This window comes from Sturnus vulgaris, chromosome 1 (genome assembly GCF_052056855.1).
Source record: "Sturnus vulgaris isolate bStuVul1 chromosome 1, bStuVul1.hap1, whole genome shotgun sequence".
NCBI classification, from domain to species: Eukaryota; Metazoa; Chordata; class Aves; order Passeriformes; family Sturnidae; genus Sturnus; species Sturnus vulgaris.
In genome coordinates, this window is record NC_142243.1 from 153,117,674 (window position 1) to 153,239,569 (window position 121,896).

Consider the following 121,896-nt stretch of genomic DNA (forward strand, 5'->3'; position numbering starts at 1 on the left):
GCCTGTTATCTACAATGAATTTGTGCAGGCTCAAAACCATCCAGATGCACTCAGTCTGTTTGATACTGGTCAAAGAAGTGACATAAATGTCTGGGAAATACAAATTCTTATTTCAGCTGTATTTCTAGAATACTGGGGAGCTGCAGAATGTCTCTTATAAGATACTAATTATTAGACTAATGAGATAGATGGTCTCATTCTTTTGAAACACTCTCAAATTTGCCCTAAACCAGGACAAATACCCATGTTTGAAGAGATTTACAGACTAGAACTGTTCTACTTAAAGATCTGTTCCATGAACTGACCACATTTGCTGGTAATGGCTGGAACTGAGTGTGTTGATGAAATAATGAACCAGTTAAGTACTTAATGCAGACATGATGTAAGATAATAACCCCAGGAAGAGCACATGATGCACAAATGATCAATTTTTCTCAGATTTAAGCTGCCATTAATTAAAACCTATTAATTTGGATCTCAAATTGCCCCATTCAGGCACCTCTGCACAGTGGAACTGCTCTAATCTACCAGATTTCCTTGAGAGAATTTTCTGGCTGCTAAATCTAGTGTTAAATCGAGCCACTCAAGGGCTTGGAAGACTTCTTTCTTGAAAGATCTGGAGGATCTGGAGACAAAATATATATTATAGAGATTATAAAAATACTCTATAAAAAAGCAGTTGATATCAAGAAGAGACCATGTCCATCCAGGCACCAGTAGTGGGTTGAGGTCCTCCTTGTGCTGAGGTTTCGTATAGTGGCCACTTAAATGATGGGAAGGGCAGAGAGCGTGAAATTTTTTTTACAATTACTCCTTTATTTTCAGCATAAAGAACAAAAAATATAGTTACATGAGCATCCGAGTCTATCAATGTTTTATTCTCTTTTTTTTGGTCTTACCACACTTAATGCTCTCTTAAGTCCTGGGAAATTTGACCAAATTGTGTTTCCAAACAAAAATTGAATTTTTTTTTTTTTTTTTTGTAATTTTCCATTTATTGCCACTTCTGTAAATTACCCTACTGCTAAACTTATCATTTTGAACCATCCTAACAGTGAATTTATTGGAAGATAATATTTTCAACCAGAAGCATTCCTTCATTCTGATTACAGCACTAAAGCTCAAGGAGAAGAGTTATCTCACAAATGGACGATAAATAGTGATATCAATCACTGCAGAAATCAAACTTTGTGTTTTATGAAATATAGACCTATTCCAGTGATGCAAGAGATAACCTGAGCTATAATGAAGTGTGAGATATCAGGACAAGAATAGGCTGAGAGACTGTCTAAAAACATAAACTTTCAGGAACTGATGTCTTTCCCAAATCGTGTCCTGAAGGAGACACTGGATTTTATGTCTCAGAATATGTCCAAACTGAACAATTCTGTGCAGCAGAGATAAAAACATAGTTTCCCAATACAGGAAATTTATCCCCCAGGAGCTCAAAACTAACATAAGTGTTGGTAGCTTGTTGTTTCTAAGCTTCACCTTATTGTGGAGGATGCAAATAAATATTTGTAGAGGCACTTTTATTTGGAAGAGGTGATAAAATTTACTTTTTACAGCGGCTGCAAAATGCTATTAACCAGCAGCCTGAGATAAAAAAAACCCTCCAAACTTTAATTATGGGTTTAGATTTCAAATGGTCGGCAGATATTGGAATGATGCTGTATGAGAAGTCAGTGGCCAAATATGTTTCTGTTTGTAAGCAAGAGATAAATCAAACTAGTGAGCTTGGTATGTCAGAATTGAAACTCAGTAGTAGATTACTCGATTCAATAGTGAAAGATTGTGTTGACCTTAAAGAGTGAAAGATTGTGTTGACCTTAAAATTAGTAATTTCTTTTGGTTAACTCAACATCTGTTCCAAGACAAACATTTTTAGTCACAAATATTCTTCCCACATAACCATAACTTGAACTAAATGTAATTTGTTCTGGGGTCAGTGGATCCAATTGCTTTATATGCAGCCAGGTTCTGTTCCTGGAAAATTATATTTGAAAAAAAAGAAATAAGTTAGAGCTTCAATTCACCTTTTTATTCTGTTTTCTACACTTGTCATTTCTGCTGCACTCACTGTTTCAAGCATAAGCTGAGTGAAATCCACAACTTATTTCAAGCAGCAAAGCAGCAATATTTTGTTTCATAATGTTTATGTTCTGATTTATGCTAATGCCATACTGTTACACTCAGTTGCATATCCAATTCCACTCTTTATGTTGCTTCTACGATTTACAATGTTGGCATCTGAAGATGTAAATTTTGGACTCCTGCTCATCTGTCCTGTAGCAGATTCTGCTCATGGTGAAGCTTCTGCCTTTATGTGAAGAAAAGTTTTGGAGATTTTCATCAAAGTCTGTGAATGAAATGCTATGAGATTACCATCTGGAAGTTTAACAGAGAACTAAACAGCTATAAGGAAGAAAAGATTGCTTTTGGAACAGCAGAAGCATTTATTAGATCACTGTCCTCGTTAGTATTTTGTTCTGTTATTTGAAGCCAAAATCTTCCTAGAATCAGTTTGGGTTGGAAGGGACATTAAAAATCCTCTACTTCCAAACATGAACATCAAAACCATGAGCACCTTTGTTCAAATTTATACCTGCTATGATTTTACTCTTAAGAAATTAGGGGTTTAGTCAAAGTTCTTTATCTAAGATCTCTTTATGCTCAGCAAAAAGAGAAATGTGCTTCCACATCCAGACCCATGCACATCAGGAACATTAGGGAATGATTCAGTTCCCAGATTAAATAACTGCAGTTTAGGTTTCCACGTCTAAGTGATGACAAAGTGTCTGAAATCTCATTATAAACAATGGGCATAGTGTTAATGCAGTTAATGAAATGGGGAAAGCTGTTCTGCTGACCAGGAAATTGGTGAATTACTCAGTTCCCCAAACATGGACATCATGTGCCCTGTGGTGACACGTGGGCTGGGAAATATGACACAATCAGAGGAGATCACCCCCTTCTGAAGGCTGTGTGGAATACCCTGTAGTGCCTGGAACACCCGTAAATTCCCATGGTTAGGGAACTAAACATGCCACAGACTCCTCTGGAGTGAAATCAGGTTTGTAACCCAATGCACATGAAAACATTTCCAGTTAGGCCTTTCCCCCCAGAGCTGATTCTCATCCTGGTTTACGATTGCATGAATTGTGCTCTCAAGATGCTCCACTCCTTTCATCAGCTAAGACATAGATGACTATCTTAGATTACATGGCTAATTTTTAGATAGCTGAGATTAGGTGACATAAATTCCTCCTTCCCTTTAGGGCTTAAGGGAAAAACTTTGAGTGCTGGAAAGACTGTAGAGCTCTTACATTTTATGAGCCAGGCACTAAGCAAGGAAATGTGATGTACCCTTAATAGCAGTTTATATTTGCGTGTTTAAAAGCCTGAAAAGCCTGGCTGTAGTTTCCCAACTTTTTGTGTGACCGGTGCACAAACAGGCAGAGGAATGAAATCATATTATGTGATTTTCATGCTCAGGAAAGGAGACAGCAGTTCAGTATGTCTTGAAATAAAGTGGTTTTGTGAAACGTGACTTGGATAGGAATTGTGACATTCATAATACACAAAGTGATAGAAAGGTTAGAACTGATCCTGCTGAAATTTCATCTCCAGCCCCATCACTGTGCTGAAGACCTTCTCTGTGTTCATAGAATCACATAATAATTTGGGCTGGATGAGATCTTAAAGATCATCCAGTTCCAGCTCTCTGCTGTGACAGGGACACCTTCCACCAGACCAGGTTGCTCCAAGCCCCATTCAGCCTGCCTTGGACACTTCCAGTGATAGGGAGTCCACAACCTCCCTGGGCAGCCTGTGCCAGGGCCTCACCACCCTCACAATAAAAGTATTTTTCATAATATCTAATCTTATCATGCTGAAAGCTCGGATCCTTTCTAGATCTGCTGGTTGCTCCAACCCACCTATGCCCTGCAATAGCTTTATTTTGACAAGGTGATTATATCTTTAACTCAAAATTCACTGAAGTCTTTCCATCAAACACTTAGGACCACAGAGTAAGTGCAGGATGATCAGTTCCACCATACATACTTCTTTGGTGCTATTTCCATAGCTTCTGGTGGCTTTTTTTCCAAGTTAAAAATCTTCCAAGAATTGCCTCAATAAATGAAAATGATGGTGGCAGAGACCCTCAAGGTTCTTCAGGCACTTTCATGAAGGGTGGGTTTGGTTTCATTAAGGGTATCCATTTGCATAACCAAAGGCATCAAGCTCCATTTGACTTTGGTAGCAATGGAGTTGTCTGTGATTGGGCTGCAGAGATTTACATTAAATTTCTTATGTTTCCTTGTCTGGCTCGGTGGCCAACTGCAGCCCCCTGTAAATGTGCTTGTTTGTTCTTTTTATTGCAGCCATCTCCTGCAGACACGAAAAAGGCTGTTATCAAACACCCCATTGTATTCTTGCTGGCCAGATGGCTAAAGGGGCATTACTGCTCGCTCCCCATAAACTGTATGCTTTGCTGCAGGCATTAACAAGGCAATATATTTTTTAGGAACCATTAAATACTTGAGATTTAGGTAGTAGCAGGTATTGCAGTTGTGGGCTTAAAGATGCTTTTATAGTCCTCCGCTTTGTCCTTAAAACTCAGCTCAAATGAGGCTGCCTCAGGAGACAAATTAAAATAAAAATAACCCTCCAAACGCAAAGTTTGGTGGTGCTCCTGAGATTAGCTCCTGTTAGGAATGGAATTGTGCAAGTTGTGAAATGCCTTTGAGCTTTCCTTGTGAGATGCAGATCAGAATTTCCACGGGCACAGAAATGACGGCTCCTTTTTTGTTATCCTGCTTCCTCCACCCCTGTGTCTGCTCCTAACACCTCAGAAGGGAGCAGTCAGAGCCCAGAAAATCCAATTATTGAAACAAAGCAAAGAAACCTGTGACCCTGTCATATTTCTTGTGAGAGAGGCCAGGCTGCCAAATCTTTACTGAACGTTTACTCCATCACATACTCCGTGCTGGGTAATAAGAGAAGAGGACTCTGTGCTTGTAAAACTAAACTGTTCTGTAGTTAGAGAGCCATTTATAGCTGCACCTTCCAGCCCTTTTCACTAGTACTAACAGCTCCAAAGTCTTCTCCCCTTTCCCTCCTCCACTATTTGCTTTTGTCCTTCCAAGTGGTGCTATGTTTCTCCACCTTACAGTGTCCACTCCCAAAGAGCCTACCCAATTTAATATATGTAGGAGAACAGATTTCCAAGTAAAATGCTGCAAAATGTGAAGATTTCATAGAATAATGAAATCATTAAGGTTGGAAAAGACATCTAATGTCATCAAGTCCAGCTTTTGGCTGAATAACAACATGCCCATAATATTGCAAAATGCTACATCTTAGTTTTTGAACACTTCCAGGGATGGTGACTCCACCACTTCCCTGGAGCTTGACCCAATGCTTAATCACTCTTTAAGAAAAGGTATTTTTTCCAAATATCCATGTTCTGGTTGTTAGTGTCTGGGTTTCCCACTCACAACATCACCCTGAAGAAAATAACATTATATCTCCATTGGACCAAAGAGACACTGTGGCAATTAAATCATTATCTCTATGACATCTAGTGCTTTCTTCACATGCCTGTGAATGAGCCTTGGGTTTGTTTCCAAAACCTATAAAGACTGTTCCAAACCCATCAGGCTGTCAGGAAGCTTCTTCTTTCCTTGCAATCATGAGGTCAATAATGCCTTTGCTGACTGATTTTTAGGTTCCTTGAAGGCAGCTTTGTATCTTGCAAATGTCTCAGCCTTGGAGGAAGATCTCTGCAAAATAACCATGGAGCCACCTTGCTCTTCTTTTCTAATCCCTTTTGATTCACAATTGGATGATGGCAGTTAGGCTATTGATGAGTGAATTTGGACAAGCCAGGGATGTTCCTTCCTCACCTCTATGGATATTAGGAAGAAATTCTTTACAGTGAGGATGGTGAGGCACTGGAAAGGTTGCCCACAGAAGCTGTGGATGCCCCATCCCTGGAAGTGTTCAAGGCCAGGCTGGATGGGGCTTGGAGCAACCTGGTCTAAATTGTAAGGTGCTCCTGCCCATGGCAGGGGTTGGAATGAGATGATCTTTAAGGTTCCTTTCAATCCAAACCATACCATGAGTCTGTGATCCTGCTGCACCCACCTTTTGTGGCTTGTATGTTAAGTTGCTTGGGGAAGGGCTTGCACATTGTCTTGGTCTGGGTCTGTACAGCTGGTGAGTCTGCAGGAATAGGGACCATGATCAGTGATGGGGTATTGACACAGGACAGTGATAAAAATGTCAATCATGATGAATTTGTGATGCTGTGACTCCATCATATCCCCCCTGCTCTGTTGCCCTTTGCAGACCATCAGAACTGTTACATTCAGGCCTGGGTGGACATGGCATCTGGCATTTTCCAGCTAGAGAAGAATAAAGTGAGCCAGGGGTTTGTTCATCATCCTGTGCCCTGAGTGGCCTGGTCTCAGGTCACTAACAGGCATCTTGAGCATTGCTTGCACACCTCACCTCCTGCAGGCTCTGTTGGGATGCTTGCACTGCCTTGCATTGGAGTAATGAGGGGAAAAAGTAAAGATTTTGGACAACATTAATCAGGAGGCCAGAAAGAAACTGCTTTTACCCACTTTCAGTGCTGTCACCTCCTTTGTGCTGCTGACATGTCCAGTCCATAATCTGCTGGCCCCTGATGATGGCTTTCCTTCCCTCCTTGCCTAATTTTCAACAGTTTCTGTGCAGTTTCTTTGCTCATATGAAGGTGCTATCAGCAAAAAACCAAAAAAATCCCAACCTGTTCTTCAAATCCTCCTGAAGATTCTCTTTTTCAGAAAATATCCAGCAGTCAGCTGACTGGGGTCACTTCTTGTTATATTTGTGACTGCATTTTCACTCTTCTTGTATTTGGAGTAGGCACTAAGACTGATTTTTGTTCTTCTGCATCCTGGACAGCACCCCAAGCAGAGAGAAGTTTTCATATTTATTTTTGACATAATAAATCAATTGCAGGGATTAGATTACACAGAAATACCAACACCTGCTGTGCCTCCCCTGGCCCATCTCACATTTTATGCATGTCCATCCAGACAAGAAATATTTGCAAAGCAAACTTGAGAGCTTCGTGGTCACCATTATCACTGCCACAGAATGTGTGTTGACCAAATGCACAACGAAATAAGTAAATTAACAAAATTCAAGGCCATTATTAGTTTCTGAGAAATCTGCCAGAACCTATTAGTACATGTTTTGATCAAATCATTTTGAGTAGCAAAGAAATTTTAAAAGATCAAAAGCTGTTAAATGCAGTTTGCAGATATGAAGAAGTTAAGTCCTTTGAATAAATTACCCAAGAAATATTTTGTTTGGCCTTTTAGCACAATTGAAACAGTAGAAACAGGAAAATTTGCAGGCAAATTTAATCAATTTCTCTAAGATATAGTCATTCTAGTTCAAGATTATGCAAATTCAAAATTATTTTTCTTTCCAAAACCAAATTAATGCTTGGATTTTGATAGCTTCTCTTGTCTTTGCTTCTCAGTATGCTATTGATTTCACCTTATTTCCTTGGTATGAATATTTTCTGTTCACTCAGGCAACTCAATCAATATGTGGATTTTGGTCTTGGACTTTTTTTGAGCCTGACAACAACAAGAAGGTCAAGGCAGGGCATCAAGGCATTAGAGAAGAGTGATAATTATTGTCTGTAATGCTAAGAGTTCATTTTTATCCAGTGGATCTGTTTTCACTCTGCTTAATGATTTCTCAGTTTCATTATCTATTTCATCTAGTGTCTGTTGTTACAGTGGTGATATTGCTTTTGGCTGATGATGTTTTAATATAATTTCTTTTCTTTCAAACTGTTGCTAATTTCCAGACTTATGCATCTTTTTAGTCCAAACCTTAATGAGTCAATATATTCATAGTCCTATAAATTTGTCTGTCTGCTCTCAGAAATGTTTCTGTCTGCAGAGCTGGCATTGACTGAAGGTGGCTTTGAGCCTCATGCACAAAAAAAAACCATTTTTGTGAATTCTGACGCCATGAGCTTTCATCCCTCATGGAAACCCCTTGTTCATCCTCTTTCTTGGAGGCAGTTACTGTGAGTGGTTCAGCTTCACCCCTTGGTTTTTCCTGATCAACACAAATGGTGACCCTGAAGCTTTGGCTGCACTGCTGATGTAATTCTGGGCTTTATCTGTCTGCCCTAAGTTGTATTTAGAGAAGACAGTACTTTCCATAATGCGGAAATATGCCTTTATTTTGTTATCTCCCTCCACTGGAAGTTTTTCTAGGGCAGAATGGAAAGGGAACAGAGAAAAAGAGGGCTTGGGGGAATGATTTAACTTGTGCATGGACCTGTGCATCCACCTCTAGTCCTGACCCCCCTGAGCCAGCTCAGCCCTTGCCAACTGTGTGGAGCTGCACTGAATGAGAGATAAACCTTCTCCACCTTTGATCTCTCTCACAGATGTACTTCAGACCTTAAAAAACTCACTTCATCACTGTTGTAAACAGTGCAGCTATATTTCATCCTAAGGCTTTCCCCTGAAGACCCTGTGCTTAGATAGGCTCCACTGTGAATATTTCAGCCAGCTCTCATTTATTTATCAATCTCCATCCAGAAATTTTCATCAAAAGTAATTGCAATGTGAAAAGAAGAGAATAATTCCAAGCAAGGATGAAAAACTGATGTTTTCTGATTGTTTTTTGTAGAACCAGTTTGTTATTCAAAGGTGGCAGGTCTAGGGGTATGTAATAAACTGTTTCAACACAGAAAAATGCTGTGAAATGACAGAATATAGTTAAATCTTCAAAACAAGTATTCCCTATTAAACCAGAGGATTTTTTTTCCAATTAAATTTTTTTTTCTGTGCTATAGTGACAGCAGAGTACAGACAGAAAGCAATAGCAGAAAAGGTGTTAATAATTAATTTCAAACATTTGTCTCCATATAAAGAAACCTTGCTGAAATAGACACTTTCCTTAATTCTCAGATGTTTTTGAAATAAATGAAGCTGTTTCACATGAAAAATCACAGAATCACAGAATGGTTTGGGTTGGAAGGGACCTTAAAAATTATCCAAGTTCCACCCTGCTGCCGTGGGCAAGGACAACTTCCACTAGAGTTAAATGTCAAAGACTTGCTTAAACACCTTTGGCTGTGATGACCAGATCTCCTCGAGTTATGAAAGCTCCACACAGAAGTCTCCTGAAATTTCCACGCTTTGGACAGCACCAAAGTTAGCCTTGGTGTGGGATTTGAAATAGAAACAACCAAACTGAGAACTCCCCACACCCCACTCTGTGATATACTCCTCTCTTTGCCCCAGGTGAATTGGTCTAAAATCATCCTGACTGCCTGAGCTGTGAGGTCCACTCCTTGCAGGATGACTCTGTAGAAGAATAAGCCAATATTTTTCTCTCCACTCCTGGAGAAATTTTTAAATGGCTGCTGGAACAATTTCTGAAACCTAATATTCCATAAATGCTTTTAGTGACAGGGACTCATGAATTACCATTCAGTTTAACAGGAGAAGGTTGTAAATAGGTTCAGGTCAAATCAAAAATAAGTACTTAATTTCAATTTAATGAATAAAAATCTAAGCAAAATGTTTGTATCTGACAGTGGAGATGTTTTTTAATATTAAAAAAAAGAATAATCAAATGAACAATTATGACTTGCACTTTTCAGGATTGTCATTTTTAAACCAATATTGCTTGTGTTTTAAATCCGACACTGAGGCAGAAAAAAAACATAAAAATTGCTCAGTACTGTAGAAATCTCCTTTTTTTATCCCTTCTAGTTCTAAATCTTATTTTCCACAGATAGTTTCATAGTATATAAGCATTTTTCTCACTTTTGGACTACTTGCCTGTCTTCAGTGGGTTATTTACTTACAGTCAAGTTAAGTAACTCTCAGTCTGTTAAAAAAAAAAAAAGCTAGAAAATAATGGGTAAAACTACACGCGGAAAAAAAAAAAAATTAAGGTTTTACCCATTTTTTGTTGTGAGGTGCCTGGAATGACGCATGAGGTGGCCATTAGTGGTAATTATGACCTGGCGTCTGTTTAGTGAGCTGTTGTTTTTTCTAATCCTCCACGGAAGCTCCTTCAGTCAAGGTCAAATTCCTTCAGTGTTTCCATCTTCAAGGAGCATGGACAGCGTGCCTCCTCTCCCCCCTGACAATTGATATTGTCACTTTTCTGAGCAGCCTCCTGCAATGTGGGAGTGTGGTGGAAGGAAACAACCACAAGGAAAAGAACTTCAACATTCAGAGGAGAGCAACATGTCAAAATTCCTTAAACCATGATAAATGTACCAAAATCATCCAGCTCTTTGCAAACAGTGGTGAGTGATGGTGATTTATGACCGTGGAGATTTTTGTTAAACTGGTAGTTTTTGCAGAAGAAAGGAAGGTCACCGAGTAGGGGTGTGCATAGTTTCTCTTGTTCTCTGCAGTCTGCTGTTCCTTTTGAAGGAGGCTGTGCCAGGTAAGAGTCCTGCTCTGGGGGAGCACCATTAATAATCACCTTTATTGTCCTAACCTAAAGAAAAGGGACACACAAATCTTAACAAGCCCTGTGTTTGTGAACCTTTTGACATTACCACACAAATAAAGCCAGTAATTCATAGATGAGAAAAGAAAATCCCAACAGGAGAAAGAGTAGCTGATCCTTAAACTGAGCAAGAAAAACCTCATCAAAGAAGCTAAATAGGAAAAAATGCAGTGATTTGCACTGTGTCAAAGAAACTGGGCAATCTTTATGGGTAATAATCAGCAAGTCCTCCAAAAAAAAAGGAAAAAAAAGACCATGGAAATTTTACATGAGTTGGAAAATGGAAAAACATATTATCCAGCAATTACTTTCTCTTTTCTGTAGGAAATAGCACAGCAAGCTTTGCTCTTACACTGCTCACCTTAGAGAATTCTTATCTGCACCAAGCAGTGGGAAAAAAACCCTTGTTAAGGTCTGGGACTGAGGCTTTGTTCCACAAAAGATTTTCCACAGAAAATCTTACCATCCTCAGATGGTGCAGAAATTAAAAAAGACCATCAAAGCACCATAGGTCTGTCCAGCCCCTTGCTTTGCCTTTGACAGGCCAGTAACAAGAAAAGTTAAATGACCAGAAAAATGTGATTTTCCTGAGAAAACTCGCTTTCCAGTAATTTCCAAATTCCTAAGCAAGAGGTAATCTCATATGGAGACTTCAATGAGAATTTAGTGCAATTTCCTTTGTTGCCATCCTGGTGACAAATGGAAAGATGGTGCTGGCTCAAAGAAAGGGAGAGGGAGAGCATGGCCAAGGGGAGATTTAACAGATCTTTATGGAGGCTGGGAGGGGTGGCTGGTGGAGATCTATAAACCACTGGCTAAGACCTGAGTACAGGAATCTTGTTAACTTTAAAGGTAAGTGAATGGCCAGAGATTTGAGGTTATTTGGAGAAAGAACCACTGTGTGAATTTGAGTCACACAAACATACAAATAACTACCAAGAAATTATAAATACTTTCTAGATTCAGAATTAAATCAACTATAGAAACTTGGTGCATTATTTGTTGGCCCAAACTTTCTTACTGCCTTGTAGCTCACATACAAACCTAATTAAGATATTGCAGAGAATGAGCCCAAAATTTACTTAAGGATTTTGGGAATAAATTAAATTTCTTTGCCTGAGGATGTGTGTCTTGTGGTAGATTGGCTTTGGCTTTAAGCAAGGTTTAAACTATGACTGAAGATTTTCATGTGCTTGAGGCACCTGTAAAAGGCTCTGTCCCATGTGGATTTTTCTATCTATGCCAAGATTTATTTTTTGTTTATTTTCCTGCAGTGGCAGTGCTTGTAAGATCTGTCTTCTGCCTTCATGGAATGTAATTATCTATGAGGCTTCAGGCTTTTCTATAATTTTGTTTAATGAGGTCAGAAGTTATTGGCAGTGCACATACAGAAATAAACAGTGGGAGTGTGACCACCTAGGCTTCATTTCCATGGGAAAACAGGGTAATAATTGAACAGTTAACCAGAAAACACACAGAGGGATCCTCTACTCTGAGAAAAGCCAGGAGGTTGTTTTGAAGAAGTTTTAAATTCTTTAAAAGGATGTTTTCAAAGAAAAAGAGAGAACTTGAGACCAGAGTTGAAGGCAAAGTATTTCCCACTCTGCAGTCAGTGAAGGATTCCAGGATTCCAGAAAGAAAGAAAGAAAGAAGGAAAGAAAGAAGGAAAGAAAGAAAGAAGGAAAGAAAGAAAGAAAGAAAGAAAGAAAGAAAGAAAGAAAGAAAGAAAGAAAGAAAGAAAGAAAGAAAGAAAGAAAGAAAGAAAGAAAGAAAGAAAGAAAGAAAGAAAGAAAGAAAGAAAAAGAAAATGAAGAAAGGAAGAAAGAGAAAGAAAGACCCATGAAAACCTTCAGTCCAATATACTGGAGAATCTAATGTAAAGAAGCAGCTTTCCCCCATCTTTTCTCTGCTAGAAGCAATTCTCATTCAATCAGATTTTTAGAAGCATAAACAAATCCATGGATATCTCTCCAAACTCATCCAACTTTTCTACATTTTGTTCATAAGAATTCTGGCCACACAAATGTAAGTAAACTTACAAATTAGGATCTGAACTTCTGAATCTCGTGAGGAGAGGGCAGTACTTGACATGCATTAAAAAAACCACAGAATTTTTGGGTTGGAAGTGACCTTAACGATCCTCTAGTTCCAAACCCTTGCCATGGGCAGGGACACCTTCCCCTATCCCAGGTCACTCCAAGCCCCATCCAACCTGGCCTTGGACACTTCCAGGGATGGGGCAGCCACAGCTTCTCTGGGCACCCACGCCCAGCTTCACAGGGAAAAATTTCTTCCTAATATTCAATCTAAACCTACTCTCATTTTAAAGCCATTCCCCCATACTATCCAGACACAATTGTGACTATGAAAATAATTTCCTCACGTCCACAAATCTATGCTCTTAACGAGCCCTGTGTAAGGATAGGATCAATGAAAGCACTGTCCATGCTCAGAACTGTTTATAATAGTAACAAATGAGATAAAGTCAGTATTATTTCAAGACTGTGATTTTCAGAGCAGTCTGCAGATGATAGGAACACAGAGAAATCAGTCAGTCTGCATTTAAATAGTAATTACAGATATTAATGTCTACTTAGCTGCATTAGGAGAATAAATGTAATGGCTTTTCCTGCCAGGAGGATGTTTCACATGATGGATCACTTTGCTGATGTGACTAAATACCTTTCTGATACTGACTGACAAAGAGAAGGAGACAAAACATAAGAAAACTCTTCAGGCTGCTATAAAACATCCAGGGAGGGAGTTCAGGGATGTGGCAACATAGAGCAGAATTTGTACCTTCAGAACTGATACAAAGAGCACTTGTGAAACGGCCAAGTCTTGTCAGCAAGAGCTACCAGGCAAAAAAAAAAGGAGTTGTTTCTTTATCTTGCAGGTGTCTGCAAGTTCACATGTCCTTCTGGAACAAACAGATGCAGGAATGGGATAAATTTGATTACATTGGTTTCTGCAATATAGTGGATTTCCAGATGTTTTTCATCTCGCTCTGAAATAGACGGGTGCATTTTTTCACTCTAAGATCCTCAACCTTATTAACTTGATCTTCATTACTTCCAAGGAAGCCTGGGGTGACTTACTCAGAAGTTTACCCTGAAGTCATCTAAATCTGGGTGACTCCTGCCATAGACTACAAATGCATTTAGTGTTTGAACACAGGTTTATTTTGTCACTCACTGGCCATGGACTGACAGTACAAAATCGATTTGCAGGAGAACCAGAGTGGGAGTTTCTAGGGCACTGCTGCTTAGTTTTTTATTTTGTTTTGTAGGGGTTTATTAATCAGATGACACTGTTTCTGGTTCTTTTGATGTCACTGCTTAAAAACAGTGTCTTGCTGGTTTCTTTACATCTTTATGCCTCAGACTCCTCTCTGTACCACCTTTCCACTATTTGGACTGCAGACCTGTCAAGCTAAGAATATTTTGTAGAGCAGAATCCTCACTCATCATCTGATGCTATAATAACAAGCTTATTTTATATCTCTTTATGGCTTCCTTCTGGTGAGTTGCCCTGCAGATGATTTTTCTTGTGACTAATTGTGATGCCCTTAGAGCAAATTGTGCTCTGGGTGGTAGAATTAAGGAAGCCCTGATTTGATTATCTGCTCAGAGAACAGGGGGGAGAGCTCCTGTTTTTGCATTCTCACATGTTTAACATGAAGCTACAATTTCTGAAGCTTTAGGAACCTTTATAACATCTCTTTCTTGTGTAGGTTCCATGTGTCTGAGAGGTGATGAGCTCATATCACAGATTCTGGTTTCTGTTAAACTTCTGACAACTTGATAACTTTGAGACCTCTCCCTCTGTATCAGATTGGATGGATTCTGTCCAAAAAGGGGAAAGATCACTAGAGACATACACAGAGCATGGAACATAAACTTTGCTTCTTAAAGAAACCATGCAGAAACTGTCAGTCCTTTTCAGAGACATTCTTGGCCAGTGCCCACCCCACTAGTTTTCTCTGTCATGCTTTTTCTGGTTTAAAACAGCAAATCCTTATGAAATTACACTGAAGAGGTCTGGAAAACTCTGCTACCCTGGGCAAGAGAAAATGCTATAATTTATAATCCTCCCAGGATCATAATGCCAGTCTTTTAGATGCACAGAAGAAGGTGCCTTGCCTCTCAGGTGGAGAATATATTAACTGTTATCATCCCTCTGGCTTTAGAACAGGCAGACTTCAATTAAAACCAGTGCAGGATATAGAAATTAGCATTTCCTTTTTAGCTTGTTTTAGCTGCTATCAGGCAAAGCTCTCAGATGCTGGGGGAATATTTGCCAAGATGTCTCTTGGGGACCAATTTGCAAATCAATGGGGATGCTGGTGGCATACACCTGTATGCTTTCATTATCCAGCCCCTACAGCACAGGTCTGCTTGGCAGAATGTAATTTGAGTGCCACAGGTTTGCTATGAATCAACAGGATAAAATGGATTGTTATGCTCTAATTCTTCAGGTCCCAATTATCTGACCCTGCTGCTCTGAAAAAATAGAGAATACAGAAAGCTGAGACAGAGACACACAAGGAGATGTAGGGGGAATAAATTTGCACAAAAGTGTGGTTTTATATAAGGCCAGAGTATGAAATTAGGTGGTTGTAAAGGTGGGGTTTGGAAGGTGGGAGCTCTGTTACCAGTAAGAGGATGATGATAATGTGTCTTTCATCCCCATCATGATTCAGTCAGATGCCCATCTTCTGAGATCCTGATTTCAGCATTGAATTTATATTTTAGCCTGTAGAAGATCTAGGGAAAAGTCTGGCTAAAAATTACATGGAAGTTGAATCTTAAATTTTCCTATTCTCTGTGAGTAGTAAGGAAGATTTGCTTCTCCACTTGCCCTAGTATTTCTGAATTTTTGTAATACTTGGGAATTCCCATATATGACAGAAGTTTTACTGAGATAGCTGAACAGTGGAGATGTCACACAAGATTAGTTTTGATATTGTCCTTTTTTATCCAGATTCCCTATTTTGTGTCGCTGAACACCTTTTAAAAATGTTGTTGGATTTCAACCAACTTTGAGTCAGGTATAGAGATGTCAGGGGTAATTAAATTCCTACATGATTCCTAAGAGCCCATTAGAGATGCCCAGACTGAAGTTTTCCCTGGAAGTCTGGCAGAACTCTGTGCTGCATCATGTCCAGCCAGGACAAATGATAGGCACATATGTTAAGAAGACAGAATTCCTTATTTTCCCTTCTCTCCTCACATAGGCACATATGTTAAGAAGACAGAATTCCTTATTTTCCCTTCTCTCCTCACAGGGGGAGGTGCCTCACAGGGGCCTCATCCTGCACATGCTGTGGAGCAGCCAGGAAGGTGCAATTATTGTGGGTAATTAAGGATATTTTTTCCTCTATAAAAATACCTACATGGAATCCAGCTGACCTTTTCACCACCACAATCACTGTTCATAGAGTTGTTTTAATGGATGTACTTCAGTTTGGGTCCCAACTATTCTGGGCAATGTTTCAACACAAAAAACACAGATAGACCTGCTGGCCTCAGTGGCTCTGCCCATATCCTTCAAAGGCACCCTCTTAACATGAAATTCCCTTCTAAAATTGTGTTTCTTACCCTCTTTTCAAAGGTAGTTTTTGAATGGCCATGGTTTACTTAGGAGGATTAAATAAAATTTTATATATACATCTGAAACTCTCTCATCTGATATATCTGCTTGTCACTACTCAGAGACCAGCCATCCACAGAGATAATTTTGGTGTGGATGAGAAATATTGTAGCTTTGTAAGGAATAGCTGATCCTTGTTGCTTACTTTATATTTCATTGATCATAAAAGATCTGTGGCCAGAGCTTGTTAAAAATATTCAGAAGTCTGCATTCATAGGCACCAAGCCTATTATTCATATTTTAAGTGTCTGAATTACCTCTCCATGAAGTGCAGATACAGAGTCTAAGGTTTTTTTGTTCCCATTCAAACACTGGAACCACTGTGGTTCTTGGAGATTCTAATTCCTTTTATGTTCTTGGATGAATAATCCACTCTAAATCAGTGTGTTTGCTCTAACCCAGCAACCAGGGAGAGAAAGCCTCTTTCTGTGAGACAACCTCAGCTGTGCAGTGTGGCAGCCAAATGCCATTAGATATGCTCTGTGTACCCTCTCCCGTTAAACAGAAGCCAGTGGAATGGGAATTATCTCCTCAGCTAATGGTTAAAACCTACTGTTGGGTGAAGATACCAGTGACTCAAGAGCTCTTGGACACTTTTTTCCCCAGCCTTTCCAGAGGAAATGTAGAGATACCTCGGGCTGTGAAAGTGGAGGAGCTGGATGTACAGACAACAGCAATTAACAGCCTAAATCCAGGGTCCTGTTGTAACTGGGGGTTTCTTTGGAGGATCCACCCTAATTTTAGACTCTGTATTACATAAACCCAGCTATTTAAGATGGGCCTGACAGATATGCCACAGGACATGAGGGAAGTGGTTTTCTGCAATGGCATGTGGAAAGAGGAATTAATCCTTTACAGCATCTACAATGACACTACATGTGTGTGTAAAGCCACTGAATTCCATCCACTGGATCTGGGAAGGTCACTCTGGATGTGGATTCAAAGCCAAACTCCTCCAATATCTGGCAGATGTTTAAGGTCAACTTTGCTGAAGATTTTTACCAGTCTGTGGTTTGAAGACCTCAGCAGGTGAAATGTGTCTCCCTTCCTTCTGTGGGCAGGGATGCCAGGGAAGTGTCACCAAACCCTGGCATAAATTTTAACTCCCCAAGATATTTAAGATGATCTTTATTAACTTCAGAGTTTACAACGATTTCTGTTTTCTGTACAGACTCATCCCTAATGGCTGATATAACAGAAATATTATGGATAGGCCTGATCTTATGCAACACAGACCATCCCAAAATATTGACAGATGACAAGAGAAAGTCAAGAGCCATGATAGAAGCCCATGTTATGCTTAGAAAAGCAGACTGTGAGACTAAAGAATTTGCCTAGAAAAATGGTGTAGAATGTGAGTGAAATCTTAATGTGTCAGGAATTCAGAAACCAGGGTGACAAGCACAGTGTAAAAATGGAACCAGAGCGCAACAAAATGTAGCTTTGCATGAATCACTGAAGCCTGCTACTAGACTTGCAAGCAAAATATTAAACTGCATTGCAAAACTATCATTTGCAGTAAAAAGTACCAGATGAATTTGGCTGTTAGTTGTTGTAGATGCACTAGGATGTTCCATTTTCCCTTATTTTTTGAAAATAAAGAAAATTTAACCTTTGACTCTCCTGGCATTTTTATTTTGTATCTTGCCAGATGTGTTACTTATATGTTCATTTTTACCCCCCACCATCAACAACAACACCAGACTGTGACCTTCTCAGATGAGAATTATATATTTTTAAAATGTTTTTTCCTGCTGTTGAAGGATTTTTCTTGTTGTTCTTCCATGAAGGTTGTAGTTATAGCTTAGTCCTTTCATGCTAGTGCTGGCACTTGTAATGTGTGTCCCCTGAATTTATGTGGATCTAAATGAACAACTGCACTGAAGCATCTCATAAGCTTCTATATTTTCATTTTAGATTTACTACTGGTAATTACATGCCATGCATATAACAGAGGATCTAAAATCAATTGTGCGCTTTACATTTTACTGGGTACTTATTAATTTCAATATCTATCTCAATTTAATCGACATTCTGCATAAATAAATGAGCTTTTTTTTTTTCAGGATGCAGCAATAATCCATTAGTGACATTTATGAATATTTTTTAAATGACTGGTGATGCCATGAAGGTAAAAAAATATGGAAAATATGAATGATTGATGAGGCACTTACCGCCTTGAGAACTGACCTGTCCTCTAAATTTCTTACTTCCACTATTTTTGCATTATGAGTGCCAGACAACATGTTCTTTAATGCACAAATGATGTTATTTTGTCAGGCATGGATGTCTTTCCTTTCCTTTCCTTCCTTTCCTCCTTTCCTTTCTTTCCTTTCCTTTCCTTTCCTTTTCCTTTCCTTCCTTTCCTTTCCTTTCCTTTCCTTCCTTTCCTTTCCTTTCCTTTCCTTTCCTTTCTCTTTCCTTTCCTTTCCTTTCCTTTCCTGTCCTTTCCTTTCCTTTCCTTTCCTTTCCTTTCCTTCCTTTCCTTTCCTTCCTTCCTTTCCTTTCCTTTCCTTTCCTTTCTTTCCTTTCCTTCCTTTCCTTTCCTTCCCTTCCCTTTCCCTTTCCCTTTCCCTTTCCCTTTCCCTTTCCCTTTCCCTTTCCTTTCCCTTTCCTTCCCTTTCCCTTTCCCTTTCCCTTTCCCTTTCCCTTTCCCTTTCCCTTTCCCTTTCCCTTTCCCTTTCCTTTCCCTTTCCCTTCCCTTTCCCTTTCCCTTTCCTTTCCCTTTCCCTTTCCTTTCCCTTTCCTTTCCCTTTCCTTTCCCTTTCCCTCTTCCCTTTCCCTTTCCCTTTCCCTTTCCCTTTCCCTTTCCCTTCCCTTTCCCTTTCCCTTTCCCTTTCCTTTCCCTTTCCCTTTCCTTTCCCTTTCCCTTTCCTTTTGCTGTGTCTGAAGAGTTTTGCTTGATGCTACAATGGAATTACTGAAGGTCCTGGTAAGACAGGAGGAGGATGTGTTTCTCCACATGACCAGGTGTTTTCTGTGGCACTGTCAGGGACATCTGGGATGTCACACACTGGTGACCACTGTCTTGCACAGGACACCCCAACAACCCCATCCTGTGCCTGAGAGAGTTGGCCAAACACACCCTGAGCTCTGCCACGCTTGGTGCTGTGATCACTTGCGTGGGAAACTGTTCCAGTGCTCGACCATCCTCTGGGTGAAGAACCTTTTTGTAATACCCAACCTAAACCTCCTGGACACAACTTCAGGCCATTCCCTCGGGTTCTGTCACTGTCACCACAAAGACATCAGTGCCTGCCCCTCCTCTTCCTCTTATGAGGATGTTGAAGATCACAAAGAGGTCTTCCCTCAGTCTCCTCTTCTTCAGGCTGAACAGAGCAAGTGATTTCAGCTGCTCCTTGTATGGCTTCCCTGGAAACCCACCTCAAAGTTTAACACAGTGCCAATACCAGCTGCCAGCAGTAGATGGGAGTGACATTCCTCATTGCACTGTTGGGGTGTGTGCCTGTTTGCTGTCTCGGGGGGATGGATGGATCCATTTAAGCATAGGTTTGGATTCATGTTTAAGTAACATTAAGGACATAAACGTGATTCTTTAAGTCCCAATTAAAAGAGAATCATTACAGTGCAGTTGGAATTGTAAATCATGAATAACAATGCACTCCAAACACCCCTGGGGAAGTTTGTATTTCTTTCTGGGCACATTTTTTTTTTCATAGATTCATAGAACCATAGAATGATTTAGGTTGGAAAGGACCTTCAAGATCATCCTGTTCCACCCCCTGCATTGACAGGGACACCTTCCACTACACCTGGTGCTCAGATTCCCATCCAACCTGGATTTAAACACTTCCAGGAATGTGGAGTCCACAGCCTCTCTTGGCAGCCTCTTCCAGGGCTTCACCATGCTTATAGTAAAGATTTTTTTCCTAATATCTAATCTAAATCTCTTTGTCCTATCACTGTCTGCCCATGTGAAAAATTTCTCATATTTTTACTAGGAACTCTTCAGCTATGGCCAGGGAATGTTATTTACTCTTCTTGCCAAGGTCTTTCCCCAAGTCCCTCCTGTTTTTCACAGACCACCACACAACTGGATCACAGGGAACATCCTGAGAGAGTTGTGTCTCATGGGAAACCACAGTGTGCTTGTCACACTGGATGACCAATTGTCCCTTCTCCTCAAGTGTGTAGATGTAGGACCAATGGATTTGGCTCATCTTCTTTAGCATGAATACAGTGTGAAAATGGAATCTTATCACAATCCCTTTCTAATCACTTGTGAGGGAAAGACTCTCCAAGGTACTGATTTGCCTGGTCCATTTTAGACATCTGCTTCTGATAAAAAGCTGAGTGATGCTGTTGACACCTGAAGGACAAGATGCCACCCTGGGGGACCTGAAGCTGAAGAAAAAGCCCCAGGGGAATCTCATGAGGTTTAACAAGACCAAATGCTGGGCTGGGGCAACTCCTGGTGTCAGTCCAGGCTGGGGGATGAACAGATCAAGAGCAGCTCTGCCAAGAAGGAATTGGGGGTGCTGGTGGATGAGAGGCTGGACATGACTCAGCAATTGTAAACTTGCAGTCCAGAAAACAAAACTTGTCCTGGGCTGCATCCAAAGCAGTGTGAGCAGCAGGTGAGGGGAATTCTGCCCTTCTGCTCTGCTCTGGTGGGACCCCACCTCTAGAACTGTACCAGCTCTGGGGTCCCACCACAGGAAGGACATGGAGCTGTTGGAGCTGCTGGAGCTCCAAGTCCAGAGGTGGCACCAAGTTGATCAGAGGGATGGATTCTATGAAAAATCATTTCATACTGTGCTCCTTGCTGGGAGATGGCTCCCAGTTCCTTGTCTGCAAAGAGATTCAGTGCAGGTAAGTCAGGTGTAGACATCTATATTTAGCAGATATAAATAGTCTGAATGATGTAAGCAAGGGTATCCCTAAATCTGTAACAGAGTCAGAAACTGAAATAATTTGTTCCACTCTCTAGATCTGGAAAGTTACAAAAATAACAAATTTATATTTTATTCCCATGCCAGTAATTAAGAGATACATCAAATATGTGAATAATACCTGCATTTCTAATTAAGCTGTCACAGGTGGCCTTAACTCTACCTTCTCTACTCTCACACAAGGTCAGCGAGATGATCTTTAACCACTCTTTACCAAAATTATAGCTGTTCAGACTTTTACCTGCTGTTGCCAGGAGCAAGGGATAGAACCTGTGATTTTTGTGGGGGATAGAAATTCAAGAACTCAGATTTTGGAATGGTTATTCTTAGCCAATTATAATTTAGGGCTCTTATTTCTTGTAGTTTTGTATTTTCATTTCTGAAATGTTTGAACTCAGTTGCTTTAATGGCTGGAGAACACTTGCCACATGCATTCTGAGGTCTGGTCTCCCTAAAGAAAATTCAGAAATGGCTGGTAATCCAAGCAAGTTCAGCTGAGGAATTGTTAAGTTACATCTCAATTAGTCATTCATTAACAAGCTGTCCTTGCGTCTCACTTAGCAGAATTAACAGAAGTCATTAGTTTCTTTCAGCTGTGCCCATATTTCCCAACATATGTGGGTGACACGCAATTGGTTTGAGAGGGAACTCAGCAAAATGGAAGCCAAGAGAAGGAAAAATTGCTGCAAAAATGAGGCAGCTTCACACACCAGACAGGTCACATTTCCACTGATAGCAGAGAATAGACTGAGAGAAACGGGAAACTTGTGGATGTCAATCCTTTTCTACAAATCCCCCCTTCCCCTGTCCTGTTCTACCCCTCTTCCCAGCCACGCTTTGGGAAATCTTCACTCAGGAGGAGGCTGAGAGGTGGAGGGCAGCAGCACTTCAAACACAGCAGGGCTAGAACCAATGCCTGTCTCAGCTGCTGGCACTGATTTTGGGGATACCCCTGCGTGGGGCAGAGGGATGGCAGGACATGTGTGAGCCTCAAGGCCAGGTACAAGGAGAAGATTACTGCCAAATCTCCTTCCTGGAAAGAGGGAAAACCACAGGGAATGCTGCACCCTGAAAATCATCACTGCCTGGGGCCCATGGAATGCTCATGTGATGATCTCAGTCAGTGCAGCAATTTGTGTGTGTGAAGTTCAGAACCCAACTTGGAGCTCATTATGGGCAATGAAGGACAGATTTTGAGGCATTATGGTCCCCTAGACAAAGCCTCAAATGTTTTTTGGAGAAGTGGATTAAGCTCTCAAATCTGTATGATGCTTTAGACAACTTCTCTTTAAAATTGCTCCAACATCACCTTGTCTGTCTGTCTGTCTGTTGGCCTCCCAGGCCTTAATCTCAGCTGAAATAGCTCAATATTGTGGTAAAAAAAACCCCATAATCAAGAAGTTTTCACTCCAAACCAGTAAGTCAAAGCCTGGCCATTCACAGGTAGTCTCCAGACAGTACCAATGAGCTTCTAGGAGTATGACAAATACCACTGTGACTTCAGGAGCTGAGATCTCATTTATTTCAATTTACTGCCCAGCTCCTGAAGATCAGACACTGTTTGACTCTCCTCACTTTGTCAGGCAGTTGTCTACTGGGCATTATCCAGTGGGACTCCACAGGTTATCCAAAAGGCATCTCTGAGGCTTTCATTTTAATCTTGATTTAGACAGAGAGACAGAGGATTGTCCGTGACCCAGTTTGGAGAGAGCTGGAGATACCTTTCACTGGGGAGGGAAGTGCAAAGGGAATTGGAGACAGAAAGACAATGGTTTCAAATTGAAACAGAGTAGGGTTAGATAAGATATTAGGAAGAAATTTTTCCATGGGAGGGTGGTGAGGACCTGGCACAGGTTGCCCAAAGAAGCTGTGGATGCCCCATCCCTGGAAATGTCCAAGGCTGCAGAGGGCTTGGAGGAACCTGGGATAGTGGAAGGTGTCCCTGCCCACGGTAGGGGTTGGAATGAGATTATCTTGAAGGTCTGTTCCAACCCCTACCATTCTGTGATTCTGTGATTCTGTGATTCTGTGATTCTGTGATTCTGTGATTCTGTGATTCTGTGATTCTGTGATTCTGTGATTCTGTGGTAGAGATCTACACACAAATATGTACCAGGCAGCCAAAGGAACCTGGTTCCATCAAGGGAACGTTGCAGGGGGTGGTGAAAGATGTCAAGGGCAGGACAGTGCAGGGAAGGCTGTGGAGGGAAGCAGTGGCTCTGGGCAGGTCAGCACTGCAGGAATAACAGATCTTTGGGAATGTGCTGACTCACAGGCTCGTGGTTTTACAGCATCTTTTAGTCACTCTCATCACTCTCACTTCCAGGAGATTCATGGATCTGTCCTGACAAGCTCTCAGTGAAGGTTGTGGTGTGTGCTGCTTCCCCTGTTCAGCAGGAGCACCAAGAGAGGCATTTCGTGGTGGAGACATTTAACTGAGGTCATGAAATTCATTGAAGCCAAGCCCTGAGATAGAAATTGACCTTTTTGCATCCCTTTGAAATGGTTCCTGACGGCTGACCCTGCAGAATCAGTTCTCTGGGTTGTAAGATTATGTATTAAAGCTTTGTGTTGAAATGTTCCTTAAAAAAGGGAATTGTTACCAATAGCTAAATCACCTTTCACATCAAGACATGCAGGGCTGAAGACATGGAGATAATGCAGATATCAGGTGCCCAGAATTTTGCAAATATAGGTACTTCTTTAATAAACTGAAAAATATGTTCTTATTATGAACCTAGGATTCTAATTTAAGAGTTGCAATGTGCAAAATATTTCTTTTTGGGCAAAACTGAAGAAATTGAGATTCAGTGGGCAAGGAGAACATTTCTATTTGGAATGATTCCTGTTTCTGTGCATGCCTCCTACTGTTTTTGTGATTTGCAGAAAAATTAGGAAGGATACTTACCTACTGGCACCCCAGTGCCTCCATTCTTGTAATGAAAAAAGAAAGAACTCTCAGAACCTTTAAAAATCTATTGTGAAAAGTTGATATTCACTTCTGTGTATTTTTTCATTTGGCTAATTTAGAAGTTGGCTGAAATTTCTGAGGAGAAAAGCAGTTGTATGTGAATACTATCCTAACAATAATATTAAAAAATAATTCAAAAAAAGGTGGGGAATAGTGCACTAGAAAAACATATTTTTTAAAAAAGCAGTGCTTTAATTTTTTTTAAATTTATTTTGGCATCAACTTGGAAATGAGAAATGGAGAAATCTTTCCTCTTTCTTCTTTTGGGTGGCATGGAGAACTCAACTCAGCAAGACTGAGCACAGTTCTCAGCTTTATGCATATTTTGACTTATCCCTTAGCACTTCTGTGTGCCTTTCCCCCATCTTTGGAATTAGCCAAACCTCATCACCCTTCTCTCATTGATGTATTTTATCTGTAAGATCCTCTGGGCAGGAATTTTTCTTACTTCTGTTGTTCTGTAAGTAGGAAACGGATGGATTTGATTCCCTAAACAGACATTTAAAATAAAAAAAATTACCTTAGTCCATTATATAATTATTTGATGATATAATTCAAATGTAAGTCAATGGGAGGAAAAGTCTGTGGTGGATGAACCAGGCTGTAGCTAGAATTAGTGGATATATTTACCAGTCTGTCCCAATATGGCAGCACCAACTTTCTCCTAGTCTGAGATGTCAGGCATGAAATGAACATTAACAATTTGAAGATGAAAAGCAGACAAAGCAAACCAGCCGTACATGTGGAATGAATATGGAGCAGCGTGGTTACACTCCAGACTGAAAGAAAATTTCATCTGCTTTTCAGTGAATTACAAAGTTAAGTCACTCCAGTAGCTGTCGGGAGTGACAAAGAGAGAGTATTTCATATTTGTGCAGGAATATTGCATTTTATGACCACAGTAATTTTTTTTTTTTCCCTAATGGAAAATGAATGTTTTTCCATAGAGCTGATGGGACCCAGCCATCCTCCAGAGATGCTGGGGACACACAAGAGGTTCTGAACACGACCATTCCCTGCTGACACACTGCTTGCCTCTTGCCACACAGTGACTTATGCAGGGGTTTGCACTCATCAGTCCTGGTTCGTTTCACATCCATCTCTGGATGGGAGAGGGAGGGATCCCTCTGACAGGTTGATTTTGAATTGCTTCCACAGCCTGGGCTGACACCCAGTTTCTGAGGTGATTTATACAGTAGCTCAGTGGAAGCTGGTTTATAATGCAGTGTGCTCTAAAATGATTTTGCTTGCATCTTGAAGTGAGCATCCATCCATCAACGCACTCAGAGTCACTCTGCTGGCCACTAAAAGGGTTCCTGGCAGGTGTCTTTGCTATGAGGCTTCTCTATCCTGTTCACACATATTTTTTAAACTATTGAATTAGAATTAGTTAGAATGCCAGGCTGAAAAAGCTCATCACAAAGGAACTTGGCGTCTGAATCCTTCTGGAATTGCATATCATCTGCTGGGAAAATCACTGGAATGATAATTTTGAAGTGTTTTAGGATATCAAGGTGCCTCAGATGTGTTCACAGGGGGCACACAGAGTGAGAGTGAGCAAGGACCTGGCTCTCAGAAGTATTAAAACTTCTGTAAAGCCCAATGAATGTTAAACATTTGAGTATATATTACACCTGGATGCATTTTTACAGACTTTTCTTCTCTTTTTCTTCTTTCAAAGAAAGATAAAAATGAAACCAGTATATCTGAGCATGAGGATTGTAAGGTTACTTCAAAATCAACCAATTTAGAGCATGGTTGTTCTGCAAAGATTACTGCCTGATGGAATTCTTTTTTGCCATTGCTTTCAAGTAATTTGTGAGCATTTTTCAGACCCAAGTGTTTTTTAAGAAGGCATTGTCATGACAGAACATTGTCCTTGAACTGAATGACTTAGAGTTTAAAAAATAGTGAGGAAAGGAGATGGATAAAAAAATAAATAAATATTCTCACTGTTAGAGCGTCTTGTTGGAGCAAGTCCTGAGGAGACCATGAAGATTAGAGGGATGGAATATCTCTCTCATTAAGAAAGACTCAGAGAGTTGGGGTTGTTCAGCCTGAAAAAGAAAAGACTCTGGGGAGAGCCCCTTTCAGTGCCTAAAATGGCTGAGAGAGATGGAGAAGCACTTTGGACAAGGGCCTGGAGTGACAGGGAAGGGGAGAAAGGCTTTAAACTGACAGAAGATAGGTTTGGAATAAATATTGGGAAGAAATTCTTCCCTGTGAGGATGGTGAGGCCCTGACACAGGTTGGCCAGAGAAGCTGTGGCTGCTCCATCCCTGGAAGTGTTCAGGGCTGGGCAGGGCTCTGAGGAACCTGTTTTAGTGGAAGGTGACCCTGCCCATGGCAGGGCGTTGGAAATGGATGATCTTGAATGTCCCTTCCAACCCAACCCATTCTGTGACTCTCTTATTTCTATTGGACACCTGCCCTGCAAATGCTCATCTCAGCTGGGATGGGGTGCAATGGAATTTCTCTTTCTATCACCAAGACCTGTGCATGGCTCCAAGCACAAATATCACAAACTCCTGTCATCCTCATGCCCACTAAAGACTGGCACGACTCTTCTGCTTCTTTGGGATCAAAATGATACTCCAGACTTACCATTGAGCACGCTGAAACTCCACACTTTAACTTACTCCTTAGTGAAAAATATGATGGAGGAAAGGTGAGAGGGAGTCTGGATAGTTTGAGATGAGCAGGAAAGAATGTACAGTATCTCAGTTTACCAAGAACTGTGAATGGGAGAAAATAGAGATTAAAGCAATTTTTTTTTTCCTGGTACTTGTGAAATGAAGGCCCGTGTTGAAGCAGGAACTAATTTGCAGTGCCAGGCTCTAGTTAGGGCAGAATTACATCCTCTGACTGTGTGGAGAGGAAAGTCACTTTTCATGCTCACGCATCAAGGGTTTCAGGCTTGTGTGAGTAAGCGCAGGAGCTTTACCTCTCTCAGAGAGCTCATTTTGCACACAGAGCTCCCTGGCTGGTGCACAGAACCTCCCACCATTTTTACCTCAACAGGAAAAATCAGGGAAATATCCTTGCTCAGTTCTGTAGAGACTTTCACCAGACTGTAAGAAAACCCTTCTTAGACCCTTTCTAAGCACTGTGGCTATTCAGAGGGTTGATAATTCTTCCTCAGAGATGCATCTTGTTTTGAAGATGAGGGGCGTTTTATCTTTTACATTTTACATTATTAGGAAGAGCAAGTTGCCCATTCACACTTACAGAAGATAGTTTGTTCAGCTGCTGTTGGCTGGATAGGTAAGACTAACCAGGATGTCTGGATGTCTTTCCCTAAATAAACTCAGATCCAGTAGAGGATGTGGCACAGTCACATTTTTCTCACTTCAGTGTTTCTGAATATAAGGTCACTAACCCCTTGAATTTATCTTTATTCTCCAAGGTGTGTAACCCCAGGGAGCTGTTTTAACTTCCCACAGACTGAACACACAGTTGGAAATAGAAAAGACAGAAATAAAAAGGTAAAAACCATCTCCCCACCAACACAGCAAGACAGTCAGGAAAAGTCAGGAACTCAGATTCATATGGCTAAAGCTCAGAGTCAGGACCATGTGTGGGAACACACAAAATACTCAACTGCCTTGAGAAAACTGCCAGAATTGCAGTGAAAATTAAATGTCTCCCCTTTTCTCCCTTGTGGGTGTCTGAAAGGGCCATTTCTGCAGCAGATGTCTTTTTAGGCTCCGTAACTCATCCTGTCCCTGGTCCCTGTGTGGACACAGCTGGGAGGAAACTGAGCTCAGTCCAGTTCCAGGGTAGAAAGGGCAGTTGTCACTTGGGATGATGCCTGCAATTATTCCTACCTCCATAGCTCTGCTTGCTCATGAAGAACTTGCTTGAAAAATAATTTGTAATTATTCTTCTCCTGGCTGCTTGTGCTGTAATTATTAATCAATCTTCATTTTTATGTGATATGTATTTGCTTCCTGGTTAATATTTTAAATTGATATTGTGTTGTTTTTGTAATTATTAATAACGATACTGTTATTTGAGCATGATGATTGTGATTAGAGGTAAATGCAATTTCCCAATGGAAAATTATTACACTAAAAAAACCAGCTTCATCAATTTCTATAATTTACAGTGACATCTTTGCAATTAATTCAGAAAGCAATACTTCCGATTAAAATACAGGATTTATATTCCAGCATTTTGCCAAGCATAAATCTCCCATTATAATAATAAAATCTGGCGAAATGGTTAAGTGCTCTGTTTTAAGATCAGTTCATTGGTCATCCTTTGGCTCACTGTTGTTAAATGATGTGCCTAATCATATTTCTTCTTCAACAAAATAAGTTTCTAAAGGAAGTGTCCATAAAGAGAGCAGAAAACTTCGGTCCACACAGCTCGGGCTCCACCTTCTTTCAATTTTTTTACCACACTCTGGACCATCTGTGCAGTTCTCTGCATCATGCAGTGACATCTCGTGTCTGGAACACGTACTGCAAACAAACCTCTGACAAAGGTCTGTCCAGGACATCAGGAAAAGACCAGAAAAATCACGAATCACAGGATGCTTTGGGTTGGAAGGGGTTCCTTCAACATCATCTTCTTCCATCCCTGTGTCGTGGGCAGAGTCACCTTCCATTATCCCAGGTTGCTCCAAGCCCCATCCAGCCTGGTGTTGAACAATTCCAGGGATGGAACATCCACAACTTCTCCAGGCAACCTGTGCCAGGGCCTCACCACTCTCACAGCAAAGAATTTCTTTCTGCTACCTAATTCAACCCACTTCAATTTTAATGCCATTCCCCCTTATCCTTCCACTTTGCATCAAACTTGCCATGATAAAGGAGAAAAGCCCAGAACTCAATGCTCTCAATTAATGCTGCCTCCTAATATTTCAAAACTTTGTGGAAAACACCTCCTATGGTATTTACACAAAGTTTATGGCAGACATTGTTTCAGGCTCTATGATTTACTCAGCTCTAAGTCTCACAGATACACAAAATTGCTTCACATTTTTTGGGTCAAAGTATCCGAAGCTTTGGATGAATTTATCCAAAGCCCACACTTGGATGTATTTAAAAGTAATTTTGAAGATCCCTTCTGTGTTGCTTGGAAAAACATGACTTAAAAGGCAGAAGAGATGCAATATCATAGAATCATGGAATCATAGAATCATTAAAATTGGAAAATACCTCCAAGACCATCAAGTCCAACCTTTGACTGAACAATGCCATGCCCACTGACCCATATTGTGAAGTGCCACATCCAGTCATTTTTTGAACACTTCCAGTGTTGGTGACTCCACCACTTCCCTGGGCAGCCTGTTCCAATGTTTAAACACTCTTTCAGTGAAGAAAATGTTCCTAACATCCAACTTGAACCTCTCTTGAAATGTATACACTTGTGAATATAATTTAAGTATTTAGAAACTAGCAAAGACATCTGGCTGTTCTTTATGTTGTGGAGTAGTTCAATATGAAACAAAGATGAGAACCCACTGTGGACCTCTTGCAGAGACAGCTACACGAGCACAGTGTGCAGCTTTAGACCTTCTCAGAGGAGTTTGGAATTGAAATGGTGATGCTTAATTAGCAGGCAAAGAGAAATCAACAGTAGACCATGGTTCATAGAAAAAATTATGCACCACACATAGAACAGGCAGATTTTTAAATCATTTGTGTATAAGGATTAAAGTGTAGTTGATGTTTACTGGCAATCACATGTAGAAAGTTCTTACATATTCCAGATTTTGTGGTGTCTTTCATAACTCCCAGGCTCCAAGTGGCTATCCCAGCCCATTCCAGAGATCTGATTCACTTGAAGATAATCCTTGTTCTCTTCTCCTTCTACTTCCATTTTTGTGTTTAATATTTTATAACAATTGACTGTGAGCAAGTTTAATATTTCCCTCTGCCACCAGCAGAATATATTAAATTTTCCTTTAATGTTCCAATTAGCCAATTCTTTGCTTCATCAATATGCATTTGTCACCAGGGGCGTTCACTAAACCAGACCAAAACACAACAAGGATACCAAATGTCTAGAGAGTCTTTCAGCCTTGCAGCTGCTTGAGGTTTTTTTTTCAATTCCCCTGTAGGAAGCTTAGACAACGTATTAGAGAAATTGGTTAATTAAAACATAATTCCCAGATCCATGGCAATAGATACTCAGCCTTGCTGTGCTACTTCTGCTTGTTGGGTTAATAAATCACTGAAATGATATAATTGTTTTCCTCAGCATGTGCAGAGCTGAAATGATTTCTGTGGTTGATTTGTTGAGAATTATTGCAGCACAACATAACTCGCTTCCTTCAGCTCCCAGGAACTTCCATTTCCAGGCACTGCACAGGAATGAAGAAAATTATGAATCCCATTTGATCTTGTGAATGGAGGCAATAGCTTGGACAGAGGGTTAGGCTGAATTTATTGTGTATAACTGATTATGTGATGCAACTACTGACACAATTGCTTTTTGTCAGGAGAGGGTGGTCTGGCTTTATTTGTCTGCTCTTCATTCAGAAACCTGCTGGAAGGATCCCCAGAATGCATAAGTAGCTTCTTACATGACACTTTCAATATTTAAATCACTCATGCACAGTTTATCACCTCCAAAGCCCCCCCCAACAGATGAGTAAATACAATTTCCACTCTTACAGATGAGAGAAATGAAGGCATAGAAGGCAAAACAAGGACCCTAAAGTTGTTCACCGATTAAGCAGAAGAAAAGAAAGCAACTTATTTTTCTTGCTAAAAAGTAAATTCTCAAAACTCCCCATCTTTTGTGGTGACCATAATTATTAGTGAACAGATTGACTTCAGAAAACATAGCATTCAAAATGTATAAGGAACAAAATAGATAATAAATGTAATTTTCACAGCTCCTGGAAGAACCCTTTTTTTTTTAGTTTTTAGCCAAAAATGATGTTTTCACTTAGGAATTGATTATTTTCTCTTAGAAAGAAAGCAAAATAGTTAAAAATAGTCTGAACATAAAATGCCATATTCCAATTTTGATCAAATGGAACATCTTGTTCCTTCTGGCACAAGAATATGTCATTTCATTTAGATTTTGTTAAGAAACAAAACAAAACCTTTCTTATCCCTAAACATCAGCTTGAAAACAACATTTCATTATTTTTCTTCTTGTAACAACTCTTGTTCCATCAAAAGGATTGCTGAATGACAGGTTCAATGCTTGCTGCTAACAGCTGAAAAACAGACAATTCTCTTTTTATGGTAATCTTCAGCTTGCATTATAGAATCAGAGAATCATTAAGGATGAAAAACCTCTAAGAGCATTGAATCCAACCATTGACCCAGCACTGCCAAGTCCACCACTAAACCATGCCCCCAAGTGCCACGTCCACATATTTTGTGAATGCTCCCAGGGATGGTGGTTCCACCACTTCCCTGGTCATCCTGTTCCAATGTCTGACCACAATTTCAGGGAAGAAATTTATTCTGATATCAAGAGAAGAAATTTTTTTCTGATATCCTTCTAGTATCTCAAAGTTGAAACCTCCCATTGGTGCAACTTGAGGCCATTTCCTCTTATCCTATTACTTGTTACTTGCGAGAAAAAACTGATTACCTGGCTAAAATCTCCTTTTAGGGAGTTGTAGAGAGCAATAAGGTCCCCTCAAAGACTCCTTTTCTCCAGGCTGAGCCCTCCCTTGCTCCTCATCAGACTTGTGCTCCAGACCCTTTCTCCATTCTGAAATGCACAAGTGCATAAATAATTTCCACCTCTGTCCTGTCCAGATTATCAGTTTATGGAGCTGGATAATTCCATGTCCTTCCTCTTTGCTTGCTAACCCCTTAATTGCAAGCCATGTTTTTGTACTCTGCCCTCACCAACCCCACTCTTGCCCTGGTCCACAGCAAGGTCTGTAATTCACAGATAAAGATGTTCTGTAATTCACAGATAAAGGTGTTCTATAATTCACAGATAAAGGTGTTCAGCTGAAAGTTAATACCCATGAAGGAGGCAGATATTCATCTTGGCACTGACCAGGCGTGCAGCTGGGCCTGGCTGATCCAGCATCATGCCACTTTATTTTTATAGATGAAACATGAATTACCATCTTTCCCCTTCCTTCTGGTTCACAATGCAGTAACAAGGCTTGTAATGTACAATAAGGGCTTGTAATATTTGCATGACCAGATGCTTTAATAGCATTGGGTGCACCTGCCTGGATTTTATGTTCATCCTCTTTTCTCTGTGTGCCTCTGGGTAAAAAAAATAAATATTTCTCCATCTTCTTTTCACCCTTTCTTCCTTCACATACTTGGTTCTGCAAGAAAGTGATTGCATGGGGGGATCTCTCCTGTAGATCAGTAGAGTATTTCCAACATTTATTTATTGCCTATGACTAGAAGTTTCACAGATTAACCACGTGAAGAACTATGTGTTGGTTTTTGTTGTTTTTTTTAATCTGCCATTTACTATCTAAATTGGATGCTTGCTGTTTATTTTACTGAAAAGTGAACATCTGAGGCTTGCTCCCCTCCCCATGTCATTTCTGCTTTGAAGGGCCTGCAGGCTCACTGATTAGGAAAATAAGATTGGGTCTGTGTTGCTGCACACACAAGTGGTGTGTAACAGACTCACCATCCCAGGAGTGTGTCACTTACACCACTAAACATCCTTTTAACCATCAACAGAAATAATGCAAAGCCATGGAAACTGCAGCCTGCTAAAGGAACAGCACAAGAAACTCTGTAAATACATTAATTACTGAGCTATTTTGCTGGTGTTATTCTTGACAGTACATTTTTGTCTGGGAATTACCTCATAAGTGTGGCTGTGGCAGGGAGATGTGCAGAATCTCTGCCAACCTGATTAATCCACTGTGATTTTGGTGGCAGGAGGTTTTTTGATGTGTTTCCAGATTCTTCCTTTTCCATTCTCCAAAATGATAGATGTGGAGCTAACCCCGTGGACTGATGGATGCTGTAACCATAGAGTGAGTGTTGTTCATTTTGACAGACTTATTCTCAGGCACTATTTTTCTAAACTCACATTTCAAACCCATCAATTAAAACCTGCTCTGCCCAGGGAGCTCAGGTTGAGCATGGTGAGTTCAGACACACCAGCCAGGAAAAAGGAGATGAGGAAAATGGTCCACACATGAGCAGTGGCTTTGTGTGGTCAGAAGTTATAGCAGCCTTTCAGCAGCCACACACAGCAGAGCTCACAAAGGCAAAAGAGTGTAAAAACCCCTGTGACTGTGCTACAGATTACTGAGGGACAAGAGAGTTTTGAGCATTGGGCCAGTCCTCCCATATAAAAGATGGACTCTGGTTGTCATTTGCTCCTTTCTTTACTTTGGGCATCACTTTTCTCTTCCTTGTAAGCTCTTCTTATTTATCAGAAGTGCTAGTCAAAACATTTCTGTACCACTTGGATTTTATATCCCTTGCCTGCAAGGGATTAATAAGGAGATTAATAAGGTCCATGGGATAAGGAAATGCTTGTTACAGGAAGAGTGGTGGGGGAATCACTAATGTGAAGCTTCATCTTGAGTATGCAGAATTTTGGGGCAGACATCACACTCTACCTTGCTACAGAGTTTCAAAAGAACAGAAAAACTCTTTCTAAAATGAGGAAAATCCAGGAGATAGTTTTGTTTGGGTTAGGTAACATTTTCCAAAATAATGAGAAAATGAGAAACTTCATGTCTGTGTTGTACAAATGAGTCTTCATTCAGAAGCAGCTTTTTTCATGTGAAAATATACTGGGAGGAGAAAAATGGAAGGAAGGAAGGAAGGAAGGAAGGAAGGAAGGAAGGAAGGAAGGAAGGAAGGAAGGAAGGAAGGAAGGAAGGAAGGAAGGAAGGAAGGAAGGAAGGAAGGAAGGAAGGAAGGAAGGAAGGAAGGAAGGAAGGAAGGAAGGAAGGAAGGAAGGAAGGAAGGAAGGAAGGAAGGAAGGAAGGAAGGAAGGAAGGAAGGAAGGAAGGAAGGAAGGAAGGAAGGAAGGATGGATTAGATGGGAAGGTGAAAATTTTGGAAGATAATTTAATGACCTGAAAATTTGACTGTTAATGAATCAGAGAAATACAAATCAGGTCGTTAAGCTGTCCACTGTGTATTGTTTTCCATGAGGCTCAAGGAATTGTCCTTTCTCTTCTCCTGCCACCATATCTGTTATCTTATGCTCTTGGCCAAGGACCATGACATTGTCCCCATTCTAGCATGACAGTGTGATGACCCAGAGCAGGACACAGAAATCACTTAGCTACAAAACACGACTGTGCATGGCTAAAAACTTCTGGCTTTCTCCCCACTCTAAGTCAGTGAGCCACCAAAGAATCTGATATCCAATATCAGCATATGATGTGACATTTGGCATCCCACCCACTGGATTTTCAGGAACATGAGAGGCATTTCCAGCTCTTCATCCTTCTGAAAAAGAGGTGCTAAAATCATAAATATGGTCAGGGAAAATACACCATGAAATGGCTGGGTTTGGGTCTGTAAGCCTGGTCATAACTTCATCTTGGAACAGGATGCATATTGGAAAGTCCCCCAGATCCATCAGCAGAAAACACTTATGATGTTAATAAACTCCTCTTTTCTCCTTGTCAATATGGCTTTAATAAACTCCTCTTTTCTCTTTGTCAATATGGCTTTAGCAAAACCAACAGCACGGGGCATGGAGCTCCATCTGTAGTGTATAATAAGGGGGTGTTGTACATTGGACAAACATTATGATTTATTTTCAAAAGGAGAGAGATGCCACAGATTCTTGTGCTCTCAGGGACTCTAATTTATTGCCTAATTAAACACTTGCTGCCAAGTTGTCCATCCTGTCATTTTTAATTCCTGGTCTAATATCCCAGACAACAGAACACTTAAGGAGGCTCCCTTCTACAAGTGAGGCTTAAATGAAGAAAGATGTTAATGTGTGTTTCCTAATCAAAGTCAATAGGCTATCAGGAGCAATTATTCTTTAGCAGGTCTGTTCTTCTGACACCATGCAATGTGTATGAATCTGCCAAGGTCTGGTGACACTTTATCCCCTTGCTGTAGAGGCAGAAGGCAGGGCCAGCAACTCAAAACTGAGAGAAACCCTTGGGAAGACATGCAGGCAACAGGGACAAGCAGAACATATTTTTTTTTAGCCTAAAACTAGATTTTCTTCCTTCAACAAGTGTTGTTTGGAATGAATGCCAAGGCATCTTGAGGCAATGGAGACCTCAGGACGTTTTCTCTCTGACTACCAAGTATACACTCCCTTGCATAAATCTTCCCTTTCCTCATTTTCTGAGGTGGGGATGCTGGGCCCTATTGCTGGTAAAATGGGGCCTGATCCTGAGTGTTACAGAGTCACAGCTTTTCTCTACGTCTGTCCTAGAAGTCTTACAGAGGACTGAAAAACAGTAAAATTTGGGAGAGAAATATATTTGAGAAATTCAGCCTCTCATAACTGGAATCAAAGCTTTGTCCCTGTAAATACTGACATGCTGCTTTTAAGTCCTCTAAAGTCCAAATTTCTCCAGGATAAACCATCCCAATTCTTTCACCCTCTCCTCAGCAGCATGTGATGATCTTCTTGTCCTTTAGATGCCTGGAAATAAATTATATGAAGCTTTGCTCTGTAATTTTCCCAGGAAATAATGCTGATCATCTTGTAATTCCCTCCATCCTCCTTTTTGCCTTTTTGAAGATGGAAATAAGACTTGACAGCCCCTGCTCTTGGCTTTCCCTTCACTGCACATCCTTTGCCCAGTGTGTCCATGAGCTGGGTTGGGACTGTAAGCCATGGTTTTGGTTGAAGGGTGGCTACTGCGGTGTCTTCTGTGAGAACCTTGCAGAAGATTCCCTTGTGTCTGATGTGGTGATGTGGGCCGTGGAGAAAGGAGCCCATGCCAGGTTTGCAGGCAGAACTTGGGAATTTGTGGTGGCTCTGAGTTCCTAAAGGACTCAGCAACCATGGGAGGGACTCACATTGGAGCAGTTTGTGAAGAACTGGAGCCCATGGAGAGGGTTTGTGTTGGAGAAGTTCATGGAGGGCTGGTCTCACATGGGAAGGACTCCACACTGGAGCAGGGAAAGCGTGGGAGAAGTTCTGTCCCTGAGGAGGAAGCCAGGCAGAGACAATGGGATGAGCTGATCATAACCCCCCTTTCCCTTCCTCTCTGCCACTGAGATGAGGAAAGGCAGAGAAAATCAGGAGTGAAGCTGAGCCTGGGATGAAGGGAGGAGTAGGGGAAAGGCATTTTAAAGGTGTGGTTATACTCCTCTGACTGATAATAAATCACACTGATTTCTCTCAGTGGAATCTGTTTTGCCCATGCTGACATTTCCTGAGGGATCTTTCTGTGTCCTTACCCTGATTTCCTTTCCCTGTCCACCTGAGGAGGGGAGAGAGAGAAGTTTTGGTGAGCACCTGCAATCCAGCCAGGGTCCAGGATGTCAGCAAATGTGTGCTCCATTTCTGTTCAACCTCCTGATATTGGTTATCCACTGTGAAAACCTCCTCAGAGGTTCTCCCACCTGATCAGGAAAGTCTGGCAAGGTCATGGCCATGGCCTTTTTTCTCTTTGGATCCAGCAAAGCACTGTAGCAGGAAAACAATTTGCAGTGCCTGTGAAACTGTCAGCAAGTTCAAGGACAGCAGAGTTGCAGGTAAATCTCAATGTTAGGTACTCAAATGTTAGGTTTTTGTGAGGCATTCATCTCCTTTGTATTTTTCCTTATTCATCCCTCCCTCCCTATTTAGCTTTTGCTATTTTATCCCTCAAATAAGTGACATGATGCTTCCTGTCTCTGCTTGACAAGTCACCATGAAAGCTGAGAATATGTAAATGTGGTGTAAGCTGTTATTATCACCTTTAGATAAACCTGGTAATATCTCATGTCAGAATTTATATCCCTTTATAACCAATTTCTTTTCATAGTACCTCCTAGCAATTTCTGTCTGTAGATTTTTTGTCAGAAAGGTAAGCAAAGACATATATATGTATATTTGGGTCTATTAATTTTTTATGTGGAAATAAATACAAGTTATTTATCAGATTTTTCTTTCCTGTAAGTTCATTTGTCTAATGGTAGTTCATTATATAATACATTTCCCCTACTATTTATATTATTCTTTGTAACTTTCCCAATAAAAAATTGTTTCCCTTTTATATATATTTTTTAAAAGCAGTATCAAGAAAATTCAATGCCACCTTTATCTTCCTCACTAATGGTATACAAGGAATTTTTGAAATAATTATTTCTTTTCCTGAGAACTTTGGGCATCCCTTTAGATTGTCAGTCTTAGTGGTCTCTTTCTAGAGCAGAACTCTGCAGTTTGTCCTCACCCATCCTGTTACCCCACATCTCCCTCCACCCCTACAATATTTTGATACAGACCCTTGTGTTTGGACCCCTGTTTTATTTATGGATATAAGGTTTCAGATTATGATGTTCTGTTATATTTTAAACAGTCCCTACACAGCTGTGGCACAGCAGAGCCTTGACTTTAGGTGGCATTACTTTAACAGAGACTTTAGTGCCCAAATGAGTCTTTGTTCTTCCTTTTGTCTTCTCTGTCTCAGTGCAAGCTCCTGTGTTTACAGTAAGGATTGTATGAAACAAGACTTGGCTTGTCTACCTTGGGGACAACAAGGTGCTATTGAATGAAAAGTAGATTTTCACAGGGAATTTGTTTTAGCTTACTTTGGGTCAAGTTAAAAAAAAAACCAAAACAACAAAACAAAAACTCATTTCTATCAGCCCTGAAGACCTCAGCCAGCAAGTTATTGAGAGAGACTAACTTTCAGAATTGGAGAGGAATTAACTGGGGAATTGTAAAGGTCAAGGTAAAAGAAGAGGTGCCATGGGGTTGGAGATAACCAGAGGAGGGACACTGTGTGACTTTGCAGGAACCTTTGGGCCAGCCTGCCATTCACTGCAATTTCAGTAGCTGAGTGCTGTGTAGGGGAGAAGGCAACATTTGATTGAGCCATTGCCTGTGCATCCCAACCAGCCCCTTGGGAAATGCTTCAAGACACCTGTGAAGTTCAGATGTTACCTCCTCACTCCTTTTGTATGACTGATGCTCAGAAATGCACTGTGCAGACACAGAGCTCCAGCCTTATGGTGGATAAAGGAATGGATGGATGGATGGATGGATGGATGGATGGATGGATGGATGGATGATGGATGGGTGGATGGATGGATGGATGGGTGGATGGATAGATGGATGGAGGGATGGATGGGTGGATGGATAGATGGATGGATGGATGGATGGATGGATGGATGGATGGATGGATGGATGATGGATGGATGGATGATGATGGATGGATGGATGGATGGATGGATGGATGGGTGGATGGATGGATGGATGGATGGATGGGTGGATGGATGGATGGATGGATGGGTGGATGGATGGATGGATGGATGATGGATGGATGATGGATGGATGGATGGATGGATGATGGATGGGTGGATGGATGGGTGGATGAGTGGATGGATGATGGATGGATGGATGGATGGATGATGGATGGATGGATGATGGATGGATGCATGGTTGGGAGACTTTTGTACCACTACTGACTTGTGCATCTTGCTGAAATCCCAAGCTGCCTTCCCAGCTGTTCCCTTTCCCATAGATGGTTGTCTCTGTGTTTCCACTTGCTGTAACCTCCCTTTTGAACAGCCCCATCTGTGTCTGAATGGTGCTGCATTACATCATGTACACAAAAATGTCTATGGGAAGGCATTTATGTTCCCCAAATTCAGGTGCTTCCAATGTGTACATTACACCATTCTAAATTGCCAAGGCTCCTGCTCTAGTCGATAAAGAGACAGATAAAATACTGACTGGAGTTGGGTTCAACTCAGTTTACCAAAAAGTGTGTCAGTGTTAGGGTCAGGGATCATGTCACTCACTCTCTTGAATCTCCTGTTTTGCTGTCTGACTTCCTCGGGTGGAGGAGCCAGCATTGCAGACCACTGCATTTAATCAGTCACATCTTTCATAATGAATACACCCTGAGGTTTGATTTAGAAGTTGATGAAGACATGAATTCACCTGGAAAAGCCAGATGAGTTTTCCTGATACCTGGCTAAACCCTCACAAGAGGGCTTTTCTTTCCTTGATTGCCAGGTTGTGCTGGAAGGCCAAGAAGCTCTGCTCCTGCTCTGCAGTCCCTGGAGGAGAAAGAAATCCTTTCAGTGCACTGAGAAAAAACATCTTTCTTCAATTTAGCCAACTCTTTATGGTCTACCTGTCTTTTTTCTTCATTCCCCAGACACAGCAGCTGGTAAAGGAATGCCTAAATTGCCACTAGACTCTGAGGTTTGTTTTTGTCTGTAGTACAGAGACAGGGAATGCTGCAGGCACCAGTTTCACTCACTTAGAAATGATGACTATTGAGAACTACACATTTTCCCTTGATATTTTTGCCTAAATGATGGTCTTGAGGATAGGCACAACAGATTATATTCTGCTCTATTCCCCTAATGGCTGAAATGATGCTCCATAGCCTTACAAGAAATAACATAATATGAATTTTATAAAACAGACAGAGTGCATGAAAGAACTGTGAAAATAGGAACATTAGGAGTTGTGAGGTACTCAGGAAAGAAAAGCAGCCATAGAAAGCACCAAAGAAAGAAGGAAGAGGCTAAATTAGAATTGTGGTGCAACCTTTTTTTACTTCAGGAACCCAACTGCCTAACAGTGAGAAAACTGGAGTTACTGGTTTAACTTTTGTTTTAACTGTCCAAAGGAAATTATTTTGTGCTAATAGATTGTTTTCATTCAGAGATGCTACAATAATTCACATAAATTTTAAGTATTAAAAAGTGATGATGTATATGAGATAATCAGAAATATTAATGGGATCTAGAGACAGATTTGCAAAAGCAGGAAGGAAAGATGCAAAAGTGGGAAGGAAAGACCCAAGAGACAGCAATGTGACTGGAGAAATAAAGCAAGTGTATGGAAGTCTGCAGAAAGCGTAGAAAATAAATTTGAAACATTCCTTCCTGATCTATTTCTCCCCAGAAGTTTGAATCACTTGGCCTTTAAAACCTGGTTCCATTCAGACTTTGGGGTGAATTTTTATAGGTGTAGGAATGGGACTCTCACACACTTCGCGTCTTTGCAGTGACATTCCTGGACAACCCTTTCCAGGAGCTTGGCCAGACACCCTTGCAGGGGTAATGAGCTGATGGCCAGGTTGGACAGCTCAGGTGCTCATAAACTCTGTGCTCACACAGTTTTGCCTCTTCAAGTCTGGAGTTAATTTGTCAAACCTTTATTGGTGTTCTTTGGACCCCCAAGGCTCAGACATCTTTGCAAAATCCTTTGCAATGAAAATGACTGCATGGTAAATATCTCTTCTATTCTTTTCATATCTCTTCTATTTTTTTTTTTTTTTTTTTTTTTTTTTTTTTTTTTTTTTTTGTGGAAACGTCAGAGTGTGAGAAGTACCAGGCTGGACTTAAGGCAGTGGTAGTTTTGTTTCAGAGGAAAGTTTAAGAATCAGAGACACAGATTTCCTCTTAGTTTCTAAACCAGGAGCTGGCCTCATGTAGGCTTTTGATTCATGGCCATTAATGATGATGGTTTTCTCTCATTCATTGAAGGACTCCTGAAGTACCTCCCAGAGTGCTGCTAAGACAATAGAAAAATGTGTATTTCTTGTTTGTAAATCAATGTAGAGGAATTTGTAATCTCAACTGACACTGAGAGAGGAGTAAAAGAACCTCCTGGCACTCTTCCTCCTGACTGACAAGTGCCACTTAATGATTCTCCACACAATATCTCTGGGTTTCTCCGTTTTAGCAAATTCTCAGTGAGATCTTTTTTATCACCATGAACTTTTGCAGGCCACTCTTGAGCAGTGTTAGATGAAGATCCTGACTCAAGAAAACGTCTCTTTGCCAGTCTCTTATGGAAGGAAGGCAGGTTTTGAGGCTTGTGGATTCATACAACATCCTAACTTCACCTGAAAGCCACATTTGGGAAAGCATCAGCTTGGCTCCCAGCAGCACTGATAGGGTGCAAGCAGCCTTTTAGACCTCTCATCACGAGTGGAGGAGAGCAGGTTTGTCAGGTCCAAACCCCATTTCTCTGAAATCACTGGCATGACAGCTCTTTGATAATTGAAATGATGGCTAACCTCCATTTTGCCATGAAAATGCCACTCATTACACTCTACCAACTTCAATTTTGTGCTTTGTTCTCCGAGGCACGATGTGCCAGGGTGCATCTCTGCTGCGAGGAGCAAACAGTGCCATTACCTCCTGGCTGCAATGAGAAGAAAATGAATAGAGGCTGAAATATGAAGTGCCATTATAGGAAATTGGTTGGTTATTAGACTGTATTTGCTGCTGCAGTTACAGAGCTCAGTTCTGTACAAAAACAAAACCCACAAAGCCCAGAAACAGCTCGTGGCTCAATTTTCAGATGCATGCTGGCAGCCCTTGGTACCCCTGTCACTGTCAGCCAAGTCCCCAGGGACCTCCAGCCTTGGACTTCCTTGGCAATAACTTGGCTGATCCACAGGCAGTGTGGGTTGACTTTGATTTATGTGACTCTGGTTCAATTCTTAACTTTGTAAAATAAACATTTTTTTTTCCTGCAAAGCTGAAAAGAAGCTCCCTCTTTTGATCAGAAGTTTTTTGGGACAAAGAGTATTTCTCAGTGTGTACTGAGTGCCATAGGCATTGATCTCAGATGGCGACTTGCTTTAATACAGTAATTAATGAAACAGTAACGATGCTTCCTTTGTGCTAAGATCTGTGAGCAGGTTTCCCTGGCAACAGCCCATGCACAAGCTTCTTGCCTGTAGCAAATGTGAAGTTATTTGAATCATTCACATTCTTTTAAAGAAAGAGGGCTGCTGTGACTCAAATTAACTCAGATTTACTGCAAGATGAAAGTACACACAGGGGCAGCTACCTCAGGTCAGCTGATGCACAGGAACCTTTTACCCTGCATTAACTCACTCGAGTGTTTGAACCTTCCATGCTGCCATAGGAGCTTTTATCTCAGAACTGTAAAATAGTTTTGGTTGGAAGAAACTTTCAAGGTCATCTAGTCCAGCATCCAAATATAGGAAATGTATGTATTTCCCCTAACTTTGTTTTTCTCTCTCCAGCTATTTTCTACCAACAGAATCCGTACCCATTTTATATTAGGATAGCATCAGATCTTCATTTTATAGTCCTGAGAGGGAAGGACAGCATATTCTGGCTTGACTTCTTCCACATCCTTTATCTCCCATAAACACACTCATGTGATAACCACCAGTGATGGATGTTAGGGATGTGTCTGGTCCTGATGGATCAGCTCTTCATGGCTTTGAGGGAGACAGACAACAACACAATAGCCAAGGACTGGCAATGCACCCTCACCCCCCAGACATTATGCTGGTCAGCATCTGGCTCAAGCCAAGTGTGGAAGAAACTAAATTCTGTAGTCAGTGTGCAAATATCACTGTAAATCAGTTATTTTCCTCCATAAATAGTGGACAGCTCAGAGCTTTTTGGGCTGTCCTGCACATCAGCAGGGTGCACGTCATGACTTTCCCTTGAGAAGGGATTCTTCTCAAGGTTACTTCTCCAGACTGGAGAAGCCTTATGTTGTGAGATACTCAGTGCATTAAAAAAACATCACTGAAACTTTGAAATCTTAGCTAAGTGATGGGAAGGACTGATTAGGAACAAGTAATGCTTCAGACATAAACAACTGACCCTATTTACAACATAAAGGAGTCCCCTCTGATCCTCATGACCCAGTGGGAGAGTGTCCCTCACAGTTTTGTCTGATCTTGTCCTCTGTGCAGTAAAAAATCAAGAATACCTTGCTACCCAATTTTTTAAACCCATTTACTATCAAGCTCTGTTAAATCTCTGGTTTATAAAGATAAATATTTTGCTGCTCCTCTGTTACAAGTGAAGGGTGTCATAACATCCATTACAAGGATATAAGACCCCAAGCAGCATGATCCTTTTTGGTTGCTGATCCCCATATTTCTCTTTTGCCAAAAGAGATGATCCTTATGAGCAGATGGTGAGACAGTTCCAAAAGAGAAAGTTTGGAATGGAGAGAAGTATTCTAGACCAAAGCTTTTTATAATTTATTCGCTGTATCAGTGAGTATTTGAATAGTCAAACAGAGTCAAAGGAGCAAAAGCCTTCTGGAGCAAAGGAAAAGTATTAATTATCTTATAGCTCTTTTAGATTTGTTCTTTCTAAGGCAGGAGGAAGTGCCTCAGCAGATCTAGAGACAGACAATATCAATAATCACTTGCCTTCCCTTCCAGTGGGAAGTTGTGGTGAATTAATCTTTAAAAGGCTTTGCCACCGATTTTTAAGGAAAAAGACTAAAGCAAATATTTTATTCCAATGATATTTTTCTTGTACTCATCTGGCATCACAGCCTGGAGCTGTTGCTTGGCTTTATTTTTAATTCCTGTATGGACCTTGGTGCAAATACATACTGCAAGGATGTGAAACATAATGAAGTGGAATATCAACAAAATTCATAATTGAGACCTGGTCTGAGATAGAATATTAGACTTGGATGATTTAATATTATCTGTTGGTATCTAAAACAATAAAGTTGGTTTAACATCTTGGCAACTTGGTGGAAGAAGGTAAGGACATCTTCAGCTAAATATTGTATTTAAAGATAAATTTGAAAGAGATCAGAGTGGGACTTTCGAGAATATCAGTTGATTTCTCCTCTGTGAACTGTTAATGTCTTTTTTACCCCACTGTTGTCCCAATGTTTGAGTTCAGATCACTCCTAGGGACAAGGCACTGGGATAGAAGGGCAGTGAAACCAAACTACTGGACTCATTCTTCACCTATGCAGTCTGGAAATGTGACCAACTAAATCTAGGCCTGGAGAAGATCCACATGGCAGAACCCTTAAAAAACCCCAGAAAGCTGAGTTACTAAAAAGCTTCAGCATTCTTTGTTTTTCCAGTCTAAAAATACTTTTATATAAAAGACTTCAAACTGGTTTTTGTGCTAAACACACAAATGGAAATCTCGCTGCACTGCACACATTATATCACTAAAATAAATATTATTGTCTTTAATATTTAAAGAGATTTTTGAAACAGCCACAGAGGATGAAAAATACAAGCCAGCAAAAGCGTTCAGTGTCTCGGCGCCCAACAGAGGCATATTTCAATTCTTCTGCTTTAATTTCTTTAGCTCTCAAGGAATTCCAAGGTCTCTGAAATGGCATGCTGAGCAGGGAAACAGAGCTATTGTCCCCAGGGTTCCTCTGGCTCTTTATTATTCACCATCACAGGAATTTTTCTTCAGTCTGGGCTGAGGACCTGCATCATGTACACCTCAAAGCTGTTGGAGTAGCAAATACACAATGCCCAATGCATCCCAAACACCATCAGGCACTGGTACTCGAGGTAGGACAGGGGAAATGGGATTTCCTTCATTCTGTCTGTGCTACCAGAGCTGAGTTCAGCCTCTTTGGAAGCTACTAGGAACTTTGCTGTTGGCTTTTTTGGGGTAAGGAGAGGAGAATTGGGGTGAGCAGAAACTCTTCCCTCACAGACTGATTCCAGATGAGGTTCCTTGCCTTATCCCTGTCCCAGAGCTGTGTGTCTGACCCTGCCAGACCTGTTCCTCCATCACACTCAGGACAAAGACAGGGTGCCATAAACAGTAAACCTGTGTTCCAGACATCCATCCCTCCCTCCAGGTGGAGTCCTGGGACACTCAGATTTTCTGAGTGTCAAATTTTGCAGGTGCATGATGAGTTTACAAAGTTGTGACATGGGCTAATTCTCAAGCTGGAGATGTCAGGCCAAATCCAGAGTGATACCAAGTACCTTTGGTTACAGTTACTGGGACTTGAAGTGTGAGCAGAAAAGCAGCCTCTTGTTCTCTGTTGGATGCCTTTAATTCATTTAACCACAGTAATTCCTTTGCCTGCAGTGAAGGGAGGGAGAAACTACCTAATGTTGATTCTGGAGAGGGACTTCTTCCAAGGGCATAGGATAAGGGGGAATGACTTTAAGCTGGAAGAGGGTAAATTTAGATTGGCTATTATTAAAAAAATCTTCCCTGTGAGGATGGTGAGACTCTGGCAGAGGTTGTCCACAGAAGCTGTGGGTGCTCCATCCCTGGAAGGGGATCCAAGGCCAGGCTGGATAGGTTTTAGAGCAACCTGATCAAGTGGAAGGTGTCCCTGCCCATGTCAAGGGCTTGGAACAGCATGATCTTGAAGATCCCTTCCAGCTCAAACCATTCTATGATTCTCAATAATGAACTATAACAGGTTCTAGCATCAGAAAAAAATCTGTATTGGAGAATCATAAAGTTAGGAATACTCACATGGCTCATGTCTCTACATGTGCCTGGCCATTTTTGAATTCTTCATTTCTGGATTAATTTTTTTAACTTTTCTCCTGCAGGTGTCCCAGTGTAACACTGGAGTCATACTGTGATCAGCCAGATCCTTTCTGTGCACAACATGCACAATCAAACATAACTCAGGTGTCATATCCAGTGGATTTAGGGCTGCACTTCAATGTCCATTTTAAAGCAAAATTCAGATGCCTTTCCTTCGTCCGTTTATTCCCCAATTTTTGCATTTAATTATAGCAGTGATTATGTATATTCCCTACATCTGGCATCATAGCTCTTCCTAAGGGTCATTCTGTGTTTTCCTCTCCAATTCACTTTGGAAAAGTTCCACTCTGTAGAGCAGAGGAAGGATTGTCAACCAAGGCTCATTTGGAGACTGTTCTCCTCTATTTTCAATGGACTTACACTTTCACAAAATCTTATCTTACATTCAGAGAAAAGAGAGTAGAAAGGCATGATTATCTTCTCCATCACCCTTCCCTAGGGCAGGGTAGACTCTTTATGGACTTGTTAACCACCCTTTCTTATAAATTGTTCATGGACTTTAATGACATGGAACCAAGAGTGCCAAACACACATCCCCTGGGTCATTCCAGAGACTTTCACTGGGAAGCTGCTCTTCCTTCTCAGCCTCTTGTAGTTGCTCCAGGCTGCAGGAGCACTCAGAAATCACACCTACCTAGAACCATTCCCCGAGCACAGCTGGACTATGGCTGATACCCTCACCACTGACCTGTCTTACAGGATTGATGTGGCCAAGCTGCCTGCTGGGAACAGTCCCTGTCTTGTGTCAGGGCTTTGGAGTTGCATGGGAATTGTGCAGGATAATGAGCTACTCCAGGCTGCAGCAGCACCAGGGACTGGTTTAGCAGAATAGGTAATTAACTCTGAGTGATTAACAGTGGCTCTGCCACTGTCTATTGCTAGTATAGGTCCAGCTTTGGAATTTTCCTTCATTACATGCTGAGCAGCCTCATCTTGGCCCTCACATCATCATGCTTGGAGCAGTGCTGAGCTCACCCATATTAAGTGAGTGTGTGGCTTGGAAATACTCAGATTTGATGGCATCTCAGCTAATTTATGTTGAGAAATGTTAGTTTTCTTTATAGTTCTCTCCACATTCAGCTGATCTGATTTTTGTTGTGGAAAAAAGGAGAGGTGCTCACTGTAAAGCACTTCTTGAAAGGAAATTCAGTGGTTAAAAAAGCTGCTGTTTATTGAGATAATTGTGGCTGCCCCGTGCAATGATACAACACAAAGTCTGACCTGATTACCCTGCAAAGGAGAATTTTCTACTGATGATGTAACAGGAGACCTGGGCTTTTTAGGGTTGGGATGTCCAGACTGTGTCCCTTGTGCTGCTGCAGCAGCAGCAAAGCCCTGGCACTGAAGCATTTCTCAGTGTTTGCTGCATTACTGTTTATGCTTTAGTATTTATAACGCAGGCATGGCCTCGTCTCCTTGCCATTCTTCAATCTTGCTGCCACAAAATAATGCCAGAGAGGGGCTCAACTGCTTATTGATATCTACTTCCCAGTTTTTCTTTCCCAGCCTTCACCTTTTGTGTTAAAGGAGCCTCTCTGCTCTTGGTGAAATGCAATTAAACCTCCTCAGCCATCTCCTCACTGGCCTCTTGGTGGTACTCTTAACTCAGCATATTCACCAGCTGCTCTGGCTGCCTTTAAAGGCATCAATCTCCACCCTGCTCTAGGAGAATGAACGTTTCTAAGTAGATGCTAAATATATACAAACTTTATGGACACAAAGCAAGATTTTTTAAAGGATTTTCCAGAGATACAAAAGCTCAACTCGCTGATCCATGCTGACCTACTTCAGGGCTTCACCTGTTATGCAAAGCCCAGTGCTGAGATCTGTCAGATATCCCTGGAGCACAGATGTTTGGATCCAGTGCTTGCACTGGGGAATGAAGGCAAAATGAAAAGGGAGGTTGTCATTTTCAATCCTAGCAGTTTGTTTAGTGCCAGGCAGAAGAAAAGGGTCCCACTGCTGTCAGGAACGTGCTACAGTGAATGTTGGGGCAGATTGAATTCAGAGTCTCTCTAGTGTTCCACTAGAGACCCAAATGGCCAAGGAACAGCCCCACAGGGGGAAACACTGTGTGGAGTCTGAGAAATTCAAGGTGCATGAACTTTCCTGCAAAGAATGTTAAAACCTATCTTCATGTTTAGAAAATCCCCAAGAAGCACTTAATTAGGGTGAAACTAAGGATACTTTCAGCTAGTGTGGTTAGAGTCTAAATCTAAGCCTGGGATCTAACATTCGAATCTCAGAACCTCTGAGGGTGGAAAAGACCTCTGAGATCATCGAGTCCAACCATTCACCCAGCACTGCCAAGCCCCCCCTAAACTCTGTCCCTCAGTGCCACATCCACACTTCTTTTAAATACCCCCAGGGATGGTGACTCCTCCCCTCCTCTGTGCAGCCTGCTCCAGTACTTGACAGCAATTTAGATGCAGAATTTTTCCCCAGTAGGCAACCTTATCCTTCCTTGGCTTTATACAACTGTCCCAAGCTTGGCTCTTGGTCACCAAGAAGTTATTGGCAGATAAAACTGACCTCAAAGGTTAGTTCATTTGCTCAGAATAAGTAGAATTATGCATTGAGAGTTAGACCTTCTAGTAGTCAAAATGACTTAGTTTTTCCATTGTAGACCAGCCATATCCTGCAAATAATTTATTTTGTTTTTTTGCTAAACATTTGTCAATGGTTTTAGAGCTAATTCATACCATGGATCTGCTGACAGCTCTCTTTGCTGACTGCCTTGGGTGCCCAGACTGCACAAAGATTCTGCTCTGCATTGAGTTGAATGAAGGCTGCTTGAAACAGAAAATGTTACTAAGGAGATAACACATAAACAATATTTACAGATATATTTGCTAAATACATATCATACACTGAAGATTTTTATTGCAGCTGCATTTATGCTAAGGGGAGAAGAATGAAAGGAAAGACAAGGTGGAGGCAGGAGAGAAAGGAATAAAGTCAAACATAATGAGATAAAGTCTTCACAATTACAGAGTTAGAAGTAAAGAACACTACAAATATACTGCAGTTATGTCCAGCCCATTCCCACTCTCCCCGTCAGGCAGAGGTTTAAATGAAGATAAGTGGTTCTTAGATCCTTTGCCATTCTCTGAGACCACTAAAATAGAAAATGTCCAACACCTGCTGCAAGCATATTAATAATCAGATGAAAAATTAATGCCTACAAATCCTCAGAGTTAAATCTTCCCTTCAGCCATTAGCAATTAATAAGAAAAAAGGATGCTGCAGGAAGGAAACAGATACAAAATCCTGGCCCTAGGAGGTCCCCTTAGGGATCAGAATTGCTGGCAGGGTAATGATTAGGACAGGAAGGGTAGTGATTAGGACACAGGGATTTTTGCTGGCTCCTCAGTGGAGCTTGGAGTGCTGTGTGTGAAAACACTGTCCCTGTCACTGGCAGAGTGACCAAAGGGGCTGCAGAGGGGCTGCAAAGACCCCTTCTTCTTTGTGCACTGAAGGACAGGCCACCTCAGTGGCCCAAACATCACAAAGAGGAGGTTCTTGTCCTCATTTTGTCACTGGCTGGGTCAGGTTGATGAGTTGCCACATCCCATGTCTGTGCCTCCATTTCTTTCCTATAAATGCCATGACTAGGACATAATTTTCTGCAAATGTCTTGAGTAGGAGAGATTAAAACTGCTCTCTCTGAGGCTTTGCCGCTATTATTTATCATAATCTAAAAAAAGAAAATCAATATTTTTGCTGGTCTTCTGTTGATTCTTCATTCCTCAACCCATCTGAGCTCACTCTTTAAGTCTGCCATGCTGTAGCTTGAGGCCAGCCCAGAGAGTGGCTGTGCTGATTCCAGGCACTGTCCCCCAGCTTCCTCCTCGGACACAGCAGAATCCCAGACACCACCTCCTCTCTCAGGATCCTCTTTCCTTTCTCCCACACCATTGCTGGCTTCACACATTTCCCCTTGGAGAGAGGAAAAAAGCCACGGTGAAGGCAGGAACAAAGGCACCAGGATTAGTTCAATATTCCCCAAGGACCTGTTCTTATCTGCTGCTTGCAGTCTGCCTCTGCTGCCTTGGCACACCTCGGGCTGTCCAGATATGAACAATGACAGCAAGAGAAGGTGCCAGGGAGGCCTCAGAGCACTTTTCAGTTCTTTAAGAGGTTCCAAGAGAGACTTTGTACAAGGGCATGGAGTGACAGGACAAGGGGGAATGGCTTCAAACTGACAGAATAGATTTAAATTAGATTTTAGGGAGAAATTCTTCCCTGTGAGGGTGGTGAAGCCCCAGCACAAGTTGCCCAGAGAGGTTGTGGATGCCCCATCCTTGAAAATGTTCAAGGTCAGGTTGGAAGGGGCTTGGAGCAACCTGGGATAGTAGAAGGTGTCTCTGCCCATGACAAGGGGGTGAATTAGATGGTCTTGAAGATCCCTTCCAACCCAAACCATTCTCTGATTCTGTGATCCCACTGGAGAAAAGGATCCATTTTTACCCCATTCTTTTTTTTTTTTTTTTTTTGAGATGAAGCTTTCATTACTCAGTGCTTCCCATTCTCTTCTATGTCTCTGAAGCATAAAAACAGTATTGAGAAGAGTTTAAAAGCACAACATTCTTGTTTTTTTCTTTGCAAGGACAACAGGGCAGCAGCTTTCTGAGGCCTCACTGGGACTGAGAAAGGACTTTTTGCAGAACTGGGTTGTGAGCAATTATGGGGCAGGATGAAATCCAGTGACTTTGTGCATGGCCAGGTGAGTTGTTACAGAAATGAAAAGTTAATCACATCTTTTTTCTTGCTGTCTCCCTCTTCACTTCCTTCTGCTGAAACCTTGGAGCTGAAGAAAATGGGTGCTATTTTGTGCTGCAAGTGATTTACAGTGACAGAAAGGAAGGGAACTGTCCATTAAGAGTTACAATTGATGGGATACCAGAATAACAAAATATTATCTTGCTCAGGTAGCTGCTATCCCTCACTTTGTGGCAGAGGTGATGTGGATGTTTCCCTGCAGACTATCCCATCAGACATCCTTTCTTCTCCATGGGCTGCAGAGTTTTGGCACAGGGGAGCCACAAACTGGCCCTGGGCTGGCTTGGGATGCTGCTGAGAGCTGTCACTTGCATCTGGGCAAAATTAAAGGCAGTGAAGAGTTTCTTTAATCAGTGGGTGGCTGCTTTGCTGTCTACAAATGGGGTGAACTGTCTGCATTTCGTTCTTATCTTTCCTACAAAAATCTTCATCCAGCTTGGTAAAGGCAGGTGTCTCAGTTTCTCTTCTGTAGCACAGAAATTTCTGTTAAAAAAAAAAAAATAAAGGCAATGGTTCCCCCACACTTTGCTGGAATGCTTTGAAAATACTTTGAGAGCATGAGCTGTGACTGTGTCATCACTGGATTCCTCGTGATTAAGGATTTTTTTGTTTGTTTCTTTGCTCTGTACTAATCTTTGACTGCAATGGTGGGAAATTCACATGAAGCCTCATTCTGAGAGAAATATAATCTCTGATTTAACTCACCTTGGCTGGAAATGCAGTCTTGGAAGGTTCTGTCTGCACAGGACACTTTTCAAGTATTGGCCATTTGGATGGATAAAAACTTTGCTGAAGGTAGGTGCAGCTCTGCCAGCAAGTAAACATTGTAATATTTTTATTTCATTGTTCCTGTTTCTCCATTTGTCATTTGAGCTTGGCTTTCTATAAATTCCTGGCTTGAGGACTCTCTGTTGAGTGGACTCTCTATTATATAGTAAGGCTTGGGCTCACAGTTTATGTTTGCCTACAATGCAGGGGTTAATAAGGAATTTTTTCCTCCTTCTGACTGCTTATTTTCATGAATCATGCAAGACAATATCTTTGAACTCTCCATTCCTGCATCAAACTTCATTTAATTTTACCACCAGGTTAAAAATAGTATGACAAATGTATGCATAGAGGTGAAGGGTTCTTGTGTTCACATCCTGATGCATATAAAGGGAAAGAAATCCTCTTTTTTCTCCCAATTACAAAGGAGGGAGGAAGGAGAAATGCCCTTTTTGTGGAAATTTGGTATCCAGCAAGGTCAGAGTCCTCTTCCTAGCAATGTTCAGTAGACACTGAGAAGAGTGCATTGTATTTGTTGTTTTGATTGGTTTTACATCCCCAGCAGTGCAAACAGCTTAATTAAATTGAATTAATTTAATTATTGATTGTTAAATTAAGAAAATATATTTTAATTAATTTTTATTTATAAATTTTAAAGAGGAGAGATAGACTAATCTGATAAGGTGGCTGGTGGAGAAATATTTGGTGCCATACCTACTGACCAAAGGTATGGTTTCAGCCCATAATGTTGCTTTTATAGTAACAAACCTCACTCACTCAATTGTTTTCTGATCAATTTGTCTCAATGAGCTCCCAGGGATTTGGGAAGTTTGTTTGGTTGGATAAGGAAACCAGTTTATTTGTTTTATTTCTCTAGTAGTACCATTTCTCAGTGACCATTTGGCTACAATAGCTGATGGGAAAAGCAAAATACAGAATCAGAATATCTCGAGATTAAAGGAATCCACAAAGATAATTGAGGTCCACATGATCACAGTGTATGACAGACTGGATGTTCCCTCTAGATCCATCCTTGCTTGTGTAACATCTCCATTGAAACACCTGGTAATTTTAGCATCATTCTGTGAAAAAGTTGAGCCTTAATTTTTTGGTTTTTGTACTCTTAAGTCCAACAATGGTTTGGGGATGAATGTAGACACTTGGAGCTCCTGGTCAATCCCAGCCCTTCTTGCTTTCCTATTTCTTTTATATTTGCACAAGTGGATTTCTATAGATCTTGTTATCCACAATTTCACAATTAAAAATTCCTTTTTCGAAGCCCATTAAAACAAAATAAATTGGGCTCTAAGAGCAGGGCTTTGCAATACCTGGTAGGGATGGAACTGACTGAACTTTGCATGGTTCTAGACTCATCTCTTATTTCTAGGGTAATCTCTACTTGCCTTAGGCTTTCCTTTTCACAAAAAAAAAATGAAGATTTCAAAAACTATATTATATGTCAAGATTTTTTCACACATTCTTTACAGAAAAAAATCATAGATTTTTAAATAATGTACTATAAAACCCTTTTATTAAACTATTTTTTTTCTAGATGCACTGTAAGGAAGAGTATTTTTGTGCATTGCAAGCTGTTTTTGAATTGCAGTTGAAAGTATTTATGAATAATATTAACCAAATTCTCCTTGGATTAATGGTGCACACTTTTGTGTGCTTGTACACATCATACACACTCATGCACACTGTGGATGTGTGTCAGCAGGCATTAAGCAAGCTCAGCAACAGTTAACATTTGCATTTTGTGACCTTGGTTATAAGCTGCCATTTGAAAGAAAAAAGAAAAGGTTCTCATCCATGAAAACATAATTTTAAAAATCAAAATTAAATAAAATATCAGTAACATAAAATAATAAAATAAAATATGAAACAGAACAGACTAAAACATTCAACACTATCCCTGTTTCGTGATCAGCAGAGAAATCTTTGTGATGATGAATCTTCCTTTTATATTTGGTCTACTGCACTCACTGTATACACACACATAACTATTACCATCCAATTATAATCCATTAAATCAATTAAATCATCTTCTCTGGTATTTTCCATTCAGGGAAATAAACCAGTTAATCTGCCATGTTAACTGTTGAGAATATTGATCACCGTGTGCAGGGAAGACATTCCCTTTCCTGAAAGATGCAAAGATCATCACACTCCTGGGGCTCACTGGCTTCTTTATCCCACTAATTCCCCCCACTGCTGTGTCTCCAGAGGAGGAGGGTGAGTCCTTGCAAACTGCTGGGAAGGAATAGATCTGAGGAGCAATTGTGTCTAAGATTTGTGCTTTTGTGTGGCAAAAGCCCTGGCTCAGCTGCTCGGCCCAGCAGAGCAGCTCTCTTAGCAGGATCCTGCTGCCTGCTGCCAGAGGCAAACACAGCATCCTTGGCTTGGCTGGCTTTTCAGGAGCAGCCCTGAATGAGATTCAAGTTTCTGATGTCAGGCCCAGAGTGGTGAACCGTTAAAAAACAATATATCACGGACAAAGACCCTGTAACTAATTAAACTTACAAAGTGGTGTGTTTATTCACCAGCACGGGAGTCACCTCCAAAAGGTGTGACCGCCCTGAACAAGGTTCTTTGCCATCTATTTATTCCCCAAGATCTTACATACAATACATCTGCATAGCTCCAGCACCTCCCATCCCCATCCAATATTAAAATGAGCCCATTCGTCCTTCACTCGTGCACAGTTCTTCTCTTGAATTGGGTCAGTGGTCTCGAATTGGGCCAGTGGTCTCGAAGGATGAAGTCAGGAGAGTCTTCATCAGGTCTCTGTGACCCTCTGGCACAATCCAAGGCCCTGTGCTTCATGATTAATTGATATACAGTCCAGGTGCTGGCCATTGTTCTCACTGGTTTCAGTCTCTTCTTATACTGGTTCACTTACTACACTTCTTTCTATAAGTAAGCTCATAATGGCAAACAATATTGCAATTAGCTCTAGCTTAAGCATCTAATAATCATTAAACTGTCATTTGCCTACCTAACTTACATCTTGATCAATATGAATTTCTTCTAACCCTTAGCTAAAATCTTAACTCTTTATAATCATGATTCAGTGGGAGCAGCCAACCTTTCTTCTCCCATGTACATTCAGGTGACATTGACAGCCCTTCCTCTTGCAGACAGCCCCTGAAACCCAAACCCAAGCTATTCAAGATATGTCTCAACAGTTCTTGGTACACTCTGTGACTTTTCTCTCCATCCTGACTTTGTCTGCAGTCAAGATTTCTTCTTTTAAGTGGAGGGCTTTTGGATGAACCAAGGATAAATTTACTTTTCCTCAGTGCCATTGTTGGCACCTTTTGGCTCCCAATGTGACAAAGGGGATCCTCACGAGCCCTGTGATGGGTCCTGCCTCAGCTCTTTCTCTGTGCACTTGCACAATGCCATAGCCATGTGTGAGGGAACCAGGGTAAGAATTTCTCTGCAGGCTTGATGACCAACAAATTGGAGAAGTGCCATCAGTGGCACAGCAGCTCCTGTCTGCATGGATAGTGAAAAAGTCATGGCAGAAGGTAATTTGGAATTGGATTCCATCCAAGTGTCCCAAGTGCTGTATGACCCTGCAACTCTCAGAAAGAGTGACAACCTTTCTAGACCAAAGGTAACAAAGATTATAAAGTGGTCCAGCTCCTGCATGGAAGATTGAATGCAGCTCGTCCCAGAAATGCATGTCCTGGCAAATTGTTTCTTAGGATGGGTTGGAATTCCACAAAGATGCTGAAATTTATGTTCATCCCTCATCCTGACTACTGAATGGACCCAATCTCTTTTAAATGATGAGGGGTGCTGGGACCTCAGTTCCAAATATTTATCTAAAAACCATCCCTGGGCTGACCCCACAGACTTAGCAGTGCTGCAGTGACAAGCTGCATTTCTGTCTTTGCAGTGTAAAGGATTTTTGTGATCCAACATAAAGTGAGATCAGTATAAAGTGTGATCCAGTCTAAAGTGTCTCCTGTGCTTGGACCAGAACATGGGAAAGGAAGGTAAATTCTTCACTTAAAAAGGCTGATTTGGCACCAGCCAGTTCAGTGATGTTGGACACAGGAAGTCTTTCCATAAAAATGCGATGATTTCTTCACCCAAAGATTGATAAAGATTTTAGAAGGGAATAATCTTCCCTGTGGAGACATGCATTTGTCTCACTGATGATAGCAAGGAGCTGAGGCAACTTTTCCAAGAGTCTGTTGTCAGGTGAACCCTCCCTTGGGTTAGATAAACGCTAAATTAACAGTTTTAAAGGCTAATGGCCCCTAAGTGTTGGGGTCTGGAATTTCAGGTGATGTTTAGACAGTATCTTCTGAAGATAAAGTCCAGTTCCTCAGCTCCCTTCTTCAGGGTTCAGACAGGACTGGTTTGTTCCCTCTGCTTATTTTGATCTTTTGGGTTAAGAAAAATCTCCCTCTACAAGGAGCTGGGGCATTGTCTCTTCAGTGCTCATGGCCACAGAGCAGAGCCAGGGGAAAGGAAAAAACCCTTATTCTTGGCAAAATGACAAAATCTGCAAGGACAGGATGAGGTTTGTGTTAAGTAATGCAGGCCTGGGTCCAGCTGTCTCTCATGTGCTGCTTTAGCTCTTTCTGGCTATTCTTTGCTTTTAAGTGGCATGCTGGTTGTGATAAAGGTTTATCCTGTCAGCAACAAGAAAAACTCCTAGAGTTTATTAGTGCCTGGGTTTGAGCAACTACCAAACTGCTCATTAGCTTATGTCCTTGTCTTCTGTTATTTTAAAGAATATTTGTGCAGTCTTTGATGAATCTGTTTTTATTGCAGATATCAGTGATTTCTGTGATAGCTGTGTGCTCTATTTTCTCCTGAATACCACAAAGCCATTAAAAATGGTTCCAATAAGTTTTCCACATGACACATATGCAGATAAACTGGCCTGGCCTTCAAGACAGGCGGGGAGAGGTGTTGTAATTTAAAGGAAACTCTGAAGTTACCCATAAACCCAAATGGATGCAATAACCACCAGCTAAAAGTTCATGGGCTGTTTGCACCTGGGAATTGTCAGTCACCACAGGCTGGTGGTGGGGTCACATGTGAGAGGGCTGTTTATGTGCTATTTTCTTTTTATAACTTGAATCAATAAGCTGATTGAGCTGAGCTGGATCGATCCTCCTGAGCTTTATTTACAATTATCCTCCAAAGGCTGATACAGTGGTGCTCTAGAAGTGAACATACTACAGCAATTCTTTTTTGAGGCAATATATCTTCAGCTCAGTCTGAATCCTGCTGGACTCGAGGTGTTTGGGGCAGTGTAGCTGTGCTAAAGCTCTTGCTAAATTGAGGCTGATACAAGGATTTGCAAGATGATGAAGGGTAGTAACAAAGGCTGTGTTAGTCAAGGGAGAGCAGAGACACGATGTTCCCTCAGTGGGTGGAGAAACAGCCTCCTGCACAGGGCAAAGCAGTGCAAAGGTGATTTTCTGACGGGAAATCCGTTTCTTATTGTGTGAATCTCAGAAAAATCTGCTACATGCAAGCTTGGCCTTTTGTGATCACCCTTCTTAGCAGGCAGCCTCTCCTTAACAAACAACCTCTCCCATCTTTTGGTGACCACCTGCCCCATTTACCATAGAATCCTAAAGCAGTTTGATTTGCGAGGGATCTTTGAGATCATTTAGTTCCAAACCCCTGCCATGGGCAGGGACACCTTCCTCTAGACCAGGCTGATCAAAGCCCTTTCCAACCTGGCCTTGAACACTTCCAGAGATGGGCATTTGCCCAAAGCCAGCCCTTCCTGCAGTCCTGTGTGGAGAGGGCAGCATTAGGGACAAGAACTGCTGATGAGAGGAGGGGAGTGGGAAGCAGTTGTCCTTTCCAAAGGTTTCCATTGCTCTTGGGACCCCAGAAGAAAATGCTCAGGGTGTTTCTGGGAAAGGCTTTGGTGGAAGGTCTAGTGGAAGGTGCCCCTGCCCACGGCAGGGAATTGGAACAAGATGATCTTTGAGGTCCATTCCAGCCCAAACCATTCTGTGGTTCTTCCCATTGCAGGTCTCTCTTTTAAAAATTGTCCTAATGCAAACTTTAACCTTTATTTGGTAAAGGGCTAGGGCAGTAATATTTCAAATGACAAAAAATTACATTCTGATCTCTGTTCTGTGCATATAAATCAGGGTTTCACCCACATCTCTCAGTTCTGAACCATATCCTTCTAGAGAAGACAATACTGTCTGAACTCTCCAGGTGTGTGAGGAAGATAATTGCCTGAGGAATTTAATTAATATCCACCTACTTTTGAGAAGCCTCAAATTCCTCTGAAGGTTTAAACCAGTTTATTCACCCATGCTGTGAAAGCACAATAACATTCATATATCAGGAATGAGAACCAGAGGGTTCTCTCATCACAGAGAATGAATCTTCAGTCTAATGGAAATAAGAAACAAACCTCTTAGCTTCCAGCTGGAGACTTTAAGCTCCTTGCCAGGTACAACTTACAAAACAATGTCAGACAAGAATAGACTCAGAAGGCCCAAATGTTGGTGTGTTTTTTTTCGTTTTTTTCAATAAATCTGATGTATCTCAGTAAAGGTGAAGCCATTCTTTATTTTTAGAGTGGCAAGAAAATACAGTTAAATCCAAAAGAGTCCAACACTCAGTGGAAAAATTCCTGGTAAAGCCCAATCACATCAACAGAAGAGGTGGCTCACAGTGGCTAATGAATGTCTCTTGGCAAGTGTGAGGCCAGCACCAAGCACACTTCATGGCTTTGTAAAGGGGAGGAGTAAAAGAAAATTAGCCTTGGTCACAGTCCTGATGAATTCAGTGAGGAGACAAAAAATCCCACAAAGGAGCACTTTCCCTTCTATTTCTTGAAACTAGAGAATCCTACAAGAGGACGTGTCAACCATATTAGAGTTTACAGGATGTTAATAAAAATTTGCAATAACACAGATGCATTTAATTTTGTCTTCATCCTGCCATATAATACTTGAAACTACAAAATCAGGGCTAGAAAACAGCAACTCCTTTTATTTTTAAAGAGTCGAAGCTTCACAGTTTGTTTTCAATTTTGCATCTGAACAGATGGCAACTTTTGCTATCACAATTTTTCATCACAAAAGACTGATTGATTCTCTAGTTGTTGGGGCATTTACCTCTTATGGGGAAAATTTGAGTTCAGATTCCTGCTTTGAATCAAATAAGGCAGATTTTTTCTATGCTAACTCTAAGCTATCATTTTTTAAAATGCTATTGATTTTTTTTTTCTGAGCTGGCATCCATCTCTATTTAAGTTCTGTCCTGTATGTGAAAAATATCTACTGAGAAAAATTTGACTTAATGTTGTCATATGCAGTCTGAAATTCCAATAATGGCTTTTTCTGATCAGAGGATTTTGTTTTGTTGATCATGATCCTCAGACCTCTCCACCTGTTTAATTAAAACAAAATAAAAAAACCAAAAATCTGCTCAACTGTATCCCACTTTTCCTTTTCCAATATCCATAAAATTACTGCCTTCTATAAAAATGAATTTAAACATGATAACTATCTAGGAGGATTTCTGGACAACAAGTAAGTTCCACTTTTTAATGTCTTTCAGTTCCTAAACCAAGGTCTGGAACTTATTAAACCCACTAACTGGAGCTGAAAGAAAAGAAAAATGGAAAGATCATAGGCAACAAAATCTACAAGTGTGACTTTTAATTTCAGTTGCTGTAACAGTTTCCTTGCTGTTATTTGGTTTTTATCATGTGACTTACCTGGTATTTAAGACCTAATATTACAGGAATTATTTTGTCTGATGTTATCTCAAATATTGTTGTCCTGCTGATGTTTTTCCAATATTCCTCTACTCTTTTCCTGTAATTTTCTCAGTAAATACTGAATTTTCAATTATTATTGTGTATATGTATGCATGTAGTGACATTTTCACAGCTAAATATCAGAAATTTACTTCAGCTCTTCCTTCCAAATAGACCAGGAAAATATTAAAATCATTTGCTCTCTCTATCTGCTGCATATTTAACCAATTATGAATTCAATTTCTGGGTTTATTTGCAATCAGGAGAACTAGAAATAGTTTTTTTCCTACTTTCAAAAGAGAACAGAGATTCTTTTATAGCAATGTGGTTCATGGGACCTGGAGTTTTATGAAAATAATAAAGCCAAAGCCAACAAGATAAGTCTTTCTACTGAGCTGAGAGAGCTGCTAAAGCTGCAGGAATATTTTCTTTACTGCTTTGGAATTCCTCAATATGTTCAAGATCCAATCTTTCTAAGAGAAGTTGTGTTCTGTCTTCTGATGCCTCGAACAGGAATTGTCTAAAAATCTGATCTATTGAGGAAAAAATTAATCCCTAGGGTCTGCTTCTTTATTTATGTATATATGTATGTATGCATGTATGTATTTATTTATTTATATTTTTATTTTTCCCTCTCCCTTTGCTTTCTGGTAGCACAAGGAATAAGATACAAACCTTCCTTCTAGCATTTAAACCTTGGATCATGTTTTTAAACCACGGGGGACTGCTCTGACATGTGCTGGAGCCAGATTTTTCTTTGACTGAGCTCCTCATTGATGTACAGTTGCTTAGAAGCTGAGTAAAGCAGAGTCTACCCCACAGCATCTCCAACAGGATCCTATTTCCTGACAATCTTTCAGGACACTCTGGAGGAAACAGTTTTCTCTTTGATATCCCTGTTGTCTGATATTTTTAACACTGTAGATAAACTGCCATTTGCTTACTTGTTTATTCTTGGAATCCGTTGATGCATAAACATGAAACAGGACTGAGCACATGTGTAGATAGAAAGCCAGTGGGATAAAAAAATGCCATTTATTTTTGGCAAGTTTATTCAAGTCACTTTTCAAGAGATTTTGCTGCTTCTGCAGTGTAATTTCAATGGTTTAATGTGGTTGTACAAAAAAAAAAAAAAAAAAAAAAGGAGGAAAATCTGTGCAGCCTGCAGATAAACTCAGGTGATTCTGCCCTCTTCAAATGGAGAAAAGGAACTTTTTCACCCCTGATTCCTACATTGTGATGAAATCTCCTTCACTGAGCTGCAGTTTTCCTGTGTGTGGAAACAACCTCACCTCAGACAGGATGAAGCAGCCTCTAATTCCTCCTGTTTTATTCTTGAGGAAAAGATCTATATTTTTGTATTCCAGGAAGAAGGAAGGACATTTGAGATGAAAACATACATTTGATATGCAGAAACTGTAGGGAAGGCAGATCAGAAGGTCAGGCACGAGAAAGATCTCAAATAGCTCCAGAGAATAAAGGAAAATAATGGAGTGATTCTGAAGGTGCTATTTCCATAGTTCTTCCATTCAATGACTTTTTGAGGTCTGTTGGGATTACAGCAATTCACCTGCCAGAGATTTGGGTTCAATACAGAATCATAGAATGGTTTGGATCAGAAAAGCCCTGAAAGATCACCTCATTCCAACCTCTCTGCCATGGGCAGGGACACCTTTCCCTAGACCAGGTTGCTCCAAGCCCCATCCAACCTGGCCTTGGACATTCCCAGAGGTGGGGCCTCCTTTTGGGAATCTCTCTTCTTCTGAGCATCATGATATGTGTGAAATGTGTGTGAAGCCACTCCCTGCTCAGCAGACTGCACCTTCCAAACACAAATCTGCTGCCCCCACTAACAGTAGAACATTTCCTTTTGTGAATAAATGTGAACAATAGCAGGATAGAGCTCTTGGCTCGTTTTTAATACACTCAATAAATCCATCCCTAATGAACTTCTTTTCTTCATCTTTGCACATTTCTGTGAAAGAGTTATTATCCCTATTATCACTTTCCTCTTGGTTTTCTGTGGATTTAGATCTTGGTCTATGAGGAAGTAGTAGTGAATATAATTGACTGTACCAATAGATAGCAATATTATTTTTTTCCTGGAGCAGTATCTCTGAAAATGATAAAAATGGTTGATCTGTACCCAAAATTCCCTGGAATTTATTATGCTGTTTGTGTTTTTTTGACACAGATAATTGGAGATCTCAGATAATTTCTTACAGTAATAACTTTACATAGTGAAAGTTATTTCTTGGTGCTATAGAGTCTACTAAGTCACTATTAAATATTTTTTTCCCCCACATTGGTGTTTTCCAATGTGAAGCCATAGCTGAAGTTCTTTCCTTGTTGCCCTCTTCTTCATTATTTGAGTTTAGTCTTTGATTTGGGTCTTTGCAGGTCTGGTCCCACATCTGACCTGTTTCTGCAATTATGGTTTGTCATCCTTGAGGAGCTCCTGACTGCATTAAAGATGTCTCTGATCCTTTTGGGGCCAAGACTTTACCCTTTCTGCCCTGTGAATGGTAAAGCACGTGAACCCTTTGATCTATTCACTCTTCCACTGCTGTGTGTGTGTGAGCAAGTTCTGAGTTTAAATGAATTTAAAACTAAAAAGTTACTTCTTTTTCTTTGTACTTTAAAAAAAAATCCCCTGATTTCTAGAAAAGATTTTCCACTTTTGCTCTTTTACTTATCCTGTGTCAGATGTCTCCTCTTAGCCTTTCTTCTTCTTTAAGTCTCCCTGTGCAGCCCCAAGAAGTGCCATATGCCATGTGCAGAGCCATCAAGTATCATGTATTTAGCATAAAGTGTCATAATTCTCACTTTACTTGCTTGCTAACTTAGTGAATACAGATGGCTAAGTATAAAAAAAGTGAACCCTTGCTAGTGCTTCCCAAAGAAAACTGCAAAGTGAATTCAATGTGCATAAACCAGAACAGAATCAAGGCAAGAGACACTTCTAACCCATGCATTCATTTTATGGGACATGAGAAAAATGTAACCACAGGACAGACATTTCCTTGTGAATCCCTTTCAACGAAGAATTCTACTTTCATAAGAAATATAAGGTTTTAGTTTTGCTTTTGTTTTTTTTCATGAACATTGCTTGCTCTCGAACATTTTCGCAGTGTAAGTGTTGCAGTTTTTAATCAGATTTCAGATTGTTCTCTGGCTCCAGCTGCACCAGCTGAATAATATAATGCCTTCAGCTGCCCCTTCCCAGGATTTTCCATCTCCTCTTTTCTGCCAGATGTGTTGTCTGAATATTTGTAATCTTTTTCTGATGACATGTGCAGTGCAAAAAATATCATCTACATGCTTTAAACTAGTCTAGGTTTTTTAAACCAAAAATTTGAGGAGGAACAGTCAAGTCAACTACTCTGTCAAGAGATGGTGTCCTATGATCTTTGGAACACCACAAAGAAAACATGAGGCAAAAGTGTGAAATGCATTTCCACATAACGAGTTTGTGGTATTCAGACTGAACTCACTGAGGGATTATGGCTGAATGTGTTCCAATATTGTGCTGAATATCGCTGATTAATCTCATTTCTTCCCCATTCACTACTGCAAACAACTAAAAAAGAAAAAAAAAAAAGGTTAGGATTATGATAATCCAGGCTGGAAATCAGGACAAGCTTGGGTGCAGGAGTGACAACTGCTGTAAACATCTCTTATCAAATCCAGACTCCTACCCTATGCTGTTCTCAGAGCATCAGCAACCATAAAACTGGGCCAGACAAATCTTCTGTACTGTGGTAAATGTTTTCTACACTGGCCCTCTGAGAGCCCTTGCTGGAAAGCATGAGGTGTGTTTATCCTATTTTAAATCTATGGGGAGAAATCTTCTTGATCCCTTCAGGAAGTGGCCTGCTTTTCCTGCCTGTGGTGCTGTGTGAGACTTTGGATGTGGAAATAAAAGCTGCATGTTGGATGCTGGCACAATCAGCTTGAAAGACTGATCAAGCTTATTTGCCTCCTGCTTAGAAACCTATCAAAAAACGCCAAGAATTAAACCGTGGGATTAGGAAATCTGCCATTTCCAAGATTTGTGGCTCCAGCAATTGACATCATGCCTTGGTGAGGAGCAGGTTGGAAAAGGATTCACTCATGTGTCTTCTCTAATTGCTTGTCAGGGAAAGGATTGCCTCAAATTCCTGTGAAAACTGGGCAAAACATCACAGTAGACCCAAGCTTTGATTCAATCTGTGCCAAGGAATGCTTTAACACCCTCACTGATTATTGAATGTTTCTCATGCACATGGTGTTGTACAAAGACCAGTTTAATAGTCTTCATGTCACATTTGTGAGACATCTTTCACTGTAATTTTTGGGAGCCCATTTCCATCAGCAGTGGAGCAGAAAGGTGCAGGATAAGGAAGCAGTGGGTTTAGCTGACAGACACCTGCCATTGCTGTGGTGCACAGCCCTGGGCTGGGGTTTAAATGGCTTTACCACCTGTCAGTTTTTCATGGCAGCACTACAGAGTTCCTTTAGACAATACAGCAGGGCACTGGGTAGGGCTGCACAGAGAAATTTTGTATGTCCCAACCCTGGAAGTATTCACAGCCAGGATGAGGCTCTGAGCCACCTGGTCTGGTGGAAAATGTCTCTGCCCAAGGCAGGAGGGTGCAATGAAATTATCTTTAAGCTCCCTTCCAACCCAAATGTTCTATCATTCTATGTTCACATCTACAAGCTCTTCTTGTCTTCCTCCTTCTTTTACCCAAGTCCTGCTCATAAATCTCTTAGGTCAATCCTTTCTGTTACCATTGATTTAACCAAGGGCTTGCTAGGAAAGGACATTTTTCTGACAGCTCCTCAGAGAAAGCTTTGTGCAGAGCTGACAATGACACCACGGGTTTGGTGGGGCTCAGCAAACCACTGAAAAGGTGGGAGGTGGTTGATTGGGAGTAATTCTGCTCGGACAAACAGCCCTGGAGGAAACACATCTAAAGTGCCCATAGGAAGGGCACTTTAATCCTATGCCCTTCTGCATAGGATTAGGCTATGGAACGAGGTTGATGCAGCTGAATAACTCCACAAGTATGGAGCTGGCTGCTATAATTAGAAATTTCTGATATAGGCTTCAACCCACCCTGCATAAGAAGGATGGTATATATCTCTCCATGAGATTTTCTTACAAGGAAATAATTTTTGCTTATGTTTGTTTGGCCCCCTGAGTTTTATTTTATAGCAGAACCTCAGCAGATAAAAGTTAGCGTAGTCCCACTGTGATGCTGGTTTACATAAAAAAATCCTTTGCTCACATCCTCAGGGAAATATTTGTCCAAGGACAATAATATTCCTTATTCTCAAGGTTATTGTGAGGTGGAAATCACTGATTGTAAAATTGTTTGAAGCTGTGGAGTGAAATAGCAATGTCTGATTTTGTGCTATTCATTATACCTTGCATCCATTCTGTCTTGAAGTGACACTTTTTGCTTTTTCCAGTGAAAGCAAAAGCTGGTGAAGGGGCTGAAGAGTGGGCTTGGATGTGGTGGTGGTAAAAATTGGACCAGAATGAAGCCAAAGTGAACTTTAATAAATGATTTCAGTAAAAAACCATGATAGGAAAGTTTGTTTGTGATATATGTGTCCAGTGTAGCCCAACCTCTTTGTATATAACTGTAGATACACCAATCAATTTCTATTAATTTAATTGCTTTCTTGCAGAAAATTGAACAACAGCAACAATAACAAAAAGAGGCAAAACGAAACAAACTACAGAGGGCAGAACAAATGTTTCCTAAGCTGAGTGTCACTGAGTTTTTCTTCTTGGCTACACTGTGTGACATTTTTCTCCACGTTTTCTGCTCCGATTAAGAACAATTTCATCTTCTGTGAGGTTAGTAGTGCGTGGGCCTGTACAAAAGCATGCACACAAATGAAGACTAAAGCTTCATCTCAGTTCAGCAGCACTGGCAATTTACCATCAATCTTGTTTCTGTATAACATAGAAGCACAAGAAGAGATGTATCTCCTCAGCAATTCAAGGCTTATGCTTTCAATGCTCAAGTTAAAAGGAAGGCAAAGACATGAAAAACCTGGATCAAAACAAAAAAGACTACAAGCACGAATTCAATCCAAAATCTGGGCACTGAATACTCTCACTAAGGTGCAGAATCATTGGAGTTTGCTGTCAGTGTGTGACAATGTCTAAAGCTACATAAGTACCTGGAATTTTAATACAGAGGCATGTAATAAAACACTGAAGTATTGAGGTACTGTGTGCTTCATCCATCTGCTCATACTCATGACAAGTGGGATCTCAAGGGTGAAAGTTTGGCACCTTCACCTCGTGGGGAGTGGGAGTCCTGTTCTTGTGAGTCACTGGATGAACTAAGAACAAGAACCAAAAGCCCTCCTAAACTCCTGCTTTTAGAGTGCTCACCCATTAAGAAGAAAATCAGCCTCTACCTTCACTCCAGCCTCCCAAAGGAGTACCTTACCAACATTATAATTTAATTACTTGCCTCTTAGACATAGCTGATTAGGGAAATAATAGATTGTTCAGACTGAAATTGCCAAGCTGCCTAGAGATTCTTGTTTGCGTCCCTTGCAGAGGATCAGCATTTGCAATTGCTTAAAGCATGGTTGTATATCTAGGAAAAAAAGAGGCCATCCTGACCTACAAGTCAAGGAAAAACACCTGCATGGCACAGTGGATGAGCCACTTATTTAATGTTCCCTGGGCTGCAGAGCTAATGGGAAAACAGTGCTGATGAAATCTTGGGTGCATGAAAGACAAGCTGATGTTATTTCCCCACCCACAGCTGTGGCAATGAGGACACCAGCTCTGGAAGTGATGCCAGACATGATTTGCAATCTGGGTATAAGACTGGGCAGTGATCAAAGTAAAGAACTCAACTGTTTCAGTTTGCAAAAGAAAAAGAGGTTAAAAAATAAACCCTGGAAAGTGTTCTGTACACAAGGTATTAAAGGCTTTTGCAAAGGCAAAATACTGGGTGGTAAAGAGTACCTTCAACCTACCAGAAAAACACATTTCAAGAAGGAGCAGACAAGCAAGCACTAATAACTGGCATTTTTTAACAGTAGGGGCTATTAGTCACTGCAACAAACAAGCAAGGGAAGCCGTGTGTTCTCTATCTTTTAGTATTGTCAAATCAAGTTTGAACATTTTTGTGGAAAATACACTTTTTTCATGCAGATACACAAATGAATTCAAGTTTAAAGAAAAAAGCCCAAACCAACAGCTAAAAAGGATGCAGAGAAGGTCAAATCACACTGCTGATGGAAAAGAGAAGTTGCCTCATGGAGACACAATATAAAGTTGAAGAATATTCAGTTTGGGGAGGAAAAATGTGAGGGGGGTATCCTCAAGATTACTGTAATAAAAATGGTGGTGGATGAGATAAATTCGATTCAATGAGTAGGGAAAACTCCCTGAAATCACAGGACATGGATTTAAAACAAACAAACAAACTAAAGTGCATAAATGAGGTGATTCAGCTCCTGTACTGCACTCTGGTGAGACCCCAGCTGCAGAGCTGCATCCAACTCTGGGATCCCCAACACAGAAAGGCTGTGGAGGTGATGGAGGGGTTCATAGGAAGCCACCAGGGTGATCAGAGGGATGGAGCAGCTGTGCTGTGAGGAAAGGCTGAGAGAATTGGGATTGTTTAGTCTGGAAAAGACAAGGTTTAGGGGTGACCTAATTCTGATCTTCTGGTGCCTGAGGGGAGCAGACACAAAAAGATGGAGAGAGATTTATTTACAAGAGCCTGGAGTGGCAGGACAAGGGGGAATGGCTTCAAACTGGCAGAGGGCAGGTTTAGATTGGATTTTAAGAAGAAATTCTTCTTGGTGAGGGTAGTGAGAGACTGGAACAGATTTCCCAGAGCAGCAGTGGCTGCCCCAGCCCTGGAAGTGTCCAAGGCAAGTCAGATGGGTCTTGGAGCAGCCTGGGATAGTGAAAGGTGTTCCTGCCATGGCAGGGGGCTGGAATGAGATGATCTTTAAGGTCCCTCTCAACCCAAGTTCTATGATTCTGTAACTCTATATGTATATTTAAACAGAGTGGCTGTGAATGTCTGGAGCTTAGTTGCCACAGGACTTGTGAAGACTGAAAATAGAAAAATAACAAGGCCAAAAAAATGTCAGGGAATATCTGGGAATGCAGAAAACAGGCAGGAGTTATATTCTTTACCATCTCTAATGCATTTAGTATGGAATTTGTGACACTACAGAAGGAAAGGACTGCAGACAGTGACCATGTTTGTGTTGCCTTCTTATTTGCATTTCTTTGTACATGTTATTGGACCCAGTGTCTTAGGATATGTTTTATGTTTGCATGTTCTTTTAATTAGAGGACAAGGCAATTAGTGGGGATGTGGCCTGTTCCTGCATGGGGCCAGATGATGCCAGGCCTCTGGAAGTTCTATTTTTTGGCCAAATCAGCAGAGTGAGGCTGAAGCAGCCCACCTGCCTCCTCAGGCTGTGCCAATGGCCTTTGTGCTGGGAGAAATTGTATCCATACTGGGGCAGACTGTGTCCATTCAGAGCAGAAGTTGGAATACTGATGGCTTGGTGGATGGATCTGGGAGAGGCTCCATGTTGTGGATCTTCTCAAGGCAGCAGTGAATCCTGTGGGCTCCATCCTCAGGTGTTTCTCTCCTGTGCATTTGTCTCATCTTCAGAGGAGCTGTCAAAGGGAGGGACCCATCTGGGAGGAGACCACTCCAGGACAATGAATTCAGGAGACAGAAGGAAGGAGGAGAGGAAGCCCAAAGCTCTGTGGGGGACCACACTTCTGCTTTAGATGCCAAAACCTCTTTCTAGTAACTCATGTTGAGAAACAGATTTATTCCCTCATGTCAGTCAGAGCAGACTCTTGATTCCTTGCTAGTATATAAAAGCCGTATCCTCATGTGAAGGATTAAGGATTCCTTCTGATTTATAACTATATATTCTGTATCTCTGTAGAACTGAGGAATGGAGAGCTTTGTTTTGTTTTGAAGTCAGATACAGCTGGGAAGAGTTCAGGCATTTCCAGGTATATTTCTTTTTTTCCTTAGGAAAACCCAAGTGACCAAAAAACCAGAGAAGTAGAAGGTGTGCTTCTAGACATACACACCCCTGCAAAAGGACTATTATTCCTGAGCATTTTTTCTCTGTATTTTCTGCAGAATTTCAAGCACTGTTCCCTCTCAACCTTCTCATCAGCATCCAAACCCATTTGAGTTTTGTTTCAAAGTCCATCAAGCCCAAGATTCACTGATGTTGTACCAGCACTGTGACACGTGTGGTTGGGATTGTTCTCGTTTGTCTGCCACAGAGCCATCATGTCACATTTTGCTCCATGTTAAATCATTGAGATGAAAACCAAACGTTCTTGTGGATTAGCACAGGATGTAGCCCCAGGAAATGTTGGCTCAAATCCCATCTTGGTCACATAAGCAGCAAACCCATCACAAGCCCCTTGTTCTATCTGGAATCAAATTCACTGGCACAAGAGCAATGAAACCTGCAGGTCTCATTTCTCTATTTGTTAATGAAATGGTCATAATATCCAAGTCTCTTGCAGAGTTTGAGGATTATTTACCCTAACACCCATAATACCATGATATTTCTCTATTGAGTATTATATAAGAATCTGGAGGCAAAAGCTAATCATACATGAGGGAAACAAGTATGCAATGGATTATATGAGAGTAATTCCATGTGCAGCATAGTCTAATAAAATTAACATTTGAATGGTGACAAATAGAGAGCCTTTGGGGATGAGAGTGCTGGAAACAAGGAAATAATGAAGAGATTTCTAAGACATGAGAAATAAAATGAGACTTATTTTTTTGCTCCCTGCCCGATGCTCTTACATTCAAGATTTTCTTTCAGGTGCTGAACAGTAAGTGATGCAAACAAAACCATCTGTATCTGTGCCAGATTTTATTAAATGCTGATCACAGAAGTAAATGGACATATAAAGGAGACAGAACGATGAACTAAATACAAATTGCTGAATAAAAGAAATAGCATTTTATCATAGACCATCATCACAGGAGGTCTGGAGTGGTCATGAGAACATTGATATCTTGACTTCAGATGTTCCTGTGGGTACAATCACACAAATCCATTTGTAGGGGAAGGGTGAGGTTTCCTGGAGTCAGAGACCAACAAATACACAAGGAGATGTTGGAGGTCACTGGACATAAGCTCACGTTTGAGAATGGGTTTTGTGGGTATGGAAGGAGAGGATAACCCAACACCCCTTGCAGCAGTGACAATTCTTGAAAAAGTTTCCCTTACAGACCTTCCTAAAAGGTTCTTGTGAAAATAATGTAGGGCACAGAATGAAGAGGTTAAGCCCTGATCCTACCTGGAGAAGAGCAGGACCTCCAGCAGGGTCAAGGCTGGCTGTGAAAATGGCTGTGCAAGGAGCATTTCACAGAAACCATCTCTCCCCTGGTCTGTGCAAGGCCAGATGCAGCCCAGAATGGAGAATTGTCTTCTACCAAAAGGTGAAGGCATAGAGGTTTGGTTTTGTTCCATATTAAAAATAAAGGAGCACCATTTTAAATCTTGGAGGGAAAGGAGAGTTTGGCAAGAAAATGCCAGTTCCTGTCTCCTTGTAAGACTTAAAGATAGAGCAGGAGAAGCTTCATTTCCCCAGTGCTCAAACAGCTGTCATTGACTAATCTGGAGTGCATTTAGACTCACCTTACAAAAAATAAATCTCTGAAACATAATATTCTCCCATTTTCATATTTCATTAGAACATAGCTATCTGGAAGAAGAAACAAGCAAATAGACCTTTAAAAAACTGGCATTTCTAGCAAAGCAGAATTGACTAGTGTTGTACTGCCCTGTATCCTGAAGTGACCTTGTGTTGATGTCTTCACCTTAGTTAAGTAATTTTAGCTTATCTAAATTAAACCACGTATCTTTAAGAAGCTCCCCTACACCCTATGTAACTTTAAATACCCTAAGGGGCTCCAGCAAGTCTGTGCTCCCTGCTGAGACATCTCTGAGCACAGAAGGAAAAATGCATTAGCTGATGGAAAGATATTAATAGTACAGAGAAAGGTAAAATTCTTTCAGCTCTACCGTAACATATCCAGGCTGTTTGGAATATTTGGCTCTGACTGTGTGTGTGTACCCAGCGAAGCGTTCACTTTGATCAAGACATTATGGCAACAATCTCCAGTGATAAAATGGGCTTCTGTTAATGAGATCACCTGGACCAGTGACTGGAGAAATGACAACTGTATATTCCTTTCTAAGTTGTTCAGATATTCCCTGCTTTGTGTTCTGCCTCCAGTCGCAAAGTCAAAGTAAATATCCATCAACTCCACAACACTTCCTCTCTGACTTTCCCCTTGAAATCACAGTTTATTTGCATTGGACAGCTTGGCAGCAAACAAGAGATAAGACAAGCCAGGGGAAGAAAATGTGCAATGTGCACCATGCCTCAGATTTCTCTTTGTGACACACGGAATAAATGAACTTGAAACAATCTCTTTGATTCAGACACTGATAAAATTAAGGTCATTATTTTACCTTTCCAAGGGGTGGGGAAAATGAGATGGTGAGATGTTCAGGGCAAAGAGAAGCTAATTCCCCATAATCTCACTCCTGTACAGGTTACAGGCCAGTTGAGTGTGAGAACAGCTTGGGTCATCATTTAGAGTTGCTCTAAATTATGTCAACAGTGATCAGAAAACTCACCAGCAGCTGGGAATGAGACTGAAATGGAAATGCCAATGCAACTCTGATTATAATGTTTACAGCAAGAAAATTGTCAGAGGGATGATGTTAGTAAAAGGTTTGACTCATGCAGTTAAGCCCTTGGAAATCCATTCTGCTGTTTTAATGTTTTTGTTGTGACAACATCAGTACAACCCCTAGGAGTGTAATAAGGGATATAGTTCAGTATGAATAATATCTGTGGTGCTGGTTTCCTTCTTTCTATTGTCCTTTTCCAAGAAGAATTGCATAGGCAGCACAGAATTTCCTTACAGGCTCAATTGATTTTCTCCTGTATTTATGTAGGAGGAGGTCTGTACTTTGAGAACCCTGTAAGGCACTCGAGGATCCTTATGCCTTGATGGAGATCATTCCAGAGTCCTTGACAAGCTCTTCTGAAACCTCTGCCTTTATTTGCATGAGAAGGTGAATATTGACTCAACTTTTCTCCACCTCACGCTGTGCCAAGCCTGCAGTCCAGACTCCTGGTGCTAGTTCCTGATGAGGATCAATAATCCTGGAAGACAAATAGCTTTGGTACAGCATGACAGGCAACAAGGCTCTGATATTTTCAGCTCAGCACCAGGGTAGATTGAGCCCATTTGTGCCTGTGGGTTCTTCTCCCTAGGTAGAAATATTCTCCTAGTTACTACATGGTGAAACTATTAAGTATCATATTCCCTTTTATCATGTACTGAATTTGCTGAGCTCCCTCTTGTAATTCTTGATATGAAGATAAAGACCCAGAAAGATATCAGCCTTTAATCTCATTCAATCTTATAAGAACAGTGAGAATGATGTGATAGTTTTATGTTACACAGAATTAATGCTTGCTGCTGTGACTGAGTCTCCAAATCCATTTTAATTTCTCTCCTTTTTTTATTTTTTTTTCTTTTCTTTTCCCAGGACTTCATAACATCACTTTTGGGATTGAACAAGCAAGCAAGGAATTTTGGAATGAACTTACTACCCACTGAGACCTTCTTATTCGTTTTAATTACTGGATTGTATCGAGTATGATTCTGACAGCAGAGCACTGGTGCCAGAGGGAAAGGTTGGCAGAGATTTTCCATTCTAAACACTGATATTTGGTTATTTACAACAACCTCTTATTCCTAGGTTAACATTTCCAACCCCAGCAGTTGCCTTAGCAGATCGTGTCTTATTAACTTTTATTTTTAGAAAACTTAATCAAAACTTAAATCATCTTAAAATCATCAACTTAAGTCAAAATGTAATCATTTTCAGGAGTCAGGTTAGTAAAATATTTTGGTTGTTTCAGCATTTCTGAAAAATTCTGGGTATTTTCTATTCCTTTTGCTTCCAGTGAGCATTTCAAAAGAGCTTTTTCTTCCCTAAAAAACCAGTCTAAATCTGAACAAAGTGCTGGTCCTTGGAGATTAGACTAACACTAAATGCAGAATTCCCAAATATGTTGTCTGTTCTGGATGCCTTCCAGCCAAAAGCTGAGCAGGATTTTCTTTGGGCTAAGAGTTCTGGACTGAGCAGGTTGAATATTGCAGAGGAAGAGTTTCAGTTGTGGTTCACAATGTAGAACCTGGGGAATGGGGGATCATGTTCTGCAGAATGGAAAGGATTTACACAGCTTTAGATCCTAATATGAGAAAAATATGATTCAAAGTCTCACTGTTTTCCTCCCATCATCAAATAATAACAAATATCATCAAATACCAAGTTTCCTGGTGGAGTTTCCCAAAGATGAAAGAAAAAAGATGTTTCTATGGTTAAAAAGATATGAATAATAGCATAAATGTATGTGGAATTTAAATTATGTTGCCAGATTGGATTAATAATTCACTAACAGTTAAAATTCATTGTGGCATTTCCAAAGCTAGGAGTGCTTGAGTTAGTAATTGTATCAATGTATATTTATTGTTATTTTTTTGGTGTGTAATTATAGTGTAGGCAGATGGGAAAACAGGAATAAATGAGAGTTGTTGGATGATACTCATTCCTGTTGACCTCATTGATTTGCTTCATGGTGAGCAGAAAAACAACAAGATTTCTGTTCTCTTATTTTAAAATACTTTCTAGCATATAAATGTTTTTTTTCTTACAGGCATTTAAAGATTATTCTTTTTATTTATATTTAGAAGACTCCTGACCAGGACAGGAATCTAACATTTTAATCCTGTCAGACATCAATACAGAGTTTTCACTTTCTGTACATGTGTTAGGAAATGCAGTCAAGGACACAGAGAGGTGGACAGATATTTCCACAACTGCGTTTTTCAAAGCAGTGCCAGAACAGGAAGATAATTCAGGTGTCCTGTCTACCACTCTCACACATGTACCCATCATATGATCTGATGGAACGCTGACAGTTTGTCTTCAATGGTTTCTTCCATCCCTGAGTGGTTGATGAATTTTATCTGCATTTGAGCAGACTAAAAACACCTCTGTTTTTGCTATAAAACAGGAACTATTTCTTCACAGAAAGGGCTGTCCAGCACTGGACCAAGCTGCCCAGGGCAGTGGTGGAGTCACCATCCTGGAGGGATTGTAGATGTGGCATGGGGGGACATGGTTTAGTGATGGCCTTGTCAGTGCTGAGCAAATGGTTGGACTAATTGATCCACCCTGAATGATTCTATGACATTATTTCCCCCTCAACTTACACCTTCCCCTCAAGATAATTCTTCTCAGGAGGCTGGTAGGTTACTGCCAGTGAAGTTGGAAGCCTTTGTTTCTTGGTCTGAGTCACCAGCAAAGCAGATTTGGACTGTTCAAATACCTCATTATTCTAATAGTGCTCATCATCATCATTGTCATCATTTTTTGCTAGGAAACTTAATAAATGAATGTGATTATGGATGTAATCTCCTTCATGGGGTGCAGAGTGGTTCCCTGGCAGATGTAGGAGAGGACTTCTTGGATATCCTCGTGGCTCCCAGCCCTAAAATAACCCTGCAGAGGGAAGGGGATGCAGGGAGAGGGGTCCGAGCATTCTGTCCTAAATATTTCTTCCTTGTGTCCAGGGTGGTGAACTACAAACTTAACTTTGATGATGCATTCATTTTTAATATGAGAGAAAGAAAGTGATCTTCCCTTGACTTCTTGAGATAAAATCCTTGGGGTATTTATTCTAAAATCCTTGGAGGATGAATCAGCCCTGCAAATGTTCTGTCTGCATATCAAAGTGAAACTATCATTGCTTCAACCAGTGGTGCTCCATCTGCATTTGTGGCAGACAAGAAGCAGCTGGAGAATTTTGCAGCAGGATAAGGTTTTCTAAACTACAAAAGAGCCTGGGGAATCCTTAAGATCTGCTGAGAAGCTGCTGTGAAACTTATTCATAGATAGAAAAACCTTGAGTGTCAGTGAGGAAAGATGTTTAGGGAGGTTGTCAATTCTGAATAGAAACAGTCAGATGGGAGAAGGGATCATAACCTTGGATCCTGACACAGTGGTGTCCCACAGAGCAATCCAAAGTGGCAACTAGAAAAGGAGACAGCATAATCTCACTTCACCTTTTATTGGTTTTTATGTTTCTCTGTTTCTTTCCAATTTTGCTATCATGTTCCTAAAGATTTTTTTTTTGGCTCTTAACTTCCTTATGTTTGTTTGCTGTCAGGAGCAATCTCTGGTGAATCTGAAAAGCTCAAAGGCCCCTCATTTTCCCAGGAACTAGGAAAAAACCCCAAGAACTGACTTAAACAAACCCTCAAAGGAGCCTCCTCCAAACCTTTCTGGTATGATATGTTTGAGACTGACAAATCTGGGGGAGAGAAGTTCACTGTTGGACATAAACCAATGTTTTTACAGTCAATGCTGCTCTCATTTGTAGTAGGCACATCTTTAACCTAAGAAGAATGTCCAGGGCCTGAAGCATTAGAGTCTGGAAATAATTTTCAGCTTAGTCAAAACCCGGAAACCCAGGAAACTATTGATTCATGGAAGCACTGCAACATAACCACTTTAATAGATTTGCTTTTCATTCTCCACTTCTTAAAATATTTTTTGTTCAGGTTTAATAGCAAACAAAGAAGCAAGTCCTTGGTGTAGACTAAGGAAGCCCTGCCTGTGTGTCTGCTTCTGAAAATAACTCCCAGACCCTTGAGCTCCTTAGAAATGTGTGGACCAGAAGAATTTCTCTGGGGAATAAGGATCCCTGATTAAACACCCTGTATTACTGGAGATTTGCAATGACCAGCAAGCTTTCAGGAAAACATGAATTCTCAGCAGTCAGACTATATGTGAGAAACCAAGTGCTGAAATCATATATTATATAAATGAGCCATATAAACAGAAGTTATTCAGAAATGAGTTTCCCAGTGCTAATGGGGCACCAGATATTCCAGCTCAGCATTTTTTTTTTGGAAAAGAGTGTGTCAGAGCTCTCTTTTTTGTCCATCTGCTCCCCCAACCCTTTTTTTTTTTTTTTAACCTTCCTGTTGTTCTTTTCCCATTTTTTCAGCTATTTTCCATTAGGACAAAACAAAAATAAGGAAGTTTATTTTCAAACCTTTTCTTTTTTACCTTTGTTCTTCAATCCATTAACTGTCTGTGCTGAGTGTCAGGGGTTTTATGTTATGTATTGTTCCTTGATTTTTCACTTGGACATATTTTCTGTCACATCCTGATCCACTTCTCACCTTCTGACTTCAGATTCTTGTCCATGCTTTGTTATAGTTTAGCTTTTTCTGTGAAATCAAAGCTTCTCAGCCCTGGTTTTGTTTTAAGCAGAGCAAGGATTGCACAAGAAAAGGGGTATTTCAGTTCACTGACTGACCTACAAACAAATAAACAATTTCATTTCAAATTGACCAGAAATGAACAATTTTTCATCCCTGTGGAAATGGCTGTGTATCCTTATAATCGGAACAAAGTTAAATTAGGATCCACACACAGGATAAATTCCCTGGGTCAGACAAAGGAATTTAATCCCTGTTTCACATCAACAAGCTTCACATCCTCTTGCTTCGAAGGATATAATTTTCCATCTGCATATATGAACTCAGCCATGCACATAATTTCTTCAGCCAATATTCCTGAAGAATTTAACTTAGAATCATAAGGAGTCCAACTTATCCACTCCCAGCTATATTGATTTAGAAAACTAAAGATACTGAGATGGTATTTGAGCTCAGTCAGAAGAGGTACAAATTTAATTTCCAGAATGCCACTTGAATTCAACAGCTGTTGATTAACCTAATCATTTTCCTAATTAGAAAGTATGTTGTTTTAATTAAAATAAGTCTCAAGTTTGGAAAAATGAAAACAGAGTGATTAAAATAAGATAGAAGTAAAAGACACTTCTATTTTCAAGTCATGTGCTTGACTTCCAGAGAGCTGATCTGAAGATATGACTTAAATTCATCTTTTTCCATCTCTTTCTTTCCACCTCTAAAGATGACAATTTCTTTTCAAGTTGGATATGACACAACATCTCCATTTCACCATGCCAAAGAGACGGGAAGAACAAGTTTGTGAAAAAATAAATAATTTGACTCTGAAATATGTAACTATAATTTTTCAAAAATGTGTCTTTGAATCAATTTAAGTTGGTAGTACCATCCACACCAAGACGTGCAGCCTTTATCAGAATAATTTTTCAGGAATAAGTCAGTGGAGAATTTGGGAATCTGTCGAGGACATGGTGTGTACAGAGCAGTATGAGGTGTCCACATGGACACTGGCAAGCTCCAGCTCAGCTGTTCCTTGTCCTCACGTGCTCTTACAAGAGGTGAATCACAGCCTGGTGACTCCTCAGCATCTTCTCTGGCCACCTTCTCCTTTGACTCACACCACAGGGCACAATCAAACACTGCAGTGATTTTTGAGAGGAGTTCTGAGGTGATTAAAAGATCATAGAATATGAGAATAGTTTAGGTTGGAAGTAACCTTAAAGATCATTTAGTTCCAGCCCCCTGCCATGAGCAGGTACAACTGTCACTAAACCAAGTTGCTCAAATTCAACCTGGCTTTTAATATTTCAAGGGTGCTATCAGGTCTCTTCTCTTCTCTTCTCTTCTCTTCTCTTCTCTTCTCTTCTCTTCTCTTCTCTTCTCTTCTCTTCTCTTCTCTTCTCTTCTCTTCTCTTCTCTTCTCTTCTCTTCTCTTCTCTTCTCTTCTCTTCTCTTCTCTTCTCTTCTCTTCTCTTCTCTTCTCTTCTCTCCTCTCCTCTCCTCTCCTCTCCTCTCCTCTCCTCTCCTCTCCTCTCCTCTCCTCTCCTCTCCTCTCCTCTCCTCTCCTCTCCTCTCCTCTCCTCTCCTCTCCTCTCCTCTCCTCTCCTCTCCTCTCCTCTCCTCTCCTCTCCTCTCCTCTCCTCTCCTCTCCTCTCCTCTCCTCTCCTCTCCTCTCCTCTCCTCTCCTCTCCTCTCCTCTCCTCTCCTCTCCTCTCCTCTCCTCTCCATCCCATTTCTCAGTCTTTTCACATAGGTATTCCAGCCCTTTGATCATCTTGGCCTCCTCTGGACTCATTCCAACAGATCCCTGTCCTTGTGCTGAGAACAACCTACAGCCTTCCTCAAACCCATCCCTGAGCCTTGGTAGCATCTTGTGCCTGTTTTTGCCCCAAACCTTTGTCAGTGACGACGACTCTGCAGAACAAGAGGAAAAGTTCCAGCCTTCTCATCTGCTTAGGGAATTTGGTCTTTTCTTCATTTAGACTGGCAAATGAGGAGATCTTGGAGTCGAATTGCTCTGTGTTGTGAGTCAGCTCACAGCATAAATACAGCTGGAATATACACAAACGATTCTGCTCATTCCAGTGGTGCAATTTCCCATTATGCTAATTAAAGTTTCCTCTGAAGAGAGAAAGCTTGTGTTCCCATTCCTACAAAGGGAGTTGTGGTACAGATGGGGGCTGCCCTAATCCCACTGAATACATTTGGTCAGGCACTTCCCTTGCACTGCATTGTTCCCTTTCCAGGGTCTTGCTTGCTCCATGTGAAAAGTTCTTTCTCACATCACTCGTGTGCAGTGGAGTTCCTAAAGTGAGTCCTCGTGTGTAAGGTTTGCAGCATTTCCTTTCCAAAATGTGATGGGGTGGGGGGATAAAGCCAGAAGAGAGAGAAGTTATGACAGGACCTTCTGATGCATCTTTTGCTAATCATAGCAAGATATTCCTTGATGCTTGGTGTTGTACTGAGTGGAGTTCCTCAGAGAAGCTGATTTTCTTCTTCCAATTCTGTTTCTCACGATACACTTGGGATCGGTTCAACTGTTTTTACTCATTCTTCTCTCCTTTCTAACACAGAGGTACCAGACTTCTAACTACAGAATGATTTGGGCTGGAAGGAACCTTAAAGATCATCCAGTTCCAACCCCTGCCATGAGGGACACCTTCCACTAGACCAGGATGCTCCAAGCCTGTCCAACACAGCCTGGAGCATCCCATTCCAGGGATGGGGCAGCCAAAGTTTCTTTGGCAACCTGTACCAGGGCCTCACCATCCTCACAGAGCAGAATTCCTTCCTAATATCCAACCTAACCCTGCCCTCTATCAGTTTAAAAACATTCCCTCTTGTCCTGCCACTTGAGCTCGTTGTCCAAAGTCCCTCTCCAGCTCTCTTGGAGCTCTTTCAGACACTGGAAGGGGCTCTGAGGTCTCCTTGGAGCCTTCTCTTCTCCAGGCTGAACATCCCCAACTCTCCTAGCCTGGCTTCAGAGCATCTTCATGGCCTCCCACATTCGTCCTTGTTCTGTGAAGGTTCTGTTCTTGGTCCTGCTTTTTCAAAACCCATTGAGGCCTTACTTTTTCCACACTGCCCCTGAGACAGCAGACATGGCCCTGGGATTTCTGATGGCCACTACTAACCTAGATGCCTCCCTCGGATTATTTCTGAGGACAAGGATGTCAATTTGGCCATTATTGGCAGAGACAGACTCTGTCCTGGCTGTACTTTTCATTCTCTGCTTGGGATAAGGACCCCAAGGAAAAGACAAGGAAAAATTATTGCCTTTTCTTCAGGCATTAAAGTAATAATGATATTTTCTTTTCTGTAAGATGCTGTTGAGCATCTTGCTGACTGAAGTGAGAGCATTTAGAGATAAAAGTGTGATGTGCCACTTCTGCCTTGCCAGGGCAATAACAGATCAAACCTCTGCAAATCATGAACACAAAGAAAGGTTTTGCAGAGCAATCCACAGGGACTGCAGGAGGGCTTAGCCTGCTGTGCATATCAAAGTTTCCCTGGTTATGCCTTGTCTCAGTTGCAGCTTTAAGAAATTCCTGAGCAAGGGCCTCTGCCTTAATAGGAAGCTGTACCACTTTTAAAGCCGCGTTTGTATCGCTCACGCAGCAAGAGCTCTTGTCACATGGAAGCCATCAAATCAAAACACTGACATGGCAAGAGAATAAGACGAGATAATGAAATGAGAAATTAAGAGCATGAAAAGTAAATGCTGTAGAAAAGCTGACACTTCATAATACTCCTACTGAACACTTGCCTGTATTTCAAAGTCAACCGATAAGAAATTATTTGCTTTTCTTATATAACAGAAATAGATAAAGGATTCCGTTTGGATAGAAGATTCCACTAGGCTGCAATTTACGTATGAATGCTCAATATTTAAAGGAATTGCTTCTTTCACTTTGTCAACTGGCATAAATGTATGCTAAAGAGGGATTCATTAGAAAAAGTCATGCAATGCATGAGCTCAGCTCCGATAATCCTGATCTTGCCAGGCAGGTGTTTTGCATCCTATTAGGATATGGCACATGGAGCTGCCAAGCAGGAGCCTTGCCACATGGGTTCTGATGTTCTTTCTGGAAACACAGTAAGAATATCTCACCTCTCTCCCTTAAAACAAAACACCCTTTACTCTCTGTGTGCTCATAGTGGAGATATCCCAGTGTGTTATCCAGAGGGAAATGCCTTCAGTGTGTACCCCTGAGAATGAGAGATGAGCCGTGGGCTCCTCTCCTGCACTCTGACTTTCTCTGGCACAGAGGTCATGCTGGGTCTGCCTGCAAAGGTGGGACATCACAGACCTGCAGTTTGTCACAGCTCGGTTGCAGCAAATCTGCACCTGGGAGCAACATCTCCACCCCTGAGCTCGCCATGCCACATGCACTCACTGACCTGCTGTCCTTGTTTAGCCCAGCTCAGGGTTTGGACTGTGCTGCACAAATGCACCTCTCAGTATCCTGGCTGTAAATCAATGACAATTCTTTATCTTGCTAGGGAACTATTAAAAAAATTACATATTTTCTGTAATGTCTCTTGTGTTAATCTGCTTGTCATATGCTTTCCCATGGTTGCTTTGATATAACAATTAACCCATTTTGAATCTCTGAATGAATATTCCCCCAAAACATGCTTTTTTTGAAGGGATGTTTTGAGTGAAACTCAAAACCAAAGGTTACAGCTGTTTTTCTTCCAGGAACAACAATAAGAGACACAGTATGCTGCCCAGGTTGGTTAACCCAAAGACCCAAGAACTTTTCCCTTCCTCTTTTCCTCATGTCCTTGCTTTCACGAGTGAGGTTTATCATTCATGCTTGCTTGGTTTTTAATCTCCTACATCCCTTGACAGTAGAAATACAAGAATTTCCATCAAAACTCCATTTAAAATTTCCAGCCATTCAAGGCAGCTGGAACTCAAGCTGTGGGATTTGAAGTACAAACATATATACATAAATATATATGTTATCACATTACTTATTTGTTGTGTGTTTTCTTCTATATTTAGCACACATACTGCACTGCCAGGTAGAGAATAATTATGTTTATTTTCTGGCTGCTTTCTTCTATATTTAGCATAGATGCTGGCTTGCCAGGTAAAGTATAATGCCCTTCTCATCACCCAGTCTCAACTGCAAGCTACCTGAAAAAGACAAAACATTTATTTGCCTATATCCCCTGAGCATTACACATAAAGAATCCTGACCAGACCACTGGGGCCTTTTTAATTTGCTTTTCTTTTTAAATTTTTTTTATTTTTGGTTTGGTTTTCATGGGGTTTTGTTGGTGGTGGTGGTGGTGTGTTGGGTTTGGGTTCTTTGCTGTTTTTCATTATTCCATACTTGCTTGCCAGCATTGGAAGCTGAAGATAATGACAAGGCATAAAACTTCCCATCTACTCCAAAGCTTAACGTTCTTCTTTAATGGTTTAGTATGTTCAGAATTGGTTGACAGGGAGAGAGGGAGGCTGAAAGGGTGCCTTGCATGCTGTTGTATATTTTTCATTACTGCACAGCATTTCCTGGAGTTGTTCTCCAAGGCATCTGATTGCTTGTTTACCAAGAGGCAGCTGTCCCCCATTGTAAAGGAAAATCAAGAAGGAGACCACTTTAAATTCATTCATTTCTAACAGAGAGGACACAAACAAAGGATAGAAAGAATCTGTACCCTGTTTGTACACGTTTGCAAATAAAGAGCCACTGTTCAGAAATACCTGAAAAGTGGGTACATTGCTCTGAGAAAGTCAAGTAGGTGTGCTACAAAACAGAGTTGTTTATGCACTGTATAAATATCAAGAAGAATTCAGTAGCAAAGCAGATACGAGGGGATTTTTAAAGGTAGTATTTATAAAAGGACCACGTGCAAAAAGTCCTAGTTACCAATAAGTGATATTCCCATGTCTGTTGTTATGAATTCAAGTGGGCTGCAGGATAAATGAGGATAGGAAGAATATTTTGAATGCTGCTGTCAGCTTAATATATAAAATTCTCCCAGGATGAGGTGTCCCCTTGGTTTGACTATTCCTGAGCAAAACATTGAGCTCTCCCTTCCAGTTTGAGAAGCTGCAAATAACCTGTGTACACTTGGAGTGCTGCAAACAGGAAGAATTAAAAATAAACATAGAGATCATAGGATCATGGAATAGTTTGGGTTGGAAGGAACCCTAAAAATCATCTAAAGATGTTGGAATAGATTCAGCATTTCAAGCAATTATCACATTGGAAAAAAAATATTGAAATTATTTAGTTATTTGAATGTTTATTTTTAATCTGAGTTTCTATCTCAGTATTTCATGTTCTTTTCTTTTTTTTTTTTTTCCTCTCATCATCTCTCTCTGTTTATTATCTGGATTTGCACTGAGCTGGGAAGTAAAAAAACTGCATTTGATGGACCTTTCCTGGTGTGTGTGTGTTTGCAGCTGATGAACATTTTTCAGGAATACTATTTTCCCTCATTCATTCTTTCTCACAGCTAAATACCATTTTCCAGCTCTCAATCTTCAGGAGAAGTAGCATCTCTTTGAATTTCTGATGGCTGTCAACTTCATGTAGATGCTGAGAAGATGAACACTGGGAAATCAATGAGAGAATCATTTAAGGGTCTTGAAAATGAGAGACGTGTGAGTGCCAGGAAGTAATTTGTTTTCTCAAAGCGTAATAAACCTGCAGGATAAACTTTCATCTCCAGTGATCACAGCAAGGTGGTGGTGGTGATATCTAAGAATAGACAAGCAGATTTCAGTGTAATGGGATTGCTGGAAAAGCTAAATAAAAAGAAATACTTGGCATCACCATCGAGGCCAAATAACAGGCCAGATCTTCACTCAGCTGCAAAGGCAGCAGAAGCTTTGATGGGTGCAAGTGAAGCTAAAGCTGAATATTCATGTGAGTGATTCACTTCATCTTTCTGTTTTGCAAAAGCCATGGCTGAACTCTTAAAAAAGGCCTATGTGTACCATAAAGGGCTCTGTGTACGTTTTTAGGGCTTCTACTAAGATGTTTCAGGGAAAATACCAGTTCATCAGCCCCGAAGTATTTCCTCTAAATCTTGTTAGGCTTGATGAACTTAGCTGAATTCAAGACAAGGTTTCCATGGAAACTTCTCGGTTTTATTTTTCATCAGTGCTGCTGAGGAGCAGGGCAGAGGGAAATCAGCCACGTGGTTTGACCAAGGGCTCTTTCCCAGAATCATGGAATGGTTTGGGTTGGAAGGCACTTTTAAAGATCATCTTTGAAACCCCCTGGGTTTCAAACAACTTCCACTGGAACAGGTTGCTCCAAGCCCCAACCAACCCAGCTTTGAACTCCTCCAGGTTGAGGCATCCAAAAATTCTCTGGGCAAACTCTTCCAGTGCCTCATCATCCTCACAGGGGAGAATTTCTTCCTAATATCCCATCTAAACCTGCTCTCTCTCAACTTAAAATGGTTGACCCTTATCCTTGTCTTTACAGACCTTGTTAAAAAATCTCTTTATCAAAAAGTCTTTTCCTTTGGGGTCTGAAGCTCAAGGAGATGCCATCCCTCATGGATGGTCTTGGGATGGAGAAACCAAATTTTTCTGGGGCATTGAGCTGTTGCAAAGTGTTGGGAGTATAAATATAGGTATAGGAGTCAGATTACACTTGTGGACTAGAAACAAAGTGAAAAATTATAGTCCCAGATCACCTTCGAATCCATAAACTTCTAAAATTTCACTTAGGTCATTCAGTACACTCAGTCCTACTCTCATCCAAATTTCCACAAGGTTGATTTTCCCAAGCAGAGTTTATCCTGGTGACTTTTATCAGTATTGAGCTTTCCAAATGAAAGCACAGACTCTGAAAAGAATGAAAAAAAAAAATAAAGAGTGATTATAGGTCAACTATATTTGCAAATATATTCTTACTCTATGTATGTTTTAAACAAATATCCCATTTTTAAAGGGCTATAATTGTTTTACTTATTGATAGTCTGCTTCTCAGTTTTTAGTTGGATTGTATTACGTTAGGGAGATTACTGCTGGCTGACATTTTCACAGAGTAAAATCCTTGATTTATGGATTAATTATAGGGGGAAATTGGGATTCTGAGGACTCTTTCTTCTACCTGAGGGATCACTCCATGGGATGAAGAGAGGGTTAAAGGAAATTAGCAAATCAAAGGGGAAATTGTTTTGTGATAGGACCAGTGAGGGTTTGCAGAGCATTTTCTGCTGTAGTTGCCACACACAAATGAGTAGGTCCTTGGTGTAACACCACCAGACTTTAGGGACAGTCATAATAAATAATCTGATAGGGACACTGCATATGTGTGTGAAATTAACTAGAAGGCAGAAATGTGTTTGAGACTAAATCCATTGAGAAGTATTTTTTTCTGGGAATTTTAGCTCAAAAGATAACCTGTAAAGAAAATTATTACAGTACACAAGTAGAGTCCTGGAGTCTATACAGAGTCAAAATAAAATTCCATGGTAGAAATGTATTTCAATTTCCTGAGGATAATTCTTCCTATAAAGTCTTTCAGTCCCTCTCTGGATCTTTATTTGATGAAAAACTTTGAAGAATCTCTACCTTTGACTTCAACAGAGCAAAAAACCATCAGCAGCAGGGACAGAACACTTCTGAATAAACAACGTTAAATTTTTGTATCAAAGACAATAATTAGATTAAGGTGTCTGATCTCAGAAAATGCAAGTCAATAAAGTTTGCCCCAAATATTTCTGTGCTTAATTCTCCTCATCTTCACAGTGAAGATAAAGAGCTAATATCACATTTTATTCATCAGTAATTAATGTGCTTTAAAATCTATTAGATTATGAAATTTACATCTAAATACATTTAATATATATTACTTTTTCCTTAACAACTTATAGACATTTCACAGTTTCAGTAGAATCGTGTCTACTTTGGATTTCTTTCTGATATTGTACAAAACTCTACGCAATTAGATTTGCACCAAAAAAAAAAAAAAAAAAAAAAAGAGGATGAGATTACATTGATTTCCTTTTTTCATCCAGTCTAATCTGGGTGCTTCTCTAAGGAACATGGACATCCAAGGGTCCTCAGAGGTCAATGAAAGCAAATATTTCCAGTGGATTATAATGTCTGTCTACTGCCCTAATCATAGACCAGGAGCTGACCCTGCCTCTGTTAGGCAATATAATTTCAGGATATAGTTTAAAGGATCAACAGTGTTTAATGATATGTTATTCCAAGGGGAAACTGTAATCAGATTGTGTAAGTCCCCCCCAAACTCACAACATTCCATTTGCCATGCCATTCTTATGCTCCACTGGAAACTGAATGACAATACCCTCATTCTTATTTGCAAATTGAAAGAGAAAAATCAACCCATGAGTCTTGCTTAAACTATTTTGCCTGCAAGAAGCAATGCCAGCAACTGGCAGGGGAATGTTGATAATTCTATTGATGTTCTTTAAAATTGCATGTTGGAAGGATTCCATTTGTTTTCTGAAAAACAAGGGCACATGTTTTTGGATACAAAAATAGCTGACTTAGGAGTTCATTTTGTTATTGGACATACTGCACTCAGTAGCATAAAGGAGCATTATTGGAGCAATAAAGATTTGTGAGAATTCATTTTTCCACTGAGGCTGCCATGTATTCCCTCTTGAGCCAGTTCACTGTTAAGACCCATCAACTGTTGGTTTGGCAAAGCTAAAAAGCTGTTGTGTGTCAGTGGGATGGAAGGAGAAGTAAAAAATGAGGTCAAGAAAAATCTGAGTTTCACAAGATGTGAGGGTGGCACAGGTTGCCCAGAGAAGCTGTGGCTGCCCCTGGATCCCTGGAAGTGTCCAAGGCCAGGTTGGATGGGGCTTAGAGCAACCTGGGATAGGGGAAGGTGTCCCTCCCCACGGCAGAGGGTTGGAATGAGATGATTTTAAGGTCATTCCATGTCTAATTATTCCATGATTCTCTGATAAGGTTCCGTATTGCTGTGATGCAAGGAAAGAAAATTACTATTTTTCATTTATATATATATATACACACATATCAAAGTCCTACTGTGATTAAGTAAATTGATGTGAATAGTACAGGTACATCATTAAGTTTCTGAAGATTTCTATTTTTTAAGACAATGTCCAAAAAGTAACAGTAAAAAGGAAAAAGAATTGACTAAAACCTGTCATTGGATTCAATTGACGTCAGAGCCATTTTCCCAAGAGAGCAAAGCTCACCACAAGGCCAAAAGCCAGCTGAAGGCTTAGCATCACTTCAAATCCCTCCAGAAAATGAAATTTCACTGATGGGTAAGTCTCAGAGAAGGCTTTTACACAGTGGGGATTTTCGCAAATGTGGAGGTTTTATTCTTTTGTGCATTCTCAGTGACCTTTGACTAAATGTGTCTTTTCTGCAGCAATCAAGCAACATTAGGAATAAAACAGGGAAGATAAAAAGCACCTTGAGAACATTTGTTTTTATTGCAAGGTGTCCCATTCCCTGCCATCCTGGGGAAATGAAGCCTGGGAGGGATAGGAGTAGAAAGAGCACTTTATTGAATTGGCTCTTCCCACTCCCATTTCATAACAATGAGGGATGAAACACAAATTTTAACACCTAGACAATTCATTTTGGCATAAATACACAGCTTTAAAAATTAATAAAAAAGCTATATCAATTATAAAAGTGATTTACCAAGCAAAATAAATTTTGTCACCTGTCACTTTTATGCTTGCATACCTGTTCTCTCTCTCATTGGCTTTTATGCTTTCCATATGCAAAATACTCTCATGATCCTACAATAGACTTCACAGGATTTGACAGCCAGAGAGGTTTGTTTCATTATCTTATTTTTTAATCTTTTTTTGGTTGTTGTTTAGGGAAATCAACACTCAGTTTTATTCTGCCTTCACTTACCTACATACACTTGCAGTCAGTCACCTTGGATACTTGTTTTGTTCATTATTTATCATCACATGTGTGGTGATGTTTAATGCCAGAAGCAGGGCTCTCATTTGCCTTTTTCACACACAGAATAAAATGTCTTAGTTCTTTTTCCATGAATGCTATAAATTTGAAGCTAGATTGAACTCCTGTGTGATAAAATTCATCTTTATACAGCCTGAATGTTCTGTAATGCTTTTCAATCTCAGTGCAAATGGTTTTGAGCTTAAATTTTTGCAAACGGCTGCCATTTTTGTAGATTTTTTGCATTTATTTCAGTTTTGAAAAAAGAGAAATTTGGGGTGTTAATATTACATGGAGAGCTATTTTCTCTCCCTATTAATGGGGCTAAGTGGTTTTGATGCTGGAAACTCTTCTCACTGCCAGTCAAAGCTTTAGTGGACTATACTGTGGAAATATTATATTTTAAAATGAAAACTAACTTCTAAAAAAGGATCAGATAAGCTTATAAAAATAATCCCCCTGCCATCAAACAATGTGATATAGAAATAAAAGTCATATATATTATAAAAATTATCGTGACCTTGACAGAAGTCACAGATATTCATGGATATTCATGGATATTTCCTCACCCTTAGTTATGTCTAATATTATTTAAACTATTTATTTAAAGCAAGCCCAAACTCTGACTTTTTATTTTTGAGAAAACAGGTTAGAAACAGCAGCAGCCTTTCCACTGCCTGTTAGGGATTTCTCAGCCAGCCCTGGCTCATGTCTCAGTGCCATTCCACAGGATCCAGTTACCCAAAAGGGTAAAGTTCCATATGGAGCAGAGGTGCAGCAAGTCTCCTTTGATGAAAATCTCATCTCAAACGCAGAAAACTCATGGAAAAGTATTGTTAAGTGACAGGCTTATCAATTTCCTGAATTCCAAAACTCTGCAAGCAGCCTGGAGGAGTTTCACAATTGCTGGATGAGCCAGTGAACTAATGGAGGCTTTTCCCAAGATGGTGCTCCCAGTATCCCAGAAAACATTGGTGACATTGGGTGCTCCAGGCTGTGCTTGGAGCTGGAATCTGCTCCCAACCTTGGATGCACCTTTTGAGGTTAGATATGGACAGGTGGCTCAGCAGCAGGAGTGCAAGGATATCCTCATGTTGTCATTTCTTATCCTCTCCTGCAGTTTCTTCCCTCTCCATGCTGCATTGCACCCCTGCATGTAAATTCATGCATCAGAATTCCAGCCAGATCTTTCTTTTGTATTTAGGTACCTGAAAGAAAATGTGAGCTCATAGAATCATAGAATGGTTTGGGTTGGAAGGGACCCTAAATATCATCTAATTCCAACTCCTCTGCCATGTGCCCCAGCCAACCTGGCCTTGAATATTTCCAAGGATGGGGAATCCACAACTTCTCTGCCAACCTGTTCCAGCTCAGTTCTAAGTAAATCCTCTAAGTAAAGTAAATCCTCTCCTCGGCTTTTGTCTGTGCAGAGGTTTCCTGCCACAGAAGTTTGCCAACAGAAAATTATTCTCCAAACCTCCTCAAAGGCAGCTTGATGCAGTGCAAATTTTGTCTGTTTGGTGCAGCTGCCTGCTTACTCCTAAGAGAGGCTGGGAAAAAGTTTTTCTCATGGTATAATCTCCCCCTAATGATTCTAATGGTATCAAGCCTCAAGGGGTTCAACTGTAAATACTGAGTGCTGGAAGAAGACATTGACTGAAGGCAGGGAATCTGTATAAAACCAATACATCCCCCTCATAAAGAGCACTCAGGTCAATTAAGGTTCTCATCACAGTTAGAGCTAAATTGCTCATGTCCAATATATATTTTTGAGTCATTAACTTAAAAAAGATGGAGCAGGAAAGAGAAGATCATTTAGTCCTGGAGATAAAGGAAAACGTTTCAGGACATGATATCAGCAAAGAGGATGCTGGTCTTCCTTTGCATCTTTCTAGTATCATTTAGGCATTAAAATTGACTAAAATCCAGATGCTGAGGCTGATGAAGTCTGAACTTGGTATTTCAGAGTGCCATTGAAGAAGATGGTGCAGTGGAGTGGAAGAGACCTAAACCCTTAACCTTCCACCACCCCCAAGAATTAACTTCAGGGGATGAGATAAAATGTAGGAAACTCTGGAAATCTGTCACTTCCCTGTCAAGCTTCACTGTAACTGCTCTTTGGAGGAGAACAATGAAGGAAAGTGATGGCTCACTGCATGTTCTGAGGACAGGGATGAGGCGTGACAAGGAGAGGGATGAGGGATATCCTTGGATCTCAACTATCTCCATCACCCATGGTGAAACTGTGAATTTAGAAAACTTGTGTGATCCTATTGGCTTGGATTCAACCCTTGGTCTAACATTAGCTATTTACAAAACTCACATTTAGTGTGTTCAGTAGCTTTCATACAGCTCTTCATTTAGAAATTATAACTTGTATATTGAGCAAGACAAATGAAGAACTAAGGAAGCAGAACACAATTCCTGTTTTCTCTAGTTTTATATATCTAAATATAATATATACTAATGGGAACAGTTCCCTGAAAGCTGACATCTGAATCTAGTGCACATGTCTGCTTAGATTTTCAATCCCCATGATATTTCAGGCAAAATAAATTTTGCTTTGCATGGGACTGTGGGAACTGCTACAGCAGGAACAGGAAGGTGTTATAACAGGTGAATTTTTTCAGGGCCTTAATTTCTTAGTGCTGTTTAAGAACCCAAATATTTAAACATGGGATGCTATTAGAGTCTAGATTGGAATTTTTGTAGGACTTCTATTTTTCTGCCCAAGATATCCAGTGGTTTTACTCTGAGCATATTTCATGACTGATATTAGCACTGCTAAGGCTACAAGACTCTAAAATGTTTTATTTATTCTAGTGATAGACTGTGGATTTTCCATTAGCATCAGCCTTTAATGAACAGTAAACACTTAGGACTTACATTAAGAGCAGGCAGGGATGAAGACAAGATGCCTTTATGGGTAATTAACTCATGATGAAATCATGTGCAGCTCAGGTTTGACTATTTTATAGGTTAGCCCTTTTCTTTCTTTCCCAAAATAAACACTGTGGGTTTTTAATTCCTCAAAATAAGTCAGTATGACAGTCAAGAACTGCAGACTTTAAGCCGAAAATATTTTTGGTTTCTGTGGGTGTAGCCCCTGTTTTGGGGGCTGTAAAAGAACTCCAAGACTGCTCCTGATCTCTTGAATCATTTTCTCTGTGGAGTTTTGCCAGACAGATTGTGGACTGCTGCTTGTGTCACAATAATAAATGCCAGACATTTCTCATGTAGATAGGGTCTCATGGGAGCTCTTTAACAGGAAAAATGAAAGTCTAAATACATGAGCACTTCAGCTGAGGGCAAGGGTGTTGATCTACAGCAGAATACAAGGTGACCCTGCTTGTCTGATGCAAGTGGAGATTGGAGGGAAGCAAAGTGCTTTTCTCTTGGTTTTTCCCTTTTCTCCGATTTTTGATCTACGTTTTAAGGCTGCTGTTCCAAGGCAGAAATGCAATTCTTGTGCATTTTCCACATGATTATGTGCTTCAATATAACCACAGATTTCATTAAATGGAAGCCATGTTCTTCAAATTGCTGCAATTTGGCAACCTTTCCCAAAATACTTTCTGGCAAGGGTGAAGCAGAGGCTTTTAAGATTTATTATTAAATGTATTACCAAAAGGCCCTCAGTACTGTAGAGTTTTGCTCCAGGCACACCTGAATCTGTGCAAAAATAAGACTACTACAAGGCTTTTATGATCTTACAGGATAGGAGAATCTACAGCCAGAGAAGCAGTGACTACAGGTGCCATGACAAGTAAATACCACAATAAATACCATCAAGATTTGTATTTCTTAATCATGTACTGCATTTTGTAACATATATTAACACCATTTATTTATATTTTCAATAGTTTAGTCTCTAATGTTCTTAGAGGAAGCATCTTTGATGAAGATGCTAAAAGTAAGGTCCCAGCTCAATGAATTATTTTACTTTATTGTAGTTCCTGTAGGGAATCTTGGAGATTGTTGTCATCTTTGAGTAAATTCTTTTTCAAGTTTGAAAAATTCTGCTGTGGAATATAGAGGAGTTTAATGGCTTTACATTCAGCCCATGGACAGGCAGTACACAGCCACAGGAAACAAACAGTGTCTAAAATTATAATAGGAGGAAGACATAAAAGAAGGATTCAAGTAGAAGGAAAAATGTTTTGTGTAGACACCAATATAATGATTACAACACCTACAAGAATGGTTCCTACCTACAAGTCATTTGAGTTATATTTCAGAGAAAATTGCATTTCTCCTCCTCCCTCAAAGCAGAGCTAGACAGGGAAAGAAATTCCACTTAGAGGAATTCCATAATTTCCAACTGTTTTATTATTTGGAAATGGAGCAAATATATTCCATCTCAGTAAAACTTCCAAGGAAATGAAATTGTAAAAGAAAAAACTTTGGTTTGATACATGCTAACTTTTGCAATTGCTTTTTTAAAAATTCATTTCTTCTGCACCAAAACTGCATTTCCAACTGTTTCATTTTCCCTTTCCAAACAGAATTTTAACTTCCTTTTCTTATTTCAAAATGTTTTCATTTAAATGAAAATGAAAGTGTACGATGAAAACATCTTATGACTAAACAGCCTAACCAACTTTTTCCGAGAACCTCGTTAAGGCTTTTGAAGGTTTTGTTCCAGCCCACACACTCGAGGAGCTTTGTGTGAGCTCCCTTTAGAGGAAGAAATGAAGTGCTTGGGTGAATAACAATAAATGAGATTTCTAAACCCACATGTTTGCATCTTTCTCAGTAGGTTGCAGCTATTTCTTTCAGAACCTGGTCCTTTCAGTCAGATCTCTGTTGTTGCAAAATGCTGTCAGGAGAGCTTTACCTTCAAATTAAGCCAGAAAGTGAATCTCTTTTGAAGGAAACGTAAAACGGGGGGTTGAAATGCAAGGCTAGATCAGGATAATTGGAGGACTGTGAGTGGAAAAGTCTTTTCTGTAGTTGGAGATTCCTTGTCCCTGTCTGAGCCACAGCCTTATCTTCCCAGAGGGCTGTAGGCAATGAGTGACTTCCATGTTTTTGAGACAAATCATAGAATCACAGAATGGTTTGGGTTGGAAAGGACTGTCAAGATCATCTCATTCCTACTCCCTGCCATGGGCAGGGACACCTTCTACTATCCCATCCACCCTGGCCTTGGACACTTCCAGGGATGGGGCAGCCACAGCTTCTCTGAGTAACCTGTGCCAGGGTCTCACCACCCTCACAGGAAAACATTTCTTCCTAACATCTAATTTAAATCTCTCTTCTTTTAGTTTAAAAACCATGCTAAAAGGAGAGGTGTATTCATCCAAGCGAGATCAGTGTGTGCTTGTTGGGAAAGTGTTACTTTTTATTAGACTTTGTGATGAGTTGAGCCTGGCTGGAGACATGGTGTCCAAAAAAAGCTGGTCCATCACTTCCCTTCTCAGCTGGACAGGGGAAAGAAGGAATAATGAAAGGCTTGTGGGGTGAGATAAGGACAGGGAGAGATTATTCACTGATTACTGTCATAGGCTTGACTTGGGGAAATTTAATTAAATTATTATAATTCAAATCAGACTGGGAAAATGAGAAATAAAATCAAATCTTACAATCTCTTTTCCTCTTCCCTTTCCTTCTTCCTGGGCTCAGTTTCATTCCAGATTTTCCCTATCTCCTTCCCAGTGGCTCAAGGGGACAGGGAATGGGGGTTACAAGAAGTTCATCCCACATTGTCTCTTCTGCAGTTGGCTCCATCTTGCTGGTAAGGGTGGAATGAAGTTTATGAGTTCTTGAATGTCTGGAATCCTGTGAGAGGACTGAGCTGCTCAAGCATCACTGACATAAGATGGGGAGTGTAATGAGGAGTGATTTGATTTAAAGTTGCCATCATGCACTAGAGGAATCACATTAAGCAAAATCTGAGCTCCACATTTATTCAAGATGCTGACCTGCAGTGAGATCTGGCTGTAATATCTTGGATTTGTTGACCCTCCATTAAATAAAAGAAGCATAACATGGAAATTCAGTTTCTAGATGGTCAGTGAAGAGAAAGCCCAACTATAAACTCATTTTTTCTAAATTTCTGTTGATTCCATTGTTGAAAGGGGTGTAGATCATACAGTGTTCAGAACAGGAACTACTGGCAGAACTACTCAGGAATTCTTTTAACCATATGCAAATTTTTTTGAAAGTAGCAATTTTTCAGAATGGAGACACATGAAAATTCTCAGAGAAAAGAAATCTCTAGTCCAGGATACAATAAAACTATGTTTAGAGAGGGAGAGAAAACCATTGAAGGAAAAAATTGTATGGTATATTTGTCTCTAGGTCCTAAGCACATACTCAGTACATGTATAAATTAGGATGTGTGAGAAAGGAAACAATTAGAAAAAAATTCCAGGAGATGGAGCTGGGTTACCTTTCCTCTCAAAACAGCTCAAAGGGTTTCCAAATGAGGATTTGAAATCAAACCCCTCACAATCCAAGTCATTTAACAACAAATTTTCTTAAGCAGGACAGTAGCATTTTCTCATAGCTCATGTTCTAAACAGCAGATTGACAGATATAAAGTCAGTGAGCCACACCTAAGCTCATCTTGTTTTCCAGTCTAATTTTTGCCTTCTTTGATGCAGCGAGGACTATTTTTATCTTTCTCCTCTGCAAAAGTATAATCCTGCCTGGCTCTGGGTCTGGAATGACACCCTGTAAAACAAAATAACGAGGCACTTCCTTTCTCTACAAACTGTGCCCCAGTGGGAAACTCTTCTGCTATTTAAAAAGATTGAAATACTGGAACAGTATTTTTCTCATACCTTTGTAGAGCCAGAGACTCTGCTTTAGGGACTTAAGCCCAAATGCTGATCTCCTCAGTCAATCTAATGATAGCTTCAAGTTCAAAGAGAGTTGCTCATTTTATTACCAGTCTTACTGCCACTGCTGTAATTATTTTGTTCATCTCACCGTCTCTAGAAAAATTCTGACTAGTTATTAATATCTCAAGACACATCTAAAACTTCCATCAGCTTCATTTGAAAGGAAAAGTGAGGTTTTTGTTTGCCACCGAGCCTGCCATCCTTTCCCATTTGGGCTTTAATTTCACTGGAAGGTGTTGGGTTGCCATGGCAAAGCTCATATCTTCCCTTGCCTGTCTCAGTAGGTGCTTTGGAGGGGGAGGTGGTCAGAACAAGAGGTAATTTGTGCTAACGAACAGCTGTGTCCCAAGAACGTGTTCATACAGTGCTCACTTTCAAGTTCCTCCAAAAAAACACCCCCACAAACCAACCCAGCAAATTCTCAGCTAAAGGGGATGCACAGAATTTTGTAGAAACTAAAGCCAGGCAATAAAAAGCTTGGATTCTGTTTTCCATGTTCCAGGCTGGTAATGGTAGCAATAAACATGAGACTCAACAGACCAAACCCTTAAATCCTCACTGGTCTTTCCCCAAAAGTTAAGGGAAGAGCTGGTGCAGGACACTGAGCCATGCCAATGATCTGAGTTTAACAGAGAGAATCCTTTGTGATACTGGGTTCATGTGGAGTTGTTCTTGGCAGAAGTTTCAGAGTGAATTACATTTTTCAGTGTGACTTCTAGAATGCAGATGAAAAAAGAATGTGTAGTGGTTTTGGTTCACCAGTTTGAAATTCCAATGCACCACTTTAGCATTGGCCAAATTGCCAGTGCACCCACTAGAATTATTTACTCATTTCCTGCTGTGAGATAGGATTAGGAGGAAGGCAAAACAGGCCCAAACTTTGAAGGGTACAAAGAAAACTTATTTCTAGAAACTAGAAAGAAAAATAATTAGAATCAAACAACTTATTTCCTACTTAAGAGGAACATCTGGGTAATGATTCAACTTACCATGAGGAATAGTTCCATGCTACTATTAGGTTATAAACTCTTGAAGGCACGGAATTGCATTTAGAACAAGCAACACTCAAATTTATGTGTTTTTTAATAGAATCATAGAATGGTTTGGGTTGGAAGGGACCTTGAAGGTCAGCTAGTTCCATTCCCTCGCAAAACAGATAGAGAATATTTTACTTTCTTTCAACTTCCACAGTCTTGTTTTGGTCTTTCAAAACCTTCACTACAACTGTGGAAAAGGAGGAGAGTCCAATGAGTCATAGGTTGGACCTGATGATCTCAAAGATCTTTTCTAAGCTGGTTAATTCTGTGATTCTGGGATATAAATTAATGCCTATTCTGAGGATAACTTCAGAAGGATTTTAGAGGTGTGATGGGGATCTGTAGCAAAACTTTTTATTTAGATATATTTTTCTCCACTTCCTGGGTTGCTTGTGTTTTATTCACTGCTGCAAGTATCAGGATTCTAAGCAGCACAATATGTTGAGGGAGCTTTGAGACAAGATATGACACTGCTATGAATGAAGAGCCAAAATGTAAGTCATGTTTATTTCCTGAGTTACTCTGCAGGCCAGTGAGCAATCAAAGAATCTCTTAGGTTGGAAAGGGTATCTGGAGTTCTGTAATTGAAACTTCTGCTGAAGACAGGGCTGATTTCCAAGGTAAACCTCCTTCCCCTTGGCTGTGCAGAAAAATCTGAAAGTATTTGAGATGCCACAGGCTCTCCAGCCCTAAATGTGTACTTAACCATTCTGGTGATGAAGAATTTTTTAACATATTTCCAAATTGCTGAAATTTGTGACCACTGCCTTTAGTGGGGCACCTCTGAAAGGAGCCTGTATCTGCCTTTGCTCTAACACCACTAAATTTTGAGGAGGTTGGAATTAGTTACCCCTTAGCCTTTTCTTCTGGCTAAACAGGTCAAAATATAAAAAAGGCATCATTATATATAAAGAATATGAAGTTATTAGAATGTGTCTGAAGGAGGGTAAAGAAGATGGTGAAGGGTCTGGAGGTGAAACCATGCAAGGAACAGCTGAGGACACTCGGTCTGTTCAGCCTGGAGGAGACTGAGGGGAGACCTCATTGCAGTTACAACTTCTTTGTGAGGGGAAGAGGAGGGACAGGCACTGATGTCTATGTGGTGACAGTGACAGAACCCGAGGGAATGGCCTGAAGTTGTGTCCAGGAGGTTTAGGTTGGATGTTACAAAAAGGTTCTTTACCCAGAGGGTGGTTGAGCAGTGGAATGGGACCCCTAGGGAAGTGGTCACAGCCCCAAGCCTGACAGAGTTCGAGAAGAGTTTGGGAAATGCTCTCAGGCACATGGTGTGACTCTTGGAGTTGTCCTGTGTGGGGCCAGGAGTTGGACTCGATGATCCCCATGGGCCCCTTCCCACTCAGATATTCTGTCATTCTGAAAGTCTCTTTTAGCTTCTCCTCATAAGGGTGCTCTGCTGACCCTTCTGCATCTTGTTCCCCAGCAGAACCAGCTGAGACAAAACCCTGCTGCCATCCTCCCTGCCTCTCCCTACACAATGCTCTGTCCATCACAATGCTCCAGCACTGCGAGTTTCCTCCAAACCCCTGTAATTCCAGTGTCATAGCTCTGCACCTGCACTTGGGTTTCTCATTCCTCCTGTTTGTTTGTCGTGCTGGGCGTGCTCAGGTACTCAAAGGAGAGTATCATCCTCTTCTGCCCTGTGCTCTGCTTGCTTCCTTTCGTCCATGGTTTCTGATTATCCCAGGGTTTTGCAGTCCCTAGCCCAGCAAGCTGGGCTCAAACTCCTCCTTGCCAGGTTAGCAAGTTCCTTTCCAAAATTGCTCTGCTCTGTTCTCAGTCTTTGAAGCAGATCCAGTTGTCACAGACTCTCAGCTGTTTAAGGAAGACTTTTTTCCCTGTCTTTTTTTTAATTAAGCCTCTCTAAAGTGCACATGCAATTTCAGACAGTGGGGCTGAAGTGCAGTCATTAATGACTAATGAGGAACTGAGGACTGACCTGCAGGGAACCTCCAAATTGAATATTTTCTTTTCAGATTTAGCACGATTAAACAAATTGCTTTTGTGTCCAATCGCTGGCTTTACGAGAGAATTATTTTCCTGCTGCTCTGTCCAAACCCACAGAGACTAATTTAGATAGCATTAATTGGTAATTTCCCAGATCAAAGCTTTTAATCAAATCAATAAAGATACACACTCTGCAGTGTGCTGATTATCATTCATAGACATAAAATATTATTTGTCATGTCTACCTTGATAATGACATCAGAGGAGTACCAAGACCAACAAGGAGAGATGTCCTGATACCTTATAATATATTGATTATGCAAATGGTTTCCCTCAATTATTTGCTTGCCAGGGCATGGGGGTTGTCCTTGCTGTAGGCTTCCTTTAACTCCAAGATTTATTAGTAGCCTAAACATATTTAAATTACTGTCATCAATCTCAGTGATTATTTTTGTAAAAGTTTCAATTCCTATGGAGATATTTCAGGAGTGACAGTAATAATTATATCGTTGTGGAGAAAGGGGAGGGGCTAAAAGGCTCAACAAGTAATCATCACTTATCTTAAGAGTGAGTGGTGTGAAAAGTGACCCAATTTATATGGCAGGAGCAGCTGTATAGCTACATGGTTTTCCCATGTCAATACCAAACCTTGATTTTTTTTTTTGTCTTCAAAGGAGAAAATTTGATCTAAAAGCTGTTGGTTTACTGTTTCTTGGTATAAACACCAAACAGTTAATGTGATGAATCCAACCCTCTAAGCCTTTTAGAGGAAAGTGACCAGACCCATAGGGAAGGAGACAAAAAGAGCTTTTACAGAAAACAGGTGAAAGCCAAATTTGCGATTTGCCTATCCTTTCTGACCCCTTAGACCTCTATTTTCCCCATATTCATTCTTCCCAAACCACCTTTCCATGCCTTAGGGTGTTCTTCACCTAAAGCCCACACAGCAGTGGATGGTCTATGCCCAGGGCAGGAGGGGTGGAGGGAGATGCTCTTTAAGGTCCCTTCCCACCCAGGCCATTCTGTGATTCTATGATAACTTCTTTTTCTAGATCCAGAATCAGCCATAATTCCTAGGGAATTATCCCATAATTCCTAAATTCTACACACTGCTTTCCACCTGTGGATCTCAAAGCACATCCAGCAAACCCTGATGTCCAGAAGCCAAGGGAGGGAAGGAGGGTAACCCACCCATGACACGAATCCTTAGATCCCAGCTCAGCAAACCCACTCACACTCTTCATTGTCCAGTTATCTGGTTTTTTGTTTCTAGTCTCACATTTGTGAACATGTCAGTGAAATACCCCGTTCCTTTGGCAAACCTGCACAGGTGGAAGAAAATGTATTTTCTGCTTTGTTTTGCTTTGGTTGTGAATTCTACATTTGGGAACAGGGTGGAGAGAGCAGGGAATCAACAGCTCTGTGAAGACCAGCTGCTTGCAACATGCTTCCTTTGCAGCTTTCCGTCAGGAATCTGACAGCTTTAGTTATTGTGATGGAGAAATAATGAGGTGAGAAAAGAGCTGTCAAAAAAAAAAAAAAAATCGGATCTCTTCTTCTAAGGAAGTAATTTACTTTTCGTGTGTTCTGTAGTTCCCAGAGACAAGATGTAAGGTCTCCAGTTATAGGGAAAAAATTCTGTATTTCCTTAAACCAAGGCAATTACCAAAATAAACCAGAAAAAAAATGGTAATTTGTCTACAAGAAAAGAGACGCCTATTAGTTTTGTTATGACGAGTTTAATTAAATATGGGTATTAATAGCACTTGGGATAGGTGATAATAGGTGATGAGATCACCATGGGTTGCCTTTATGGTTAAAGAAGAAACAGCAGTATTAATGGATTTGAATTAGTGGATTTTAAGGCCAATTCACCTCATTCTAAAACAAATTCCTGTATTTGGCCAGGTGAATTTCCCTCTAAATTTCCCTTTAAATTAACTCTATTAATCACCATAGATATCTGGTGCCAACTAATACCTTCCATGGGAAACTGGGAGATCTGTCATAGGATCTCTGCACTACTACCTGGATCCAGGAGGGATACCCTAACACATCAAAAATGGCACAAAAAACTTGTGTTTATGTATCTGAAACATGCACAAGTTCACAGCTTCTAAAGAAACCTGATACTGCCTTGAATATATATATTTCTTTATCTCTCTAGCCTGGCACCACAAGGACAGAAGCTGCAAGACCTGGGATATTTCCTGTGGATGTTTTTTATACCTCAGACATCCACAAGAGGAATCTCAGGGCATCTCACACAGCACCAGGTCACTTTTGCTGAGACAGCTGAGCCTCCCTCAGCTGGTGCAGAGATGTACTGGAGAACATTTCAGGTGCAGCACTGCAGGTGGGGTCTCTCCAGAGCAGACCAGAGGGGAGGAATCACCTCAAAAAGCATCTTTTTAGACACATTAATCATGCCCCTAGTGGTTTTCCAGATTATTGGATGCAGTGGGCTGCTCTGACTGATTAATTCTCTGCTGGCTACCACAAACATTTAAGAACTGATGCGTATCTATTTCACTTAAGGTGGATTTAAACACTGAAAATTAGTTGAGATCACTCACAACATAGACCAACAGAGTTACCTGCACTTTACATGGCTAAAGAATGGTGAAATGTTTTAAAATTTCTGGACTAAATTTTAGACACAATCAAGTTATTTTAAAAGTCCCTTGATAAATCTGGCCATTTACATATCTTAACTCTGGGATTCTCCCTTGAGAAGATGGAAACACAGTTTTAAAGAAATAAGTCATGATCTGAAATGGTGCTTGAATGTTGAGTCACCCTCTGTTGCATCATTACTGCTCCATGAAATGAGGATGCTGAAGGTACTTAGATCCACATTTGGAAAGGTTCAATACTTTTTTAGCTTTTGCAGCATTGGAAGTGCAAGACAGGCAGAGTTTTGGGGGTTTTTTTGGATCCTCTCAGTTTGGCATGTTACATATGGAAAGAAGATACACTTTCCATTTGCAAATGAAGCACAGGCACCTTTGAACGTGCTCGTTCTCCTACATATGTGCCTGACTTTTGCACAAACATGATTAGCAGAACCAATCCACGTTCCTTATGCTTTGCACACAAACCTGAGACTCCCTCTTGAACTGCAGATATTCCCTGAAGCAATATTTACACTTGTAAGACAAGCGGATTGTCACTATCCCACAAACCTTATCCACAGTCAAGGGATCATGGCCAGTGGAAAGAATAAAATTGTTTCCTGTGCTCCACTTGCATGATAAATTCTGACTTATATTTTCAGCTTCCTCCTCTTTTTGTTCCCATACACTTGAACTTCTTTTTCTGGAAGCAAAATTCTACCCCTTTTCTATCCCTTCTTCAGATATAATGCATCAAAATAAAACATTGGTACCTATCCATTGGAAAGCCACTCGTGTGGACAATTGGTGGCACTGCTAGTGACAATTTTTCTCCAATTTTTGCTTTTGTTCCTCCCCAGGTTCACTTAACTGAATTTTTGGAAGATGTTGAATGAGCATAGGAGTGAGAGATGCCCTTAATATTCCAGCATCCTGCCTCCCCACCCAGCAGCACAGCTTTAAGTGATATGACACTGTAATTACATTAGCAGCCATATTAGATGCTCATTATCATGCCTTAATTGTTCAATAATTTTGATCAATGCCTGATTTCCATGGTGCTGACTGTTGTGACTGCAAAATAAAAAGACAGTTTAGGAGCTGTTGTGAGTACATCTGCTTAGTGATTCCTTCACTTGTGCACAAATGTGTGTTTGTGTGTGAGAGACAGCGTGAGCAGTCAGGGCAGCTGCCTGCCAAAATGTTCCCTGCTTGCAGCTGCAGGGAACTGACAAAGGAGCCCTGGATAATCTTGCCTCAGTGTTTTAGGAAGTCACCTCTGTCAGTCAGCAGCCTGTGATCAGATCTATCCCCTGGCTGGCAGCCTGGAGGATGGATGCTGTGTCAGTGTGAAATCCAGTGATTTTGTTTTGTTCTCTCTGAGTGGCTGCAGGCTGGAGGATGGGCTTTGACAGAGGGCTGCACTGCAAACCTGTGCTCGTTGTCAGCCCTGCTCTGGGTGCAGAGTGGCAGAGCAAAGAAGTGCCAATCTGTTGCAGGAAGAGCCGCCAGGAATTATTTGTCAGTGTCTGTGGCCTTCCCAGGGAAAAGAGTCTGTTCGTTTGCTATGCCTTCATCCAGGGAAAACCACTGACAAGCCAAGGGAGGAACGGGTGGCAATCACAGAATAATTAAAGTTGGAAAAGGGTCATTGAGTCCAACCTTTTTTCTTATCCCCAACTTCTCAAAGAGACCAGAGCACTGAGAGCCATGTCCAATTGTTTCTTCAACATCTCCAGGGATTGGGACTCCACCACCTTCCTGGGCAGCCCCTTCCAAAGCCTGACCATCCTTTCTGTGAAGAAATTCTTCCCGATGACCAACACGAATCCCCTCTGGAGAAGCCTGAGGCCATGTCCTCTCATCCTGTTGCTTGCTGCCTGGGAGAAGAGGCCAAGCCTCACCTGGCTACAGCCTCTATCAGGGAATTTTGAGAGGGGTAAGACCTTCCCTGAGCCTTCTTTTCACCAGACTAAACAAGCCCAGCTCCCTCAGCTGCTCCTCATAGGAGTTACTCTCAAGATCCTTCACCAGCTTTGTAATAGGAATAAATGAGAGTAGACACTGTACTAGGATAGACAGAGGACATTGACCTGGAAGGACAAGAGAACCAAGCAGGAAAATTGGTTGAGATTGGTTTACACTCCTCTAAGGTGAAGCACACTGTGAATGGACGAATTGTGACCTGTTACACACAGAAATTCAGTGGTGCCCACTCCATTGCAGGATATTCAATGGCAACAGACTGTGAATGCAGTTTAAAAAGCATTCTTTCTCTCACTGCAGCACCTAAATAGAGCTCAGGATGATGTTTGGCAAAGGAATACCATCCCTTGATTAAAACATCCCACTTCCCTTTAAACTGAGGAGTCATAACCGACTTCTCAATCCACTTTTTAGAGCTGAGAAAAATTGAGAGTATCCTTTATATGATAAATGCTGATTTGTTTTGAAGAAAAACATCACTCCAGACTGGAATGAATATTTAAAATGAGAAGTAAAAATCCACAAGGAAAAAGAAAGTTTTGAAACTGTATAGTTTTTTTTCTTTCCAATTTCAACTTTGCAACATGATAAATTATATCTTTACATGTGATGGATTATAACGAGCAGCACACATTTCAAAATGAGAAGTAATTAAAAAACAAAAACAAACAAGCCCTGCAATGAGCTGTTAGAGCTGAAAATTCTCCCAGCACAGCATTTTCAAACAGCTGTACTGCTAAATTGCCTGTTCCCTTGATAGCAAAGAACAGACAGAAAACTCCTGCCAGAGAGTTCAACTAGTACAGCCTCAGGTAATGTGCAACCACCAGAGAGAAAGTGGGAGAGGCAGAGCTACAGGAAACAGGGCAGGCTGTTCAAAGACATGGATTTAGGTTCAGGTGCAAGGGGATTACTGGAGAAACGACATTCAGCACAACAAATGGATCCATGAAGGAAACCCTTTCAGGGAGGACATTACTGATATGCTCCAAAGATAAAAATAGCAGCTGATATTATCATCTTAGTTGAAGAAATTGACCTTTTCTGGGTCTGTATTAGCAATGATTGCTTCTGTGTGGGAAGGATCTGATCTTCAGACCTCAGGCAGGTGTGCACCACCATACCCTGAGGATCAGTCCCATGTTGGATATCCTGTTGCAATGACCTCACTTACTACAGACCAGGAATCTGAGCATCCTCCCTCACTCCAGAGCCCCCAAAGAACTCTGCTTAGGCACCAGAGCTCTGTTTGCACCATAAAGATTTATTCCTGTGCCCACAATCCAGAAAATACCAACATCATTTGGAGCACGGGTCTGATGAGGAGTGGCTGAAGGAGCTGGAGGGGCTCAGCCCAGAGAAAAGGAGGCTCAGGGGGACCTTATCACTCTCTGAACCTACCTGAGAGGAAGGTGCAATCAGGTGAGTCAGTCTCTGCTCCCAGGTAACAAGTGAAAGGACAAGAAGAAGTAGTCTCAAATATTGCCAGGGGAAATTAAGATTGGATATTAAAAAAAATAAAATCTTCACTAGAAGTGTGGTCAAGCATTGGAACAGGTTGCCCAGGGCAGTGGTAGAGTCACCATCCCTGGAAGTGTTCAAAGAATGTGCAGACGTGGTGCTTGGGGACATGGTGGACCTGGCAGTGTTGGGTCAATGATTGAGCTTGATGCCCTCAGAGGTCTTTTCCAACCTTACTGACCCTGGGATCCCGTGGTCTGCATGAACAAGTTTGGGGGAGAGCACCAAAGCCAATAACTGAGGGGGAATCAACAATGCAAAGACATCTGAACTGGAATAGCTTCCATCAAAAACAGAGAGAGAGAGAGAAATCAAATCTTTCATTTCTATTGTCTCCCTTGGCAGAACATTAGTTTTCAGCATGGGTTAATGTGACAGGGAATCGATGTAATGACTTCCTGGAAGATTATTTTCTTTACAACAACAACAATAAAAAAGAGGAATGTACAAAGAATGAGGGCTAAATTTTGCACAAAGACTCTTTGATTCACTTGCTGCTCAGGTTGTATTCCTTCTTCTCCTCCATGAAATCCTGACACCTTTTAGGTCTTGTAATTCCTTCTCACAAGTCTCTCCATAATTGTCTGGTTTGTTTTTTATAGACTCATCCTTTGTTCTTCAGGGGTTCTCCCAAGTCTCCAAATGAATTCACAGGATTCATCTGGCTCCTCTTTCCTTGGGCATTCCAACACCCAGTCACAGGAACCCCTTCTCTTTTTTAAATTATTTGAAACTTATGACTCAAAAGATCATGCCCACACTGTGTACACAGCCTGACACGGCCCAGGCCATCCTTGACATTTCCCTTTCTATTTCCAGCAACCACATTCAAGAATCGAAGAATGAATCAAGGATCTCAGTTCTTAATTTATTTTACTTTACTTATTGTTTTTTCCACTTTTACTACTGATAAAAAACTTCTGATTTTCCAGGAAAAGAAATATGAAAAGCTCATGATTATTTCCTCTGTTGCACTTTCATGAACAACCTTTCTTATGTGTCTTTATGTCATCATTTGTTTTCCCACCTACCAACATCTTGCCCATTGCAAACAAATCTCAGTGGAAAAAAATGCTGCTGTTTAGAAAATACACATTTTTCTGAACTTTATTTTGTGAGGAATTAAACTTTCAGTCTAAAAGTAATCAAGTAGATAATGTCAGTGTTTCTTATAATTTTGCTAAGTTCAAAGAATTAATTTGATCTCACCATCACTTACTTATGATTTATGTATTATTTTTAACATAATTTTAATAATCTATTTATATATTGTATTGAGACCAATGTACATTAGTGCATTATCAGAAAGGGTTCACTTCTTTCTTGACCAAATGAAAGCAAAATTGATCTGCCTTTATCTCCTGATAGGGTTTCATATTTCCAGGTCACACTCCTCCCTCCCTTATTTTGTCCTTATTGTCAGTACTTTGCATATTCTGGTCTCCAGCCAGGACAGATCTTGGAGTTCCTCATGATATGAAGATGCAGTTTTACCACCACATTAAATTACAGTCTTCTCTTTGACCTGACTTTGTGGCACTTTGTTCTCTCAGCTTTCCTTAGACCCTGCAATACATCATTGCTCTGGTTTTCTAACCCCATTAATGGAGGTTATGGAGGACCCCTACAATGTCTCCTGATAATATTTCCTCCTTATCATTTCACCTTCTATTTGTCTCCAGTCATTTTCCATAAGATTCTTACTCCCAATGCTGGCAAAAATCTCCCAGGCTACTTTTGAAGTCTTTTAAATTTTGTACTTTTGCCTTTAGGTATTTACTACTGTGTGAAAAAATAATAAAAACCTCAAATACAACAAACAAAGGAAAACGTGTGACTGGGATCACATTTTGAGATAGTCTTTAATTATGTGATCACATTCACCCTCAGATTCTTACTTTATTTTGTAATTACTAAGAAGATAATTTACGAAGAAGACAGGCAATATGTTGTTTCTGTTTTCCTGTTCAGTGACTGCAGCAAATTTATCCCAGTTTATCCTCGAACCTTACTCAACCCTGTTCTAGAAATAAAACTAAAAATACCTTCTTGAGCTCTTCTCTTATGCTGAATACTGCGTCTTCTGAGGGTTTTTCAAATTCTTAGGAGCCAATTTTCAAAATGTTTCTGTTTCTGGGATCATGCTGACTGGAGAGACAGATACCTGATTTGCATAATTAAAGGCAAATGTTTCCTCTAATTTTTGGGTGCTCAATTTCAGTGGCCCTGTTTTGATAATAAATGCAGCTGGGAACACAAATTAAGAGGATTTCCAGAAGAGCCTTATGGTTGCCCCAGTGATAAAATAGTCGGTTCCTCTGAGATTTGTAGGATCCATGTAGAGAGCTGGCACCAGAGGACATGGATGTGTCTCTTCCAATGAAGATCTCTTCCACTTGCTGGAAACTCTCTGATATGCAGAAGAACAGTGGGAAGGATTACTTCTACTAGAAGTGAAAAATCACCAGCACCTTGGCACTTGCTATTTGCCGTATCAAACTTTGGTCAAGACCTTGACATTTAGGGGCAGGAGAATCTTTCTCATCATGTCCTGAGCAGCTGAGCAACATTTCAAAGAAATACTCCTGTCTGGCCTCTGCAGGCATGCTTTTGTCCCAGTTGGTTTATTGATCCCAGATGGGTGGTGAATAAATATTCACAGTGGCATTATTTTGGTGCTGGTGTTCAGAAAGTGCATCCTTGGATTTTCTGGGTTTGCTTTCTCCACGGAAATCTAGAAGCAGAACCTTATATCCTTGGGAAAAGAAGTTGGAATGCTATTTGTGGCTTTGCTTTCTCCTGTCTTCAATAGATCCCAATGGATTACACACAAAATTTGAACCCAGGCATATCACTTCTTCATCCAATGACAAATCTAGAGAGTGAAATTTTCTTTTTTCAAATCACAGTCTGAAGAACACTCTAAAGGGGATATCCCTGAGAAAAGTCCTCCTGCTTTTTATGCCTTTTTCTTTTCTGGAAGAGGTCCCTACTACCTTGTCTCCCATGCTGGTAAATACAGAAAAAATTTCCCTAAACTTTAGTGCCATTCTGCAACCTCTCAAGAAAGATGAACTTTTCATAGTTCTAGCCCTTTGTTATTCTAAGAGCAACAGCTCTGCTGTGGTTTCAGTAACTGATCAAAATAGACAATTTGCAGCTTCTTGAGAGAACAATAGAAGGAATGAAAAGACTAATGACAACAGCCAAGATTTGTGGCCCAGGGAAAGGAGGGCAACATCATTTTTCCATATTCAAAGTTGGAAAACATGAGTCCAATTTTCTTCTTTTCATCATCAGCAAATAATTCGGATGTTTCCCATCCCTTAATTGTGCCTTTGTTTCTGTGATGAGGGGAAATCATTTGGAAAATCTGTTGGATAAATTTTCCCTACATCTGTGGAGTTTTTCACCAAGTGAGACATTTGTCCATTTGTAGGCAAATGCACAAGAGGAATTTCAGATTCTTGAGATGGAGCCTACACTGGGAGGTTGGGAAGCATCATATTTCAGAAAACAGCTTGGGCTGAGCTAGGAGAAAGATTTTATAGATTCTGCCAAAAAATGGGCAAATTATGACAGATTCAGTCTTCTTTTGTGAGTTTTGGGGGAAAAAAATAATGTGTTTTCAGGACCATGAGATCTTTTTCTTCCACTTCTCACAACAGGTCATGGCACCATTCCCTGTTGGAATAAATACCCTGAAGATTTCACTTGGCTGTCACTTTCTTAAGGCTGAGAGCCCCATTCAGAAAGTCTTTTAACAGCCAGCACTGTAAAATATTTTCATGACATCATCTGCACTGGTGGTATCCAAAACAGAACTCTCCAGGTTTCATTCTGTTCACCAAGGTTTGTGCTCACAATAGCCTCTAATTTCTCTACTCTATGGTAAAAGAGCTGGCTAAAGGTGCAATTTTGGGAAGCTGAACCCTGCAGCCCTTTGATTTCTATTCTCAGAGCTGCTGGAGAGACTTAAGAAAACACACTTTGCAAAAAAAAAAAAAAGAGCAACAAACAAACAAAAAAAACCTAAAAAACAAGACTGAGGAAATTTGCTGTTAAACTGATCTTTAAGGAGTTGAAGGTGTTCACATTCCAGACTTTAGGAGACTGGATGTGGAATGAAACTGAAGCAGTGGCCAGGCAGAGGACAGTGTGAGGGGCTACAGCCTGGGTGAACCAGGTCCCTGTGGTGAGGAAATGTGCTGATGGAGGTACAGTGGACACAGCAAAGCAAAGCCCTGGCAGCTCTGTGATCCTTCCCTGGCCAAAGTGGGGATTACACACTCGATCACGGCCTCTTTTACAATTTGGGAACAGAACAAGTCCTGATATATTTCGGTTATTGGCCAAATTAGAGCTTCACTGAGAAAGTCCCTTTCAATCTTTCTCTCTTATCTGTCCATAAGCACTTCCATGTCACAATCTGTGTTGTGGGTTGCAAATAAATCACCAAGATGTGCATCAGTGTGATAAATTGGAGGGATCAGGTCAGTCTCTGGACCAGAGAGATACAGGGATAGAAAAAACCCACGTCCTCTCTGGGATTACTTAAAGCAGATAGAATTTGGTCACTCTTTTAAACTGTTTCCAAACCTGAATCAAAACCCATCATGGTTAAAAACCAAGGGAATAAACAAACCCTGTGTGCATTGTATTTTTCCATGCTTTCTTTAGGGTGGCAGGTGGCTTTGAAGTCATAATAACAGGAATTAAGAGTGCAAATGGCAAATATTCAAAAGCACGGTCTCCATCTCCACATGCCTGTATTTGTGTTCTAGCCCTGGGATAAAAAGGAACATTTTCTGCAAGAAGATATGATGCCAGCCCCCTGCACGTGGCTTTGCAGCTTGGGCTACACACACTGATGTTAGATTCTGATATTCTCTACAGGATATTGCAAATGCTTCCTGTTAGGATTTTAATATACTAGGATGTCTTGCATATGATTTTCTCCTCCTCTTTATAGACCTTGGGTATGTGTTTTCTCATCTCAGAGACTTGGATTGACATTTCAGCCAGGGGGGAAAAAGTCATGGGAAGTCATTCATTTCACGAGGGAGAAAACTAATTTCCTTGCTGTTTTAAATTTTTGAGAAACCTCCCAACTGATGTGCAATTTTTCAGGCAACAACAATTCCTTTCAGGTATGTCTGGTCTCAGATTTGCATCTTCATCAGGATTTGAACCTGGATGCCTTTACTGCATCACTGCCATAAAACTGAGAGAGCTGCTTTGGTGGTGTGGCTCACAGGCTGCTGTCCTCTAGCAGATTGATCACCAGAACTAAATATGCCACTCACTCTGATCATCTGCACTCTTAAATACATCCATCCTGGTAAATCTCTTAGTGTTTATCTTTGAATTTAGAAATGGTAACATTAAGATCCTGTTTGGCAAGGTTTATGACAGAAAAAGAGAGGTAGGATCCAAATTTTAGTTCAACATCCAAGAGGAAATTAGGTTTCACTATAAAAAATCCCCTTGAAATTTGAATGTGTCTTCCTGCATTTAGAAAAAAGAAGTCACAACTATTTGAAATAGCCTAACACACAGAAGTCTGAACTTGGTGGTGCTGGGTTTTGTGGATCCAATCAGTAATGGGAACACTTCAAGTATACAGACTTTTTATTCCTCTTTTTTTCAGGATACTTGGTAATACCATCACAACTGGCATTATACAGAGTGTGAGCACTGCCAAACAGCAGAACTGAGCAGAACAGAACTGCCCAGGATGTCTGGGAAGGGTTCTATCCCTAAAAATCTGTCCCAAATGGAGGTCCTCAGATGACAATCTTTTCTATGGAAAATTATGGAAGAGTTTAGAATCTTGTTTTTTTCTCTTATTTGAAAAGAGACAACTGGAAAGTACATGATTAATGAATGATGTGACAGGGTTTTATAAACTTATGAATGATGGGAAGAGTTATGACCAGGAAATAATTATTCACTGTCTTTCTCATTGCAAGTGGTGGAGTGTTCAAAACACCAAGTACATGGGGCACTTTGTGGTATGGTTTGGTGGGCATGGTGGTGTTTGGTCAAAGGTTGGACCTGATGACCTTTAAGGTCTTTTCCAACCTTAATGATTCAGTGATTCTAATTTGGGGCTGGGCAGTGGAGCAATCAGACCAAGCAAAGAGAAGAAGTTTCTCAGGCAGCACTCAGTGACTTTATGCATCTCTTCCCCCCAGAATACAATGAAATACAAAAAAACCTCAAACTATTTTGAAGGGGAATGAACAGACTCACAAGAGGTAAATCTGTGACTGGCTGTTAAACACTGAAATCTCCATGTGACTTGTGCATGCAGGAGTCACATGCCAGAAGGTAAGAATTATCCTGTTATTTGCCTGTTTACTGTGTTTTATCAAAATAGCCATTCCTGCCTTTTGTTGCAAGTATTCTGCTTAGCTGGATCATTGGTCTGTGAAATAATTGTGGTTTTTTAATGTGACTCATTTTGCCCAATATGAAGGTCTCATACAGACAGGGATCTTCAGCAGCCACTGATGGGAAGTGTTGGACATCTACAACCACTGAGCCATTAAATTGTTCTGCTCTGTGGGGGTGAGGAGGCCAAACCTTTATTTCCATGACCTCAAAACTCTTGAAAAATGTTCTGATGTGTAAAAGAGGGGTAAAGAAATGAAGCTGAGGAAAACAAAACTCGAGTTCTTCTGTCACTGGAAGCTAAATCATAATCATTACCATTAATTATCAGTAGTTAAGAGTCTTAGTAATGAATCATCTTGTCAGTGTTAGTGGGATGAATGGCTGAATGGTAACAGATCTTAAATCTGAGCATCTCCACCTGTTCTGCAGTTCCTTCCAGATTAGATTGGCTGCAGCTCCTGGCAGTGCACCTTTGCTGCTGATAAACAGCAGCACTCTCCCTTCAGGGCTGTCAGTCCCAGGTCTTTTAAGCAGCGTTGCATTAATTTAAATTTTAAAAAAAAGCAAAAAAAAAAGGCAGAAAAGCCTAGAAATTAAATCATGAAAGATAACGGAGAGGAAATCAATGTTTGGAGACAAGATGATTAAGTCAGGAAAGAAGAAGCTTTGTGAATGTGTAGCTGCCACTGGAAAAATGCACACACAAACACACAAATAAATCTGAATTGCTTAAGGAATATGAGTATAAATAAATGATATTTTATAGCTCACCAATCTGCCAAACATGCCATAACCCTGTGAAAACCACTTAGGCTTTAATGGCTGAAAGGAATAAAGCTGACAGGAGAATAAATTCCTGGTGCACTATGACACCCAAATACATCTCCTATGGAAATAATGCTGTTCTCCTCATTGACCTCAAAAAAGCCACAGAATTGGGTGACTTTAGAGGTAGCCATGCTTGGCTTGGTAGGGCTGTATATCTTGGCTTGAAGAAGGCTGGGGAGATGTTCTTCAGTGAGACTTTAGGAGCTGAGGATAAGAAGTGAGCAAGCAAATGCTGGCACCACTTGTGGGATACCTGGTGTGGAAAAGTTTGGTTGGCAGGTTCCTGGGACAAAATCAGAAAATTTAGGAGTTGCAATTTGAATTTATTCACGCAAAAATAGCACAGGAGACCATGCTGCTTATTGTGTTCAACCTAGTCTGCTCAATGGAAATCCTGCCATGGACGTTGGGTCCTAGAAAATTCACTGTGAACCCCCAAAATACCACAAGATATGAAGCAGAACTTTTAGTGCTCATAACAAGCTAAAAATTATATATTTAAATATTTTAAAAGATAAAACCCAACACAAAAACAAGAAGTCCAAGGAAGCAAGAGAGACTGAGCATGTTGCTTTTGTACCTTCATTGTCAATAACTGGAGATTTGGAAGGTGGAAAATGGCCAGATAGTCCTAGGATATGTCTCTTGTCCTAAGGAAGAAGGTCACTCCTTCTCTCCATCTGTTCCTCTAAACTCAGTGTTTAGTGTATGATATGGACTTGAGGTCATAACAATATGGGGAGAGGAACAAAGGACATCGTTGGTTAGAAAAGAATATTCTTCAAATCATTAAACACTGACATCCTCATTAACCTAAGCTCTCCTGACAGATAGGGGAGTGCTAATGAATATAATCCCTTGAGTTAAGGATGAGAGTCCTGTCTACCTAAGGTCTAACACAGGTCACAGGACAGATGAATGGAACCTTTAGAGCCCCTATTTCTGTCCATTTACTGTAGGAGAAGTTAAGGGTGACAAGCTCAGCAATAGATTCGATAATGCAGGCATCTAAACTTAGGTGAGATGAATCACACAGCAAATGCCCTAACCGTGAGGACACTCATTATTCTTACATGGAATAATTGACCATGGAAAGGGGAAGAAACATCTCCATTGCTTCTCACCTTTACTGGCAATAAAACTGCAGACATCTACTGTACCATCTATTAAGTTTCCTTGATCTCTGATTTTTATTGCATTATCAGAGCAGGTGAGACACTGCGTTGGCATAATATGAGCCTTACACACATTCTTCATATTTCCATCATTTTTGTCTCATCTGAACCAATGCTGACACGAGCTGAATAAAAGGCATAATACAGTGTCAATTCACACTCAGGTAAAGCAGCTGTAAAAATGTTTATATGTGTTTATACTTGCAATGCTTCTTTGATCATCATGATGAGCCCTTGAATGTTTCTGTCACTGGGAAGATCTGATTTGAGATTATTTTGATACCTTTCTATGTAAGGGCAGACTTGCTAAGCAATCCTACATGAAGTTAGAGTGTTTAAAATCTTGGCTTCACACATTCCCTGGCAGAGGTATCAGTGTGCAGGCAGAGAGGAGCAGCAACAAAGCAGGAGGTGTGCTGTCTTCACCAGAAATGCACATCTCAGTCCCTTTTCTGATAAAAGATGCAGAGCCAGCACATCAGCACCTGCATGGCTCCAGGGCTCTCCTCCTGCAGGGCCATTCATCCTCCAGACTCATTGAGATTAAGAACACTGACAAAAAAAAACCCCCAAACTAAAGGCTTAAAAAGCTTTCAAGGGATTTTTAACACACTTCTTTAATCAGCCCTTTTTTCCTTTGTCTTTCTAGCTTCAGGTACAACTCCTTTATTCGTCTGTGGACTCCTGCCAAATTCAGGATGCTCACATCCCAAACTGATGTGTTTCTGTGGAATGGCTGTATGGATACCATGATGGGTGGAATACAGCTTGATTTTAAGCACAAGACAGGAGACCAGTGTGATGGTGGGAGTCTTCCCATGCATCCTCCCCACCAGCCCTGAAACACACACCACCTCTTCCTTTTCAGTCTTTGATGGGAAATGTGGTTTGTCCTAAGATAAGAAAACCAGGTGGGAATTGCAAGAGGAACTGTCTGGATGCATCATTATTGAATTACAGGGAGAGGGAGCTGAGCTGTTGGTGAACATCAGCCTGAAAGGGGCTAAGATGCTGCTGGAGGCTGGGCCAGCTGGGCAAACTGGTCTCCTGGATTGCAAGTGACTTCTGGGTGGATCCTTTCCCTGACAGAGATGCCCAGCATAGAACTGTCCTGAAGATGGGGAAATAATTTTGGATGGGTAAACAGGAATCACTAAAATCCAATCAAATATGGAGGTAAAATCCTAACGTATCACCAAAGGTGCTGTGTTGCCTTGTAACTGTGAATCCTGCTAGTCCAAAGACTGTAAACCTGTACATTTCTACCTGAACATGCCTGTATTATAACCCTGATCACCTTATCAGTGTGAGGGAGAACTGGTGAAGACAGCTTGAAAATTGCAAGGGACCCAGGACCTAACAAAAGTAGAAATCGGACTTTCCTACAAAGCAATTTTTTTTGCTTTCTTAGGGATATGGGCACTTGAGGTAGGTTAAGGGCAAGAAGAAACAAGGGAAAGGAATAAGGAAAACCTTCCCATTCAGTTATAAGGTTCAGAGTGGACCCTCTTGGCAAACTTAGGCCCAGACTTGGGTTTAAACTAAAGGCTTAGTCCTAAAGATTTTAACAGCATTTAAACTCCACAGCACTTAATTGATAGCTTAAATCAAACAATTGAACACAAGATTCTATAGAATTTACTATAAGCACATTAACTCACTTATAGGCCTGACTTACTAATCTAATGTGCTCAAGAATCTATGAGAACAAGATCCATTGTACATTTGCTATAGGATATTCACACTGCCTGCACACAGACCTGAAGGAATATGTATAAGGTATAAACCTGTGAATAATATCTTTCAAAGTCAGAGAAGGACTTACATTTGATGCTTTTACATCTTCTCAATGGGTGAAGAGGTGAGCCTTAGGGAGTGAGAGGGATCAGCCCAGGATCCATCATCATTCACTGGTCCTCCAAGTACAACAAACTTGAGAATTCACTGGCTTTGAGAAGTGGCCTCTCAGATGGAGATGCTGGTCACAGCCCTCTGTGGTCCAGGAGAACTCAAAAGGTCTCATTCTGAACCTCTGTTTACAGGGCTGCAAGAGAGTGGGCTTTAGCCACAGCAATTTTCCATCCTGGCCATAATTCAGGTCAGCAACTTTTCAAAGTTCCATAAGAAAAAATGTTGTTCCACTCAGGTTGTTATTCTGGCAAGAAAAGGAAGTTTTCTGAGGCTGTTCATTAAAAAGCAGAGCTCATTAGACAGCATAAGTTCCTAGGAGCAGTCAGTGTTTTTGATAAGCTTGAGAGAAGCTCAGCCCAGGTGCTGTTTGTCAGTGCCAAAGACTAATGAGGATTTCAGATCACTTTGGTCTGAGAAGAGTGGGATGCACCACACAGCTACATAGTGGCCTTTAAAAATTATTTTTTATTTTATTTTGAATGAACTAAACTCACATACAAAAAGCAGGTGGGGAAATAAAATGTTGTAAGAGGATCTGGAAGATAAATAAGATTGAACAAATGAGATATTCTGGAAGCAATCGAGATTGAAAGCAGGTTTAAGGTAAAACAAAAACCAGAAAAACAGAATATACAGTTACAGAAATCACTCAAGACCTGAGAAATGGTACCAGAGTAGTTTAAGGCAGATCTCTATATAAAATCCAGCACTGAAACCTTAGAAAAGTTTTTCCTTCATCTTTCCTGATCTCTTAGCAGAAGAATCTTGTAATAAGAAGTGAACCTCAAGGAGCTTTTGGTTGACTTATGTCACTGTGGGTTCCCAAAGTAATTAGGACTTTATAAACTTTCTGAAGACCCAGCTCTCCTTTCCTTTTCCTTTTCTCCTACACAGTACCTTTGCTACCCATGCTCCAAAACTTCTTCCAGTTTTGTTTCCATCAGAAAGCATTACCAAATTCAGTGGCATAAAATAGATGGCTGAGTGAAGAGAAATTTAAGGTTTCATTGAGGTAAGTTTCCACAGTTATTGAGATGCATTATGGTGTTTTTGTGTTAGTGAGGCTTCTTCCCCCTCAGTTTTTCCCACTCAATTTTCCTCTCCACTTACTAAAAGGCTGTATTTTCAAACTTCCTTAAGAAGCTAGGACTGTTAGAATGTCAGCATCTCTTGATTCAGTGTAAGCTAGAGATCCATGGAATGGTATCCTGGTGGAGAGCTCTGTCTGCTGCAAATGATATTTCATGATAATACAATCCTCAAACACCAGTTATGTTCATTCTGTAACTTTACTTCTGTAAGAAAATCTGGATTTTTCAGGGAGAATGCTTGCTCAGTGTATTGGGAAGAGTAGTGAACTGATACTTTTACACTTGCTGAAATATTGCAAGACTTGGTGTTATAAAGAAAATCATTGTGGTATGAAGACACTTCCTATTTTCCTCCTGCATGAAAATGTGTCTTGCCCTGAGATAACAGGTTAATTCCATTCCTGAACCCATGTTTGTCTGGAGAGCAGCAAGCGAGGAAAGCAGTGGAGTGGCTTGGAGAACAGGCTCAGGCATTTCCCTGTGTGGCTGTGTTGACAGAGCCAGAGGGGCTGGATAATGGGATGATGCTATCTCTGAGGATACCCAGAGGGTGGCAGAAGGATGAAGGAGCTCATGCATCACTGTCCTCTGCCTGGCAAACAAAGCCCTGCTCCACAACTAGGCAGGAATGCTTGTTTTTAGTGCGGGTGACAGGAAGAAATATGATTTGCTTTTATTCAGTCTCATGAATAGCAGTGGTGAAGATGACAGCCAGGACCAGGGCAGATCCCTGTGTGATGTGTCCCCCTGCCTCCCTACTGTGTTTTGTCATCCAGCAGCTAAATGAGTGTGGGGGAGGAGGGAAATCCTGCCTTGCTGAGTCTTTTACCTTCTCAGAATCATGGGATGCACACCACTCGTCCCTCTGAGGTGTTTGGTGGGTAGCAGAGCTCATCTTTTGTCAAGGCTCTTTCAGACTGTGACAAATTTGTTCCCTGAATCCACACTCTTTTTAATCTAAATGTCAGGTAGGAAATTAAAGCCCCGCTGAAATGGAGTGTATTACCAGCATTTTATTAGATCACAAACAATTTAATAACCAGATAGAGGGAGAAGGTCATTTTGTTGTCAGTCTACCTTATCTCATAAATTAGGCATCAGGTTTTGCACAAAAGCATCTCCCAGCAAATAAAATTATTTGGTTTGATGAAGGACCTCTGCCCATGGAAAACACAGAACACAGATTAAACAGGGAGCCTTGTAACAAAATTATGATCCAGAAATGTATGAAAGGGGATGGGTTCTTCTAAAATACTTTTCACACATTTGCCCTATTAACCGCAAGTAAATGCCAAAGTAGCAAAGGACATGCCTTCCTGATGAATTCATGTGAAATTCTTTCAAGGTCAGTAAACAAAAGGGTTGGCAGATGAAATATGGATGATAAATAGGGTAGCTCTTAGTGACCTCAGTGGCTGAAAATGGAAGAAACCCAGAACATTATCTCTTCACTAGAAATATTTATAGCCTAGAAATTACACTTTTCTGAGCAGGAGCAAGGCAATGAGTGATGCTAAGCAACATGGCATCGATTCCAACATATCACACCACAAATCTCTCTCTGGGATGAGGGAAAGGAGTGACAAGGAAATGGCTTGGTTGGAGCAAAATTTATTTCTGAGACTATTATGAATGTCTGGTCTTGCTCAGATTTGTCTTCCTGCAGCTCTCGGAGGAACAGGGATTTCTACACCCCTGCCTGTCTCCAGCTGTGTTTTGTTATTTAATCCTCATTAGAGTGAAATTAGACTCGTGCATTAAGTGTCCCACTGCAGTGAGGGCAGATTGTGTATTTTATGTCCTGAGAGATGCTGACTCCTGAGACAAATGTGCAGTGGCAGCAGCAGAAGCTGCATGAAAACGTTCATGGAATCATTAAGGTTGGAAAACGCCTTTAAGATCATCAAGTCCAACCATCAACACAGCACCACCACCACTACATTCATCACTAAATCATGTCCTCAAGTGCCAGTTTTTTTTACTTTCAGGGATGGTGGCTCCACCAATTCCTTGGGCAGCCTGCTCCAGTTCTTGACAATTTCCAAGAAGAAATTTTTTCAAATATCCAATCTAAATCCAATCTAACCTCCTGTGGTTCAACATGAGGCTTTGTCCTCTCGTTCTGTCACTTGTTACCTGGGACAAGAGACTGACACCCATCAACTTCCTACTTAAATTCTGCTGCCACCATCCAGCTGGAGAAATCACCAGTGAGGATTAAATGGAACCTTCCCCTTGTATGAGAGGAGCTGACTTGCATCTCATTTCTTCTTTCCTCTGCACAATGTGACATTGGCCTCTCCTCAAAACGTAGCCATACAAATCTTCTACCCCTTTGCCATGCGGGCCTGGGGAAGCTATGAGGCACCAGTCTTCAAAAAATGAAGAACTGGAACAAAGTTCTGCAGAGAAGGAGTTTTTAAGAATTCTATCACCCCAGTGACAGCAGCCAGGTGGGGGTCAGCCTCTTCTCCCAGGTAACCAGCAGCAAGACATAAGGGGATGGCCTCAAGTTCTGCAAGGAGAGGTTCAGGTTGGATATTAAGAAAAATTTCTTTACTGAAAGAGTGGTTAAGCATTGGAAGAAGCTGCCCAAGGACGTGGTCACCATCCCTGGAAGTGTTCAGAGAAATGAGTAGATATGACACTTCCTGGAATTATGGTATTTTGTTAAACCTTGAACTTGATGGTCTTGAAGATCTTTTCAAACCTTAATTGTTCTATGTGTGCCAAAGCTCACAGCTTCCTTGATTTTGCTTGTAGAACAGCCCATCCTTCTCATTACTCTGCTTCACACAAAATTATTCTGGTTAATACCTACTCTGATGTGATTTTATCTGCTCAAACTAAAGCTCTGACCATGCCTGGAAATCTAGCCTTATGCAATAAAGTTATTCAGCCTCACTTCTACTCCTCTGGTAATGAACTGCCTCTATTCCTCTTTTTAATTCTATAGTGTATTCCTGGCCAGTCCGGCCTAGTAATCACTTAGATTAAAGGAAAATGTTTAAAGAAAAAGCTGGAGAAGCCTTTCTGCTGCATGGATGGTGATGGTTTCACCATCAGTGTGAAACCGAGCTGTTCCAAATTCTTTCACTCTTTGCCTGTTCAGACAAATGTAAGACATAAATGCATTCCTAGAATCAGAGAATCACAGAAAGGTTTGGGTTGGAAGGGAGCTTAAAATAGTCTTATTCCAATTCTCCTGCCATGGATGAGAGACAAACTTGTTGGTTTAACTTTCTGGTTTTGAGAAATAAAGCAGAAGAATTTTTTATTTCTTTTTAAGAGCAGAAGCAATAGCATTTTTATTTCTGATATGATAAGGGCATACAAACTACTTGGTGAATAAATGGGAGTGCTTAACTCACACCTTCCCCTTTGGGTAATGGATTTCCAGTTCACCTCCTGGCTGAGAAAACAGGAGCTGGACCTACAACTACCACTGGGTTTCTAATGCTACTGACCCAATGCCATCCTAATTTTGTGCAGCTAGTAAACCACAACCTTGCTCCTCATAATAGTTTGGACATGATGTATGGATTGATGGGGTGCAGAATAGCAGATTTTTTATTCACAGAATATGGGATCTCTTAACATGGGTACCATTAGTCAAGGAAAGGATCTTTATTGCCAAATGAAAAGGAATGTGCATCCCTAGGACATGGAATAGTTTGCTATCTTAAAATTAAAGGAAAACCATGTCTCCAGAGAGATTTATAGACCATTCAAGGTTAAAACCAAGAAGAGTACACAGCATGGTTTTACAGCTGAACATCTAATCCAAGGTTTGGATTTATTTACAGTGTTTGTATAGATTATTTTAACGCTGGTGTCAGCAAGGCTGTAGACTTCCACAAGACTTTATAAACCTATTGCTGATGAAGTGAGTGGTTTAAAAAATAGACTTCTAAGAGGAAAGTAAAGATTAGGATAGGACACTTGTGTAGTCTGGATCCATTGGTAGGTAGAGGACATATAAAAGCAATTTAAGACCATCAGATGCTGAATCCTACATGTAGGCAGCACAAATACAACCCTTGCTGGATGTTCAGTTTCCCAGGAGAGACTGAAGGAGTTTGCTGTGGTTTAACCTGGAACACAGCTAAACACCACAGAGCTGTTCACTCCTCCCGTAGAAGAGAAAAGTGGGGAAAAAATGGGTGAAAATTGTGGGTTGAGAAAAAGACAGTTTAGTAGGACAAGGAAGGAAGGGGAAATTATAATAATGATGAAAGAATATATAAAATAAGTGATGTATAATTCAATTGGTCATCTCCTGCCCAGCCAGTCCCTGAGCAGTGTCTGCCACTTAAGTCCTGCCAGTTTTATTGATTAACATGATATCACATGACATCACAGGGTCTGAAATATCCCTTGGCTCAGTTGGGGTCAGCAGAACCAGCTCTGCCCCGTCCCAGTTTCTTGTGCACCCCCAGCCTTCCTCTGGCAGAGGAGTGTGAGAAATGTCCTTGACTTAGTGTAAACACTGCTCAGCAACAACCAGCACTGTGTTTTGAACATTGTTCTCCTCCTAAATCCAAACCACAGCACTGTACCAATCACTAGGAAGAAAATTAATTCTATCCCAGCTGAAACCAGGACACGGTATTTCCAAAAAAATCCCCAAACCAAGTAATAACAACAACACACTGAAATACTCCCTAAAAAAATCCCAACAAAACAAACAAAACAAGGAAACAAACAAACAAAAAACAACCAGCTGCTATAAACTAAAATCTGGAACAAAATTTCCAAAATGTTCCAAATCAGATGGTGGTCAAACGATAACATCACCCACGGGTTTATTCAGAAAAGTTTGCTTAGCTGAGGCCTTCACCCATGTTTTATGAAACTGCAAATGCTGGGATGTCACAACACTTTTGGGTTGCCAGGCTCTCATAAAGGATGTGTAGTCTTGGAGAAAGTGCATGGAGGAGTCACAAGGTGTTTCTCTCAAAGTGAACACCAGTTAATACCAGTTAATACCTGTAAATACCAGTTTCTTTATTGCAAAGCTGGTGAGAATTGACTTGATGGCACTGGGTAGAAAACAGAGGGCTTAATAAGAATGCTTAAACCATGGAAAAATCCACAACTTTCTTATCAGATGGGTTCAACAGAGGGATACACTTCTTTTTATAAAGCGAGGAGGATTTGTTCCAGTGGTTAAACCACTACAGAAATCAATACAATTTCCATGTCTTAATATCTTTCCAAAAAGTGTACAGCTTTCCTACAAGGCAGTGCTGCAGCTAAACACCCACTTGCTTTTTCTGTGGGAGAAACTTGGCAAATAGCTGTGCACGGTGTGATATGTGAGGTTAGATTATGCTGTCAGTGTGTGCTCCTGGCATTAAAATCTCTGCTCCTAAAACTCATTGTCTGATCCAGGACTACTGACTGAACATCCCACGGAGTGTGGTGCAGCAGGAAACATCCCCAGAAGCTCATCTTGTGAGAAACAGTTCCTGTTCTTCCCCATGTTATCACCCTGTCAGGACATCATAAAGTTCTATTATCCAGGGTTTACTCATATTTTCCTTTATTTCTTCATATTTTTTAAAAAAATATTTTAAAATTTATTTCTCTGTTAGACACAGCCATAAGGATGGTAGATATTAAGGTATTTTAGTAGATGACTAAGCTCTAGTCTGGCACTAGCTGAACAGACTAGAAAATTTAGACATGACATGAGAAATTGCAAAATATAACAGAATGAGAATCTTATAAAAGTTACAAGGAACATCATGATGAATGGCCAGGTTTCACAGGTGGAATTAAGTAAAGGACAACCAAACTTCAGCACTAATTGGAGGGGAATTCTGAGACCTTTGGGACCTTACAAGGCCAAGAGTGCCTAGAGAACAATATCAGTAATATCAAAGGAGTCTGGGATTATACAGGTGATGGTATCAGAAATATCAAATTTGAGCATGGTTACAGTCAAACTGGGAAAAATGGAGAAAAAACAACCTTAAAGGTGAGTTGTTTATCTGTGAGGGCACAAAGGCAGAGAGAAGAAAGGGGTCAGCATGGATTGGGAAAACACTGGAGAATGGAGATGAGGGTGAAGGGTTGTCATCTATCCTCTTGTCCATCACGGTCTGTTCCTGATAATTTTCCTCTCTGAAGATGCATTCGTGGGAAGCAGCCAATGGAGACATAAGTCTCAGAGTACTAGAGAAACCAGGGGTCTGAGAGTGCAAATTTTGTGGGGTTGTTTCAAGGACTAAGATGGGTCACTGAATTCAGCTTTCATCTAGAACAGGAAATGCAAAGAACAAAATCCTGTGAAAATAGGAATTACTGTTCTGAACACGAAATCTGATGGGCTGACAGAAATCTGAATCAATCTTTTTTACAGTTTTTCTGAGGAAGAGTTCAAATAAAACCCAGTCATGAGGTCACCTAGAGCCAGTTATAACCACAAATAATCTTAAAGTCAGATGCCAATATCCAAACTCTGAGAGTTTGGGAGAATTTTAATCCATTAAGCAATTAGGTCATTTCTCTAATTGAAACCAGGCCAAGATCCAGTCTCTGACATTGCATAATATTGGGAAAGGCTGTGTTCTGACCAGTCTCAAGGGCCATCTAATTAAAGGTTGATCAAAGTAATACTGATGAAAGGTTTTTAGTTTGTTCTATGACTTTGGGTAGCATTTTGATTCAGCATAGTGCCAGTGGTGGAGCTGGTTAATCACTGGGGTTATTGCTGCAAATGCTTGATGGAAACAGAAGGCACAACTTGTGCTGTATTTACGAATTACTCCTTCACTGTGGTTGAAAGATAAATACAGGAAAAGATATGGAATATATATGGTCGGATGATATTTAATAAAAGAGCTTTTTCAGACATCTGAATATCCATTCCTGTGGAGGCAATAGTTAACAGGATCAACAATTCAATCCATCTCAATCTGTGCACTTAGGCAGGGCCATATCCCTGTCACTATTTACCTGCTCAAATTTATCTTCTCATTTGCCTTCTTATTGATACATAGATCTCTCTCTCTCTCTCATGTTTCCAGAGCACTTGGTACCCTTTGGTCTGACTGCTCAGCTTCTGGTTTTGTGGCCATCCCGTGCAGAAGGGACAGAGAGGCTCTGGAAGTGATGGCTGGAAGGCAAAGCTCCACGGTGCCAGTGGAGATGAACCTTGCAGAGGGAGTTCTGAGGGTTTTTAAAGCTTAGGATCCACACGGTTAAAGGAAGGTGTGAACCTTGGGTCATCGTGTTCAATCCTTTCTGTGGGAAACACAGCACAGAAACCCCTCCAAAACTGAGCAGAAAACTGGGAGTTGGGGACTGGAAATCTACAGAGAAGCTTTGCTTTAATAATTAAAAACGTGTCCTGTGCAGTTTGCTCAGGCTGTAGCTCTCTGCTTTTGTTATCTCCACTCTTTTATGATCTTATTTGTCTAGTTATGAATCCATCTGTTTTTTGTTTTTTATTTTTTTAGTCACCTCCTCAACTGTATTCTCCTGTGATCTCATGACTGTTTTTCTTTTCTTTATATACTTTCTTCCACTACAGAGGCAACTATTTATCCACAAAAGTACAGCACAAGGAAGAGGAGAATTTCTTACTGCATTTATTTGACTAAACAATTTGCTTCACTAATCAGGTGAAGAAACTTTACTGTTTTGTTAATGGGATGAGTAGATGAAGCCATCAGGCATCTTGCTGGTGTTTTGCAGCAGAAAAAGCACTTTATAGTGATAGGAGCTCCTTACTTTTTCTCACTATGTCAGACTGCAGTATCCATCTCCAAAATTACTTTTTTGTGCATCTGTATCTCAAAAGATAATCCAGAGGAGGCCTAGATTCTTTATAAAAGGTTTATGGTCATCATTGCCTACTGCACTTCCCCTTTGAGTCTCCTTTTATCACTCAACCCAGGCAGCAGATTAATTTTCTCCTAAATGTAAAATTTGATTATATTTTTTCCATAAATCAAGATACTATCAGAGAATTTACTCAGGGGCAGTGTCTCTCTGCCCTGGCTTTATAAAGATTTTAGTTTAGAAAGGGTCCCAGCAGAATCTGCCTTTGTCCCCAAAACCTTTCAGTTGCTGGAAGGCAGTGCCAGTGAGATGCTGTGCATGGCAGTTACTCCACAGATGTTTTTAGGGTGAGAAATGAGAACAGATGGAGCAGCTGTGGCAGAAACAATCTCCAGGGTGGAAAACTCATGTCTTTTTAGTGAGAGCTGATGAGCTAAAGCTGGTGTCTGTGAGAGATTTTTCTCTGCTGTATAGGTAGAATCAAGCAGGGGATATTAAATATGCAGTTTTGCAAGGGAACCACTGAAGTATCAGATATATTAAGATGGTGCAATGGATTCAGGTGGTGTGTTAAATGTCACTTTTAGGCAGTGTCCTAGCATGGATACCTGAGAGGAATATGTGGATTTATATGCATGTCCTCAGCCAGCTTGGAGCCTCAGCCTTGCTGTCACTGTGTT

General features: G+C 40.7%; 1 long non-coding RNA gene across 1 annotated transcript; it reads left to right on the forward strand.

Moving 5' to 3' along the window:
- Nucleotides 1-50,495: 50,495 nt before the first annotated feature.
- LOC148225597 (uncharacterized) lies at nucleotides 50,496-108,327 on the forward strand. The gene is made up of 4 exons (XR_015804944.1): nucleotides 50,496-51,041; nucleotides 70,798-70,917; nucleotides 71,398-71,545; nucleotides 108,219-108,327. It is a non-coding gene; the product is annotated as an uncharacterized LOC148225597 (long non-coding RNA).
- Nucleotides 108,328-121,896: the final 13,569 nt, after the last annotated feature.